Source organism: Odontesthes bonariensis, chromosome 13, assembly GCF_027942865.1.
Source record: "Odontesthes bonariensis isolate fOdoBon6 chromosome 13, fOdoBon6.hap1, whole genome shotgun sequence".
NCBI classification, from domain to species: Eukaryota; Metazoa; Chordata; class Actinopteri; order Atheriniformes; family Atherinopsidae; genus Odontesthes; species Odontesthes bonariensis.
In genome coordinates, this window is record NC_134518.1 from 23,601,131 (window position 1) to 23,724,719 (window position 123,589).

The 123,589-nt window shown below is 40.3% G+C and overlaps 7 protein-coding genes across 10 annotated transcripts in view; 3 read left to right on the forward strand and 4 right to left on the reverse strand.

Moving 5' to 3' along the window:
* The first annotated feature begins 50,219 nt into the window (after nucleotides 1–50,219).
* Nucleotides 50,220–54,006, forward strand: gpr101 (G protein-coupled receptor 101). The gene is made up of 2 exons (XM_075480692.1): nucleotides 50,220–50,546; nucleotides 50,659–54,006. The coding sequence occupies exon 2, from the start codon at nucleotides 50,993–50,995 to the stop codon at nucleotides 52,334–52,336; it is 1,344 nt and encodes a 447-aa protein (XP_075336807.1). The 5' UTR covers nucleotides 50,220–50,546; nucleotides 50,659–50,992; the 3' UTR covers nucleotides 52,337–54,006.
* Nucleotides 54,007–54,400: 394 nt separating this feature from the next.
* tm9sf5 (transmembrane 9 superfamily protein member 5) lies at nucleotides 54,401–63,984 on the reverse strand. 2 transcript variants are annotated; one of them, XM_075481671.1, is made up of 18 exons: nucleotides 63,685–63,984; nucleotides 63,024–63,091; nucleotides 62,816–62,909; nucleotides 62,593–62,720; nucleotides 62,297–62,426; nucleotides 61,096–61,223; nucleotides 60,842–60,956; nucleotides 60,645–60,724; nucleotides 60,453–60,558; nucleotides 60,039–60,089; nucleotides 59,563–59,695; nucleotides 58,911–59,030; nucleotides 58,750–58,807; nucleotides 58,436–58,595; nucleotides 58,169–58,320; nucleotides 57,872–57,983; nucleotides 57,601–57,772; nucleotides 54,401–55,465 (listed from the first exon to the last, which is right to left on the reverse strand). In XM_075481671.1, the coding sequence occupies exons 1-18, from the start codon at nucleotides 63,817–63,819 to the stop codon at nucleotides 55,398–55,400; spliced, it is 2,010 nt and encodes a 669-aa protein (XP_075337786.1). In that variant the 5' UTR covers nucleotides 63,820–63,984; the 3' UTR covers nucleotides 54,401–55,397. The 2 variants fall into 2 exon arrangements, with proteins under 2 accessions (XP_075337786.1, XP_075337787.1); XM_075481672.1 differs by lacking the exon at nucleotides 60,039–60,089.
* Nucleotides 63,985–67,255: 3,271 nt separating this feature from the next.
* Nucleotides 67,256–73,571, forward strand: rbmx (RNA binding motif protein X-linked). 2 transcript variants are annotated; one of them, XR_012772733.1, is made up of 10 exons: nucleotides 67,256–67,529; nucleotides 67,641–67,766; nucleotides 68,362–68,468; nucleotides 68,568–68,733; nucleotides 68,841–68,984; nucleotides 69,190–69,304; nucleotides 70,485–70,613; nucleotides 70,694–70,785; nucleotides 73,071–73,168; nucleotides 73,440–73,571. XR_012772733.1 is itself a non-coding variant. In XM_075481676.1 (9 exons), exons 2-9 carry the CDS (start codon nucleotides 67,658–67,660, stop codon nucleotides 71,822–71,824), a joined length of 1,179 nt encoding a protein of 392 aa, XP_075337791.1. In that variant the 5' UTR covers nucleotides 67,256–67,529; nucleotides 67,641–67,657; the 3' UTR covers nucleotides 71,825–72,139. The 2 variants fall into 2 exon arrangements, 1 of the variants encoding a protein (XP_075337791.1); XM_075481676.1 differs by lacking the exons at nucleotides 73,071–73,168; nucleotides 73,440–73,571 and adding an exon at nucleotides 71,508–72,139.
* A 563-nt stretch (nucleotides 73,572–74,134) lies between these two features.
* Nucleotides 74,135–99,617, forward strand: arhgef6 (Rac/Cdc42 guanine nucleotide exchange factor (GEF) 6). Of its 2 annotated transcripts, XM_075481694.1 has the most exons (22): nucleotides 74,135–74,450; nucleotides 75,473–75,556; nucleotides 77,426–77,510; nucleotides 80,149–80,258; nucleotides 81,368–81,572; nucleotides 81,917–81,969; nucleotides 82,432–82,526; nucleotides 82,741–82,836; nucleotides 83,264–83,386; nucleotides 86,080–86,218; nucleotides 87,060–87,119; nucleotides 88,302–88,448; nucleotides 89,265–89,351; nucleotides 90,175–90,256; nucleotides 91,201–91,316; nucleotides 91,487–91,666; nucleotides 92,723–92,743; nucleotides 94,299–94,395; nucleotides 94,693–94,779; nucleotides 94,899–94,998; nucleotides 95,298–95,352; nucleotides 97,153–99,617. In XM_075481694.1, the coding sequence occupies exons 1-22, from the start codon at nucleotides 74,286–74,288 to the stop codon at nucleotides 97,273–97,275; spliced, it is 2,310 nt and encodes a 769-aa protein (XP_075337809.1). In that variant the 5' UTR covers nucleotides 74,135–74,285; the 3' UTR covers nucleotides 97,276–99,617. The 2 variants fall into 2 exon arrangements, with proteins under 2 accessions (XP_075337809.1, XP_075337810.1); XM_075481695.1 differs by lacking the exon at nucleotides 92,723–92,743.
* Nucleotides 99,231–102,333, reverse strand: cd40lg (CD40 ligand). The gene is made up of 4 exons (XM_075481697.1): nucleotides 102,034–102,333; nucleotides 101,545–101,572; nucleotides 101,364–101,450; nucleotides 99,231–101,239 (listed from the first exon to the last, which is right to left on the reverse strand). Exons 1-4 carry the CDS (start codon nucleotides 102,244–102,246, stop codon nucleotides 100,860–100,862), a joined length of 708 nt encoding a protein of 235 aa, XP_075337812.1. The 5' UTR covers nucleotides 102,247–102,333; the 3' UTR covers nucleotides 99,231–100,859.
* A 5,430-nt stretch (nucleotides 102,334–107,763) lies between these two features.
* tmtops3a (teleost multiple tissue opsin 3a) lies at nucleotides 107,764–117,549 on the reverse strand. Its single transcript, XM_075480693.1, has 4 exons — nucleotides 117,061–117,549; nucleotides 114,349–114,677; nucleotides 109,198–109,431; nucleotides 107,764–108,635 (listed from the first exon to the last, which is right to left on the reverse strand). The coding sequence occupies exons 1-4, from the start codon at nucleotides 117,443–117,445 to the stop codon at nucleotides 108,411–108,413; spliced, it is 1,173 nt and encodes a 390-aa protein (XP_075336808.1). The 5' UTR covers nucleotides 117,446–117,549; the 3' UTR covers nucleotides 107,764–108,410.
* Nucleotides 117,550–123,318: 5,769 nt separating this feature from the next.
* Nucleotides 123,319–123,589, reverse strand: part of vgll1 (vestigial like family member 1) — a 3,392-nt gene continuing 3,121 nt past the window's right edge. The window contains exon 4 of the mRNA XM_075481677.1: nucleotides 123,319–123,589. This exon is cut by the window's right edge and continues 1,077 nt beyond it. The gene's annotated coding sequence lies outside the window, so the exon portion shown is untranslated.

The following is a 123,589-nucleotide window of genomic DNA, read 5'->3' on the forward strand; positions in this document are numbered from 1 at the left end:
TACAACCAGGCCAAAGAAAACTCTCTGTGCTTTCACACAGCTTTGTCAGCCTCTGTCTAACCCATTTTGCTTGGATTATGTTGATGACATGGGGGCAATTTTTATATTTGTCCATAGATCAAAAGATCATTTGTTTTTGTAACCATTCCTAAATTGACTGAATCTTCCTACTTTGAGTGAATCTTTCTCAGCAGCTGATTTTCTGAATACAGCTGAATCGCTTATAGGCTCAATGACAACATAATTCTCAATATCTACTAACACTTCAGTATCTTAATAGCTAATGTTTTTCCTCTGTGTTTTCTATTATCTGTGGTGTGCATGTGGCAGTGACTTTGTGACTGGGCCAGTTTACCACGGTAACACCCGTTGGCACCATAGAAAGGTTCTGACTTTGCGGAGAGGCAGTCTGAATTAAACAGAGGCCTAGGTTGAGAAAAAGAAAAACAGTGCCCAGAACACGAAAGCAGAGCCCAGTTGGCCTGCTGACAATCTGGCTGACAATACCAGAAAACTTAGCACTCACTTTTTTACAAGGAGTGCCTCAAATTGCTTCTCTCTTTCTCTCTCCACGGCACTCACAAAAGGGTGAGTGGCAAATTGAAACTGTACTTTATTTGAGGCCATAGCCAGACTTAGTCCATAGTATTGTTGCCCTGATCCAAATAAATAATCGCCATCAAAGGAAACAGTCTGAAACACAGATCTGACCATTCTGGCTAACTCTCCGTAAAGCTTCCAAAGTGGAATAGAACTTTGGGCTCAGCTTAAATGAAAAGGGGATTTCTTTTCTTCTTTGCACCCCATTCTAACTCTTCCTCTTTTCTCTCTTTACTTCTTCTTCTTGTCTGTTGAAACATGTGGTCAGCTGTTATGCTTCCATGTGGTCAGATGATCAAAGCTGGGGAGCAGCAGTAATTGTCCCCCGCTGAAGCTCTGCCCCGGCTGGGATCAGGATCCCAGCAGGTGGGGGGAACAGCCATGAGAACGGAGGGAGAGGGTGGAGGAACGCAAGAGGCCCTGCCTGGCAGAAATAAAGACTTCCTAAGGGCTACTCTCTGACAACAGAGCCCCAAAAGGAGAGTGAAAAATGAAGCCTCCACACATTCGAAGGGGTTTTCACTCAGAGAAAAGGGGCCACGATTGGGGTGAACATTAGTGAGAGAGGGCAAGATGGAAAGCATAAGAGAATGGGATTATAATATTTGCTCAGAGCGGAGAGGAACAATTGTGCGCCCCCTTTCAAAATGTTTTAGAGTTGAGCCTGTGTCGAATGCAAGCTCTTTTTCTTTCTTTTTTTTTTAAGTTTCATGAAATTTGGATGCTGTTTACTTCACCTGCTGACCCTGCCTTCTCTGCTCAAACACCTTCTAACCTATCACTGGCAAAAAAAGAAGAAAAACTACAGAAATACATTTGGCAGGCTTTCTTGTAAAAACACACAAAAACATGAGCCACTGACATGGTGGTAAACATAAAAAAGTCCATTCGTTCCTCTCACAAGCATGCCAACAAACACATTATTACCATACACAAACAAAATCACACACACTGAGGTGGGGAAAGACTACGCATACCTTGGCCAGTCAGTGTTTACCTGAAGACCAGAGGGAGCTGTGAATGCTCACAAGTCGGGCTACTTTGCATGTATGCGAGAGCTCGCAAAACACTTCTCACTGCTGTCCGTCATTTTGATTGCCCAGCATGACTCCTCAGCCCCAAAACTCCCAACACCCCCATCTCATAACACCCCCCCCAACTCCTCAGCCAGATGGCTTTTTTTTTTCCCAACTGTCTGCAGGCTCTTGCACCTCTGCTCTACCACACTAAATCCCTGAGATGGCTGGGTGGAGCGGAGGGTTTGGAGCTCTGCGTGGACAAATGGTTCGGAGGTAGCAGAGCAAATAAAACGGATTAAGAAGAGTCTTTTCACAGATACTTCAAAACTATTTTGGCACTGAGCCATGGATCCCCCACCGCCCTTCAGTAGGGGGAAAGATCAGACACTCTGAAAGAAATGTCCAAAACACACAGGCCTCGTCTTTGGCCAATCCAAGATGTAAAAACTGAGCATGTGCTTAGACATGCAGCAATCAGTCATTGCCTATATTTGAAGCTATAACTGTGATGCTAGACATTTTGATTTTCCTACTCTCTGCATTCTCGAAGCCTTGAAAGGAGAGAATCAATACAAATTTCAATGTATCAATCTAACAGTCAACTTGAAGAATATTACAGTGTCTACTACTGCATATTGTAGTAGTATGATCATGCCATAAGGTAACACCAGACGTCCCTCAGCACATTAGTGCCCTTCGGTGTTGCATCATGGAAATAACCGTGACATTTTTCACACTAACGAGACGTGAGAAGAGACATAAAGCCAGTGCTCATTTCTTCAATGCAAAATGACTCACTCACCCCCACATATGTAGGGACTGTCATTTTCATAACAGCTCTCTGTTAAAGCTGACTGACATTGATTGAGTGTTTTAAATATTCTCACAGAAGTTTAAACTGTTTTCCTTCCTGACTATATTAAAAACAGCATAGTTAGCTTAAAACACACGGGAAAGCAATGAAAATGGGAAGTCCAATACAGCTCAAGTCAGAGCACAGTGCATCAAAAGACGGTGATATGAAGGAAATCCAAATGTCACCTCTTGGCTCTATCCAGCCAAAGGTTAGATTCTTGACTCCCTGCCGTCTCCTGTCATTAGGTTGCTTAGCAACAGGCTACAGGCTATAATTAGCTTAGCAAAATTAAGATTTCCATTTTGTTAACACAAAAACACTTATCTGAAAAGTGTCACATGTTCCCTGAAAGAAATTCCAAAGGCATGCATTGAAATATGAGTGATGAATTTTCTTTTTTTCTTCTTCTTCTTTCAAGACTTGGCATGCTATGGCTGTCACCACTGAGTGAGAGGTACAAGTGCAGCTGTTACAGCACGCTTAATGAAAAATCATAAGCTGTGGCATGATATCACCCTGTGAGCATCTGTCAAGTGTTATTCTCATATGTTTGTAGCAAGCTAATTTTCAAAACTGTAAATGTCCTTCTTCATCCTCTCTACATCTCTTAAAAAAAAGAAAATTTCATGGCTCATTAACTTTCTATTTCCTCCAACGCTATTTCTATGCATCCACCCACATCATCATAAAGTCACAAAGTGGTTTTACTGAATAATTTTCACCTTAGTTTCAATCATTTTAGCTTCAAACCCCCCCTCCCAAAAAAGAGAAAAGGTAGAAGGATTATCAGCATCTATCTGCTGATAGATGCTGAACTCCTCTAAAGCCACATGTCATATGTCCATCCATCACTTTAACCACAATCTAGCGGTACATTCCACAACCACCACCCATCATGGAATCAGACATCTAGTCATGACTTAAATTAGAGGGCAGAGACACCAGCTACTGCTGACGTGTTACCATGCAGCGACGACAAGGTTGCCAGGATCACATAATTAGCAGGGGTGACAAAAGACCCAGCGGGATCCAGCCTAGCATCCCCCAACCCTGACTGAATATCAGCCACCACAAGCCGGAACCAGACTGATGCTGCTAACCTTTACATATGTATTGATAAGCATACATATAATTAATACCAGTGTTTTTTCTGTTGGAGCCACAGAAAAATGCTCATTTCAGCTAAAATTCAATACATTTACATTCATACCATACTGAAAAGTGAAAACAATCTTAGGTGTACCCCATGTTTGAAGTAAGATCAGACTGAGAAAACTAAATTTGTGGAACTTTTCACTTGATGAAAATTTGCTCATTAGTTTTATCAAATATGATTGAGCACCTGCAGCCTGGAGCATACATTTTAAATTAGGGAAAGGTTTTAGATTAAGAAATAAGTTCTAACAACATCAACAAGTCCTATCTTGTGCTTCAAGCCACTGTTGACTTTTTCAATCATAAAAAAAACCCATCAATGTGTCGACAAAAAAAGTACGATAGCAGCAGCATAATAAGGTATATTAGTAGATGAAGTATTTATATTTATGATATAATTCTAATATATTATAAAGGAAAGTTTACCTGTCACCCTTTCAAATTCTGTTTACCTGCTTGCTTGGGCATGTTTTAAGTCACTCAAATACACTGAGAAATAATTAGAACCAAAGTAAACCTGACTGAGCCATCTCTAATGCTCAAGTTATGTATGTTACCTTAAAACTGGGTACGCTATATTGTGTTTAATGTCATACCTTTGCCATAAAAGTTCTTAAAGAAGTCACTCTTCTTATCGACAAAAAATGTAAGATCAATGTTTCCATTGCTACAACTAATGGTTTCCAGTTAATGAATCAATTAGACAGATTAGCTCTTTGATAAATTGAATAAACCTTTGGTTCATGAAAATTTGCTGTCCACTGCAGAAACTTCAAATGTGATTTGACGACTTGTCTCGACTGTGCTCCTAATCCAAATAATATCCATTAAGTATGTTTACATTATGTCTGTTTGTTAGTCTGACAAAAGTCCAACTTTTAAAATACATGAAACTGAATACCACATCAAGATATATCTCAGTCGAATTAATGTAAATTGAAACCCTTTCAAATCCTGTAAAATTTGTGTAAAATGTCTATCAATAACATAGCTAAAGTAAACCGAGAGCTGCCCTAGACTCATAGACACATATATATTTTTTGGTTTGTTTGTTTGTTTCCTTTGAAAATTAAGATTTTTATTTTTTTTTTTCCCATAACGGTCAAATTCACTTTAAGTTTTACAGAGCTGGAGATGTTTGAACATAATAAAATAATTCTTCTGTCCATCCATCTCTTTTTTTTTGTAAACAGATGCCTGTGGATGACTAGTAATAACTTGCTAGTTAGCAAACACAATCAGACCACAGTCTGATGTCTTGGCAAGTCAAAATTTGATAACAAGAGTACAAAAAACCTATGCTTTGTTGGTTTTCTGAAAGCATACACACTCTGTAAATTCTTGTTGGCTCATAAAACCTGTAGATACAACATGGGAGCTCCAACAGGCTTATGTGTATTGTCAGTCAAAAGCTAACAAAAGTGGCATCATTGAGGAAAATGTTTTTTTTTGTCTTTTTTTTTTACCTACTTATACACAACACTTGTAAATGAAGTGATTTTTTTTTTTTTATAGTAAACAGCTGAAAGTTAATTGGCCAAACCGACCAAGACACCCTGCTAATGCTACACAGTTCCCGCCACAGGCTTTGACACAGGAAATGAAGAAAAAGAAGCCAATAACAACAGAGAATAACTACAATGGACAGCATGCATCTCATTTATACAAAAAAATAAACTTTATTACACATACAAAACATACTGTAAAACTGTCAACTCACTGCTTGAAATGGTAACAATCTGCAGCCATCTTTGTCAAATTTTTATTCTTTCATTTTTGGGGTGTGACAAGCCCAATACCAACAAACTGAAAGGGGGCATATTGCCACCTATTATAGTTGGATATACTTGGATCAATAAATCAGTTCCCTCCCCAAACTTCTATACAGGGACAAGGACAATAGTCTTATAAACTGACCCAGCCAAGCTGTAACTGTAGCATGACTGTTGTGCATTAAAATGTACTGAATAGCACAACAGAGTGAAGTAAGATGGTTTGTTTGGGATTTTTGATTAAGAAACTGAAATTGAAAGAGAAATAGAAACATTCATTTTGGGGGATTAATAAAGTATTACTGAATTCAATTCCAACATTTTCACTGTATTCCAGTAAATCCTTAATCTAAACCTAAAGACAGCAACATTGTAGGTTTTGCTGGCCACAGATCATGATCAGGGTATCCTTACTAAAAGTGATGGGAATGGATTGAATGAAAAAAAAAGAAATAAGTGAGCAATAGAGATCCTTAATACAGGTCTGTGAAGTGAAAACAACTTAAAACCAATTCCCTTGTTTTTTCATTGCAGTCTTTCATTGTGTCTGGCCTTTAGTAAAAGTACTTGTAATGTCATTTAATGTACATCCCTTGTCGCTGCAGAACAATAACTGCTGTCTAAATCCAACAAAGAACAGTCACCCTGTTCGTGTTTTATGCCTTCCCTGTTAAGTGAATGCTTTTGAGTTGAGGACCCTTGAAGCTGAGGAGATATTGCCTGAGAGAGATGTCTGTGAGGACAGGAGCATTGTTAATTAGACCATTTTCCCTGGATGAGCCTCCACCTCAGCTTTGATATGTAGAAGAGTACAGTAATAGTTTGTAAAGGGATTGCAGAGGGATACATATGCACAAGTACACACACAAGCACTACACATATACTGCTATGGCAATAATGGGATTTAGAGACAGACAAAGAAAACAACTCTCATGACTTTTGCAGACGCTTTATCTGTGAGAGTGTGAGATAGTTTGTAAAATTATATGCCGTTCTTGTATTGAGCATCTTGTTCCTTTAGTGATCACTGGATCCCTTCCCTTCACTTCCCTCCATCCATTCAGAAAAAAAACTGTTCATTTTTAGGACATTCAAACTACAATAACAGCAGCAATCACAATGAATATGTTATCAAACAGGAGTGGAAAGATTTAAGAGTGGCACCTGCCTGTTGCCAGGGAAAACAGATTGTTGATGGCTGTCATTTCACATGTTTCCTGTAAGTGTTTTCTGTTCTCCTATACCAAGATGAGACAGTAGGAGTATGGACAGTGAACACACAAATTAGTTGATTCATGCATATACTGAGTTTCATAGTGGCTATAGGAAATGTGTCAGTGTCGGGTTTACACACTTGTATTCCCGATAGCTCTGAGGCTGTCTTTTGTATTCAGACCCAGAATTTTAACTTCAGGATCATGTTTCTAGCCTTTGATATCATATCACAGTCCATTTCTATTTTTTTATAACCAAATGCAAAGAAAATAACACATGTGACGAGTTTCAAGATTAAAACCCTCATGACTCATAAAACTTGCCGCATATGACTATATGAAACACACTGCTGAGAGATTAGATTTCCATTTTTAGCACAATACAGGCTTGTTATTTAGAAGATTTTGCATTCAGTTATGCAATTCAATGACTCTTGTTTAAGGTATCTGGTTTCTTCTTCTTCACTCTCATTTTCGTTTTCCCATCTTTTCCCATCTCCACCAGATTTGGTCTGTTTTACTAAAACAAAACAAAAAATTAACGAGGGCAAATTGGCAATGAGCAGAGTGGTGTGAAAATGGTGCCTCTGTCCCAGCATGCAACAAGGCATGATGTCGCCTCACATTTTCTATAGAATCTGCACTGTCCCTTAATTACAATGCAGTTGACCTTATGAGAGACAAACGGTGCAACAGCTGGCACCACAGCTTGCAAAAGCAGCCTTCTACAGCTGCTCTCATCCGACAGATAAATACAGTCATCAAAATAAACATCCCTCTGAGACCAACAAACTTTATGTCTCAGTTCATTGCATCTGCATGGTGCCATTTAAATTCTAAGTTTGTTTGTCTTCTAGGTTCTCCTCCTCTGTGTCACCATCACACAACAGGCAGGTACTGCAAGTTTACACTTCACTAATGGTTCCCTTTTGGTACCCATTAATTACCCTGTCATTACCATCACACTCTGCAGTCACACGTCACCTTGTGTTACCACAAACTGGCCAGTGAAAGGCAGTGGGGGTGAATTGGAATAAAAATAAAAAAAATAAAAAAAATAAAAAAAATACATGAATTCAATCAATCAATCAATCAAATAAATTTAAACATTAGCCTCTGATGAATAATAGAAATGTGCAGACTGGTTGTTATTGTAAATATTCATTCAAGAACCTTCTAATCAACCCAAAGATGCAATTTATCCCATATAAAGGTCCATTGGAATTACATTACAAGGCTCACACTTCTCTTGTCACATCTAACTATGAAGCCAGAGCCATGTCTATTGGCAAGAAGTAAGAAAATCTCCAAAACAACATCTCAACAGCTGTTATTGACTTATCCTATACTCTTTGCTTGGTTAAACAGAAATAAAGAGCAAGTTATGGCTTTATCATCAAACAGTCAATGTAGCGTCCTATGACCCTGTAAAACAAGACTGAATGCAAAAGAATCTGAGGCTCATTTTTTAGATGTCGGTAAAAAGAAAAGGTGCAACGGGTACATTTCTGTTACTTGGTTTGAAGCAAGTAAACTAAAACGTTTCTCGCACATAAGAGTCAGGTGAATACTTTCTTGACATGGAAGTCATGGCAAGAGATTTTCTGCTGGAAATCCAGTGTGACAACATAAATACAAATATTTTGTAGTGGCTCTTTGGATAAGTGCACATAAGAAAGGCCATGGTGCAAGACAAGCCATGCTGTGGAAATCACGCCGCTTCGTTCACAGTCCTGCAGGTCAGTAGAAAATAGGACGATCGCCTGCTATATTCAGTCATTGTCAAGAGTTATTCCTGGGTAATGTCCGCAAAAAGATGACATAACACTACACGTGCTGTCAAAACAGAAAACGTCATGAAAATTTAAGGACTGCAGTACATATGTCAAAACAAGTTGTGGGATAGACAACTCTGTGCATGACTGTATGAAACAAGAGTCACTTTCCCTGAGAAAAATTGAAGAGAAATCAAAACAAAGTTAATAGTTTGGGGGATATAGAGGTTTTAAAATTACTTTCACCGGCCAAATTAACATGGAAACATCTAATCATTCATGTGATCATTCATGTGAGTAAATTAAAAGTTTATTCTCAAAAGCTACCTCTCTTATCTGCAAAAGAAAATGTTTAAATCAGCTAAATATACCTCTAAAGAACGTAAAACGTTTTTTGCAAAATATAATTTTTTTTTAAAAATGTTGTATGTTTACTCAACTTGGTCTAACTTGAGAATTCAAAATGGATGTGAACAAAACATATTGATAGAAACATGCAAAACGATCTCTGACACCGTTTTGGTTATTTTTCTATTTAAAGCATAAATCAAACTGCCCATCAGGCAGGTAAGGATTAGATACTCGTAACTTGTGAGGAATGTTAAGACCAAGTCAAAGTACAGCTGCTCCTGTGGAGAAGTAATAAGACAAAGGCAGGGAATGGGGGCATAAAACACCTCTGTCTGTTGACTCTGCACGCGTGTGTAGCATTTAATTAGCTGTAATCCAATTCAGGGATGCTGCTTCCTGGGAAGAGAGGCGCAAAGGGTCGAATTAAACAGCTCACAAGACTGTTAAACACTAAAGATTTAGCCTATAGGAGAATAAACCCCTGACCTCACTGACAGGCTGAGCATCAATCCACTTCTAAGGTGTGACTTTACCTCTGAGAGCTGCTTCATGTTTGTGCTGCTTTGCCATTGTCAGATCTGACAAAAGAGTTTTAGTTGGTTATTAAAGCAGAAAATAAGAAAAGAAACACAGAGAGGGTGGGGGATTGAACGAATAAAAGAATAAAAGCGAGCAGACATACAGGATCAGTGGAAAGACGATTTTGGTTGTAAAGAAAACTATCTAATCTTATCTCACTTTTATCATATCATATCCGGGGGTGTCATTAAGGTAAGTTTTCTGAAAAATGTCATTTTCAAGGGAGATCAAAAGAATCTGGCAAGCGTGGACTACTAACTGGAGGTCCACCACACACACCAAACATTGTGTTACCAGGCTATTATGATAGCTATATCTTTTTCTCATCAAAGCCTCTGTTTCTCAGCCACCCATGAGCCAAAGGTGTCAGCTTGTAAAGGCTCTTTCTCCAAAGCTCATCCAATCAGACTAAAAATCATCGTCCAAGCTTGCTATCATGCAGATGAATGAAATTCAGTATATACATGATTTAGAACAATTGGTCTGAGGGGTACAACAGTTGGTTGATGCAGAAGGCATGGGCTTTTTTTTTTAGGAATAAATAAAGCTAAGTGGTCAAAAAAGACTGATTGGATCATGGAAAACCATGGCAACAGCCTTCTTAGTAAACAGTTTATGGAAACCCGGCGTTTGGGTAAAGACAGCCTTGCTCTAATCAGTGCATACCAACACCTCCACTGCCCAAACCTCCATCAATTTCTCAGGAACAGATGTGTCAGACCCTTCTCTGTGCTGCTGCATCATCCGAGCCAGTCAGGACTGTCTTGCTCCAGGAGAATACCCACGTACAGTACATCATTTTGTAACTGGATGCATGTGTGAAGTATATTCTAAATTATTCATAAATTCAACTAGAACTAAAAATTGTTTTCCTTTGTACTGTATTCTGAAACAAATAGGCCGACTCAACACTCTATATTCGACTTAAGAGTTTTTATAGTCTTTTTAGATGATACCTCTGGACAAGAAGGTCAAATTGTCAAAGAGCTGAACTGCAAGCTCTGGTGCATGTGCTGAATTTTAACTCTAACTTTTAAAAAAAGCCCAATAAGCAGGCTTTGGCATCCCAAGACATCCATCTATGCACACGCATATAGAGATGTGTAGAGATGTGCACTCACTCACACAGGCCCTCCTTTCTGAGAGTCTTTTAGCCTCTCCTTCCTAACAGTTTGTGCTTCCCCAAGTGCATCATAATGCATAATTCACCCCTATCATTCATCAAAATAATCCCCCTCTGGGGTGAAGTAGCACATCTGAGGTCAAGAGGAGTCATCTTTTAACAACTGCGCTCCACTGTGGGCTGTTGCCAAGTTATGGCACTGGCGGGAGAGGTAGTCGTAGTGATGGTGGATGGGAAAAGGGGGAGGGAGATGAGGGGCTGCCAGTGCAGATGCCCGCAGACAGACCGCCTTGCCTGAGAGCTGCTGGAGCCTCAGACAGATCTCTCCATCACCCCCTCCAATTCTCCCTCCCCTCCCATTGCCATCTGTGAAGCACACTCACACACATAGAATTACGGCACCCACTAACTAAGAAGCAGAGGGACACTTAGCCACGTTAGCAGCCTCACTAAGACCACTGTGCTGGGTAACTGCTGACATGCTTTAAAAAGACTAAAAAGAGAGTGAGAGTTTGTAAAGGCGGAGGAGGCGGGAGAGTGAGGGAGGTAAGCAGAGCTGCTGAGCCAGATGGCTGGTATAAGCTAAACTAAGCGCTGAAGAAGATAGAGACACCAGCCAGGTGAATTCTCCTCACAGTTTTTTTGACAGGTGGGTAGAGGAGAGCCGTCTGGGGTTGACCGAGCTGCCATGCTCTCCATAAGCAGCTACTATGCAGCATGTGCAGCCGTGCTGATGGTGCAACTGTTTTTTTGTGTGAATATGCATGCGTGTCTGTTGTTCTGTTTCTGCATGTCCATATGGGCAGTGTGTGCGAGTGCAGTCATCACATTCTATTTGTTTTCTAATGCATGTGTGTCTCGTGTATTTTAATTCTCATTGTCCGACACTTGCATCAATTACAGTGGTGTTGACAAGTGTAATAATAGAGTTAAAACCTCTAATAGGCAACAGTGTCACAGAGATGAGTAAGCAACTATTCTTTATTTCTCCTTTCTTCCCTCCTCTGTGTGTTATTCTTACTTTTCCCTCTTGGCTTTTCCAATTTTCCCCTATTTTTAACTCTATAATCTAATGTCAAGTTAAAAAGGCCAAGCAAAAAGATTAACTTTTCAAAGCAACAATTTTACACATAGCTTTGGTATGGAGGAAGCCAAAGTCCTACTTTTCAAAATTCTAATCAAAAGTCACACATGCGACATGTGAAAGGGACCTAATTCACACTGATGTTAAAAGACCGGCATTTGCTCATGTGTAGGTTCATGAACATGTCATTGTCAATAAATTGTTCTTATACTGTAGAGCAGCGCTTCATCGCAGCTTTACCATCTGTCTCTTTGAGCCCTTCCCTTCCAAAATACCAGCTTTACACAAAATGGGCAGTTTATTGGTCAAAAATGATGATTCCTTTTTTTTTTTACTTAATTTATGCCATTGTATCTATGGAGTGACAATATGATATCACTCCATGGTCTAAATCAGAGGTCTTCAACAGGGGGTCCGCGGAGGTACTGCAGGGGGGTCGCGAAATCTTCGGTTGTTTAGATGATTAAAAAAAAAAAAAAATTCAATTTTTTTTTTTTTCTTTTTCAAACTGTTTTTTCTCACAAATTGTGTGCAAACGTGTGTCATCCACACAGGGCCGGCCCAAGCCTTTATGGGGCCTTAAGCAGAATTTCATTTGGGGCCCCCCTACCATCACCTCAGCTCCAGATGCCTCATTATTCCATAGGCTACACTGTTATGTGTGTAACAGACCCACAATCATTAGCATTATTTGTAATCATCTTACATTATACAGGTGTCAGCCAACTCATAAATATGGTTTCATTAACTTCTACATAAAGAGTGATGTATAAGTATGGCTCATTAATTTAACTATTTGAAAGTAACATCAGCAGGCTGGAGACTGCATTTATAGTAAACACGTTAAATAGTTTAATTTCTTTCAGATGTGCAATGGTGTGCAAAATGTTCAAAATCCAAATCCAAAATACAATCAAATGACAGTCACATTGGCTTACATAAAAATAAAGTTGTAATCAAAATTAAATTCAAAATTGCTCTCGGGGCCCCCTGGTGGCGTGGGGGCCATAAGCGACCGCATAGTTGGCATATGCCGTGGGGCGGCTCTGCATCCACAGATGGTTTGAGGATTCATTGTGCCATCTACATGCATGTTTAAAGTTAAAATCTGTGGATTATTTGAATAGCTCAGTGTTGTATGCAAGATGTTTGTTTATAAATGGCAGTGGCACGGCCACCCTGTACCTTGCACATGTTTAAAATTAAAACATGAATATATTACCTGTGTATTATTTGAATAGCTTAGTACAATAACAGAGTAGCTATGTTTATACACGGCACTAGGCCCCGTTAAATATAAAACACAATTGTATGCCAAATAAATAGTAGGGGGGTCCCTGCTCCAACTCTCCATCAGTTTGGGGGTCCCTGGCCTGAAAAACGTTGAAGACCCCTGGTCTAAATAATATATATCTAAACAAATTGAGAATGCTTTTTAAAATGTGTATTTATTTCATGAAACTTGACTGGATGCTGCTGTGGATCCAGAAATTGTTGGTATGTTCATTTGCAGGAAATTTTGTTGATTCATGAAGATAATTGATTTGTTCCCTGCTTTTTAAATAACAAACATTTCATCCTTGGGCTTGGCATAAGGTATCAAGAGTTTTCTAATTGTAAAGCTCAAGACCAAGAGACGAAGTCACTGGTGTCAAGGCTTTTTGATTTTGTCGAGTCATGTCTACATCCAACAAATTTGTGTCCAAATCATGTGACATGAGTCCACATTTTTTAGTAGCAGGATTACCGGGCCAGTGCGAGGTGTCAGTGCACTGAATAGGCAGAGTTTGCACACCACTAAAATGCCGCTCAGATCCAGCAGCAATTGCCAAATTTACACCCACCTCAATCATATCGCTCACACACACACACATCAGTGTTTTATCAATGGGCAAGCATCTATTTAATTCTTAATGGTGGTTATAGTCACAATAATGTTTTTTTAAAGACAAAATATTACTGTTCTATTTTTCTCTTTGGGACATTTATTTTGTCAACAATTAACGGAAATAAATGAATAGATAAATGAAAATCTCAGAAGCTCTAACATATCACCATTGTGTTATGGTGACACTTCCTCTTCCTCTATTCAGGAAACACGCTCCTCCCTTGCCCAACATCAGCACTTTTAACCAGCTCATGCAGCAGAGGCAGGAAAAGAAGCAGACTAACTGATTTAGATAAAAAGCAGAAGAAAAATCTGAACAGCAAACTAAGCATCAATAAGCAGTGACTGGAAAACACCTCTCTTAACTGTGGAATCAAAAGAGAAACTACTGCAACTACTGCACCAGCAATTAGCAACAAAAAATGAATTACAGTAAAATATAAACGAGCCTTTGTTACATTATCCTGAGTTCGTGACATTTAAGACAGATGGAGAAGATTTATTTCATGCAGATTACAACATGACAAAAAAAAATCCACCCATCAGTGAAGCTCAACTAATGTGATCATGTGATGAAGTTGAAAATTATTGCTTGGATAGATTTGAACTTGATGGGCTCACAAACGGCAATGAATTATGTAGTAACTGCCAACCGTTATCATAAGGAATTTTCAATTAAATCTTGCATATGATTATTTGAAAACGGACTTAAGATAAGTCTTAACCATGTACTTGTAGGTAGCTGCTGCATCGATCTGGGATGCAAGTCAAATCTGCCGTTAATAATTAATGATTAGTCTGGAAGAGGCAAATGCATTTTGTGATCACTGAGACAGTGCAGATTTGTTCAGAGAGGATGAAAGTGCTCTTGCACAGATGAGATGGGTAGACACACAAACTCCCTCGTAAATGCACACACACATTTATGTGCACACAGTTGCATTGGCTCTAATCTGTAATGCATCCAATATGCGGAGCTATTGGCCGGCACACTGGGAGGCAAAGCTACATGGCACACAGAAACCTGCACGCTAGTCTACATCCAGCTATCCAATCAGCATCTTGTCTGGCTCGAATGCCAGTGGGCCAATCAAACATCCCAGATGTAGCCCACTTCCCAACCCCCAACCCCCAACACACATATCCACAGTATACACACCAATCCAGCTGTGATTCTTGGACATAATCCAAGTTGCCTGTCTGGTGTGTACTGCAAGATTGCATCTATGTGTGTATATGTGTCAAAGAGACGTTCGTTTATCATTAAAAGGGTAGAGAATTATATCAAAGACCATAGCTCCCCTCGTACAAAACAAAGATGATGAACACTGATAGAGTGCCGATCACTGGACAAGAGAGGGACACAGCAACAGACAAACAGGAGAGAATAAGAGAGTGAGAGGAAACGTGACTAAGATCTATTGACAAGCAGGCAGTCATTCACACACAACCAGATCAGCCAGAGAGATAAAGGAAGAGGATTACTCTCTGCGCTGAAAGACTTAGAAGTACCCTGAGTCCCTTTGACTCTCTGCCACTTCAACGAAGTCACCCTGGACAATGGAACTATCTGTTAGCATGGAGATTAAAAATACAGACAAGTACGGTTGTGACAGAAACTGTCATAATATGGAGGTTTTTTTAAACACTGCTAAACAAGGGTAAAGTTTATGGAAAAGCCGCAAGGATGTGGGGTAAGCACGGTTTGAGCTTAGTGATGTTGGGCTGTACAGATTTCTTAAATTGGATGAGACTCACTGGTGATACGGCTTAAAACCGCAGGTGTCAGTCAACTCCAGCCAAACCAGGAGGTCATTTGGGAGGCAACCAGCATCTGTCAGAATTAAGCACAAAACGTAAGGGACTTATTTTGTTTTACAGTTTTCACCCCTTGCAATACATGGGACAAAGACACAATAAAGTCTGAAACAGCAAGAAATGTAGGCATTCAATCGGGCTGGATACAAACAAATACACTAGTTTGGTCCAAAACAAAGCCACTGCCTGGATTTAACCAAGCAATTAGGTAAGAGATAAACATTGAAAAAGATAATGCAGTAAATAATATATTTCAGCTGGCAACACGTTATTTAACCCTAACTAACACCTTAAATGAGCACATCCTGTGGTCACTGAAAAGATGTTACTCTATTTCAGAAGGGTCAGAGCAATGGTTTACATCAGCCAAAGAAAACAAGCGCAAAGATTGCTGCAACTACTGAGACTGGATTAAGAATTCTCCAACAAATTACCAAAACCTGGAAGGATAGAGTTGAATAGTCTGTGAGGATGAAATATTGGCGAAATAAAATCTGGAATGATCTGGAGCGACCTCTAACCACTTCTGGAATCTGGAAGTGGTTACAGAGCACTGAACGATTTGGTGAAATTTAGTTTGATAACCTACCCTTACTTTACACTTCTGTACCTGTTCTTCTCTTTTATTCAAACAGATTTAGCACAGATTTAGCAATAGGCCAAGGTTTCTTAATCTACTGGCCAAGGTTTCTTAATCTACTGAAGCTTGAATGCTGTTCCTCACTAAGTTACTTTGGATGAAAGCCTCTACTAAAAGACAAAGTAAATGTAAGTGGCAGCTTGTGTTTCCTGTTGTTTTTGTTGGGCTATTCCCATTAGGAACCTTCCATAACATACAACATGTCATGATCCATTTTTTTTTTTGTGCTTTTCTGGTTTGTCTGTTTAGTTTTCTTTTTGGTATAGCTTTCCCATTTCCTCACCTTTCCTCAGTTCCCTTCTGCCGGTCGTCAGCTCCACTCCCTTCACCTGTATCAATCATCCTCAGCTGTACCCATTCAATAATCACTCTCCCCACAGTATTTAGTCTCCTAGTTCCTTTCAGTCTTTGTCAGATCCTCCGTCTTACTTCCCATGATTTTCCGTCGTTGTTCCCATGGTCATCCCCGTCAGTCTTGTTCCTACTCCTGCGTAATCTACAGTCTGGTTTTGTTTCTTCTTAGGTGTTTTTGGTTTGTTCAAGTTTAGTTTTCGTGGTATTCCAGCGTGGCTGTGATTTTCATTTATATTTATAATAAACCCTTTAAGTTTACTCCCGTGTTTGCTTCTGGGTCCTCCTCCTTCACCTCTATCGCCAAACCGTGACACAACATATGTTGTGTGATACTCTCAGTTCCTGGCCTCTCTTCAGAGTGAGACACACATCATCCACAACAGCCAGTTTTCATATCATGTATTTGGTATTCTTGTATCTAAACACATATTTAGTGCGGGGTGAAAAAAATTTGTGTTGTTATAAAGCAGGCTACAAAATAAAAAGATCGACTAAATTCGATGCTTTTCTTACCTATCCTCTCTGCTACACTTAGCTTTGACTCAGATATTGCCAAACCAAAGTCAGCCATTTCCAACTCCTTTAATGGATTTGTTTCCAGAGGAAGTTAGACATGTATTTGGAGAAAATTAAAGATTTTTTATTTTTTTTTGCCTGACTAGGTATGCTCTACATTAACTTCTGAAAAGAGATATCACTATTGTGTGTTAAATGGTAAGTTAAGAAATATTTCCTGAATAATTAGTGCCCTAACTTAAAGGTAATCTCCAAAATAGTCAAACAAAAGGCGCATTTGACTCTGTGACCCTGTGCAGTGAATGACATCGTGCATGATAGTCTAGAAGCATTTCATGCTGGAGATAATTTTTTTCTCATTGTCACTGATGCCATAGAATGTCATCAACTAACATGACATTAAAACCCTCACAGTGCCCCATTCAGGCAAAGTTAGGTGCTGTAGTCAGTTTGGAAGCACTTTTGTAAAGATACAGCTAGGTCCTGATAGGTTTATGGCTTCAGTGACATGTATGACATATCGTCAGATCTCTAATCCTTATCTGTTCCAAAGGAAATGCATTTTATATCCTTCAGGGAGCTCATTCGTTGTGCATACGAGGACAAAACACTATGATTTTTATTCCCAGCAGGAAAGTTTTAAAAACAATTTAGTTCAAGAAACATTACCCTTGTGGGTCAAAATAATCAAGCCTTTACTTCAGTAAAGGCTTCCATTTTCTTCATAAATGGATTTGATAGCGTCCTCAAGTTTATTGTTCTCAATAAAACAGCTACAAATAAAAAAACATAAATAACCCTTTAAAGAAGGTGTTGCTCTGAAGTATTCCTGTGAAAACAGCAATTGTTGGGAATTTAGCTGAGCTAGTAAAGTTTGTGAAGCCTGAATGCAGTGTTTATGCTTCATCCAGCAAAGTATTCAGTTACGGGCAGTTCATGTGTACCATTAGGTCAGCTGCAACCAGCCAAAGTTAACACATCTAAGGTCTTGACAAAAACTTTATTCTCCTTACCTGCCACAAAATTTGGAGATCAGATTTGATGGTTCACAACCACAAATGTCTGAATTTCTATATGTATGAGATGCGCACTGAAACTGCACGAATGTGTACCTTTTTGCTTTGTATTGGCAATACCAATAGAAAACATTATCTTTCTGAGACCATTCAGGAGATTGGCTTGAGACACACAAACAATTCTGAAATGGAAACTATGGATTGACATTTGGCACTAGAGAACAGCAAACATATGACCAGTTATCTAGGAAACATTTGAGAAGGACAAGAAAGGCTAGGGAACAAGCTTTTGTTGTGTTAGCAGGTATTACTGGCAGTGCTGTATTTACGCTGCGTAATGATCTGGTAATAGCCAGTCCAGGACCCCATACTGAAATGACGTAAATCAAATTTGATAATTGAAATTTGGTGATTGGATTTCTGTGTTCCCACAGTTCTGAGCCACATCAATGTGGAATATGCAAGCATAACTGTAAACTTGAAACCCTAGCCCTGTCAAAATCTGATAAATAATGATTTTGAGCTAATTCTCTGAAGTTGGAGGACCAATAAAGTCACAACAATTAAGGCTTAGTAATATGCACCCTGCTGCTGGAAGCTGAAAATTGTTTTCCCAAATGTGAATTTATATAAGAAAAATATTTCTATTCACCATGGGTGATCCTTTCTGAAAAAACAGACCAGTTAAAATAATCTATAAAGGTTGGGATCCTTTCCCAGTCCCCCCTGTGAGGTTGCAGTAAGAGCTCGTGTGCTTGTTGACAGTGATGCTTCTTTCTGATGACCTCAAATAGCTTATTGATTTCTGTAAGAGCAGGAATGAACAGACTACAGTTTTCCCCCTGCCCAGCTTCTTTTGTGTTTTTTTTCTCTTCCAAGCCATTGGAATTATTAGGCCCAGGTTTATTGTGGTATAAATAATTGTTTACTCAGTCTGGCTTCAGCTGAAAATAATAACAAAAACATACACAAACACATAAAAGTCCTTGCTTTGGTCTGTGCCACCTCTGTGTTATCATCCAAGAGAGGCCATGAAGAAACTTATCCAGAAGGGTCAAAGACGTAATGGGTTATAATCTCCTTGTAGACAACCTTTCCACCCCACAACACTGCTACTACTAACAAAGACGTTGGCCTCAGCCCTCAGCTGCCGCTTCACCTCCCTGGTTTCCACTAGCAGACCTCCAACCTTCAACTGGTCCATTGTTATACTGCGTATCGACTTGTTAAATGAATTCAAACTTCACATGTCAATTTAATGAGAGTTGCCCCGGTGATTAGCAGATCCCACTAATTGTTGCTCCCTCCTCCACTTTCCTCCCATTTTTTCTCCTTCCCCTCCTCCTCTTGCTCTCCTGCCATTTTCCACATGGAAGAGCAGGGAATTGGGCTTTGTGTTGTTGGGCCTCATGCTCATATCAAAGATGGCTCCTCAGCCTCTTCCCCTAGCCATGCTCCTCCTCTTAGACTCTTAGATCCTGTCCCTGAACTCTGGGGAATAAGAAAAAGATTGAGTAGATCCGCATGTGCTCGTTTGGAAAGGCACACAGCCGATCACACGAATGAGAAGAAGTGCAACATAGGTTGAGTGGATGTGCATTTCATCCCATTTGGGCCTGACGACCAACACATGGCGCGGGATGCTTGCAAACAATTCCGTGCTCACCTTGCGGACATAAACAGAGTAGCACACTCGTTCTGACAAACACACTCCAACATGTGCACCCTTGCAGATAATTACCCTGACAGCCTCTTGAGAGCAGAATGCCCATGTGGGCCCCCTAACTGCTTTAGACAAGGGCAATGGCACACCCAAGACCTTCTTCCTTTGTCAATCTCCGAAGCCATGTGTTTATTTTGCTTGACTAAATGAACTCAATTTGAGGATGTTACCGGTATTTCGTTGCCTGTGCATCCAGGTGTTGTTGGAATCTAGTCACTACAATTATCAAAATTATTAGATTTTCTGTGTTTTGTGATCAAGCTTCACGAAAGTAAGTATAACAGAAAAGTTGAGTGGACTTGCATTGTACAAGCAAGTTGATTCTAATTTTCCTTGAAAAGAACACTTTATTGAACAATACAATATATGTATGCATATATATATCTATATATAGATATATATATAATTCTAGGAGTGTAAAATCCTCATGAAATTACTGCATATTCTGTCAGTCACCTTTTTCGTCTCCAGCCTTAGTAGTTGCTGCAGGTGTTTGAAGGATTCATTGAAGTAAAAACTTGGATATTTCACACAGGCACATAAATACACCCACACACATATGCCCTGCTATGATCACTTTGACAAGTGTGTCATGCTGGCTCTGTCTGAGAACTCTACAGTCTTGGGATTTTGAAGCCCTTGAAAACAAGCTAACATAAAAACTCTCCTTGAGTCTTAAGCAGGGCTCTAATCATCCCTCCTCACAATTAAGCATAGTGGACAGCTACTCCAAACACTGGGTGACATCTTAAAGCTGCATGAATGGACCTGCTCCCCCCAACCACAACCACAACCACTCTAAATTACCTAATGTTCAACACTAACCAACCATCACACAGACCTACATTCATAGGCCAAGCTACAATGGAAAACACTGCAACCCAGAAGGTTTCGTTTGCACTTTATCAGAGCCTACAAAACAGCAACGCCTCATTGAGCCACAATTTGCTGCTAGTTTCCTACAAGAACCAAACAAAGAACGGGGCGGCCTGGTCTTCCTTTTTGTGCCAAAGCAGCGGACCAAAGAGCACACACACACACACACACGCACGCACGCACACAAACACATAGCAAGAGTAGGGGACATTACAGACAGAGGGAGAAAAAAGTGAGAACAGAGGAACAAGACACTCAAGAACACGTCTGTCACATCCTCCAAAGCACTATGAGAAAAAACAAGTATTCAAACACCTGCAGCACAAATAAATCTTTAATTCCACCCTTGTTGATAAAAAATGATGTGGGGAAAGAAGAAAAATGTTTGTCGCTGATATAGAGAACTACTCAAACCGTAATGTCTTACATCGAGCGTACTTTAGAGGCCAGAACAAAGACGTGTCCTCATGGCCGGGTCACAGACATGGCAGGGTTTAAAACACGCTTGGGAAGAAAATTCTTCTGTTGGGTTATTTACCCTCCTTTTCCCTCCCTCCACTTCCCCCCCATCCCTCACTCTGTCTCTCCTACCCTTCCTCTCTGGTTTTACTACCACGATAATTCCTGAGTGAGTAATTGAGTGTGTTTTGTGTGCGTGAGCCAGTTGAGGCCGAAGTCCTGTTTGTGCATTTGTGTAGTCATGCGAAAGCGTGTGTGAATGAGTGTGTTGCTCATGGATGAGTGCTGCAGCGGTTAGTGTGCTGAGGGAGACAGGAGTCTGCAAAGCAAGAGGGGCTTACTTAGAGTCAGGCTGTCGAGCAGACAAAAAGCCACAGTTAGAGAGTTTGGCTGTGTTTGCCCCAGTACACACAGCACAGGCAAATAAAAAGAAACCCTGCAACAGCTGCAATTATCATTGGAATGAGGGGGATGCAAATGACACAATAATATGTGAAGAATGAAGGCAACACCATAAAGAAAACAGTTAACAGATAACAGATAAACAACGCCAAAGAGCTGCTTTACAATACATGCATGTGACCAAATTCATTAGCATTCAAACAGAGATCAAAACGCTTTCTCAAGTTCAATACTTCTCAAAGAATTTCTTATCAGACTAGAATGAAGTGCACCCTGCCACCCCATTCCCCTTCAGCCACCTCCAATATTACAGTGCAATTTGAAACAGAGAAGAACAGCCCCTCTGGTGGAGTAAATTACATTGCCATGACAACCTGGAGAGGTACAACTCCTGACAAGAAGGTGCAGATGATGTGCTGATTGTAGAGTGTAAAAGCTTGAGTTGGTTGAGGTGGTCCCTCCATTTTCCACATTACCCCACCGTAACTGTGTCATATGGTCTTAGTACATGATGGGCGTGTTGTTTAGTCTGCTTGCATGTGGATAAATAAATTATGAGAGTTTTGGACCTTTGGGACAGGACAAAGATGCCAGCCAACCCCACTCCAGTTCCTCTGTCCTGCCGATATGGTGAAAAGGGTCTGAGATGAGCACTAATTGGAAGTGGCGTTACAATCTGATGACACTGCAGGGATACTTTGATTTGTCACAACGTTAAGGTCCTCACATTTCAAGGGTGGCTGCTCTCAATGAGGAGTTAATCAATGCACAGCTTAACATAGACTACTCAGGACAAGTCACAGTTGCTGATCCCAGGGTGACTAAGGTTAAATTCAGCAAGACATCTCAAGAAGATACTAACTTCCTCTCCTGACTTCGAAGTGATTTCAACACAGGGAATGTACCGTCAGTAATACACCACACAACAAACTACTGATATAGTATGTCAAGACTGTCATCCGTTGGAGACAGAGCAGAGGACAAGTGTATGATTTTAGTGTCTTACCTCAGCCATAAGTTGATTGCATGCAGTGTCCTTTTCAGCAGCCATGATAGAGAGCCTGTAAAAGTGAAGAAATGAAGAAACTGCATAAGCTCAGAGAATTCAAATCAAACATGGTCAGAAAATAGTGATCCATACACAATTGATTTCCACGGTGACTTCACTCCCTACAGCATATAATACTATTTCTTCACTATTTTCTTCACAATCATAAAGGGATTTAAGGTCAATTGAAATATGAAAAATGAAAATACTTGTACATTCACATCTAAATGACTTCCGAGAGCAAAAAGCATGAAATTAAATAGGCCTGTCATATCTAACCCCACACTCCTCTCACCATTTTTTCACTTACTTTTTCTCACACACATGAACATTAGCAACCACTCTTAACAGTACCCTACACTTACTTGTAAAGTTGTCATTTACACTTATGTACTAAAAACAGCTTGACACAAACAAACAAAGAAATCCCAAATGCAGAATTAATCACTGTATGCTAGTTTTTGGACTAATTTATAGAGGGTTTCTCATTGTAATGGTGAGACAAATTATTAAGAGCTTGTGAACCATTTTTTGGTGCACAAACTGAACATTTTGAACTTCAGCTAAAGGGGAAATCTGAAAGTTGCCCTCAGATAACACTCATATATGAAAGTCTCTGTTGCATGTGTGCTCTAAGACTCCCGTTGGTGTTTTTTTTAAGTAAAATTAAGATCTTTCTAAGCCAATTATCTTTGCAAACACACCATGCAGACTTTGTTTACTGTGTTGGGGGTCTGCAAGAATGAATAGGGTGTCTCCTAGACTGTGACACATGCATAACCACACACAGTACTAAACCCTGCACTAACTGACTTTTGTCACCCACACACATCCCCACGCCCACCATCCCTGGAGAGAGCGCCCACCTCCTGACCTCCTCCTACAGGGGGGTCAAAGGGAATTTAACACGAGGGTCCCACATTCCTTCAAGGTGATAATTGCTGTAGCTGCTGGCAGGGGGCCATCAGGCACAGGGTAAACAAGCAATGACTCTATGCACCCCTCTTTCCCACCCAGCTAAACTGTATGCATGACTGTGACCTGCGTAAATTATGCCATCAAGCCAAGCCTGACAACATGTCATCAGTCGTAGGCAGTGCAGTGAGTCTGTTTTGCGTTTGAGAACCCAGCTGTTTCGGTTAACTGTAACTAAACCATCAGGAAGACAAGCCACTTCACACATCCTGTCAGCGGCAAGTCAGGAACTAAAAGGCTAGCTGAAAGTGGACTGTTAGCCAAGAGCTAAGCTAAGCAGAGGAAGCTCTCAGAACAATAGCTCAACAACAAATCTCTTCAGCTTTATCACACCTCTCCATCTCCTTTCCAGCTCTGAACACCTGGGAGCAGATAATGAGAGGAGATGGAGTTGCAGATACAGCAAGGTCTATTTTGTTCTGCCTTGTTTCCTCCCACCCACATCAAATTGTCCACATGCAGATTTTTTTATTCAGTAACACAGAGGCATGCTGCTTGAAAACTGTTGCAACATAATTTGAATGACAAAATGACGCTGCTTGAATCTAAATATCAAGGAAATCTGAAAGGCTGGTGATTTTTTTCCATTGCTGTCAACAAATCTCATAAAAAAAACACCCAATACAACAATGGACTGATCCTTACAAATATTGTCTGGGTAGACATACTTGTGAATCACTTTTAAAAATGTATGTCTTAAGAAAATAACTTGTGGGAGTAGAAGATGAATCCCTTTTATGGACTTTGTCAACAAAACAAAAGCATCCTTAAAATCCTGACTATTCAGGGCAGTGTGTGCTTTTGTGTGAAAAAAAATCACATATACACTCTTGTCATGTGTAAAAAGCATCTTTTTGTCAGTGCAAAATCTCTTGGACATGGGAAAAAATGGGGATAAAAATGAGGAAATTGGCTGAGATGGAAGCATAAGTCTGCTACAAAACATTCTGCTGTTAGTGAATGAGCTACACAGGAAAAAATTGCAGTATGGAGAATTTATTATGATACTGTCAAGTGCAGATAATAGAGATGCTTAGAGGGTGGTTCCAAAGAAAAGCAATGCCAGATTTACTCTTGTTGTTTGTCTTTACCACTGACAGAAAAGAATAAAAGAAGGACATTGTGACTTCAGATCAATTATTCTAAAGCAAATGATGCACTAAAACGGTCATTACATAAAACTACCCTGTTCCTCATTATACAGCAGTAGTACTGTAAAAGTAGTAATTCACACAAGAGGCATGTTTGTGTCAGCACTGAGATAATCTATGATGTATGTTTCCTACAGCACTTTTGATTTACAAGATATATGAAAAAAAAATTTCAATCTTTTGTTTTCAAATCAGATTATACGTGAACAGTTTTTGCTTTCATCTCTCACTCAGGTCCAAAATGTGACTTTTGGTAAACACGGGCCCTGCTCTCTACCCACATGTGGTCCCCGTAGCCACACACTAAGGCTTGGGGAGGTTATAAAAGCTGGAGAGGTGATTAAAAAGCAGAAATAATGGCCTCCACAAAGCTAGGAATGCGTTTAACTGCTACAGCGGCTCCAGAATTGTTCAAAAATCGGACTGCCATTAATATCAGGAATTATTCTGACTTCACTTTGGCTGGGCACATAACAGAGAGTTTAAGATTATTTTCAAAGGAACTGGCCCTGGGAAACATGAGAAGCATGGGCAGGATATGCTGTAGGTTTATGATTTATGTCAGAGGACAACCGAGGAGGATTTAGGTTAAGCATATCTAGAGCTCAGTTGACCTACCCACCAGTTTTGCTTTGTTAGGAGTTCAGTGAATCCCTCCAAATCCAAGATTAAAAAAGTCAAATATACAAACACATTCACCTCTCCTCTCTTTATCACATACACTAAAATAGGGATAGATTAAAAGAGTAACCATTGACTGCTGTCTGCCTGCTGAGCATGCCCAAACCCCGGGCTCCATCACTTTCCTAATTACTCGAGCTTCATGGCTTTTTAGGGCTCTGTGCTTTATCAGGGATTTCACATTTTTCAGCCTGCCACTTGACATGGTTCACCCAGCTCCCAGCAATCAAGTAGCAGAGGGCAACAGTGGCATTGGCTGGCTGAGACTTCAGGCAGCACCTTGATTTGAGAATTGCACATCACAGCCACTGGCCCTGCTAAGCTTCAGTAATTACAAGCCACACATCCCATCGTGCCTCCAACTCTTTGCCCTACATCATACACTGACTTGGCATAATAGGTGAAGGAGTAGGGGGTGCACGCAGAGAGACAGAGATGGTCACGGGTGGATTCTGAGGACATGGATTTACACCTCAAAAGGCATTCAGTATGCCACAGTCTTGAAGAAAGAAATGATAACATGAACTTGTTGCATATGGAACATCCTATTATGTTTTTATGCATGTTTGCATGCTTGCATGAAGGGTACTTGCACCTAAAGTGCAGCTTTTGTGTGTGTGCCTAATTGAGAGGTAAGCAAAAAAGTTGCCTTTAAAGTTACCAATAAATATCCTGCCAGTAATGTTAAACACCTGCCCGTAAAGCTCAGAGGAATGCTAAATGAAACCAAGTTGCAGAGCCTGTCTCCTGTCTGGGGTCTAAAGTCAAGACAGCAGGATTTGTAATGGCTGTAACCAGGATTATGGAGTTCAAGCAGAACTGCCAGGAAGCAAGAAAAACATGACATGGTCAGCACCGCTGCTTTTCCTCCCTCTAACAGCAAGTACAATAAGTTGTGTGTCCCATTCACAGTACAGTTATTTTTCAGATTATTCCTAGATTTGGTGCACAGCAGCCTCTTGGCATCAAAAACGAAATGCCAAAACATGTCATGTCAGGATGATTTTTTTTCTTTTTTATCAACGCCATTACAGCTGAACGATCAAAGCTTCTACAGGAGTCTTGTATAATACTAGTGGACACATGGGTGTTTATCCTAAAAGTGTTCCCAATTTCTTTGTGCAAGTGTGAGTCAAATAAAATAAGACAGATGATTACTTCAACTCAAAACATCCCTCTGTGATCTTACCACCCCTGCGTCACACATCAGTAACCATCACACACACACACACACACACACACACACACACGCTGCCTCTATGCACATAAAGATTTATGTAATACTGCACTTACTGATACACTGTCAGTGTAGGAAGAGGATTTGGCTGTGTTGAGGAGGCTGAAGGGGTGAAAGACAGCACCTGACCCCACAAGCCAGAGATGCTGTCATTTAGCCTCAGCTCTGGTTTCCATTCCCTAAAGTCATGACGCCTTCTTCATGCTGCACCTGTCGAGCGCCAAAAGACCCCCTGCCAAGACCCTTTCACCACTAAGAATATATGGCCCTTCTTCCAGGTCCAGTCTGACTAATTACCACTGGCCTCAAACTGTCCACAAATGCCACAACAGGACAGTGCATTTAGCTGCTCTTGCCACCCTGAAGTCTTCCTCAGCAGTTGTTCCTATTTCTTATGCCTTAGGGCCAGAACAGGTTGAGTGGCCATGCACAGACATTTACCTCCAGAAACACAGGCTATCCCATTCAACCTAGAGATTAAGCACTGCTGTCTACACGCAACCATGAATAATGAAGCTATCACTCCAGAGAAGCAGGCAACGGCAGCATGAGTTATACACACCAGTAATCCCACAGGCTGCTGCGAGCACGTGGCAAATGTATACAGTTATAGCACTACTGTACAGCTCATGCATTATTTCAATGGGGAGGGTCAATTACAGTCAGTTTAAGAACTTTAGTCTCAAGTAGTTTTACAGATATTCAACTTAGCTTTCCTGCTATCTTATAATGGGTTAATTTACGTATGTTGAAAGCCAAGGGGTCCAGGTGCCAAAAAGTGTTATGTGGCCCCGCACAGCCAAATTATTCCGAAGTGCCCTTGGAAGCTACTTTTAGTTCTCGTGTACTTTCTTTTCAAACAGGAGACGGCCATGACATGCAGTAAAAGCATGTTTGCATTGTAAGACATCATCATGTACTTAAAAGTTCTCACATTTCAGTTCAACAGTTACATTTAAGATTGTTGTTTAAAAATTTGGACAGCAAATAGGGAACATCTGAACTATTAGCTGGCAGTAGCAATTTCAATTTAACATGAATTTATTGCTAGGTGTATCTCTGCATTTCAAATTTATTACCTGTAGACAAACTATGTCTTCTATATCTCATGTCAGGCTGACAGCAGGTGCACATCTGTCTTTGACAGGCTGCATTTACGTGACATTTATGAAGGCTTTACAAGGCTCTACCACTTTGTGTTTTTTAGTGAAATGCAATGTCAATTTTTTTTTTTGTCTGTTTGTTAGGGAATTACCAGCAAAGCCATTCCTTTATTTGCCGAGCAGTTCGATATTTATCTTTCAAGTCCATTCATGCTATTAATCTTAAAATCCAAATCTGCAGAACGACATCGAAACAAGTTAATTAATAATGTAATAGCTACTGCACATGTATATATATATATATATATATATATATATATATATATATATATACAATATATAATATACAATATAATATAATATATATATATATAGGCCTATGTATATATATGTATATATATATATAGACATATGCGTGTATGGCACATTTCCTCTTCTTCGGTTGTAGAACATAACACTCTGTGACGCTGCATCTACACAAACTAAGCCGTACCTGACGTGAGGGTGGATAATAACAGACACCACGTGACTGCAGCGCTCTCAGTCTGAACGCTAAGCAGGGTCTGTCAGAGGCTCGCAAGCGAGGACAACACACACACAAGCACACACAAGCACTAGGTGGATAAAAATAGATATCATTCATGTGTTGAGGAGGCGCTTACACGGCTTCATGATAAACCTCCAACTTGTTAAACTTCACCTGAGCCGCCTTTCTAACTGCTGTTATCTGTGAACAGTCCGTCCAGTTTATTGTATGGAAACTGCTGACTAAAACCACACTGAATTGGGGTCTTCTTCTCTCTCATGCACTTGCCATTCAAAACAGATGTGTTTTCCGCTCTGTCGCACCCACACACCTCAACTCCTGTTTTTTTTTTAAAGACCTACACCGACTAAATTCCTCAATTCACATAGCGAGCCTTGATCGCCTCTGCTACGCGCTGCGTCACCGGATCAGACAGGGACAAAGTATGGCACCATATCTGAACTTGCATGAATGAAAGTGACGGCATCAAAGCACACAGTCAGTAGGCGACTCACTCAGCCTCGCGTGCGTCTGTCTGTCTCGCCTGCGTGGCGCTCTCCTGCATCCATCATAGAGCATCACTTTTTGGAGCCGGTGCGAGACATCCTCCCTCAGAAACACCGGTCCTGGACATCCTAGACAGCTCGTCCTGCGACATATTTTTAGTTTGGACCCGTTGATGTCACTTCCTGCTTGGGTAAGCCTGTACAAATAAGCCCATAGATGTGGAGGGGTGTTCGGAGAGCCATAACAGAGAATTTTCGAGCCAAGTTCACAAGGTCACAGAGAAGCGCAACATCCAAACGCAAATCAGGAGCACATTGCTTTTAAAAATTCCAGCTTTCACGCCATCTGGATCTTTCTAACTGTGCTCTATACTTTTACATAACCACTCACATCCACATCTTCCTGCTCCCCCTGTGATGCGCATGCAAGCTTCATTTCCTGGTACGCTGTACCGATTTACGGCCACGATTATGCAATGAAGACAATGTTATTACACTGAACAATTATAATGCGTCGCTTTGTAGTAAGTACAGTTTGTCAGTTTTCCAGACACCTGCTGTCAGAATAAAAGTGGGTCATAAAACGACTGCAGCCTAATTCAGCCCCTTATTTAGGCTAAAACGAATTGCTTCTGGCCTGTTTGGCCTCTGCTCCTCGTTGCTGTTGAAGCTTTAAAGCCATGCATAGCTTTAGGAAATCTTTTTTCCGACACCCATTCAAGAGTAAGAGTCATAATTGGGAGACAGAAGGAGATTGATTTGTCAGTGTGGTAGGCATACTGAGGGGAAATGAAAGATGGGTGACGGAGGCTGGTCTGAGAATGAGACCTTGCAAGAGCGCTATCTTCTTTCCTCACCCAGGTCTCTCCTCTTTACCTTTGAACCCAGGCCCAGCATCCCACCTCTGATCTAAGGAAGGTCTCCTCTTACCCCCATTTTTGGGTAAGCCCTGGTGATAGATGACCATCAGCATGCCAATACTTCACAATACTTCAATTTCCTGCCAAAGAAGAGGAATTTGAGGGGTTGAGTGAAGTTCAGAGAAACAGCGTGGTGCCTAGTGCTTACAACCAGCCCCCAGCCTTGTGCCGAGAGCCTGAGATCCAAACATTGAGCTGAAAACATTCCCAAACCATGGTCCTTGACATGTCTACAAAATACCCCCCCAGTGCCCTGACTAAGCTACAGGAGGATAGAGGTTTCTGACACCTAACAGCCTCTCAGTGAATCTTTCCAAAGAAGATTCAAAATTAAATATTATGACTAAAGGATTCGGCCGATGTCACATCCGAGTTATATCAGCTAATTAATTGGCTAATATGCTGAGTGTGCAAGTTTATTATTGATATCAAAACAACAGCTTCTTAATTCGTTAACTGCCTTTACTAAGTCTAACTGGGCTAAAAGTCGTAACAAGGTCTTTTGTAAAAATCAATTTTGCAAGACAGGTAGACATTAAATTCTGGTAAATACCTCTAATTTAAAGATTTTTTTTCTTACTTTCTCAATATTCTGGGAAAACACATATATACATCACAAACAATAACGAAGTTGAGTTGATTTTTTTTATCTGGATTTGTTATATTTATATGCTATGGTGACTCAGAAAAACAGGATTATGTACATTGTATGAATTTGAGTAAGGTAGGCAAATATCCAGCATATGGTGGTAAGAGCACACTGAGCCTGTGTACAGAATTCATCTGTGTAGTGTAGTAATTTTTGATAGGATGACATTCTCATGTGGCTCTCTGGTGTGTATGCTATTGGTTGGATCAGTGATAGGACCGTAGCAGGCAGGAGCAGAGGCAGGGAAGCAGGCAGTGCAACCTGGTGGTGGAAGGAGGCTGTGTGGAACAGAGGGATGTGCAACCATGACTCACGCACACACTTAAAATACACATTTTCTGTCTTGCTCATAAACACACAGGTATGCACTAAGACTTACAGTCAAAGCCACAGGCCATGTAAATGCACTGTATGGTAATTTATCTCCTTGAAACACACGCTCTTAACCTCTAACCCATTATTTGATATAATGTCCTAAATACCCGGCAAAGTGTTCCAGGTTTAAAAATAACATAATTCCCTACAACCCACCCACATACGTGACTTAAAGCTTTCTAACCAGGTTTGGTGTAACAGCCCATCACCCCAGCTTCTCCACCCCTTTAAACCCCCATCTTTTACTTCCGCTCACCCACCACAAAGCCTTGTTTGTTTGTTTTTTAACCAAATGGCACTGTTGGAAATTTCAAAGTCAGGAGCTCTGTGACTCCCCAATTGACCAACTCAGTCTTAGCCAGGTTGTTTCTGGAGATGAACAGCCTAGAGTCACAGTTAACCCCCTAACTGCAAGGACGTCGCAGATTACCACACCATCCAGATGTGATGTAGCAGTGATTGAGGGGACAGAAGGAGGAGTTATAAAAAGAAGAGAGCTGTGAAGAGTTGGATGGGTGGAGTTCGTTGCCAATTTTAGTAGAAAGAGGACCTCAGCATAGACAAGGTTTAGATGGGGCCCAGCAGCCACAGCCCATTTTGCCTTGAAGGGGATTAATAATGAATTAAGGCTCTCCCACCCCCCTTCTAAAACGATATTCATGCATGCTAATGCATCCATTATTTATTGTGTGCATGGAGGTTGGCTAGTGGTGGCCACATGCAAGTAGGAGGGATGTAAGGATGAAATGGGGAGGTGGGGGCTTATTCCACCCACATGAACCTCTGAAGATCTGGAAGCAACATCCGTCCATTGTCGCTGGGCTGGAGCTGGGTGGGGATGGCAATGGGTGCAGATATGGAGTAGTAGAAGGAGGCGGGGTATGCCAGACAGGCAGCTCGTGCATAGGAGTAGGGCCTCCGAGTGTTGTGGGGGGAGGGGTGGATTAAACAAATAAATACATGATAAGAAATAATCATGCTAGGGAGGGAGGGAGCGATGGAGACAAAGAGGCTAAGCTGGACGATGTGGGGGTGTTATTTAAGTCAGACAGGATTTACTGTCTGGACTGACCCACAGTTGACCAAAAATCCATGTGGAAGATAACTTTGTTGGATGATCTTTAGATCTGACTTAAGCGTTCGACAGCTCATACTGATTTTGGTCTCCACGAGCAAATTAAAGTCTTTTGATTTAACTTAATTTATCAGATTTAGTTCTTGAAATTACAATGCCACATCCAGCAGATATTATCAGTTCGCACTTGGTGATGATTTAATAAAGTCTTACAGAAGTTGACACAATCAAAGCAAAAGATGAAAGGTAGAAATGTGAAATAGAGGTAAAGTGTGAAGTTGAGAGACGGAGGAAGAGTAAGTGGAGGCTGCGCTTCTTTAAAGTGCGCAGCATGCCAGGTATGCGTTGATAGGAGCAGGGCAAGTAGAGTGATAAGATAAAGCAAAAAAAAACACAAGCCAAATGAGTTTTCTATCCTACTTATCCCTATATTAGCATAGATACAGAGTCATAAGCATCTCAGGGAACTGGTGTTGTGAAGGTGACAGCAGGACCATGACACCTCAGCTCATCTACATAGATATCACCGGGGCCATGCAAGTAAATCATACATCAGGCTTATCTAAGCTATGTCTGTAGTGCATGACACTCTGCCAACAAGCTGCCACCTAAAACTTCCTTGTAATCCTTGTAAGTGATTAATTCTTAATACCGTTTCAGTTGTCCCCAAAATGAAGAAATGAAGCTGCTTAGTTCTATTTTCTGTCACTGTGATTGCTGTGAGTCGATTGCACAGTCTGCACGAATGTTTCATCCACCAACTGCATGACTTACAAAATTCTGGAGATGATGCTTAGAGATCAGTGTTTATGTCCTTGCTTCTTGCATTGGTATTTGATGGTTTGATATCTCGGGTAAGGTTATCAGCTTGGATTTGCCATTTCGCTTTCAAAATGCTGCCTAATATAACACTGATGGCTTGTAAGGGGCACAAATCCCCTACAGTGTAGGGCATTTATGAACAGCTGTGCCATAAATGGATAAAATATGAACAGTGTGCTCCAGGAACAATGCAGGTAAAGGCCAGACATCCATTAATGGCAGACATGCAACATGTTTATGAACAAGTAGCACCGGAGGCAAGACCTCCCAGAAGGGACAATCTGCATTGTGCAAACATTACAACCTTTGTTCCCCCAACAAACGCAAGGTAAGGCACTTACTCCAAAAACCTCAACCACACACAGGAAAATCCATAAACACTGGAATGATGTCAAAACAACAGTGTGAGGTTTGACGATTTTAATTTTCCACTGCTCAAAGTAAAAATGGTTCCTGCAAGATTTCCTGCACCCCTGGGGATTTTTATGACAAATACAACAGCAGCTTAATTATACATGCGGCCACCACCATAAAAGCAGAACCATTAACTAGCATCTTGTTAACACAGAGGACTGCCTTGAAAGTGCAAGAGTCGCATTTTAAAATCTTTATACTCAGTGCCTGTCTGTCGTGGCATATTGGCACCAATTAACTAAAATATGAAAATGAAAGTGGCAGTGCATACACGGCTCATGCACACACATCTGCTTTGAATAAAATGACCACAGAAGAGGACCTATTCTTCATGTAAAGGCTGAAATACTATAAAAGAGACACAAGCTACAAATTTCATCTAGGCACAGGCCTATTGGAAGAGAAAAACTGCACTACTGACACTTTAACTGACTCTTAGTTCATCTTACAGCTGCATGGATGTAAGAAGAAAACTGGCTTCCGCTGTCCAACCCAGCTCAGTGTGTCCGAAGAGAAAGCTTTGGAGTCTTCAAATAAGAGTGAACTTCCAACCTTTCAGTGAAGAGGCTTTGGTTAAATTTCAAAGGCTTCCTGGTTTTACTTTACCGGCCAAACATGTCCCAGCTGTACACAAAGTGGTCACTCTCAATGAGACCTTATGTAGGCAGAGGGAGATCAGACACCCCTTGACGTAACCAAACATCCCAGTTAAAAGCAATTTGAACAGAGAGGATGCCATTGATGTTATTGCTTGCTTAAACTGGTCAGTCTTCACTCATGGCACGTGTGATATTACAGAATGTAATCTCATACTTGTGAGCATTAGTTCAAGCCCACATACCTCCATAAGGAGAATTCATTGTTTGTCACTGTCGTGAAATAGATCAGCCATGTGAATATTTCATACTTTGTCCTTTAATCTGTCTTATCCTTACGACATCCATATGAACATCACAGAATGTGTCGATCTCCTGATTTACAGAAAGTAAAACCCATCAAATGCCTCTACAGGCAGTCCCATCAAGCAGCATTCACTCCAAGATCTATAGCCCTATGTTAAGCAAATGGGCAGAGGAATGGTGACCCACTGAATTCATTATTTCTCATTCTATATATCCATTGTTTTAAAGTCAGCCTTATGGGCCCAAAGTGCCATTAAAGACATGTTTAAGAGACAAGAGCTCTCTGCCTTGGAATGAGCTAACTTAATTATCATAGCAACTGGCAGTGCTCTTTAACATGTCAATGGTACTTGTCCTGCATGCATAATTTTGCTGTGTTATTGTGGTGGCCTCTGCGTTTCTCACTGACAAAAAAACCCAAACCACAGGCACGGGGGCCTATTGTCATGGGCGCATCCATCTGGATCGAGGCCATTAGAGGATATTTGCACTTCCTCTGTGGCTCCTGGCTCTTTTTGACATGCAACAGAAGGAGTAGGCATCACCCACCAGTGCAAGGCCAATTGAGGTGTAGATTGACCGGAGGGACAGTGAAGAAGGGCAGCCAGAGGGGCAGAACTCATGTCAGATCCAGTGATGGACACCCATATAGCAGCTGCTATTTGGCCTGCGGTTTCTGAGGTCCTATGGCAATTGATGGGACATGACGAGGCAGGCGCCCTGGTTTTAGTCTTTTGTCCCATGAGATGTTGGAGGGTGTATCAGAATGTCAGAGGCTCTTGACTACAGCACACTTCTGGTGTCAACTGCCCACAGTACACAACTGTTCCTTGCTTGTACCGACATACTTGAACAGTAAAAAAGCTATTCAGCGACCAATACCATACAAGTAATCTGGCCTCTTAGAGGGTACAAGCAGGTAATCTTTTCTTTTTTGTGCAAGCAAAACCTACCGTGTATGTGACATCCACGGCTTAAACAGAGATAACAGTGCAGGCGATCCAAACACTGATGCATGAATGATGGCCTTTGAAGAGGTGGAAACATGCTGATAATGCTCATAGATGGGTGAGATGTAAATATCCCCAAAGCTTTTCTAGGGACTTGAATGCTTTTTAGTGTGTGCATGTATGCACATGTATGTGTGTGTAGGTGTGTGTGTGCCTGTACAGATGCGAAGACAATTTATACTGAAAGATATACAGACTATACTAAAAACACAACTTTAAGGGCTTTATCAAATAGAACCAATTCAGTTCCAACACATAAACACTTTAGCTGTCAATCCACATCTCCCCACATGTAACTTATCCGCTTGTTGCTGCACACACAGCCTCCCTGAGCTGTGTTGGAATGCTGACAGCACAGAGATATGTATCTTGATTTGATTAAGAGTCAAAGTTGGGGTCTGAGCATTGGAGCCAATATCGGTTCAGGCGGGTGGGCAAGGCAACTGTTGCAAAGGAGGTGAGGTGTAGAGGAAGGGGCAAAGTGTGATGGCAAGGGGGGTTACCTGTGGCCCTGTCTCCTACTGGGAGTAATTTGGAACAGACTGCTCCCAATGTGTTCATTAGGTTATGATTGGGCTGAACGCAGGTGGGGAGGGCCTGCCCAGCCTGACGCTGAATAGTCCTGATTGTGCCCAGCATAAAACGCCATCTGTTTCGATGAGGCAATGATGGAGAGAGAGTGAAGCAGAAGGAATGAGAAGGGAGCTACCGGTGAAAAGTCATGTTTTATGATATCTGGACAATTTTGTATACTAGAAGGGTGAAATGAAGAGGAAGACAATGTAACTTATGGCAACATTGTTTTAAATTTAGAACACAGACAGTCTTTTTCTTGTGTAAAAACACATTCAAGTCCATAATATGTGAATTAATGATTATAAAAAGTGTTTGTGAGCAAACTTTAAGCAAATAAACATCTCTGCAAAATGTTGATGGAGATAAAATGGTATTATTTTCCAGACTACATGGCTGAATTTACTATAATTTGTGATTTGCAACTGTAAGCATACAACTGAAGAGACAAGGGGATTGGAGAAGGGGCAGCAGAGTTTATATATCGGCCGCCTGCTTCAAAGCTGGGATGTTTTTGGTTAATCCTCTGCTCATACTAGCAGACATACAAATGTTAATCTAGGTGTTTACACGCACATTTATGCTGTCTACTGTGCTGTAGACACAACATTGCCCAAAAATCCCATTCAAAGGTCTCCTGCGGGTAAAAGCGGAGAAGACAAAAATATCTTTTTACTCAGTCAACCTCTTTTTCAGTATCTTTTTTTTTCCTCCCACTGCAAGGCCCTGGGAAGAAAAAGAAGAGAGGAGAACAGAAGAAGGCCACTGTTCGCTGCTCGACTTTTGAAGCGTCTTTATCGGGCTTGGCAGCGTGGTCTTGCGTGTCCAAGCCTCGTCGTGCTTTTCATCCTTTGTGCTGTCCAAGGTGTGTCCAATGCACTGGGGCTTTGTGTGGTGAGGGAGACGACACATCACATTCTGTCTTCTGTCCCAAGCTGGGGGATGGGAAGACTAAAGGAAGAGTGGGGGGGGGGGGGGGGGGGGGGCTGTACAACAGAGGGTGGGGGGGGACAAAAAGCAAACTTATAGAAGGCCGCCGCTCTTCAAAGCCATGATGCACAAAGGCTTATAAAGCGTTACTTCATGCAGAGTTGTGCCAGATGTAATTGCGGGGTTCCTGGAGATAGAGAATCACGTGAAATTCTAAGCTCCGCCCGTGATACCCTCAAAAGGGCTGCGACTGCAAAGGGTTTGAGCGGAAAAGTTTGCTTCACTTTTATGCACAATAAATAGGTAAGAAACTAAGTTATCTTGAACGTTTGAGTACGAACTTACAGCCTTGAAAAAGGTAATGTTATGCGCAAAGCTTGATAGATGGAGGAGGACTGGCTGTCCCATTTATAAATCAAGAAGGGAGGAAACTGCACTGAGCGACAAGTGATTACCCTCCCCTTTCTCGCTCCGCCACTGGCTTCATGGTATAAGCTCTTTCAAGTCTGTCTTACTCCTTTCTACAAAAAAAATGATGTTGATTCATTCTTAATAAGCTCAGAGGTTGGCATAGGTAGGCTGCAGAGGTATAGGCAGGCTGTAGTTTTCCTGATCAACCTGACTAGTCCTCATCTGTTTCCTGTGGCCTCCTGCTGAGATGGGATGGGTGTCAAGTGTGCATTGTTAAATATGTTCCCGGGCAAAAATGCTGCCACTGTCAGGTATATTTGCACAGGCTGCTCCCTGTTTTGTGTGTGTGTGTGTGTTTGTAGGAGTGGGTGGGTAAATGCACGTGTGCTGATGACAGTGAACAGTGATGGTTTTGGAGGAAAGGGTGGTGCAATCACTTTAGGCCTGTCGATGGGACTCCCAGAGGAGGGACACGCCCCGGTGTTTTTCAAGACAGACGACGAAGGCAAGCACGGCAGCAGATCTGCCTTTGCATCGTAAAGGTTCAGCAGACACTTCTGTAGCCAGAGAGCGCTAACTTCTTGTTATTTCTTCATGTTTCGTGAGAAAAGGCCTCCTGCTAGGATTGTGGAAAATATGGAGTCCGTATCTGCAAGGTCAAGGCTTAGGTGTCTTGTACGAAAGATTTTGAATGTGACTGGGAAAATTAAATTGCAAAGGACTTCATCAAGGTGACATAGTGTGGCAACAATAAAAGCATGTAAATGGAATTCAGCGGCTCTCATCTTTGCTACTTAGGGACTCTTGTTTGCTCTAGCTTTGTCTCACAACTGTAGATCTAAACTTGAATTACTTTATATGTTTAGCAAAGAAAAGACTCAGTGCTGGTTCTGTTCTAGTAGAATTAAAATGCAGTGCCACTGAAGCTTCACCAAATAGCCTTTTGCATATGAATAATTTTGTGTTTACATGAAATGGTACAACTCAAAAATAGGATATGACAGCAGCAACGTATCCGGCATGTATCCCAACATATATTACTAATAATACATACCTATCAAAAAGAAAATAAATGGTGTCAGCACTTAATTTTGTATTGGTTGTCATTGATACAGATGGTGGTGAATGACAGTAATGCCTTTCTTGATGACTCAACACTGTGTCTAAATGAAACTTTTTTGGATATGCAGTGAGACTGCCTCTATAACTCCATATGCACACACCATTCTCAGGTCAAAGAACAAAGCACGAGGGTCATCGAGCAGGTGTCAGGGATCATGGTATCCCAAGGGTACCTTGAGTCTCATCCCAAAACCGCTAACATTTTTCAAAGACCTCCTGCAGCCAAGGCCCTCATCAGCACGCAACCCCAGTGGCCTCATACACATACTCCACTTACTCTCACTCCTCTCTGGTGTGAGGAGGGAACCTGCATGCATCACCTGGAGCTCTCACGACGTGCCAGATAGGTTTGGCGTGTCCAAGACCAACCTTGAAAATCAGTGGGTGGTGGGTCAGTAATGATACTGGAGGGCGCAAACATCTACAGAGGGCGCACATCTTTTTTCCATACTTCATAAAAGATTTTCACACGTTTTTTGGGGGGGACTGTACAGAGAAGATTTCACCGCACGAGAGATAATTACTCATAACCCACATGGCCCTGTGAGCTTATATACACACTTCATAAAATATTCTATCACCTCAGGTTTACTAAAGTAGAGTCTGAATTAAACATTTAAATTTTCTAGGAAGTAGAATTTTTCCCCGATTGCACCTTCTAAGCCAAACTATTACCATCACTTGCCTAGAAATCAAGAACAATGAATAATAATTGAATACTGTTTGTACGAATTCCACATGCAGTTGATATGTGAAAGCGTCCATTGGGCCTTGACAAAATGATGTAGTTAAAACCACTGATGCACCACCCCCCCCCCCCCCCCCCTCAATCTCCTTGTCAGTTCAATCAGCCATCAATAAAATCAATCGTCTTCACTAGTGCTGGCAATCACAACACAGGCCTACCTCAGCCTACCTCACAAAGGAATGCCAAGGCCCGATGTTGCAAGCAAGAGGCTGAAAAACATTAAGGTGATATCTCTGCTGATGATTCTTTATCCAAGATGAAGGGCTGTAAAAGAACGAGTGTAGTGCACTGAAACTGGCTAAACGGGTGAGAATTAAGATGTTGCTGCGTGGGATGAGGCAGTTATGCATACATAACATGTAGAGGCTGGGACCCCCTACTGGGGAGAGGCACGACAAAGCCTCTCTAACAGCAATACCTCTGGGACAGCTAATGATTAATTAGCCTGTGTCATTAAGTGAGGCAAATGTCACTAGAGCTTCCTGGGGAAGCTGTCACACCATGTGTAGGCCACTCACAAGTTTCCCCCTCAGGTGCCAGTAAAGGGGAGGTGGGCAGACAGGCATCATTACTAGTCAAATCCTGACATCTACTGGTCGTATTTAAAACCACATCAGTCTCTTGCAGGACCACTGAAAGGTTTGTTTAGCCAGAAACAATATGTATATAGGTATATATACATATACACACAAAAGTTACTCATCTCACTGACCGCTTTGACATAAAAATCAAAGGGCTCATGCTTTTGCATGGCCAAGTTTCTAAGTAGGCAGGAGCTGGTATATGGACGTCAAAAGCAAGATAGGCTTTCTTTTAATTGCGAACATTTTAAATATAGCCAGCCTAATATTCCATTAGAGTTTGTACAGTTGAAAAATATGAATGGAATGATAACAGACAGTAGAGAAATGAAATGTTCTTACCAGATAGCTGAGGTGTAAGCTGGTTTTGATGACTTTCTTGCACAGTTTGAAACTAATCCAGCCCGAGAGAGCACCAAAATGGTAGTTAGAATAATATTTTTTTCCTTTACTTTGGCTCTTTTCTCCATGAGCAACCAGTAACGTATCCCTACACACATACTCACACTCACTTCCCCCCTCTTTCCCCACCCAAATATCATTTAGTCTGAGCCTTGAGAAGGTCAGCACTGAATTCTGGCCTGCTATACGATCAGACCAAGAAGAAGTGAGAAGGCCCCTTTCCTCACCAAGCAGTGGCGGCACAACGTGGAAAAGCTTAACACACCCACAAACCCACACACCTACACACCTCGTGTCTGTGTTTATTCCCGTCCGCAAACACACGTGCAAACACACAAACACACACACATATACACACACAATCTGCCTCACCCTTACATAGACATACGCGTACAAAAGCACACCTGTCAGGGCCTTTCCACTGTGTGAGCAAAAGCAAAGAAGTCTGGCCCACCCTCTGTTTCTCTGTATGTGGTATCCCATGTCTGTTATATTAAGGCAAATCCATTCAGTTCCCACTTTCTCATCTGAAATAATGGCATGAGCAATTTTCACATTTAGCCAAGCAAGGACACATGCAGTCTCTTCCTCTCTCTCTGCTTAATGAATGGAATCAGGGCTGGGCCCCCGTGGCTGTGGTCTAATCTGCCTTTGAAGATTTCCACAACTTACAGAACAAAAAATAAACCGAGCCTCTCTTACACAGTTTTATCCTTCTGCAAAATGCACAATTGAATAAGAAATTTGCTTATGTCTATTCTAATTTTACTTATATTGTCAGTTCCTGTATTGCTGACCAGCCAGGGCCTTGCCGGGAGCCTCGTGATTGTGCCAGTCAACTGGTGTGTGACATCCATTTGAAGGGGAATCTGTCAAATAGAGAGATTGAATTAAAGCGCACTTTGGTCCAGAGTGCTCTCTCTTTGCCACTTTGCACCATAACATGTCTTGTCCTAAAATAATTAGACTGAGGCCTTGGGTGGTGGAGTGGCCGGATCCTCAATGGTCAAAAGAAGGAATGGTCTAGCACTGAATGGAAGCCTCCAATCTTAAAAAACACTTTATTTCTTTACACTTGAGGTTTGTTGTCTTTTGTGACTATTATCCCCATTCACCAATTGCTTTCATGCAGCTGTGCCCCTCTTAAAAAGTCTTTGTGCCAGCACCATGAATACAGGGAATGTGTCCATGGCAGGTAGCCCTTATTGCAAGTTAATCTCCTGAAAGAGCCTCATACAAGTACTTTTAAATTCTGCCCAAGCCACAGAAGGCTCATCATCAGTCGAGCACTTCTCCCCTTTGTAGGACTGATGAGTGTGGTGCATGGCCGGTGACAATGGCTGCAAAGTGTGGCAAAGTAATCACCTTCTGGGGAAAACACTAGTAATTACTTCTAAACTGTTTGGGCTTCGGAGACAACTACTATTGTGCAATAAAATGAAAGGCTCCCTTCAGAGAGCAGTGCTGTGATGGTTGCTCTCAATCTGTTTGTCATCTGTTTGTTTACAGAGATTTTTCTTTTCACAGTTGCCCACTACAACAATGCCTTTCATATTCATGCGTGTGCATAGGTTTCAGTTGGAGGGTTTCTCCTCGGCATAGGAACTCGCCCAATTCCTTACATGAGAAAGGTCATCGTTAGACCCAAAAAGATTCGCTTTACATGTGATTTAATGCCAACTAGCCTCTCAGTTTCAGAAGATTGAAAAAGCCTGATGGAGCCTCTCTTCCTCCTTGCAGTCAAACCTGTATTCATTATCTATCAGGAGTCTTTCCTGCGCTGCAGTAATGAGATAACATTGTTTTTGCTGATCTTCATGTTTTGCAGTCAGTTCAAATTATTTAAAATACAGGGCCAGACAGCTCAACTGGTTGGATGAGCACCCCGTATACAGAGGCTGAAGCTCCTTGACGCAGCCGGACAAGGTTTGAGTCCAGTCCCTTTACTGCATGTCGGTCACCTCTATTTCTGACCCCTTTCCCGTCTATGTACTTTCAAATAAAGGCTACGAGAGCCCCCAAAAAGTCCTGAACAAATAATATCAATAAATCCACAAATATGTGGAGTGATGTTAAGTTTTTGCTGCCATGCTATCATATTATTTTAAGCTGAACGAGGCAGGAACTGATCTATTGTGACATCTAAAGATCAAATATTGTTGATTATTACAAAATATGATTGTAGAGTATATGTAGAGTCATCTACTGACAAAAATGATTTGATTTCCTTCAACATCTGGTTATGGCAGTGAGAAAATCTTTTTGAGTTATTGAGAGATGTTATCTTTTAATCTCTAAAACTATTCCTATGAAAAAAAAATTATTGACTCTGTCAACATTCCTTGAGACTTTTACATTCCTTGTAATATCTTTGATATCAAACATGAAATGCTAATTCCCCTTAACAACTGCGTCATATTCACCTTTTTATGGGAGTGAGACTTTCTCACTTAATACATGTGGTAATAATGCAATACTATGACAAGAAATGGCATGCCTAAGAAAAATGCCAGTGTAAGGAAAGCACCTTTCAATTTCCCTGTTGAAGGAAGATTAACCCAACACCACCTGCACTTTCCCTAAACCTCAGCATAAGCTCATCAAGTAAACTTGATATATTGCCATTTGAAGCCCAACTGAGAAACTAAATTAGGTTTTCCATGCCATGAGAAAAATAGACAAATTAAACCAACCAAAAAGGAATTACTTATTTTGTCCTTACATAATTCAATCTGGAATCTGGTGGAATCTGGGCAATTGGAAACAATGCTTGAGAAGAGTCACTGATAGCTGTGGGAATTATATAGACAGTACATAGTGCTTTACAAACCACTGTCGTGCTCACTGAGGTGGAGTGAACTATTTAAGGACTGTATTAATATTTCTAGGCACTTTATGCCACTATACACTTCACCTTTTTTTAAAAAAACTTTAGTTTTCCTTTATATTTTTTCTCTCTTTTTTTGGTTTTGATAAAATATGGTGTGACTGTCAAACAGGAAATTGTATATTAAATTAAACCACAACAAGAGAAATTACACTGGCTCTGAAAAAGTGCCCTGAAAATATAACAATACAAACAATGATTTAGACTGAGAGGCTTGTCTGCATCCTGCTAGGTTTAAACACTGGAACCACAGAAAAATGTTCACTACATCCTTCCCTGGAATACAGAGCCTGCGGTGAAAAGAACAGTCTAATGATTACACAGTAAATTCATTACACAGAATGTATATGTGTGCGTATGTGAACTATGCCAATGCTGTGCAGTTTGGCTTGAATGAAAAAGACAAATGAAATAATTTCAAATGTTTAAACCTTGTAACTGATTAGAAATATAAAGACGACATGTCAAATGTTGAACTGCGAAATATAATTGTTTGTAGAAAAACATTTGCTCATTTTGATTTTAATGCCAGAAACGTGTCTCGAAAAGTTGGGACAGGGGTATGTTTACCCTGTGTTGCATCACCTCTGCACACTCTGTAAGGATTTGGCATTTGAGAACAGCCTCCACTGTGCCTCAGCCCATCTCAAATGAGCTGAAGCCCAGAGAAGGAGGCAGCATTTCTGGATCTTGTTTAAATGTGGCTTTTCTTTGCACGACAGAGTATAAACTTGCATCAAGATGCTGCGATGTGCTGGCTGCGGTTTTCCAGACGATTCTTGAGCCCATTAAGTGAATTCCACGACACAAGTGTTTGCTTTTAACGCAGTGCCATCAGTATTAGTTGCCGTTCTGGATAGAAAAACATTCTTACACTGTTGACCTAAATGCCTCTACAGTCTTTCGCAGAGGGTTGAATCTCTTTACATCTTTACTTCTGAAAGACGGAGTCTGTTGCCAATTAACCGATTAGGTTGTGAAACTCTCAGGTGTTTTTTTGTTCTCTATTAAAGCATTGCAGTTTTTCTGTTGCAGGCATTAGATTATTAAAGGAGAATGATTTTTTTCTTTTATAAGACAATAAAATTCCTCACTTTCAGTGTTAGATATGTAATATCTATACTATTTACAAAGAAATTTAGGGTTTATATGGACCGAGAGTCATTGCATTCTGTTCTTGATAACATTAGTATCCCCATTATTATCATATACACAACCTAAATTCGAAACAGATTCAAGACTTGCTGTAAAATGAGCGAAGTGATTTGAAAACCTCCCTTTTACTCACAATAGAACAGAGGTGTCAAGTAACAAAGTATTTGTACTTTGTTACTGTACTTAAGTACACTTTTTAGGTATCTGTACTTTACTCCATTACTTATTTTTCTGCCTACTTCTGACTTCTACTCATTACATTTTCACACAAGTATCTGTACTTTCTATTCTTTACATTTTTTTTTTGATGGGACGAACTTGAATACCTCACGACCTACCTCTTGAATACTACCTCACGTGTAATTGAATTCCATTAAAATTTGAGAGAACATGCTCCTTGAGTGACTGTCTTTGACAGTAATGGTTTTATGATTGTTGTCTTGGGCCACATGTAGAACTAATTAGTTTTCAAATTAAGCTTGCAATTCATATAGTGGCATCTACCTTTTTGTGTTTTTTTTTTTTTTTTATAAACATTTTTATTTAAAGGTTACTTTATACTTTAAGTAGGTTTTGGAGAACATACTTTTTCACTTTTACTTGAGTAAAGAGGTCAAGTTGATACTTCAACTTTTACCAGAGTGTTTTTAAACTGCAGTATCTATACTTCTACTTAAGTAACAAATGTGTGTACTTTTGACACCACTGCAATAGAACCCAGAAAACATGTTCACCACTGTGTAGCATCCCCTCTTCTTTTAACAAAAGCTTGCAAACAACAAGGAAATGAGCAGCAAATGTTGCCTCAGTCTTGTGTGACATAGGACTCTGGTTCTCCAGCAATTCTTGTTGAACCAAATATTTTCAGTTAGGGAAAGATTTGGACTACAGGCAGGTCCGTCCAGCACCCAGAGTGTCAGGGTGGTGTGAAGGGAAGGACACGGATGCGGACTCCAAAACAGAAAACGAGGTTTATTCACAAAAACAAAGTACAAACAAAAGGTGCGGCAGAGGCTCTGCCGCAGAGCCGGATTCAAAAACTTGACTGTGGAAAAAGCAAACAAAAACTCTTGGCATAGCAATAAATACTTATCTTGGAAAGGGCCGAGGAACATGGAACAAACAAGGTTTCTTGGCATGGAGAGCAAATAAAGATCCGGCAAACAAAGAGGGGAGACTGGAGACTAAATAGGGAGTGAGAGTGATTGGGGAGTGAGTGCAGCTGAGGGAAAAAACACAGGTGAAGTGAGTGAACTAATAAACAGAGTGCAGGGAAACTGAGGCATGGCTAAAGAAAAACTAAACATGGACTGAAAATCAAAACCTGGACCTAAACTGAATACAAAAACGCAACTAAAACATGAAACTAAAAACGTGAGTCCCATGGCGTGACACAGAGTCTTTCGACAATTCAATTCAATTCAATTCAATTCAAAATACTTTATTTATCCCAGAGGGAAATTAAATGTTGATGTAGCTCAATTAAATCAAAGAGTTATTATAGATGCTGATGGCTGTGGGCAGGAAAGATTTCCTGTAGCGGTCCGTTTTGCATCCAAACTGAAGAAGCCTTTGACTGAAGAGACTCTGTTTTCTGATAACAGTCTCATGGAGAGGATGTTCAGGGTTGTCCATAATTCTCTTGATTTTATGCAAAATCCTTCTTTGCATTATTGTCTCCAGAGGTTCCACAGTCGTCCCCAGAACAGAACCAGCCTTCTTTATCAGGTTGTTGAGTCTTTTTAGGTCCCTGGTTCTGATGCTGCTGCCCCAACAGATGACGCAAGAGGAAATGACGCTCTCAACAACAGACTTGTAGAAGACAATGAAGATATGCTGTAGTAATAGAGGCAGTATCTGGTTTAGCATTGTCTTGCTTAAATAGGCAAGGCCATCCCAGAAAAGGGCATCATCTGGATAGAACATGTTGCTCTAATACCTTTATATACCTTTCAGCTTTGATTATTCCTTTCCAGATATGCAAACTGGCAGTTCCATAGGCACTAACACACCCCCATACCATCAGAGATGCAGGCTTTTGAAGTGAAAGCTCATGATAAGCTGGATGGTCCCGCTCCTCTTTACTTCAGGGGACACGCCGTCAGTGTCCAATGAGAGTTTCAAATCAGAACACTTTGAAGAGCACTTTGCTGAAGTTAATTTCAAATGAGCTTTGGTTAAGAGAAGATGGTGGTGTTTCTGGACCATGTTCACATATGCTTCTTCTTGGCACGATAGAGCTCTAACCTGCATTTGTGGATGGCACATTGAACTGTCTATACAGACAATGATTTCCGTCCATGCAGGGATTTCCATGACAGAACCATGTCTATCTTTAACGTAGTGCTGCCTGAGGGTACGAAGATTACAACACGCAGCACTGATTTTTGTCCCTTTCCCTTGTACACAGCAATGTCTCCAGATTCTTGGAAACTTTTGATGATATTATGCACTGTAGATGAAGAAAAATTCAATTTTCAATTTTTTAGATGAGGAACATTATTCTGAACCTTTACCCATCTTTACTTCTCAGAGACTCTGCCTCTTTAAGGTGCTCTTTTTATACCCAGTCAAGTTCCGCCAGCTGTTTCTTTTTAGAACCACTTACTTTTCCTACCTTTTGTTTCCCCTGTGCCAACTGCCATCAAATCCAAGATGATCTAATAGGCTTCTTAATCGTGAAATGTCTTACTTTAATTATTTGATACAGTTCGGAGGTTTATTACTGGTTTCTGAAGTTTGTAACTCATTGCATTCAGTTTTTATTAACATTTTACACAGAGTCTCAACCTTTTTGGGTGTGTATGAATAAATGACCTTTGGGCAGTACGCACCAGCAGTACAGCGCAGCAGTGTATCTTACCAGCACCAGTAGTAAATGTTGGTATGTGGTCCACATCTGACACAGATTCTGGGCTGTGGTAAAGTTCACAGTCATAGTTGTCATTTTTATTATTAATAAGGTGAATTAATAAGGGTGGACTTTGTATGTTTTGATCAGTGATATTATGTCTTGACTGCAGTAGAGAAGCCCACATAGTTGGTAGGCTACCATAGTTGTTTTCTGATTACAAAGAGCCTAAACTTACAATTATATTTCTATATTCTATAACTCAATGGTCAAGCAAACTAGCTAGCATGAACTCAGTTAGCATGGTTGTACAATTTAGTCAGAGTGCACAAGAATGTCAATGATAAAACACATAATCATTTTTATATGACACATGATTAAGCATTATACAACAAAATACTTACCGTTTTTTCTGTTAAATTAAACATATTGAGACATTAGTTTAAACTTTGGTATGGAAAAACTCTACTTAAATTTGGAAATTTACCCAAAGAGCAATATTTCTGATGCGATTTCATGAACAAGATAGTGAGTTTTCTAGCTTTGCTCATTTCTCAGCGTCAGTAATTGTGAGCCAAATCAAACAGCTGAGAAATAAGAGAGATTCAAGGAAGATAAAAAAAAAAGAAGGGTATCTACTAAGCCACAGACCTGGTGCCTTGCTAGTGGGCAGGAGGGCACTATTTGCAAATGAGTCAAATAGCTAACATGCCAACAAACAGCTTTAATAACCTGCCCTAAAACGATTTTACTATTATTTTGGGGTTCTGTATCTTGGAATTTGAGAAGTCCAAGTTCAACATTTAGTTACTTTTTCTGTGATACTTCCATTTGAGTAAAATCTCTCACTTTTTAGCATTAGGTTAAAGACAAGGTGGACTCAGTTATTAAAGAAATGCCTAAAATCAATCTAAAAACCTGGATATTTTTTGGGGAACTACTTTTTAGGCAGTGGTCTGTGGGCACTTGTTTGCTAGCAATGTCACGCATCTTTGTAACCCCTCTGCCCAAAAGCAGCACAAAAGAAGGGAAAAAAAAAAAAAAAGAAACTTTCAAAATTTGGTTTAGGAGAAATAAGTGAAACCAGGCTTAAACTATATGGACACGCCTTTGTGTGTTTATTATGTAGTCATAAAAATTTTGTAGAGCAATGTTAATTTATCAAAATGTGAATTTTCAAAGTTTTGCTTCTGAGTCCAAATGTTTTTCCTACTGTTGATTTTGTGGGCAAGACCTATGCTGGAATATGTTATAGAAAACATGTCTGTTGGTCAGGTTTGCTATTAGTATTGAATGGTGTGTAAACATACCTGCACACTGACCCTCTGTCCTCTCTGTATGGCCTTTTCCAGTCAGGTGTTGCTAAACTGAACCCTCCCATCCCAACTGAAATCCATTTTTATAAGTGAAAACACGAAAGTACCTCCACAGACAGTGTCCTATTTGTAATTGCACTTTGTCAGCCATAAAACCCAGCATAAGGTAATATGCCCAAACTCAGTGTATCAAATAGTTTTGCAGTGTGTCTGCCCTCTAGTGGCCAAAATAAATATGAATATGTTGGATCTGAATTCAGTCAAAATAAAAAAATATATAAAGATTAAACATAAATATATGTACATTCACCTTAGTTTGAATTGTTTTCAATATACGAAAAGGTTTGTAAGTTGGTCATTCATTAGTAAGATTACATTTTGTTTCATTTCAATTAAATGAAAACAAGTAAAAATTGAAAGACAAAGATTAATGTAGATACTTCTGCAGTTCCCAAAAAATGATATTCAAATCAAATAGAATTTCAATTTGTAGTGCCAGTCATTGGTGCCCATTGTGTGGTTAACTTTTTTAGCTCACACATGTCAGTAAATGAGAGGGAACCTGAATGACAGAGCCAGGGGCATCAGCACTTCAGGCCACTGTGAACATTCATACAGTACAGCGTGTCTAATAATCCCAAGAGACAGAAGGCCTGTGGGTCTCCCTTTGAACCAGAGGCCATTCATAAGAACAGGGAAACATCTCCCCACCCCTTTGTGGTCACCAGCATTTCATTTGCAATCTCAATCTAAAACACAGATTGTTCGAGAGTCACATCAAAGGGGTTTTTGATAGCTAGGATAGAGCAAAGACTTGAAATAAAATGGCTAATTATGAGTGTTGATTAGTGGGCCATGTGAGCCACAGACTAATTGGATTGCACAATGCAGAGCTCCTTTTCTTTTCTGTGCATCTCAATGAGGTCTCTTTTTTTTCCACCACAAAGGTTTAAATGTTGAGGCAGTTTTTGTGTTTACAGCAGTAAAAATGGTGGCTTATACAAATGTCCACCAGTATTCAAAGAAGAGCATTTATCATGAGATCTTTTTCCACCAAAGCAAGGATTTCTAAATGACTATTAACATTAAATATTGAATCATTTTGTTTTCAAAAGAACCACTGGAATAACATCATGCTCTCAAAAGGTTGAATAGCCCGTGAGTTAGGTAAAACGTGTTCGAAAATAGTTAATTCCTTTTTTTCATCTGGAGATTTCCACTTCTTCTTCTTCGTTTACTACTTCTTCTTCTCTTTTAAATGGTCGAGGTTTTCTAAGCTTGGTGTGGATCAGCAGAACTGCAGACAGAAAAGAAATACGCATTTAGGGCCAACACTGGTATCAGTTCATCAAATGTTTTTATCAAAACTGGGAAAACAACATCTGCACCAGAATTGTAGGGTAGTTGCAACTACATGCACTTGAATACAACTTTAAAGCACATGACTTAAATGTTCTAATTTTATGTTTTATAGTCCCACTCTGCAACATGCCAGAGGGAAGTAGACCACTGTACTTCTTTACATTTATGGACAGCTTGCACAATGGATTTTAAGATGCAGATTTTACACAACAAACTTAGATTATCTTTTAAACTTAGCGTCACCCCATGAATATTCAAATTATCTCATTTTTGACCAAAAACAATTCATGGTGTCCTTGTATGTTAAACTCTAGTTCTGTATGCTCCCCCTCTGGCAGCTACAATACTGACATGCTGCTTCAGTAGAATAGTTTATATGAGGCAGCCAAATATATCAGTCAGAGAGACCAGAATAGTGCTTTTATCTTAATACTTCAACTACAGTTTGCTGTTAATGCTTTTCAATTTTGACCAGAGTATGAGTATTTTTACAGGAAAGGAACGATTGCTACTTTCTATGATAAAACTTTTACTGAAGTAAATACTCTGCATTATCTTGTATCACTGATCTGTACAAGAAGTCAGTGTGATATGATATTTAAAAAATATATATTACGGTTCCTAAAACAAACAATAGAAATAAATATTTTTACATAATTGGTCATTTACCAACTGTTTTTGGTATGCATAAAGACTCAAATCAGCCTATTCTATGCTACAGTTCTGGCACTGATAATTAGCTTTTGTTATACAGGAAGAAGAGCAACAGAAACTATTTCTCCATATACAGTATAAACAACTTGGGTGTTTCAGATTTTCTTCAATCTGATCCCAAACCCAGAGCTTGGTACTCTAAGGAGATGTCTGCAATGGAGGCTGACTTTAGGTCTATCTTGTTTTCAGCTGCTCTCAGATATCAGAACATATTATTTGAAGTAATCTGATGGCTTGTTAAGGAGATTTGCCGTTACATTAAATGCTAAATAAATGACCTTTTAGTGATACGGGTAAGAACATTGCATTTTCTTTCTGATTAATTGGTTTTGTATTGATCCTGCTAAAAATTATCTTTGAAAAATGCATTATAGGCTTTAGCCTTGACACTGCCTTTTGTCATTCTAACAAATATTTATGAAAATTCAAGCTTGTGCCTTCCCCGTGTTTAAAATGTGTTATGCAGGATGCTAAAAGGCACTAATGCATTCATAACAACTGGGGGGGGCGGGGGGGGGGGGGGGTCTGTGCTGAGCTCCAGCGGCGGGGGAGATTTCTGTGCAGGTGTCCTTGTTTTTTTTCTGACACATCGGAGACAGGACCCGACTGTAAGTAGCCTAAGACTGTTGACGAGGAATCAAAGCTGATAATAAAATAATAAATGTCTGATCCGCCCTAAAATCCGAAAAGAGCAGCGACGGAGAAACGCGCTCGTCTGGATGAGAGACCCCCGCTGGGTGAAGACACGCTGCGATGCTGAGCCGTGAAAAAACCCGCCGCCGCTGACTGGAGCTGAGGCTAAAATGGGAGCAAGGCGATGAAAAACCGAGCGCAGGGGAGGGAGCATCATTTGGCAAACGATCGCATCGCTCATTTGAAGGTATTATACATCAATTACAGATTAGCAATCCGCGATATTTGTCGCTGTGTGGACGTCCGCTGTTGAAGCTGGTGGCATCTGCCGTCACCAAATTCCATCTTTCATTCTGCAGATGTGAGCTGCAAGAAGAGGGCCTGTTCGGCGGGCGAAGCCTTCGGGGATTCATCAATATGAGCAGAGAATCAGTGTTGGTCATCTTTAACGACTTGTGGATAAAACGCGTGGACAGTTTTCACATGTTAGGGATGATGTGTCAAGTTAGATGAAGAGCTTTTGAGAACAATGGGAGATGCCCGGTGAAGTTTGCTCCTGAAATCCACTTAACAAGGAACACAACAGCCTTCGGTCCTCACACGTTAGAAAGCAAAATGGACTGGCTTTCACTCCTAATTAGAATGGGATTAACCTGACTTTGTGTCAACACTCTGGTGGATGTCAGACAGACAATGTCAAGTTCTCAGGCACCCAGCATGGGCACAAATTTCACTGGTGTTCCTCAGCAGCTTGGTTTCACCAGCTCCAGTCAGGACCCATTCTGGTCCTCCATGGTTAACAGTGTTGTGAAGATGGTGCTCATAACTCTGATTGTGTGCTTGTCCTTGTTTGGGAATGTGGTCGTTCTGCTGGTGTTCCAGAGAAAGCCTCAGCTCCTTCACGTTGCTAACCGCTTTGTCCTCAACCTCCTCTTGGCAGATCTACTCCAGACCATATTAGTCATGCCCTTTGCCATCGCAGCCACCGTGCCAGGTGTTTGGCCCTTGGATGCTCGACTGTGCCAGGCTCTGGTGGTTCTCATGCATCTTTTTGCATTTGCTGGGGTTAACACCATCATAGTTGTCTCTGTGGATCGCTATCTGGCCATTATCCACCCTCTATCTTACCCTACCCGCATGACCCCTCACTTGGGCACCAACCTGATTGTTTGGACATGGGTGCTGAGTTTCCTACAGAGCACCCCTCCCCTCTACGGCTGGGGGACCATTGACTTTGATCGGCATCACAAGGTCTGCACGGTGGTGTGGTCCTCTAGCCTGTCCTACTCTGCTGTGGTGTCCACCTTTTCTTTCTGGCTGCCTGTGCTCATCATGCTTGGATGTTACTGGATGGTGTTCAGAGCAGCCCGGAGGCAGAACGCTCTTGTGCACCCTATACAAACACAATCCTACTCCCAGCCCTGCCCACAAGACTTCCAGGGTTCTAGCAGTCCACAGCGGCAGTCCAACCCCCAGCAGGTCAGTGCATCTGATGGACCCTACACAGCCAGAAGATACCCCGTTCGAGTTAGACACAGACGTTTCCACTACCACTGCAAGGCAGCTCGAGTCGTTTTTGTGATCATGGCTTCATACATCTTCAGCATGGGCCCTTACACCATTCTGAATACTATATCTATGGGCACCAAAGCAGCTGTGCCTCCATGGTTATCCTCCCTTGCCCTTGTGCTCTTCTTTTTACAGTGCTGCCTACACCCATATATTTATGGTTACATGCATCGTAGTGTGAGGAAAGAATTCCTGGCTTTGCTCTGTGGGCTGCTGTGCAAACAGGGTCGTCCCAACCAGAGCTCTGCCATGGAGAGCTGTTTCACTACGACAGAGGGACGTTCCGGCGCTCACCCTCACCTCCCCAGTCTGGCTGCTAGAATCTTCCCTCTGCAAACCTGGGAAGAGTGCACGACATCATCCTCTCCGACGTTTGAGAGAAAGTCAAGGGACAGCCGTAAAGAGACCACCTCCACCAGCGTCAGCTCTGAGAGGGAGCTCCCTGTCCACAGCAAGCAAAGCACATGAGCTGCCTGGGGCATTAATTCGATGGAACATATTTGCTCTTACTTGAAGAGTTGGTCATGCAGTATGTTCATATCTCTGGACCTACAGCTGGATTATTAATCCTAAAGCTGCAGGCATTAGGACCAGTGACACTTGCTAATGAACCACCAACATATTGTTTTGTTTTAAGCAAATTAGAAAATATATCTCTGGGGGTAAATGGTCTCGTTAATGTTGCATTATTTATTTTCAATAGAGCTAGCTGTGGGAGGGGGAGAAAAAGCTGTTTTTAGTATAAAAATGCAGTTTTAAGAGTTACTGCATGGGCTATACATACACTTGTGTGTAGCTGTCATTCTGTCCTCTGTAAAACCATCATTAATATTTTAAATGTATGCAATATAATACTTGCTACTGTTGTTTTAAATAGGCCATTGAACATCCTAACTGTAATTAATCAATATAAACCTTGCTGTGTACAGAAGAAAAAACAAAAAACATTGCTATGTCATTCTGACCAATTCATCTTAATTGCAGGCCATAGATGCCTCTGATTGCTACATCTCCTTTAAATCTTCTTGTGTTATGATCCCGTCGTGTGTGTGCTGGATGGCGCAGGGTGTATTGTCCTTTAGTGCAAGCAACCTTCATTTGCAATTTATGAACTCAGGGTATTGCTTGCAGAAACAAACCGTAGTACTCGTCTCAGTGTTTGAATCATGTCGAGTGTGTGAAAACATTCCGTGTTGCAGTAACTCTTCATAGTCTTGAAGCGCCTTTTCAATAAATAAGTAGACATTTATTGATTTATTGTGCCTGTCAGTTACAGAACACATTAGTGTTAGTGACTCCCTCCTAATGATGGGGTGGCCAAACTTACATATTTGTCTTTGTTTCCTTAAACTAAAGCTTAACTGTGGATATTGTAGCTCCTCCTGTATCAGTGTGCCAAATTTGGACTCAGTATTTGCTGCCTTTGTAACATCTGCCTTTCTTTGAGGATGCAGGGTATTTCTGTTGAAACACCACAGCACAACAAGAGCAAGGTGCGATAAAAATATAACATGGGTCTGTCCACCGGTCATTTCATGTAGGCCGCATGCCAGAAGAGCTTACGTTACACTTTTCTTACATTCCATTGAGCGTGTACATTTGTAAAGATAAACTCCTGATACAGTATTTTTAGTAGGACTCGGGAGAAAAAAAAATGCTTAAATCCACCGATAGGATCCGTATTTACATAAGGGTTGTATGTTTATCATGATTCACGTCAGGGTAATAATGGGTGCATTTTTTTGTTTTAAAAAAAGTTTGTTTATTTTTTATTTGTTTCGTCTAGTTTTATACTTCAGACCGACTGAACCAGACAGACCGAGCCTGGGTGTTTTTTGGTGTATCATTCCTCTTCTTAATCCAAAGTGATAGTTTAAACCTGCCATCATTACGGACCTCAGTTAGCTCAACAGGTGACTGGAGATACCCAAAGTATAGTATCAAAGTTGACAATCAAACTTGCATAGAAGTTTGTCAAACTCTCTGTACAGAACGATGTATATTACAGCAGAAAATGTCTTTTAGAACTACTTACTTTTGTGATTCATTTTGTGCTTTTGTATTATTTTGGGGTGTCAATATTTTTAATGCAGTTTGTTGTTTAATAAAACTAAATTACATGTACTGTGTGTAAAAGTGTAACTTTTTGTTCAATACCGGTTTGTCTCTTTAGCCCCTGAATCTGCTATTTAGGACCGCTTCAGTGTGTCAATTTAAAGAATATAAATAAAAATAGGGAATTTGTGGTTTAAGAAAAACGGTTTTTACATCAGTCCACAAATTTCATTAAGCCATGTGGAAACTGCACATGCACTGCAATTGTCTGCATTATCAGCGTCGGAGCACTTTGCAATCACTGCATCCTCAAACATGAATCAACATCTTCCCTTCAGTGAGAACAATTTGCTTCATGCATCAGTTTTAGCCAAATGTAACCGTTTGTACGAGCTGGACGCTAGATGTGGACTTGCAGGACGTTAAGTGTGGGTAACATTCATTCGAGGAGATCAAAGACAATAACGGGGCTTTCCATTTGAATTAATTATATTTATTTGTAAAATTGTTATCACCTTTGATGATGACGTCTCACTGCTTAAAGCAAACGGCTGCAGTGTTAAATGTAATTGACAGTTCAACAAACCATTGATTAAGCTCTCAAAGGGTGCATCTCAGCGGAGGACACGTAGTTCATCATTAAACTCCTGGGACTGCGTCGTGATAACTGGGTGGCAATCTTTTCTAAAGCCAAAACGAATCGAGTAATTCACCGAAAGATCATCCTTAATATGCAACACACTGCAGCTGTAGCAGTTCTACGATACAGATATGCCTCTTCACCAGGAGTGCTCTTCTATTCTATGCAAACTTAAATTCAAGAAAATGGACATGTATCATAGTAACAGTGTTTTTATATGTTTCAACTACAATACAGGCTGATATTTAAGGAATTATTGCCACAATTTACCTTACACCTTAAAACAAGATAAATGAAAGAAAAAGAAAAAAAAAATCATTCAAAAGAAGATTCCACAATGGTGACAATCTTTAAGAAGCACCCTCTCACTTTCCCCCCCTCTCTATACAATATATGTACACCCCTTTTTTTTTTAATCATTACAGAAGAGGTAATGAAAAAAAAAAATCTGAATATTTAGCCATGACAGAACAGAAGAGCAAAATATTGAATATTTCACTTTCTTTCGAAAATTAGAAGTAAAACATTCCAGAAACCAAAACGCTCGTAGTGGCAGGTTGATCACCGGAGCCCACACTGATTTCCAAGGCGCCATTCAAAATATTACTGGTCAACAGTGAACACAAACTGATATATATTTTTAAAAAAAAGGAAAAAAAAAAAAAGAAGAGCAACAGAGGTTTAAAGCACAAAAGAGGACGGGCTCTGCTCTGCGGGATTTCTCTATCATAAGTGATGGTTTCAGTTCAGGTCTAGTCAGACCACTTTATGACACAGCCAGCGCTGGGGAGCCCAGTGCCGAGACAGCAAGGAGTTAGTCCTTCCTCCGGTGCTCTAGTCCACTTTGACCACACTGTAGATCTTATTTACAAACCAGAAGCAAGCGAAGAAGCCAATTGTACCTAAGAATAAAAGACAGGATAAAGTTATTACAATTTTTTTTTTTGCCACGTCATCCAAAAACTATCAAAAAAAAAAAATAAAAACAAATTCAAGTCGGGTTCTACAGCAAGTCACTGAGTAACCAATATATATCCACTAGAAGCAAGGAAAACCATAAAAAAAAAAAAGATTTTTTGGCAGGGTAGGAACTGCAGTCTCAAATATTGCAAAGAACCATCTTCCAGCCCTTCTTTTGTCAAGGAAAGAATGCATTTGCCCGAGCTCGGCTGTGTTGATAAGCCAGTTAGGTCAAAATCCTACAGCAGCTCATTTGGATATTAAAAGTCCTATCAGACTGCTCAATAAGAGCAAGGCGTGAAGCCCCAACCAACAAATCTGTGATCAAAGTTGGGGTCGAAGTGAAAAAGACAGACGGCAAAATAAAAAAAGTTAAAAAGGGAAATGAAGGGGATTAGGATTATTCAGATCAAAACTAGAAGCAAGGAGGGAAACTGTTAATCTTTTCCTTGAATCCTTGGATTACTTCCACGGTGATAATCTTTTGACATCTCATCCTCTTGCTACTTAAATCTCTTTCTAAAGATATTGTCAAAACACTGCGGCTGTGACAAGCGGTGCTACAGGCTAACGTTTATCTGGCCTAACGACAGCATAACAGCAGAAAGTACGTCATCATCTGACATCAGGGTGAGACAAATATTCTTCCGAACATACAGACGAGGCGGGAACTTGCCCATTATTAAGTATTTAAAATGATCCCCCCTTTTCTGCACACAACCCTGAGTCTCATTTGAGCAACAGCGCCATAACGCCTGTTACCATCAAAAATGTGTCAAAAAGAGTCACAAAGAGGTAACGATGTCCTTCTTATCTCGTCTTTGTGACAGAACCTTAGACAAACAGTTAGGTTTTAAGTGAAAGCAAATAAACTGTAACAGCAGAGATTATAACCAATGAAAATCTTCAAATGGGTTAGTTAGCAGTGTTTCCCGCAGGAAATTGCTTAGTCAAGGTGGTGAGTCGTTGGCCCGGGGGGGGGGGGTGTAACTTGGAATGGGACGGGGGCTGTTAGAGCAATAACGAAGCTGTTTAAGAGCTGTAACACTTTTTTATTTACATTATTAACTATTTACATTAACAACCAGTAGGTGCCTTAATTCAATGTTATCAATGCTGTCTTTAAAAGCTGCGGTCGGCAACCTTTATTTAGTCATTAGCTTGAACTGTCATGGGATTCTGGAAGTAGAATATTTATTAAATAGGCTGTTTAGGAAAAATCCCGAAATCTGTAGCTCCCTCTAAAGCCTGTAATCATGCTTGCAAAAACCGAGCGCTCCCGGCTGTTTTTAACCAATCACGTTAGGGTGGAGGAATCCTTCCTGTCAATCACAGCTTGTGCACACGCTGCTGAGCGTGAGTCTTCCCCAGCTTGTGTGCGCTCACACTGGTGTGAACTCACGTGCACATCCTCGTCCACAGAGGGGGAGGGGTTTGGGGGGGGATTCGGAGCTTGTTAGAGGTTGGGGGAGGGACCTGAAAGTTGTATCAGTTCGAATTTTCCGACTTTAGACTCGCAATTTTGAAAACCTGCCGACGGCAGCTTTAATGTCTGAGCCTGGCAAAGCATTATTACTTCGGTTTAAAAAAAAAAAAAAAATCTTTTTTTTTTGGGAACGTTGGCAAGGCGGCAGTGTGAGTTCGCTAAGGCGGCCGCCTTGACTATAATGCGCTGCGGGAAACACTGGTTAGTTAGTTAGTTAGAAGGGAGTTCCCCGATGAAATATGGCTCTGGCTTGTCAAACAACAGAAGCTTCAACACTGGCCAAAGAAAATGATTAAAACTAGACCTGACAAACAAATGCTGCGCGAATGTATCCAGGAACAGCTTCCTGGTGTCTTATCTGAGAACAGGATCCTAGTTTCCCCGGCTACATTTCAAGGTTGATACTAGAGTATCTCAGAAGTAACTTGTGCAAACATCACACCCCTGTCTGATTTTGAAGAATCTTCACGAGTTATAAAATATTGAAGCGCAGCTTTTTATTTTATTTTTCTAATAATGGATTCTGATTTAGGCTCACGCTTCAAAGCAAAACTATAATAGGGCTCACTCTTTAATGACTGAATTTCTCACCAGTGAAAAGGAAGAAGATGAGGACCATAATCATGGTGTAGCCAAAGTACAGTATGGTACTGGCCGCTCCAATTATTTGCAGCTTTGAGAAGAAGTAGTGCACGGCGTAGATGAACAGATAGACTGCAGTGAATCCGCTGGTCAGGAAGGAACGCCACCACCAATGGTAGTCCTGGACACACGGGACAAAAGATGACATGTCAGGATCCAGCAGAGGGGAAACGACAAGTCTGATTAATGGAAGAAAATCCGGCGCTGAACATTCAGTTACCTCGGCACAAAGGTGAAAGTAGCACAGCAGAATTGTGGCCTCGGAGCAGGTGATGAGCAGAATAATGAAAACCAGGAACAAGAATCCAAACATGTAGTACATTTGATGAGACCTAAAATAAATAAACAAATAAATTAACCAAGAAAATAAATTAATTTCAATGAAAATAATACTATATAAACGGAAACGAAGTGACAAGTGAACCAGAGCATAGTACCTTGTTGCTTTAACGACTGCGAGTTATGCAAAACAGGTTTTACAGACCAGTCAGGAAGGACAACATTCTTGTCTTCTTACCAAATGCTGTTGAGAATGAAGAAAAGCTGGATGAAAATGCAGCCAAAAGGCAGGATCCCTCCCATAACAATTCCAGGGATAGGCTTGGTGAAGAAGGACTGCTCAGGAATTTGACGGGGGATTTGGTTTGTTCGCACTGGTTGCTCAATTGCCTGCAGAGGATCAGAGAAAACAACATTAGCTGATTACAAACTACCAAGCATACATTTAGTCAACAATTAATCATTTTACGTGTGATTTATGGTTATATTACGCAGCCTAACTCACAGGCTTCTTGAATCCAAAGTAGGCGCCAATGAAGGTGAGGGGCACAGATATTCCAAACCACAGAGCCAAAATGGCCACCAGGGTACCAAAGGGGATTGCTGCTGAGGAACCCTCCACCCAAAGGATCAGGTTCATCAGGAAGAAGTCTGCAAATACAATACTGAAGAAAAAACAGGGCAGTGTAAGTATGTATAAGTAGCTGCGTGGGGGTAATGGCAGTTTGCAAAGCTACAGAATGATTATAGCACTAAAGGGCAGAAACATAGCACAAGACAAATAAGCAGAAGAAAAGCAAAAGAGGGTTGTGAACATACCCTGGGCACAAGAGTGCTGTCAGCAAGACGTTTGTCTTCCACTTTTCACCCCCAAAAGCTGATGACACGGACAGACAAAAATAATACAATCATGACAGGAACAACGCAACACAGCTTATAACGCTCATAAGATCTTCATTTGGAATAAAGTAGACTCTTACTTTTGTAAAGACGTGCAGACACATAGCCAGCTGGCGTGCCCAGCAGGACCCAGAGTACTACAGCGCATGTCATGAGAGCCCCTCTGTTGGCCGGAGACAGGAAACCCAGACAGGCCAGGACTACAGAGGATAAAGCGGTCATCAGAAGACTCAAACGTAGAACCACGATTGTACACATGTGCAAATACAAACAAGTTATAATCAGCTTGATTTTGCGGAGAACAAGTCAATTAGTTTTAAACTTCATTAAATTAGCACATATTTTTGTTGGACTCATTTCACGCCTGACTTGCAACACTGATATAAACTGAATGTCAACATTGGGTTTTGAAATAAAAATCTTCATCAGTTATCATTGACACATCATATAGTCCAAGAATCACCAGACCGGTGTCAGTGATGGAAAATTATCGTGAGCGGGAAGATTAAATGAATGCTGCAAATAAAAACAAACCGTATCCCTGCATTATGGTCCTTTACTGATATTCAAAATACAGTACAGGGTAGGTTAAACATATACTGGAGAGATGTTTAAAGTGGAAAGCAGAACCAGTTTCTAGCTACAACCAACTGGCATACTGAATACAGAACAGAGAAGTTCATAGAATTAATGTCCAACTCAGTATGTTGACAGAATAATGCCAGTGCTTACAGAGTGTGATGAATGTCATGATGAAGATCTGTGTGCCCTGTCCAAGAAACACTGAGAGCAACATTCCTTTCCTGGGAGGGCGGAACACATCCCCGTGAACCTGCTTCCACCCCGACTCTTCCTGAGCATCTTCCTGCGGAGGGAGGCAGACACGGGTGTCAAGGAAGCACTTAACACGGGAAAATAATAAGAAATAAAGGTTGACCAGCCACCAGTCAGTTACTGCTACTTTACAATCTGACACCTGCTAGGATGGCAAAAGAACCAACAATTGCAAAATGAGATGTGGAAAAACTATTCCAAGTTCCAAGAAATTAGCTTCTTTCAGGACATATGAACTTTCAAGAAGTTTTGACTTCACACCACATTTTACATTTGGTTCAAGTGCCTGTTTGACAAAAATCATACACACCCAAGGACCTGATTTAATATCCACAAAAGAAGTTTTGTTCAAAAATGTCTTCCATTAAGCTTACATAGAGGAGAGAAGATTTTTCCTTGGTCGACGGAAGCTTTATCAAGTCTTCCTGTGAAGTGCAGCAAAATATTCATAATTTACGGTATAGCGCTGGGTGGTGTTTTACACTTTAGAGTTAAGGCATTTAGCTACATAACTGTGGTTAAGACCAGAGGCCACTCGGCTTACGCCAGGTGAAATCCTCAACTTTCAACATCTTTGAGTGTAAATGTTTCAGTTCAAATCTAAATAATCAAATTTACTCGCCAGGGAACCTGGGAACTACGATGCTGCCAACTGGGACTTGAACCGTTATTTGCATGTTGCAAACGTGGTGCCCTGCTGTGCAGCACGAGCAGATTATACAGAAATAGATACAATCCGATGTGTTTCTAATTCCTATCTGAATCGGAGAGGTCAGTGGTGACTTTACCTGGTCCACCTGGTTGTATCTGGCAATGTCCTTGTGCAGGGTTCTCAACATAATCATGGCAACCATCCCAGAAAGGAAGAGCACAATGACCAGGGAATTCATGATGCTGGAAAACAAACACACCCTAACTTAAAACAAACCTAAATTTTTTTTTTATTATTTCCTGGTGAAATGTGACAAATATCTTCAGACCTGAACCACTGGATGTTGGTGTGAGGCATTGAGACCAGGATGTAGTCCCATCTAGAGGCCCACTTGATAGAACTTTCTTCCTGTAAGACAATTACATAGATAAATACAATACAGATATGAAACATGTGCAGAAATGTTTTTTTTTTTTTTTCAGAAATTGGAAATATTAGATGAATCACATCATTTGGAGGGCTCACCTTAAAAGTGACAGAGTAGGTGTAAACTATTGATACATCACTATCAAAATCCCCCGGGACCTCCATTGGGTTACCCGCCTCACAATTGACTTTTTCCTCGTCAGTCTGTTTGATGCTGTCATGCAAGAAACACAAAAACTCCTTCGCGTCAGTTTAATTTGGGACAGACAGTTGACATTCAATTGCAACATGTTGAGGTAAATCAAATTGAAATATAATGGCTTCCTGATGCTCTTCTAAAAATTGACATTTACCTCTTGGGTTCAAGGGTGGCAGCAACCAAGCGGGCTCCTCTCCAACCTTCTGTTGTGGCACTGTGGTAACTGATCTTGATGTCCACGTGGTTGAAGACGTAGAATGTGTTCTTCTTGTTGAACTCAGACTGAAAAAGACAAACGTAAAGATAGTCAGTCAATATGACCTCCGGGTTAGTTATTAATCATACAAATTGCACTAATTCTGTTCTATGTCTGAAAGAATGGGCACATAAAATCTGATTTTATATTTTTGGTCACATGGTTGACAGTCCTAGTAGACTCCTAAATGCCTTATAGATACTAAAACGGCACATCAGTCCCGACTTAAAGGGATAGTTCGCCTCTTTTGACATGAAGCTGTATGACATCCCATATTAGCAATATCATTTATGAACATTGACTTACCCCTCGCTGCGTCCTGTGAGCGGAGTCCCAGCTGAGTTTTGGAGTCCACGAAGCTAGTCCGGCTAGTTGGCTGGGGCTTGAAAAATAAAGCGTTTCGCTTCTCAAAAAAATATGCGTTCAAAAGAGTTATACATTTGCGAGCACTCCCTAGCCACCTAGCGATAGCTGCACCTGTTACGGTGTTTGCTGATCGGAAGCAGGGGAGTGCTTGGTCTGCTCTTCGGTCTGCACAGTTTTACATTGGACGCATTGATATCAAGGGAGGCAAAAATAGCGCCAAGCGAAGTGAGGTCTGACTTTTTCATCAGAACGATTTTTGTGATGCAAATGTATAACTCTTTTGAACGCATATTGTTTTGAGAAGCAAAACGCTTTATTTTTCAAGCCCCAGCCAACTAGCCGGACTAGCTTCGTGGACTCCAAAACTCAGCTGGGACTCCGCTCACAGGACGCAGCAGGGGGTAAGTCAATGTTCATAAATGCTAATATGGGACGTCATACAGCTTCATGTCAAAAGAGGCGAACTATCCCTTTAAAAGTCATATGTGAAAAGACTTACTGACTCCCATGGTGGTGCAATGTGTCTTGTTCACTAAAATTCATGATGAGCGCCTCATACCACATTGGCTAAAATTTCTTTACTGGGAGAATTATTCATTAAAGATTATACACACTGGCTTGTTTATCAACCATCGATGTTTCCTGTATGTCAAGGGGAAACTTAATACATGTCTTGACAATGAAAACCACTTCAAAAGCGGATGCAAAATAAAAGTCAGCAACCGCAACTCACATTAATAACACAGGCATCCTTAGCTCTCCCATCTACGGTAACAAGGCAGCCAATGGGGAAGCCAGGGTTGCAGTACTTCTGACCATCTTCCACATCATAGCACCATGTCACTGGCATGTTGTCAATGATCCTGAGAAAAAAAAAAAAAAGTAATTAGTTAGTCTAATAAAATCTTGAGAAATTAAATCCAAAAGCTAAGTTTTCTTGTTTGACAATTTTTTGTGTACCTTTTTCATCCATCTTCTAAAAAGAAAAAAAAAAGTACTTAAAACTACATAAAAACAGCTTCTACTAACCAGTGATGCTGATAATTCAGCTGCATTCCGAGCTTGAGAAAATCCAATTTGGCTGCATCCTCCTTGGTGCCTTTCTTGTAGGTTTTTGTGCACACTGGCTGGCATTTCACATTTTTATTAAAGCTGAACTGTAAAGGGCAGATGATTCATACTGTGTCAAAACATTATGCCAGACAAAGGAACACTAAATAAACGACACCAAAGCCACCCCATAGACACTCACCTTGTATGGTGAAGATTCAATTCGCTCACCAAACAGTACCTGTCCTAAGTTCTCAGAAGGCCTCATCTCCTTGGCATCTTTGCAAAAGTCAAACCTTTAACAGATATTCAGATTCATTAGCACAATGAGAATGAGAATGTGATTTTGAGGTAGAAAATATGCAGATACAGAATAAATGTCATTGAAGAAGAGACTGAATGCAACTTACACATCATACTCATAAGGTAACACTGACTCCACCGAGTCCAAGCGATTCACAAAGAGCTGAATGTCTGTCTGTAAAGGAGGGAGTTTCATGGGTTTTTTTTTTTTTTCTTTTCTTTATGAACAGTAAGCCAACAGGCCGACCAGAAACAAACAAAAATCCTCATAACATTTTATGGGTGCCAAGATGTTACATTAACATACAATCAACACAAGCTTAAACGTTTTATACGGACAGAGGGAGAGGAGTAAGAGAGAGAAATCAAGAGTTATCCGATCTGTCATTCGAACTTTTCCTCGACATCGCCTACAGTGTATATTAGCACAACGCTAGCCATCATTTGTCATCGTTCACTGCTTAAATCAGGCTTAATGTACTAAGATGCATGGCAGACTGTCGTGAGATACCCCCCCCCCCCCCCCCCCTTCAAAAAGGCAGTAAATATACTCTTAACAAAAATAGCGAGCACAAACAAGAGTTATTTGCGGTGTATCGGAATAATATGCTAATGCCCGGGATCCAGGTAATAGCCTGGGCCTCGGGGAACGACTGGATTGCTACCAATAAAGATAACATTACAAGTTAATTACCCAAATGCACAATTGAGATAATGAAAAAACAACACTGCTTCTAATAAGAATTGTGACTAATTAATTAACCATACCTGGCAATCTTCGCCACCGTCTGCTTCACAAAAACTCACTGGGGCTAAACCCGGAAGATAAAACGCCGAGCACGAACAGGAATACGCCACAACAAAATAGACCAGCACAAAACCAAATGGTATCCGCCTCTTCATCTTATCGCCGAAACGGCTTTTCGAAGATTGTGTGTACTATTAGAACGAAGAGAATTCCCTCTTAAGGTGGAAGCTATTGTATTCTAGCTGCTAGCCAACCACTAGGTCTTTCTACTCAGTGCAGTGACTGAGCTGGACTGTCTGAAGCATCGATGACGTCCACATCTGTCAAGCTATGCGGAAGTCATGGGATCATTACCGGAAGTCAAATGATTACCTTCGAAATAAGTGTGCATAATTAGTATTTTGTGTCGTTCGTAGGATTTTGTGAGATTTTCATTGTTCTATATCAGCCAGTGAGTTATTTATTAGGGTGATATTTATGAGCATATATTAGGAGTACGATCATTGACAACTATTATATCTTGGAATAACCCAGGAATATTGCCTGCTATTTTACTTTGAAGGGCAATAATTCGGCAGTCGTATATTGACACCGTGGAACAGACCTTGCTTACATTTACTAAATTCCATTAAAAAAAAATCTCTAATTGAGGACATCATTTAAACGTACAGTGGTAGAACTTTGTAGATGTCAGACCATTTTAAAGAATGAGAAGAATCGCATTCAAAATGCTAAAGTACATTTTTAAACGTGTAATCATCTGGTTTTATGGACCAGAAAAACCAGTTGTTATGCGTGTCTTGCAAACGGCATTCGTGATGGGAGTAAGGCAAGAGCAACACCTCTCCCTTTGTTTTCCTTTTTTGCTATTGCTTAGATATTGTTGCCCTTAAGTTTGACTGTAATGTGCGTCTGTGTTTGTTCTATGTCACACAACTGATAAAAAATATTATTTTTACTTGTGCATATTTGTATCACTTAAACTCATCTTGCAATGGAATAATTCTTTTTTTTTTGTGATCAATGAAGCAGGTCTTTGTGGTAGAGCGACCAGAGAAGCCATTCCTAACCTAGACAGATGACAGACTGCTGGGAATTTTCCAAAAGTCATCTGAATTAGTCAGAGCAAGAGACAAAATTGTCTAATCTGATTAAACAAAAATGTAACCGTCAGGTCAAAATTTCTACCAGCAGGAAGAACACTAGATCCTGAGAATAACCTCATCAATACTGTTTCCCCTGTCAAACATGATAATTCCACCATCAGTCTTTGGAATTGAGAACAATTGGGTGATTAAAGAAGTATTGGAGAGACTGATGGCTGCAGAAATGAGTCACACAACTCTGATTGAAATTCTTTTCCTGAGGGCTCCAGATCTCAGGCAGAGGTTTACAATTCAACTAGAAGGAAACCTGAAAAACACAGCCAAGAAAACCAGACTCTGGATCTGAATCCATAAGAGCATTTCTGGATAGTGCAGTAAAGTTCCTCATTCAGCCTGGTTTAGTTTGAAAATGTATACCAAAAAGTGGGAGGAATGTAGCCTGGCTGACGCGTCCACAATCTCGATGAGATGGTGGTCTGGGAACTAGGTGTGCATTTTCTCGTATTTGAGGCATGATTTACGAATGCCTAGAGCCGTTTATTGGGCGCTACGAATGTCTATCAAATGGCGTCTGGTTCTTCCCATGCTGCTTTGCGCACGATTCATAGCCAATTGTATCACTTATACCAGATGACGACAGAAATTCGACGAGGAAGAAGAAGAAAAAAAAGTAAAATAAAAGTAAACTTGCGTTCTGAGCTACTTAAAACACTTTCTAAGGCTGCATCGAACGGTAACGTTGTGTCCGCTGCCATGTTGGATTAACACTCTACAAGCTTCGGTGTAGCGCATAGACGTCGTCAACGTCTTGCTGCCCCCCCCCCCCCCCCGTTCTGTGATTGGTTCCCAAACTCAGGCAAAAATAAGGGCGGTGGTTTCCAGGTTGACTTTGCAGTGAGAATGAAATCGCGCGCAAAGCAGCATGGGAATTCCCACGCTAGGAGGAATGTACAACAGGAAGGTGCGCCGATCTTGTAGAATCTTCACCAGAAGATTTGAGGCTGTCATTACTTTCAAAAGTACTTGAACAAAATACAGAAGTAAATTCTCCAAAACCTCAGTTTTTGATAATTTGATGTGTAGATGCCACATGCAGAGACGTGGAGAGAGGGAAGGTTATGGGCATGTGTGTGAACATTGCTTGAACTTTGCCTATAAAATTTAGCCTTGTTGCTTCCATTTGCCTGTGAGAGTACTAATCTTGCCTTATAGTAGGTGATACAGTAGTGACACATGAGTAAGTGGGAATGGAGCAACTGTAGTCCTACATAATTAATTATATAAACATCACAAATAACAAAATTTTAGCTAGTTCGTGATTTTTCATTTAATTTCAATTCAGTTTTATTTATACAGCGCAAAATCACAACAAATAACATCTCAAGGCACATCAAAGATACAGTCCAGTTCAAGCCAATTACATCATTGCTAACTTTCACCAGCGATGTTTCTGTGCTATAATGTGCTCTGATTCCAGACTTATTATTTCAATGTAAATGATCAAAAAGTTGAGCAGCAACATTTTTTCAAGACCTTTAAACATAAATGGGAGATTGGATATCTCTAATAAGATAACAGTCCTGAATCAAGAGTAAGTTTTTGTAAGTAAAGGCTTAACCTTAGCCTTTCACCAAAGATAGATTAACAAAATCCGATATAGAAGTGTTGATCAAAGGGAAAATCTCCTTGAATAGTCTGATTGGGATTGGGTCCAAAATACACATTGATGGTTTAGATTAAGCGATTGTTGTTTTCAGTTTAGAGAGCTCAATTGGACAAAAACAGTCTAAATACAAATCACGTTCTAAAGATACTTTGAAAGCTGCTGTACTTGACAATGTTTTAATGACAGGATTCCATTAATTTTCTCTATTTTTTCTCTGAGGAAACAATTTTAATTGTGAATAAGCTCATGAAGTTGTTTCAACTGAGAGATGAAGGAATACAGGGCTCAACAGAGCTAGGGCTCTTTGTCAGCCTGGCTACAGTGCTGAAAAGAAACCTGGGATTGTTCTTCTTTTTAAAGATCTTTCTAAGAAACAGCTCATTTGTACTTTATATTACAAGAGCATTGTGGTACCAGCAGACTATTAGCCTATAACCAGTCAAGATTATTAGGAAAATAGAGTGGTTTAAATTCTGTAACATGAGCACAGTTTATGACTGCTAAATTCCACAACATTGTGAGTGTGTGTTGTGAGAATAGAGAAAACAAGAAGAAGAGACAATTAAAGAGGCTAAGATCGTGATATAGTATCTTGAAATACAGGTAAGCAGTCACGTTTTTGTGTTGACTGTCAAATATCAGAAGGTGTAGAACATATGAATGTGTGATGCCAAAATATCAGAGAGAAAGAACATGATGAAAAAAAGAAAAATTAAGTAACACGTGGCTAACGTTCAAAGTAATGCATTACTTACAAAGACCGCTGGAGAGCAGCAAAACTTATCCCTGCCCGTACATAAAATTCTGCCCGTCGAAGAAGAAGAAGAAGAAGAAGAAGAAAAACGGTTATGCATCTTGATCGCTAGCGAGCGGCATATTGCAGTTTGTTAGCATAGCAGTTAGCCTTGCGCTTCCATGCTTCATATAAACTAGAATTAATGTGTGCATTTTAAAATAACGTCGTTTGGATTCGTGTAGTACAGTATTTTGTTGGTAGCCGGAGCATTTGCTAGCTGACTATTTTGCTGAAACCTCTGGTTCGTTTATCGCCATTTTGCGCAGTCAACAGATCAAGACTTTTGCCAGCAGTGAGGTACAGTAATAAGAACAATTGGGGCCAAACAACTACAACAAATTATAGCGTTACAATATTGTGTCATATCAGGTTTTTTGACTGATTTCGACGACCCTCTCTTTGTTACAGGCGGACCGTTTAGCAGAATGGCTGAAGCCGACCGACCGGGGAAGCTCTTCATCGGTGGTTTGAACACGGAGACAACCGAGAAGGCCTTGGAGCAGTACTTCAGCAAATATGGCAGAATTGTTGAGGGTGGGAATTAAATAGTTTTTGTCTTTTAGAACATAATTTTTTACCAAAAAGTCTATATTTCTGGTGTTTCGCGCCTTTATCAGATGCTCAATGTGTCTCCAAACGTGGTGTAATTGATTAGCTTCCAAAGGTATGTAACACCGCTTTTGGTTAGCCTATAACGTTTTAAGTTTATTTAAAATTTTGGCTTTACAGTTTGATAGTACTTCATCAAATTATTATTACATTTATGTGTAATACATTTGTGGATATTGAACAAAACTGTTTATTCATTTCTTTATTAAAAATGTAAAAGCATGTATTTATTTATTAAAATGTGGTGCACAAATTCTTGGGGTCAAATATTAAGTTGGCATGAATGACTCTTAGATACCTTCTCAGTAAAAGAAGTGGTTCACTGTTAAAGGCAGTCCAAGCTTGTAAACAGGGAAATAATAAAGCCTTTACCTGTTCACGGGCAACATTAAAACTAACTACAAATCAAACCTGTTTAAGCGCTGGAGGAAGTATTTATTGCCTTTGTAAAAAAATTTAGAATGTTGCAGGATAGGTTAGTGTTGTGGCTCAGTTCTCACCTTGCATTTTCATTTTGCAGTGCTGTTGATGAAGGACCGTGAAACAAACAAATCGAGAGGGTTTGCTTTTGTTACCTTTGAAAGCCCTGGTGATGCAAAGGATGCAGCACGTGAAATGAATGGAAAGGTTAGACTTTATCACCTTTCTGTTAGCAATTCAAATAACTTTTCATATGAGAAAGCATTTATTTGAAATTGTGATTATAATTGTAACTGTTTTTGTCAGTCTCTCGATGGCAAACCAATCAAAGTAGAACAAGCTACAAAGCCTCAGTTTGAGAGCGCCGGAAGGCGAGGACCTCCACCTATGCACTCCCGCAGCCGTGGTCCACCCAGAGGCATCCGTGGCTCCAGAGGCGGTCCTGGTGGCGTGAGGAGTCCCCCATCCAGAGGTAAGTCACTTGTTGGTCATGAGATTTTATTGAATTCTGTGCAAAGTTAAAATGTAATTGTAAATTATTCTTTGAAATGACCTTGACTTTTGCTTCTATGTGTCCAGACTACTACGATAATTCAGGAAGTGTAGATCCTTTCTTTAAAGGGATGTCATCCAGAGGCCCACCTCCAATGAAACGAGGTCCCCCAGTGCGTAATGGAGGTCCCCCACCCAAGAGGTCTGCCCCGTCTGGTCCCATGAGCAGGCGTAAGTGTCTCTTATCTCTTCAGAGCCGGAAAAGATATGCAAGTACTTTGAAATGTCAGGAGCCCTTTTGTTTTCATGCTCTGTATAGACTTTATCGTAATTGCTATATACCCAGTTTCATGCCTCATCTTGTTCCCTTGAAAGAGCCTCGGTTAGCTGTTTGTATCTTTTGAGTGTTTGGCTCATTCCTAATTTCCTATTCCAGCCCCTATGTCAAGGGACAGGGATCCCTACGGTCCTCCCCCACCTCGCAGAGACTCGACGTCCAGGAGGGATGATTATCCATCACCAAGAGATGACCATTACAACCCCAAAGACAGGTAGGAAAATTCCAGTTTGGTTACTTTATACAGTGGAAACTGCTTAGTGGTCACGGATATAGTAATCAACCGCTTATATAGATCAAAAGGCTTGGGACAGAATCATTTCTATACAAATGCTGTTTAAATAATTTGTTTATAGTAATCAAGAAATCCGCTTATAATGTTCATTTTTGGCCATTTTATGAATGTAAACATGTGCAAAAATAATTTAAAACTACGTGTAGCTATTTTATTTTTTACTCCCTTGATTTCTTTCTGGACGTCTGCTTCTGCCCTATGCTTCTGCCTCGCTAGCTAACGTAACGAGTTGACACCGGGCAGCAAGCGCGCGAATCATGGCTGGAAAAAGGAAGTTATTTTCTCTGAATGAAAAACGTAGTCTCCTCGAGGCGTATGAAAAATGACCAAAAACGAGCCAACGAGATGCTGCGGCGAAGCTTGGCATTCCTCAGGTGCTTTTCCCGGGCGCCGTCGTTTTCTTTCTCCGTCGTTAGCATTCTCGTTGCTTAATTAGACTACACAAGGTAGCCTGAGGAATGCCAAGCTTCGCCGCAGCATCTCGGCTTGCTGCCCGGTGTCATCTCGTTACATTAGCTAGCGAGGCAGAAGCATAGGGCAGAAGCAGACGTCCAGAAAGGAATCAAGGGAGTAAAAAATAAAATGCCAAAAAAAAATACAAATTCAGTTTTAGTAATCAACCGCTTATAGTGTTCAAATTGGCTCTGGACCAACGTGATCCCTATAAGCGGTTTCCACTGTATTAATGTTTAATGCTGTGTTGATAAATCCAGGATTTCGTCAAATTTCCTGAGCAGAAATGCAATTTAAACAAAACGGAAGAGGAATGAACACGTTGTTAGTTCACAAAACATTTTAATTCACGTTGAGACATCAGAGTAAACCGACTCATCCTACTGTTAAATGTAATGCCCATATTCTTCCACTGCTTCACGTTACTACAAAGTAAAGTTTAATTTGCTCATTTTTGGTTACTTTTAGTATCATGGGAAATTGAACTATTTGGACAACTAACATATTGTCAAGTAAACTGCACTTGTATTATGTATGTCGTACGATTTTTAGCACAATTCTATTATTTATCCATTAATTTAAAAACCTATTTATCGTATCAAACATATTTGGGAACATTTTTGACTGTTTGTGCTATGTTTTTCAGCTACTCCAGTCGGGATTATAATTCTAGAGATTCAAGGGATTACGGCCCTCCTCCGAGAGATTACTCCTATAGAGAATATTCAAATTCTGGTTCCCGAGATGACTATGGATCAATGTCGAGAGGATATAGGTATGCATGTCTTTATCAAGGGTTTGAAACTGACAGAATCTCAACTGGTCATCCAATAACATTTCATACACCTTTTGTAGTGATCGTGATGGTTATGGGGGTAGCCGGGAACCAAGAGGTTACATGGAACGTCCCAGTGGTGGCTCTTACCGAGATTCATATGATGGTTACGGTAAGACACGAGTACAGTTGGTGCAATTACGACAGATAATCACCGTCGCACAGCAAAGAGCCGCAATGATAAAAACCAAATCACGGCATTGGCTACCACTCACAAGATTTTTGCCTCCAAAGAGGAAGCCTTTTCTCTTTCCAGCACTTTACCACCACTCAACCTTGGACATTTTCACTTGATTCAAAATATGTAACCATTGGCATCTCAACTGAAAACATGATTAAATCCAAAAGCTGGGTCAACTTATCACTCCCCATTACTGCAGCATTCATCAAGAAATTGTTTGGCGATGTTATGCATAAGTAATAGATATCTGATGGGCCTCACAAAGTTTGCAACCATAAGGAGCCCCCTCCCCCACAAAAACATCCTTGGAAATATTCGTTGTCCAGTATCTGTTGCCTAGCAAAGCACTCCCTCAAGGAGTAACCTTCAAAAACCATCAAGACAAGTCTGAAAACCTTCTTCCCTACTCTTGGAGCTCAAAAAGGAAAAAAATGGCAACTCAAATCAATGGCATGCAGAAATGAGTAACACTGCCTACATGTTCCCTGTGCTTGGATATGTTGCTGCGCTTATCAACTAAAAGGTCCTTGTTAAATTGAAGTCTCATAAATTCACAGAATGAATTCTATTGGCACAAAAAAAAATGAGCACTTGACGTGCAATAAAATGTATAAATTGAACCTTTCCAATTACCTCAACCATTGACCCTGCAGGTAACTCTCGCAGCGCCCCACCTTCACGGGGCCCCCCACCATCCTATGGTGGAAGCGGTGGGAGCAGTCGTTATGATGACTATGGCAGCAGCTCCAGGGATGGCTATGGCAGTCGTGACAGTTACCCCAGCAGTCGGAGTGACCCATATCCACCTAGCCGTGGTGAGCGAATTGGCAGACAGGAAAGGGGCCCAGCCCCACCTGCTGAGAGAGGCTACCCTCCTCGTGACTCGTACAGCGGCTCAAATCGTGGAGGGCCACGTGGTGGCCGTGGTGGCAATCGAGTCGATAGGGGAATGGCTCGCAGCAGATACTGAGACTGGACTTGGGAATCACGTTAAAGGAAACGTCAGTTTCCGTGCACACTTAACACGTGTTTGGGAAGAAATCTGACAAGACAAACTATCCATGTCTAACTCTGTGGAATAGAAAGCTTAGCTTTGACTTGTATTCTTTGACTTTTCCAGTTTTTTATGTGTAAAAGTTTTTTTTTTTTTCTTTTTAATATTTCTCTGCTCATGTCACAGTGCAGTTACCAAGTGTTAGTTTTTGTACATTCAGTGCTGTTGGACTCTGCAATGCCCTATAAGAATGGCTTTCCTACTCAAATAAAGCTTTTAGTTGAACCTTGACATCTGCTCCTCAATTCTCAAGACAAGACCACCGACAGGACGAATGTTAAGTGACAACAGTCTCCTTTACAAAGTTCTCTAATGCATAGGTGAGTCTGTTCGTGCTTTATGTTGGAGTGACATGAGTTCATTCTTAAGCAAATGTGCTTCCAACTGGACCCCACTGTTTGCAAGATTAGGAGAAAATGTTACTGTCAAAATGTTCTAATGTAGTTTCCCTGGAAATGGATCCATCACCCTAGAGCCATTTGATGGCATTCAACGACAAAACCAAAGGCAACAAGCAAACCAAGTCGACTGCTAGTCAACAGCTGGTAAGCAAAGCAAACCTCTTTGTTTCTCATCTGTAAATGAGTTTCACATTGTCCTGTATTAGTCTCCACTCAGAAGGTGCTATTCACGACCGCTTTTGGCTCAAGGAACAAATCAAAATGGAGGTCAGCTGAAATGTGCCTTTTTTTTTTTTTTTTAAATGTCCGTTTTCATCAGCTAAAACTTTTAAGTGCGTCAACAACCCAAGAAGTTTCCTCCCTTTTGAGCAACGAATTTTTATCAGCCGTTTCCCAAATTTGAGCCCTCAATGCAACCAATTCCTCTGACGGGTCATCAAGCCTCCCCGAAATGATTGGCTGCGGTGCATTTGTACATCAAAGACTATATCTTGATTTTAAAAAAAGGAAAAACCTAAAAAGTAGAAAAACCCACATATAAGTAACCATTTGCTCAGTATCGAAACCTTTTCCACAAGCATGCCGATTCAAATACTGGAGCTCTCTGGAGAAACACCATCGACCCTAACGACCAAACTGGAAACAATCAATGAGGAGAACTTGCGGTCGGAATTGAGGACGACGCCATAATTTTACATATTTTATGAATACATAATCTTTTTTTAAAATGGCAAAGTGTTAATATTGTGTTTTCGTTGCAGGATGAACACAGCTCCAAGGAAACTGTCCTTGCAGTGTACCTGAATAATATCCTCCAAGTTCTTGGACCAGTCTAATCACAGTGCCTCGGTGCACCAGTGTAAGTGCAGACGATTTATAATCCCTGAACACCAGCACCGTACCAGGGGGCTGATTTGAGCCCTCGATCAACTCAAATTACTTTTAGTTTTGTAATAATCTACCACAGCCTCTGCCTTTTTAAATGTATTATTTGAGACCTGCAACAGAACTAACCCAACTTGACATGTGCTTCTTAATATTTTCACGTGATTAAATATAGCATTCCTTAAATTTGGACACCCCTTCCCAAATGTGAATTTTTTTTTTTTTTTTTTTTTTTTTTTCCCCAGGTGCTGGCACAATCTTCTGTTGAAGGTGTTTGATGAATCACTTCAAGTGAACCGACCATCCGAAAGTGGGGAGCGACAAAGAGTCTGAGGATCTGATCACATTGAGTTGTTTTCAATAAAGACTTTGAACGAGCCGTTTCGTTGCCTGTGTTTTGTCATGAGACAAGTAATATGCAATTAGCACATTTGCTCTGATATGTTTATGCGTTCGGCAGACGCTTTTATACAAAGCAACTTACTCATATCCAGGTAGCATAAGGGGTTATTGCCTAAGGACCCCTACTGGAGTTAGTAGCTTCCATGCAGGGAGGGATATATCATATATATATATAAAAGACTTTCTTAATTTTATGTGGGTCATAGGTGTTTCTTGAATCTGACCGACTGTAAATATAGCGGTTTTCCACATTTCCCTATAAACCTCTGATGGCTGTAAATACAGTAATAGTGTAGCAGGTATTTGCCATATACTCTTTTCTTTCAGTAGAGATGTTGTTCTCATGAGAAAACACGCTGGTACAAGTCTGAGTTATCTGATGGTGTTTTTTGGGTTCTGCCGCATTTCCACTAATATATGAAACTAAATCCCAGTGTGCTGCTTTGCAGGCGGAATGAAGAACCCTGTCTGTCTATTGTTGAGGTGCCTGTTTGCCAGTAGGGGTGATAATCAGTTTTGCGTGTTGTAACAGCGCCGTCAACCACCCCTCCACCACCCTCCGCATTTTTTTTTTTTTTTTTTGCAACTTTTAGCAGAAGTGCGGATGTGAGTTGCATATTGATACACGGAACAGGCCGCCAGTTTTCTTTAAGCAATGCGGGCTTAGGCAATGATCATTTTGTATAGCTATGAATCCAGAGGAGCAGACGGTAACGTGGTTGATATCATTAGGAGTGCTCAGTTCTCCTAAAAAGAACATCGCGGACCCGGAGGACTTTTTGAAAACATCACTGAAGGATGGGGTCGTCTTGTGCAAACTCACGGAGCGCCTCATACCTGGCTTATCTCCGAAGGTGAGCTATTGATTTTCGTTGAGCAAACAATTGGCACAAATGATCGGCGGCTGTTGTTGGAAAGAAGGGAGGGGTTTGATGAAAGTGATACCACCACGAACTTCTCTCTGCAAGCCGGCCCTGCGTTCTGTGCCCGAGCCCGTTAAGTTTTAACAGCCGCCTGTTTGGGGGACTCAAACAGGCGTATTTGAGCGGTATTTTGGCGAGTTTACAGACGTGAGATTTCAAGAGGTTGTTTCCTGTGAAGCGTGGAAAAAATGTTCCGCATTCTTCGTGCGAGTGGGTCAGTGTGGACAACCACCAAAACGGGACTAGTTCGGTGTCGAATGCACGGAACATTTCCCACATTACAGAGATCTAACAAATGATAACGCTGAAGCTACAAGCTTCTGACTTTTTAATGGCATATACATACGAGTCTTTTTGAGTTTTGAGATGACAAAGTTGATAATGATATCAGTTGCAAATTAAGGTCGTCACTTCCTCTTGAACGACTGCTCTTCCCGAAGCGACCTCCCCCTCTGAAAAAGTCCAAATTAACGCAGAGACGAACTGAACCCAACCGGAAGTAGCAGTTTTTTTTTTTTCTAAACAAATTTTATTACTCAAATAGTTTTTCTGTAAGTCTCACATTCCTCGAAAGAGAACAACATGAGCTTTGGTTAAACAGCTACAAGCCAAAGTGTAATTTCCCCTGACGTTTTAAACGCTATTTGGCGCAGCTCATACTGGCTTTTATTTTGAAAGTTAGCGAAGGGAGCGGATGTTTTGCTTGAATATGGCTCCTTTGGCGTTTCTGTGGTGTTCATGGTTATGAATGCACGAAGGAGACACAGAAAGAACCCAGTTATGCTTCAAACTGCGGGTTACACTCGGCTTGCTAGTAAAATGTCACTTTATGCGCTTTTAAGTAGATCTCAAAGGACGGCAGTGTCAGGCTGGAGCGGTTAATAAGTTTATCATATGTCTGTTTGCCATACTAAGCCGAGGTATGTGTTTATATATTTATTTCTTGTGCACAGTATTCCCAGGATCCGAAAACTGAAGCAGACTGCATTGCAAACATCAAGGAGTTTTTAAGGGGATGCTCGACCTTGAAAGTGGAGGTAAGTTAATTCTGTATGCCTAGTTTTAAGCTCAACAGTATAGATTTTAAGACACGAGCTGACCATTTTCTGTCATTATCTGCTTACTCGGTCCCTGTTGTCTGATGCAGTTCACAGGGAAGATTTGATCACACTCTTGCTTGTGTTGTGGTCTACAGACCATGTTGACATATGGTTTCTTAGCACGTCAGTGTGGAGTGAACCACATCAACAGCCATGCTGTCACTCACTTCCACAGACCAGTTGTGAAGGAGACAGTTGGCGCTTGTTACAAATCTTTTTTATTTTTATTTTTTTCAATGGCTCCCTTTCTCTTTCCACCCTAATGTTGATCAGCTGACTTTTTTTTTTTTTGTCAAAAAACCCTCCTTAGTCCATCGCAGGCCTGCAGTACTGAAAAGATATCCCCCGTATTGGTTCGAGGCAAATCATTTGCAGATGTTGGGAGTTTCTCTGTCTTTGTACCAGCCTGTTTGTGACGGCCACACTGGACATTAATGTCTCTCCCATGGATATAAATAAACTTCTGGTTTTGAAACGCATCACTTGGTTTCTTAAAACAGCTAATTGAGTCAGCAAGCCTGGCTCACTTCAGTGGTTTCGTAGACCTGCCCAGCTGGCTTGTTATGTCTGGGAGGTCCTCTTTGCTTTTATCCACCAACTCTGCTGTAGCCCATAATTAGAGCTTCTGCAGCCAGCCAGTAGGTCATTGGCAGAAGTTTTCCAAGAGCCACTGTCAAATGTATCAGACACAGGACGTCTGTGGCACTAAGGCGAGCCCTGACCTTCCTTCGGGGATGTGTATGTTTGAGAATGGTTTCTCTTCTTTTTGCTGTAGCAGATCGTGCCTGTTTGTCCTGTGACCACACAAAGAAAGCAGTCATACTATTTTCACTTCTGCTTTGAAATGAGGAAAGAGGAAGCACCAATTACTCTTCAGGGCCTGTTTTTTTTTTTTTTTTCTTCCTTTTATTTTTTATGATCTGCATGAGAATATGTCTATGCTCTGATATTAAGAACTGCCGCCGTCATTAAGAGTTGCACATATTCATAACATGACTCACTGAAACGACTTGCCCTAACCATGTCAAAATCACATGGCTTGCATCAGCTACTACTGATTATTCTCCAAACAGGGATGACAGACCTATACTTCTCTTAATTGTATTCTTTGGCAGCAGCCGTGTTTTTTTGTTTTTTTTTTTCTTTCCCAGCACTTTTTGCTTTGGATAAATCATCACACATGAACTGTAGCTTACTTTTACTTCGTGAAAAGCACACTGAGTAGATCTTTAAAGTCACAGACCTCAGGGCTGATGACATACCTGGAGACATAATGGTCATTCATAATGGCGTGAGTCTGTGTACAGCTCATGAGCCAGGTTACACTGCTCAAACTCTATATTTAAGATGTTTTATTTAAAATGAGAAACCTGATCCGCTGGAAGAAAGAAGATAGCTGTTTCTAGACCAAGTAAGCAGTGAGAGCATCTCTCTACACACACACACACACACACACACACAAACGTGAACAGTGAATTGCAAATGAGTCTGGCCTTGTGTGATCTATTACAAACAGCCAAGTCACAAAAATGTGGGTCACGCTCAGCGTGTCAGTTTTAATATCTGCCTTGTTACAGGCTTTTGCAAAGTTCATTGTGTGTGTGGGTGTCTTTCCATGGTTCGTGTAACACACCAGAGTCAGTGTCTTGCCGTCTGTGTTGTTGTACGCTTGGCAGACACCGCGGGTCAGCTCTGTTCAAAAGGTCTAATTTTGACTTATACATCGAGTGGTTTCCAACTTGTACGAACAGGTGGTTTGGGGGGACTTTGGTCTGACTGCACCTTCTCTTGTGTTTTCCCATCCAGGGTTTTGAACCGGAGTGGTTATACACTGGAGAGAATTTCGGCAAGGTCCTGACTACTTTGCTGGCCGTCAACTTTGCCACTCAAGGTAAGAGTTTGTCTGTTTCTCTGAGCCCCGTGCTGGGGAAGGTTTGCTGTGCCGAGAAGCTACATAAATTCCTCATTTTGGTTTGTGTCAGTATAGCACTTTATTTATACCCACTGGGGAAATTCACTTGTTGCAACAGCGAGTGTAAAGAATAACATGAATTAAACTAAATATATCTACCTATATAAGATATATAGGACACTGATAGAAATATACAGAAACATGGAATTGAAAGTTACGAAGAGACATTATTTGCATAGAATAACATAGATACAATGCAAAGTGTTGACATATAGATATGATCTGTGAGTGCATTGGACACACGGTGTGTGGGTTTCGAGGAAAATGATACACCGAAAAAACTGTTGAACAGATCACAGTTGTAGAGTCACGTGTGTGTGACATAGATTTGTTAAACAGTATAAGATATTGAATTAAACTGATTACTGATTTAAATGAATTTGTGTGTATGACAGATGAGGTTCAGTGCCTTGTTTAAACTGTAAAATCTTTGCCATGAGTAAACTTGGTATTTTTCAAAGTCATGATTGAATAGTTTTGTTCATGGAGCCTTTTGAAATTATGATTTGTTGTGTTAGAGATGGGCAGCTGGTGTGGCAGTGTGTGTTTGTGTCATGCTGTGTTTACTCATGTGCATCCTGAACGGTATGCTGTGTTGTTTATGTGTGTGTATATATATATATATATATATATATAATTGATGTACCTGCATATGAGTGTATCGCCTAGACAAACACATCTCAAGAGTTTTCTTTAATAAAGACTTTGAATTGAATAGTTTGCATTGCAGCAGCTTGGCAGACATTGAGTATTCCTTGTTTGGGGGCTTAACTGAGTTGATGCCAGTCTTCCCTCTGGATCCAGCTTTGAAAGGATTTATTCTGTTGTTTTTAGACTAATCGGCCACATCTCTGTGCTTTAAAGTAGATGATATTCCAGGTGAAAGGGAACGTGTGTTTGTGGCTTTCCTGTATTTAAACATCGCAGTGGTATGTGTGCCTTAGATTGTGCTTGAACAACAGTGAGGCTGAAGGGTAGTGTTTGCACTAAAGCTACTTTTTAACATTTTTTTTTATTGATCAGTATTTTTTCTAATGTAGAATCTGTTCAAAAAAGAAAAAAAGCTGCATTTCTTTTGGAAGCATTTAGTTGACTTATGATTCATTCATTGTTGAAATAGTTTCAGCACCACATGCTGTAACCTGCTGCAGTTTCTCTTTGTGCAAATGTTCTTCTTCCAATTACTTTCTCGATTCTTAATGTCTTAAATGGCACGTGGCACAATGTGAGATTACATTGCACAATGGGAGAGTACTGGCAAATGATTGATATGGAAGTTCTTTACAGGCTAGCTATGTCCAGCATTTGCTTTACCCATCTTCGTTACTTTGAAGTGGATCGGTCATAAATTATCCGATGTGACTGAGCACGAGAAGCCTCTGTTATGGTGCAGCCACCCACCAGCCCTGGCTCTTACCTCATGGGTTTCTGTGCTCAGCATTTATGTTAGTTCAGGTTAAATGCTTTAAATATTGTATGCATTTGTGGTACAAAGCCTAGTTGACAGAAGGGCTTGTAAGGCTTTGCTGTTGGTGGGGTGGGATGGGATCCATGAGTCTCCTCCTGTCACAACCTCGGGTGATCTTTTTATGATACACGCAGATATCTCTGCATATGGATGAATCCCCTGCCATCTCCCTTTTAAGGTGTGCCACAGTTAAATGCATTCAAGATGCAGGTTTAAATAAGATCGTACAAAATGATCCTGTTTAACTGCCTGTGAGGGAAATTGCACTTAATTGCATTTTAGTTTTTTGTCCTCCCATCCGAGCTCTTTATTCGATCTAAAGGTTAGGTTAATAGGTCTAATCTTGCACTCGGATTCTTTCTTTGTCCTCTGTGATTTGAACAAGGATTTGATGGCGGACTTGGCTCTTATTCAGTTGGCATTTGATGGGCCATCTTCTGTGAGCGCTCCTGTTTGTTTGCATGTTAGAGGTTTTTGCAGTGCTGCCATGTGTCACTTCTCAAGTGAATCCTGTCAGCGTTATGGATGCCTCTGTTGCTGCAGAACTGCATTCATACTGCGGGACAGCTGGCTCCTACTGACCCCAAATTACAGTTCTTCTGCTGCGGTGGTTGAGTGATGGCTGCGTGTAGTTTTCGATGTCATTCCCTGAAATGAAATTCATATCGGGGGAGAAGTTAGATAGGCTGTGGGGAGATATGTCTGTTATTCACAAACTTATTTGTGGAATCAAAATGGATACTGCATGAGCCATCTCTGATATATGCACATTCTTATCTGAGCGCTGCAACTTGTTTTCCATTGTGGCAGCTGCTTGATCTTTTTATGGCACAGTGTGTCAGTTTTGGTGAAATCAGATTATTCTATGAGGAATTACAAATTTGTAGGCTGTGTGGGTCTGCTGTCCTGGGGCTGTTTAGAGCAATGGACCGTACTCACGAATTATCATCAAGTTGTCAGCGCCCAAAGTATTTGTTCCCGCATGTGTGTGTATTTAAGGTAAGATTAGTGAGGGGGAAAACCATTGAAATAATTAATGTAACCCAAGTATGAGACTCCATATTTCCTCTTGTGTGTGTGTTTCCACAGATTGTGCCGCTGAGAGATGTCCACAGTCCGGTTCCTCCTCTCCTAATCAGGCGTCTTCACTGTCCACTGCCAAATCCAAAGGCTCCCTGCGTAGACAATCCAAATCAACGGTAGGTTCAATTTTTTTTGTGTGATTCTATATTTGTACTGCCTTTTAACGTGCTTGGAAAAAAATGCTAATTTTCAGTATATCTTTCACATCGCAAAATTTTGGTCAATGTTGGTTTTATTTATTTTGAGCAAACCTTGAAAAAAACTCACTTTAATACCAGTTTTAGTGGTGGTCTTTGCTAAGAAAAAACAATATACAGAAAATAAACAAAGGTGTTTTTAGCTTTTATGCTTCTTGAAATATAAAGCATAAAAGCTTACATCTAACAACAACAACAGCAGTTAAAGTCCTGGTAACATGCAACAGACCACACTCATCAGCGCTCAGCGAAAAACCAGTTGACTAATTAACATCCAGCAAATGATCAGTAATGCTTCAACTCCCTGAACTTAGACACTGTAACCTTTACGGATCTGCAGCCTACACCTTCTCAGGGAGACCTGTGGTTTTAGATTTTCTCTCCTCATGCCTGGCTCATAGCTGTAGCTGGCTTTCACTGTCAACTCAGCAGTTTTGAGGAAGGACAGAGTGACCCCATCGTAACTGCTCATCAGGCGGGCTTTATTCCCACTTCTGAGGCAAGGAACACAATCTTCAACGTTCGGATATAACTATAATGCTTGAAACCTGAGCGTACTTAGATGCTGTAACTGGTTATATGCTATGTAAACATGCCTGTTGGCATGCTCCAGCTGCAGCGGGATTTTCACACTCCAAGCAGAGAAGGATGTAGCCACTCACTTCCAGCAACTGTGTGTCACCCAGCTTACCTACAAGGCCTCCTTCTTACAGGGAAAGGCTTGGTTGGTAATAGTGAATTTCTTATTTAGCATATTTTGTTTCCACAAAATATAACCAGGCTGTAGTAAAAGTCTCTCTTTTTGCTGAAACTTAAAACGAACACAAATAAATGTACAGGAATACGCTAGTTTTCACATCAGAGAACAGAAACACTGACATTGATATTTCTGTGGGCTTATATTGGCTGATAAAGCCAACTGATCACTATATCAGTTTGACTCCGACACGCGCAGATATTTTAAGATCTAAGCCATGGAGACGTTTATGTTTGTGTTGCTGACCTGACACCGGCAACCTCTCCAACAGGAAATGTCAGAGAACGGTGGTGGCGGGCTGCAGATGGTGAAGGCCCGCTTCAACTTCAAGCAGAACAACGAGGACGAGCTGTCGTTCAATAAAGGCGACTTGATCCTTGTGACGCGGCAGGAAGAAGGAGGATGGTGGGAGGGCACACTCAATGGCAAGACGGGCTGGTTTCCTAGCAACTACGTCCGCGAGATCAAACCCTGCGGTGAGTTGGGCTTTGTTGTCCAGATCAGGATATCAATGCTCCCCGAGTAAAACGGTGGAATCGATCCCAAACACATTTAGTTGCCTTTTATTCCTAATACTTATAATTCTTAGAATCCCAAAGTCATTTCTAAAATGGTTAGTGGTGTCTGAATATTTTCAGGAAATATTTTTCAAGGATTTTTCCTTTCTTTTTTTTAGCTCTAGTTGCCTTTATTGTAACTATCCTTACACGTGGCTTCTGCTTCACCAGTTGAGCTACCCTGCACCACTTTTTAAAATCTTTTTGATTGTTATAAACTTAGTTCTATGAACGTATTTGATCCGTGTTTCTTGTCTCCACAGAAAAGCCGGCGTCTCCTAAAGGATCTCAGCTGACCAAGAACTACTACAGCGTGGTGAGTCGGACTGATCTGACCGCTAAAAGAAAAATCCATACACTTTATGCTGCTTTGCAACAACAAAACTTTTACTTTTTAACGTTTTTTGTGAATACAGAATTATTTTGAAATAGTATATCTCAACAGTGTATTTGTGTTAATAAATTATTTAAATTTGGCAGTTATTATTATTATTGTTATCAATTTATTTGGCAGATCTCTGTTCAAAGACCTAGAAAGTGATGGATTCCAAATGAAACATTTTTGGATTTCTCAGTTTTGTGCACTTTCTCAAATGTACAGCAAATACAATCAGTGACGTTTCAGAGTACATCAAAGTACTAATAAGGTGTTGTGAAATAGTCCTCATTTCTTGATTGATAGCCATTTTAGTGCCTTTAGTTCCTCATTTTGCTTTCAGGAAAGTATTTTAATTTCTGGCATTTGACCAGTATTCTGCCTGTTTTGCTGTGTTTGCAGGTAGTTCAGGACATTTTGGACCATGAGAAGGAGTTTGTCAAAGAGTTACAAACAGTGCTGAGTTCTTACCTACAACCTCTGCAGGCCAGTGACAAGTAAGGGCAACGTCTACAAGATATAATAGATCCACTCGTGCAAAACAAAATGCCTAATTCCTCATTCGGTGTTGATGTATCTGTTACAAACGTACTTGATAGGAATTCAACTTTCCCCGTATTTGGCATTATTATGTCATGTTTCTCTCTCTCTCTCTCTTCAGTCATGCGTGTTAGGACACTCATTGTTGCTCCTGATTTTCCTAATATTCAGGCTGAGCAACGCAGACAGCGCCACCCTGTGTGGAAACCTGGAGGAGATCCTCAACTTCCAGCAGGGACTATGTTTGGCTTTGGAGGAGTGCACCAAGTAAGTCATTATTCCCCTCATTGCGTGCGGTGGTGTTCTGCAAAAACATGAACAAGTATGGCCGACTTTGCAGATCACTTCCTTCCTCAAGACACCTAATTTCTTCTTTGTAAAAATAGCAACTTACAGTCAATAAGTGTTTGAAATAAGTCATCTTGCTATTACTGTACTATCTTTACGCACATTTATTTGACAAAAACAAGTTGACTTTTGGTGCATTCATGCACTGGTGGGTACTCTGACCCTCTCAATAACTGAAAACGAGCGGGTGCTGTGGGAGTAACTGAAATACATCCATATGTCTTAGACGCTATGCTTTGGGATCTAAAGTTTGAATGGTCTGAAGTGACCTTTGTATTCATGAATTCACCTTTTCTTTTTCTTACTCCTAACTTCGGCGACTTTGACTGTTTCTCTGGCTTTGCAGGGTCCCGGAGGGACAGCAGCGAGTGGCGGGTTGCTACCTAAACCTGATGTGTCAGATCAAGAATCTCTACCTGACCTACTGCTCTAGCCACCCTTCGGCTGTCTGCATCCTCACGGACCACAGGTCAGCCCCCGCACTTGAAATGACACGAGAAAGGTTTTAGTGTTTAAAAACAATGCAAAAATTTGGATCCGTAGTGCAGCTGTCTGAAGTGAGGTGGAGATTGAATTAGCTCGACTCTGAGATTGTGTTTTTTTTTCACATTTAATTGCCTTTGACTGGCTTTTATTGGGGACAGCTGTGTTTTTTTTTGTTTTTTTTTTTCATCACAGGGATTTATTCCCCACAGGTGATGGTCGAAGTAGGATTTAGGAGCAATGCAATCATCTTGGGAAAAACAAAAATATCATTATCTGTTTTTTTATTTAGAGCTGTAGTTTTACCTTCCCAATACAGAATACACAGTCAAGATAAAATCAATACTGTCATTGAGCTTATCCGACTTGGAGGGGTCAAAGGCAAAGAATGCTGAAAAATATTTTTTAGCCTTTTTAGATACTAATTTCTTCCATCATTTTTGACACGCGATTGAATTGATAAGAGTAATCGATTTGAAATGTGTGTGATAACTGTATTTTCTGTTTAGAGCTGTAGTTTAATTTAGATCCACAAGGTGGCCACCTGTTACTGTCTTAAAAATCCTTTTGATTGTAAAACTTGAGTGCCGGTTTGCTGCAAGTTGCCTTTCACCTCAGTCACTGTTAAAATGTTATTTTTCTTCAATATGAGCTGCTGTTGAAAGCTTAAGAATTGCGTAACAAAAACGGCACAAAAAACATAGCCACGTTGCAGTTGAAATGAGACCGTTTTGAGTAGCATTGAGGTGTCTTGTCAAACACTGTTCACACAAGCTGAATTACACACAGGAAGCTGGCTGACAGGATATATAGAGCTGTGGTTATGCTGTTAGGCAAACACAGGCCTTTTTCACAGTAAGCACATTTGCATTTCAGTTGAAGGAACCTTTCATGCCTCATTCTAATTTACTCATTGTTATCACTGCATAAGGCTACTGTATGACTGAAGCTTTGGATGCCGGAAAGTGACGAATGTTGTTACTTTCGAAGCACATTGGCAAGCTTGCTGTGAAGTAATCATGCTGCAGTTTACGTGCACATACAGCACAAATTGCACCCACCAACCCGTTGACCCAGTCTGTGCAACCTGTTAAACATTTTTTTATTTTTTTTTGCTGGACATAGGATTCTAGCTTCTCAACACTTCGGAGCCTTTCCTTTGTTGAAGTCTTTAGTTTCATTTTGTGGCTGATGCTTTCAGCGAGTGGCAGCTCTGGACTACAGGCTGGATGGTTTAGGACCTAAGCTCCTCTAAGTTGTTGTAACACCATCAGAATGTGCCTCGGAGTTGTCTACCAGAAGTAAGCATGGCCGGTGAAAAAGCAAAACCCGTACTTGTAAATGTAATTTGTCATTAATGGAGCCTTCAGACTTGTGCAAATCACTCATGCCATCTGAACTAACAACCAATACTATCGTAGATGTTGGCTTTTTTTTGGGGGGGGGGCTTTTTATGCCTTTATTGTATAGGATAGTAGAGAGAGACAGGAAACAGGGGGCAGAGAGAGGGGGAATAACATGCAGCAAAGGGCCATCCGATGCCGGATTCGAACCGGGGCCAACTGCAGCGAGGACTGTAGCCTCTATACATGGGGCGTCTGCTGTACCCATTACGCCACAGACTGCCCCTAGATGCTTGCTTTTGAACTGTGAACTAATTTGATTGTCTCTCATTTACAAAGTGTTTCAGGTTTTGATTTATCACACCACTCGGCAGGTTTTCCTCTTTCCCTCAGTCACTACTTTACATCTTTTCGGGGATCATTCGTCACATTAATGACACAGATAACAGAATGTTTGACGAATGATAGGCTTGCTTATTTGAACATCGGCTTTATGGTAACAGCACGGCCGTTGTATAAAAGGTGTGTGAATGCCATTTCTGTTGTTTGCCCACCATCTGGACGCAAGGGTTTATGGTCAAATTGAAAACTCGGTCTTGAACCCCCAATCCCAGTTTCAAAAGGGCCGACACCGTGTAAAAAATCTCAATAAAAACAGAATTCTAATCATTTGTAAATATCATAAACCGATGTTTCAATTAAAGTAGAACAAAGAAAACGGATCAAAGTGAGACACTAAATTTGATGGCAGCAACACTTTCCGAAGGTTGGGACAGGGCCAGGTTTACCACTGTGTAGCATCTCTTCTTCTTTTAGGTACAGTGAAACACACATGTTAGGTTAACTGGTGTCTCTAGATTTAGCAGGTATAAACAACTGATGGCTTCTTTTAAGTACCACTTACTTTTCCAGGCTTTTGTTTCACCTGTCCCAACTTTTTTGAGACTTATTGCTGCCATCAAATGCAAGATGAGCTCAGAATTTCCATGAAATCGTTAAAATGTCTCACTTTCAGTATTTCATACGTTTTTATATGTTGTTATGAATTGTATTGTGAATACAATCTTGGTTTATGAGCTTTACAAATCATTACATTCCGTTTTTACTTTACATTTTACACAGCATCCAAACTTTTTTTTTTGGAATTGGGGTTGTTAATTTTATTTGTTTTTTCTGAAGTGGGTATACATACCCTCTTGTTTTAAATCAGCATTGTTGGTTTGATGGTACTTTCAGGTTCACATATCATCACAAGTTGACATCTTTGAAGTGTCCTTGAACTTTTATCTATACGCGTAAAACTTGCAAAAGACGTGTACTTGTGTGTATTTGACAGTGAAGAGCTAGACAAGTTCATGGAGAGCCAGGGAGCAAATTCTCCAGGAGTCCTGACCCTGACCACCAGCCTCAGTAAGCCCTTCGTGAGGCTTGAAAAGTACCCGACCCTGATGCAGGAGATGGAGAGACATGTGGAGGTATGGTTGAATACAAACTTATCGATATGTATTGTACTATGAGAAATATATTTATGTATAGATTTATGTTGCAACTACAGATTGCACTGAAATATTGTGTTCATATCTGTTAAGCATAAAGATTAGATATATAAATCAGCATCATAGGATGCTTCCATCTCTTATGGAAGGGATAGATGGCGCTCACTAAAATCCTTTGCAGGTGCAACATTCAAAGTGGAAAATCAATTACTTTCATTGTCATTATTTTCTTATAGCAATTAGTCATACTCATTGGGACTCATTAATAAGCATGCAGACAAATATAAGGAAGATAGTTGGTGTGCACAGCCATGGATTTTCTGTTTATGTATCAATCTCTCAAATCTAGGCTAAAAACCGACTTATTTAGGATTGCTTTTAATACCCAGTAGTATGATGACAATTTTATTGTTTTTACTTATTCTTCTCTTTATTTATTACCTGCTGTAAAGCACTTTGGTACACCGTAAGGATTGTCTGTAAAGGGCTGTATAAATAAAGTACATTTACATTTACATTTACATCTAACAGCTCAGTCAGAATGCATGCTGCATACGCTCTCGAGCTCTTTTTGTCGTCCATGTTTGTAGCATCTGTGGTTTCATTACAGCAGACCCACATGTAAGTGCAATCGGATGCTCTTTTCCTTTTTCCATAAGAATCACTCCTCGCATCTTTCCTGACCTAATGACGTTTTCTATTAAGGTTAAAGAAAAGTGATTAGGAAACAGTATGGGAGGTCCTTTTTGACTATAGAACTGTACTGTGGGCTCGACTGGGGCTGTTATGGTTGATCTGTTGCTGTCTTTCTGTATCACAGGAAGCTCATCCAGACTACACTGACATCATAAAGGCAACTGCAGCGTTTAGGAGCCTTGTGGTGAGTATATTTTTCTTTTAGCCAAACAAAACATCATCTAACCAGGCAACAATGGCAATAGGCAGAGATAACAGGGGAGCATTCCTTATAAGATGGTGTTCCCATATCATCATGCATCGCAGCATAACATACCTTCTCATTCTCCATTCTGAAAAACTAGATTGTTAAGCAGCTGGATTTCCTGCGTCTGGTCTCCGATGATTATTAAATATCTACAACATTTGACACTATAATCTAATGATAAAGTAACTAAAACATTTAATATCCTCCCAAATGTGGAGTATTATTGGCAATTTAGGTGGAGTTTTTATTGTCTGATGGGCTACACACAGGTAACAGTATTTCTTAATGCTTTCCAGTCTAAACCAAAGGGGTAGATCTTAATGATGTCCTTATCTGGAGCAGCTGTGTCTGAAAGTGTGATGCCTTATCTCCGGTTTGTGTTGAGCGATTCCGTTGTTCCTACCGTAGGTGTGAACTGAAATGCCATCTTAAATCAACTGAATTACAATTGAGCGACCACATCTTAACCTGAATGAACGCTGCTGTGAGACACTGTTTCCTCGGTAGGGATCTGAGTTCGGTGTCAGAATAAGTGCTGTGACTCACTCGTCTCCTCGGCAGGGCTTCACAGGAAACGGGAAAACAAAAAGAAACACATCAACAACGCTGCCTAATGTTATTTGCATTTTTTTTGTCTGTTTTAAATGTGTGGTTGAGTAGAGACTGGAGGATTGCTCTGCAGTGCTCTTGTCTACAGAACCTCATTTAACATGCAGTGGAAAAGCATCGTCATTTTTCCTTTTTGAAGCGGGAGAGCCCCAGACTATCACCTGAAAATGGGCCGCTTTATGATGCAGGTTCCCTCCCATAACTTTTGAAAAGAGACAAAAAAAGAACATTGCATTCAAGGTAAATTCCACAGGTGAAGGTTACATTATTGAAAGCCATATCCACAGTTTGGGGGGGGATCCCTGCTTCTGCTCATTACTCAGCATGTCCAAAAGACAAGAGAACAAGGTATTCAACAAAAACTGGCAGATTTTTTTTTTTTTTCTGGTAGTTTTTTTTTAAATTATTATTTTTTAATTATAACCAAGAAGAGGGATTTTTTTTTTTTTTTAATTTTTTTTTTTAGCATTGTTAAATTTCACTGACTGATGCATACGTTTGTGTGTTTAGACACAGTGCCAGGACCTGCGGAAGCGCAAGAACCTGGAGCTGCAGATCTTGTCTGAACCGGTGCGGGGGTGGGAGGGAGACAGCATGAAGAGCCTGGGTCATGTGGTCTACATGTCCCAGGTCCACGTGAGAAATGGATGCAGTGAGGTGAGAGATCCAGGATGACCAGAAGTAACATCAGTTGTTACCAGTTGTCCATCGGAGGACAGATTTGTATTGTAGAAGGAAAAATGTTGCCAGATTTATTGCTTTACAAAGCACTTAATTAGCCTAAAATATACTTGCAAAAACTTCTTGTCTTCCTCATTTTCAAAGTTCTAATTTAACTGCAGAGATTCTTTTTGACACTGAAGTTAAGTCAAGAAGTATGTTTTATGTAGTTTTCTCTCGATATCTGTAGCATTGCAGCGGTATGAAACTACTTAAAACAAATGTGTAGTTATCATCACTGCCTAACTGTGTGAACTTAAATTTGACTTCCTTTGTTGCTTTTTTAAATATCCCCCGCAAGTATCAAAACAGAAACTTAAGTAGGCCATACACAGTCGATAAAGTCGTCTCCTGTTGCGTGTGGTTTCTGTGTAGGGGTCGACTCTGAGGCCATGGTTGGAAGAAAGCCTGAGATAGACACTTTTATTCACCCTCTTGCCCTCTTGCCAACCACTTTCCAACCACCCTACCAGTTGTTTCAGAACTTACCATAGACATAGTTTGTTTTACATGTATTTAAGAAGTAACTGCTTTGCCAAGCTTCTGTCAGCCTATTTGATACTCATATTTGCCAGTGGTGGGTTTTGAATCAGTAGGTGCAAGATAAAGTAGCTTGCACAATGGTTATGAACGAGCAACACATTAACTATCGGTCACCTACTATCGGTGACAAGTGGGGAAAAGTGTGACAATAACATTGCTCCTTACCTGCATTACTGCAATAAAACCAACAAAATCTTTTATATCTTGCAGGAAAAAGAGGAGCGATACCTTATGCTTTTCCCTAATGTAGTAATTATGCTGTCTGCCAGCCCCCGAATGAGTGGCTTTATTTATCAGGTGAGATATCGTTCACTGTGCATAATATTATTGTGCATTAGACATATTTTAAGATAACAATGCTTTCCTTTGAGTTATATTTATTTGTGCATTTGTTGTCCTTCAAAGAAAATACATTTGTAGGAATTTGCAGAAAGTTTAAACTAACTTTGGGTTAAAATGATGCTCATGCAGCAGACGGGTCAACAGGGTATCCTCTGAAATATCCTGCCTGTTTGGAAGAAAATTCCTACTTTTTTTTTTAACATCTTCCCCAAACATAGCATCTTTCAATTAAAACACAGAAATTTTACAAGATGGTCCCTTGGTTTATCTAAGTCAGGCTGGTATTTTTTCTTTTTCTTTTAGCTCATATTTAGAATGTGTTTTTACACTAGAAGACTAATTTTCATTATCAGTCTCTTACACTAAGATTGCTCAATGAAGGGATCTCTTTGCTGCAAATTTAGGACAGGTGGAACAATTACACTAATTAACAACAGTTTCACCATAATTTGGGGCAAGTGTTTACCATTTAAGACAAACTTTAAAAGATGTGAGCTTTTTCTTTTTTTCTTTGTCTTTCTAATTTAAGTGAATGATTTGAGCTATCTGCTTACATCATTCAGTCTCTCTTGTCATACATCAGTTCACATAACTGAATGTGCTGCTACATAAGTGTGTCTTTTATATCCTTATTGTTCTCTTAAAGAACAACTATGGCTAAGTATATCCTCGCAGGAACATTTCCTTTTTCTTTGTTTGAGATATTAAGAGGAACACTGCTGCCTGTTTTATTTTATCTACAATTTTTTGGGGTTTGTTTTTTTTTTTTCTGATTCAGGGAAGACTCCCTCTAACGGGCACCACAGTAACAAGGCACGCAGAAGATGGAGACAACGCCCACTATGCGTTTGACATCACAGGTTTGCATCTGAATTACTGGTCATCAGATTTATCTTTTATTTATCTTGAGATGGATGTGGAATAAACTTAGAGCTACGGAGAGGGTGTTGTGCAAATATTGATCCAGTGTAACGATTTGTAAGTGATTTTAAGGTAAAGCATCAGCTTTTTTAATGGTTGTAATGATTTAAAGACGACACTCCAAACTCAGATACGCTAGATTCAACACAGTACCATGTTAGCTGTACTTTTCTTGGTATTCTAGCTGGTGCCTGTACATATCAATCAATCAATCAAACTTTATTTATAAAGCACTTTTCATACATTAAAAACGTAGTGTTCTTTACATGTTTAAAAGCAGCCCCCATCCCCGCCCGAGCACAAACACATGGACAGAGACATGCGCACACACACACACACACACACACACACACACACACACAAATAGAATAAACTTAGAAACGTTGAATACAGAGGAGTCAGGTCAGGAAACACCATCACAGGAGGCCGTCTGCACTGGGTGCTGCTCACGACCCACGACCAGGACGCCTCCACCCGGGCGCACACCACATAGCCAGTGAAGGCATAATGATTCCTTCTCCTTTTCCAGGAAAGCCATTTGCTACATACATGAACTTAGAACTTAGGCACATGATTGACATATGTCAATAAAACAGAAGCTTTAAAGTGTCTGTTCCTTAACATCCACACATAGAAGTTGAAGAATCTACCTCAGCATATGTAGATGCCTTTTTCTTTTAGTGAGAACAGGTTTTACACTGTTCAGAATTGCCATAAATTGCTCATTTATGAGTGTGACAAATTGACTGGATCTTTGTGTGACTAATAGCCTCTAGATTGGTTGTTCTATTTTGTTTTGTCGGTGGTTGATCTTATCATCTGTATGTCACTTTCACTGAAGGAACTCTTTGTTCTTGTGTTCGAATTTGTTTCTTTGCTGCAGGAAGCATGATCGACCGTATTACAGTGTTCTGCAGTTGCTTCCAAGAGTTCCAGGACTGGCTGGAGCACCTGCAGCCCTTTACCAAAGGAGGCAGCCCAGCAGGCACCATTTCAAAGGTTTGAACACCCACTCACACAATCAAACATGTATGTAGTATAAAGTCAAACCAATACCAAAAGTGAAGGCTGCAGTATGTTGAAGTGTGAAAAAGCAAGTTCTCACCCAGAGATGACAAACACTAGACAACAATTCTCAGACATATGCTTGCTGTGACTGTCTTATGTAGAATGTGGAAGGGAAGCATCCGAGCATGCTTGGTACCCCCACACATCTCCCCCACCCGGGTGGTCTCAGCGCTGCCAGTCGCGGTCCCCTGGAACCTCCGAAGATCAGCAAGCCCTGGTCCCTCAGCTGTCTGCGTCCTGCACCGCCTCTCAAACCGTCTGCTGCACTGGGCTACAAAGAGGTAGGAAGTTGTCGAGCTGCACAATCCAACCCACACTGATCTCCCATAATCAGTCATGCAGTAGCGTGGTTTTCAGGAACTGTAAGAAGTCCCCCTCCTCTACATGACCACCTGTGTCTCTTTTCTGTCTCAGAATTATTTAGATTCTCCTGTTTTATACACAACACTCTCCACTATATACATGGACTGCACTGATTACAGGGATTGCATTGATTTATCTAGTTTTAATTCAACCGTAAAAGGCGATTAAGTCGGCTGTATGATTGGACTAGCATAGATAGATAGATAGATAGATAGATAGATATAGGTCTATCTGAAATATAGCATGGTGTGACGCTGCGCTTAAGAGCTGTATTCCAGTAATGGTCGATTGGTCACCTTAAGTGACTGTAAGGGAGCAAGGTGCGGCAGCTGTTGCGAGCTGTTCGTCTTCGATGGCAGTCTCTGCTCTATCTGCGGTCTATGTGGGTGGAGGATAAGTCAGCGCTTTAAAAACTTTCAGTTGTGATGCATTCCTACCACGAAGTGAGGTATTGAAAATGTATCAGACATGTGATGTGGTACTTTTAGGCAACCTTAACACCAAAAAGAACACAAATGCTGCACACCTCTACACACTCGCACTCTTCCCAGAAGAATAAAGTTGGTCTCCTCAGTTCCCAAGCGGTTCGTTAAGTTATGTTGTAAAACGTGAAGGGCATGCAACACAGTGCTAAACATGCCTCTGTCCTGACGTTTAGAATCATGTTACTGATATCTAATTGAAAGATGTATTGGATGTGTTGTCCTTCTACAATACCACCTTAAATATAGGAATGAAATTACTTGCACAGATTATTGCATTGTTTCTTTCTTTCTTTTTTGCATTAACATTAAACAGTGTCTGTTTGTTTTTTTTCCCCTACAAAATAATTACCCTGTTGCCCATTTCTACGATCAGGTGAAAGCCAAAGAGGTGGTAAAATGTTCACCAGTAACTCTCTCATAACCTTTTTTCTCATTGTAGTTTTTCATAGTTTTTCCCCTTTTTCTCTCTTTCCATTCTGCCTTCTTTAGAGGATGTCTTATATCATGAAGGTAAGGTTAGATCTAACTCTGTTTCTTTCTCTGTGTGTGCGTGGGTAAAGATGGGGGTTTGGGAGGTGGGACGGGGTTGCCTGTGTGTGTGTGTGTGTGTGTGTGTGTTGTGCTGACATGTGATTGCTCTGTTTGCTTCACTTCTCTCTCGTTGTCATCTTGTTGGTTTCCTGTTTTCTGTGGCCCTGCAAGTCTGCTTCATTTTTTTTTTTTTTTTTTTTTTTTCTTCATTCTCGTTCCCTGTAATTTGTCAGTCACCATGTATGTGTGGTATGGTATCAGTTATGTTTTCAAATTCCTTTCCCATGCAGTAAGAGTTACTAAAAAAGCCATTTCGGGCAGGTGGATTTTTGTTGGCGCATTTGAATAATCTGCACGCACTTAAACTGACATCACAGAAATAAACCTGGTGGCAACTGTTTTCCATGTGTTGTGGACTGTTTAAGTAAAAGTCATAATGATCCATTATGACTGATCCATCATTCCTCTGGTGGCTTTGAACACTATGCTCTGAACGAACTTTAAATCTCCCTTTCTGTCTGCTGGATCGTTGAACATGTATGGCCTTGTGTTTTTTAAGCTTTTAATGAGTGGCAAAAAAATTCCAGGACACGTTTGTACCATCCACTGCCAAAGTGTTTCAAGAAGGTGTGCTGTGAAATGACCTCGGCACCAAAGAACTGCTTTTGGCATGCAACCACACTCCACCTCATCTCCCTGTGAGACCTCAGAGCACCAATTCGGTGAAGACGGAACCTTTGCACTGTGCTATGAATCCTGAGTAGAGATTCCTCACGTAGTTTGGACCAGTTTGCGCAGCTAGTAGATGTTTTGGGTTTGCCTCTTGATTTCAACTGGCAACAAGGGGGGAAATGACCTCGTGCTTCTTACAGTGAGAATAGAATCTTGATAGAGTGTGCATTGGCCATCCATACTGGGAAGTTTGTCACAGCGACGTGCCAGTCGTTTTTTTTCTGACTGGTAATCATTCATCACACCTCAGCTGGAGATGTGTTCCGCAGAGGAAATCCTCTGTATTTCTGTTTCCAGAATAAACTCAACTCAGCAGAAAGAAAAATAAACCTTTCCGAAACTTTCATAAAACCACATCACTCAAAATGTAAATTGATTTGATGACACCTTGAACCGATTTTTTTTTTTTCCCCCAGCGTTTTGGAGACTCTGCACGTAGAGATTTGATATCATTTCTCAGTCCTGACTGCAGTCAGTGTCAAATATATAATTATTTAAGTAAATAATTTGGAGTCAGTGTAGTTAGACAAAATTCAGACCCTCCCTACGGCCTCCTTGTAACTGTCACACAGGCTCGTTTGGACACGGAGAAATGACCCGGCCGGTTCGGTCTCAGTCACTGCCACATGCTTGCTGCCTTGTTTGTTGATGGTTGTTTTGTTCTCTGACTTTTGTTCATACGGGAGGCACATCTCTGTAAGCTTGCATTCTGTTTGGATTTGGCCTCTGCTTTCAGGTGTGTGGAGCCGTGGACGTTTGTGTTGGCAGAGATGCACTAAATCTTTCTGTTGTCCTCCTTCAGGACTCCAGTAAGAGCCCACGGCCTATGAAGAAGTTCCTGCCGGGCAACAGGAAGAAAGAACGCAAGCCCTCTGACGATGAGGTTCAGACGAGGAAAAGTAGGATTTTTGCCCTAGTACCATTAGATATTATTTTATTAATATTATTTGGTTTTGTAAATTAAAAAAAAAAAAGAATCAGTTGTCTTTGGGGTTTTTAATCTCTAGCCACAGTTATTCATATTGTTGAAACAAATGAGCTATAACACAGTTTGGTAAAACTGAAATATGGCATTTTAGCAGAAGGAAGATGATTTGACTGACTGATCAATGTGAATTTAATGTACTCTGTGAAGTGAAAAGTCCAAGGAACAAGGAAATTGCCCTCGACTTAATGAAACTCCTTTTCTCTGGCAGGCACGGTCGCTCTGGAGGAGGACGCTCAAATTCTTCGGGTAATTGAGGCTTACTGCACCGGAGCCAGCCTGCACCAGACCACCACAGGTGTGTGTTTGTGCGTAACACGAGCATGAACTGGTTTATTTCGTGCCTTTTTAGAACACGCATGTCTCTAACAACGGGTACAGCCATGACTTGAGGTTTTCGATTAATTATGTGTGCAGCGGTGCGAAAAGAGTGTGTGCCTCAGGTGCTTCTGCCGGAGGAGGAGAAGATCATTGTGGAGGAGATGAAGAGCAACGGGCAGACGGTTATTGAGGAAAAGTAAGGGTATTGTTTACTGTGTACTGTGAAAAAGAGACTTTTGTTTACTTGTTTGATTTGTGACTTTCTTATTATTTGCACATGGATTCTGATAGCTTTTTCCAAATAATTAGTCACTCAGAATTTAACATTGATCCTGATTTGGCCGTTGAGACACAGAATCACCTGGTTGCTTCAAAGCCAATCAAACCTCCACATATGAGTGTAATAACTGCATTATTTCACTTGAAATGCTTTGCATGGTTTTTTAAATTCTACCTCCTGTAACGTAACGCATGTGCTGTACTTTTAACTTGTAGGAGCCTGGTTGATGCTGTGTACGCGTTAAAGGACGAGGTTCATGAATTGAAAAAGGTAAGTGAGATGGCTCATAATTGATGTAATAAATCACAAATGCATTAAACACTGGACCGGTAAGCTTCACCTCTGAGGACAGGGGTTAACACTAGCAATAAGAACTGATTTAATTGGCTTATTTTAATGATCCAATAATACCCATTTAAACGTGCTACTTTACAATAATTTCTTATAATTAATTACTAATTACTAATAATTTCTGTCAGATTTAGTATTAAATCTGTTTGTGACAAAGTATTATAAACTTGTAATTTGATTGAAAGTGTTTGATTCACGCCACCTTCAGTCACAGCTACCAAAAAAAAAAACCTCCACAAACATTATTCTTACTTGTAGCTCCTCCAGCTAGCATCCTCTCTGCTCTTTTCTCTCTCCTTCGAGTGCAATTTAGCACTATGGAGACGAAATAAAATATTTTGCCAGGATTCATTTTCAGACCAGAAGCAGGAGGACTAAGGAGCGAGACTGGAGTTAGAGAAATAATTTTCAAGACTTAAAACCCAAATATGGCGTCACAATGGCTAAATCCGTCCATTTTTATACATCTATCATTTATGTTTGTGATCCTGTTGACCAGGACACTTTCTCCTCCTCTCTTGTTAAAACTGATGGGGATCACAAGCAATAACTTTTGAGGTGCATTGGTGGAATTCTAATTTACCGCCAATTGCATCTGTTGTGCATTTAAATGTGCACAACGAGAATGAATTGTAGAGGGGGAAAAAAATGTCTATCAGAACCCCCTGAGACTTGTCTAATTAACTAAAGAACAAGCCTTAATTGTATTGAGCCAGAAGCTGAACAGAATAAGCTATACGCACTCTAAAGCTAACATTGGAAAATATATTGCCTACTCCGCTGAGAAATGACAACAAGGTTGATTGTGAAATAAAACAACATGTGTCACACGCGTTCGCTGGTTAAGTACTTCCTGTTCTGTTTCCCCCAATTCACAACCACAAAGTGGTACAGTACCAAGTAGCAAACATGCCCCCTTTGAAGTCTAGTATCTACAAATGGCGTGTTTCCACTATGCGGTACGGGTCGGGTCGGAACGGTTCGCTTATTTCAGTGTTTCCATTACCACGAAAGCGTACCGATCCGTACCGTTACCATTTTCGTAACCCTTCTGCTTGGGGTACTGAGCACACAGGACCGGTTCCAGGCTCTGCTCTGGATATACATGGACTGCACTGATTACAGGGATTGCATTGATTTATCTAGTTTTAATTCAACCGTAAAAGGCGATTAAGTCGGCTGTATGATTGGACTAGCATAGATAGATAGATAGATAGATAGATAGATAGATATAGGTCTATCTGAAATATAGCATGGTGTGACGCTGCGCTTAAGAGCTGTATTCCAGTAATGGTCGATTGATGGACTACTTACTAATTTCATGAGAGAAGTTGATCTTTTTTATTTTTTTATTTTTAGTGGGACTGTTGTATTCAGTGGTGTTTTTCCAGTGCTGTAGCCCTCAAAAGCCGCTCTGCATTGGCTTAATTTTTATAGGCCTCAAAGCCACATCCATCTTTAATCTACAGGCAAATGACAAATCCACACAAACTGCATCAAGTGTATTTATTTTTGATTTACTTCTACTGTTTACTTTATTTAATTTTCTCTTTCATTCGAACCTGTATGAAAGCTGCTTCACAAATGAGGCTTTATGGTATTATGACATGCATACGGTAGATGATAACGATAGCTCAGTACTGGTTGTTGACATTTTGCTTGCACTGACTGGACCCTAGACTCACTTAATAACACTCTCATCGTCCACATAATTTACAGGAGAATAGGTGGATGAAACAGTTTCTTGAGGAGGAGCAGAAGTCTCGCAAAGAGCTGGAGAGATTAGTCCGAAAACTGACCAAGCCGAAGAATGACTGTGGTTGGGAGGACAGCAGCCACTGAAGGCATCCTCATCCTTTCGTGGCTTCGCTTCAGTGGCTCCTTCCATTGTGAGCGCGCTAGCAGAGGGACAGGTGTTTGTGTGTATTTGTGTATCTATGTCGCGTCTTCACATTTCAGTCCTCTCTGGGAATGATACTTTGATTTGACATCATGATGAAATCTGATCCGTCTTCCTGATCCAACCTCACTGGATGAGACTAAAAACACATGCTTCCTCCTGAAGCAGCTCGGCTACACCAAGATGTTTCAGACATGCCGCCCCTCGGCGGCTGGCACTGTGAAGCCAACCCAGCAAATGGAACAATTCTGGACAAGGACAAAGCGAGCTCTCCACGGTTTTTCTGCTTCACTCGGTTATAGAAAAGGATTACAAAGCCATTAAGTCTAACGTGTTCTTTTGCATGCACTTCTTTTACAAAGGGGACTTTTATCTTCTCTTGTCAATCATGTCATATTTTATTCATCATAGGCATTTCCAGCTAGGGAAAATAGACCTATTGTGCTGTCAAGATTTGCTTTTTTTTTCTCCATCTTAGACATTCACATCACACATGTTCAGGCTGTTTTGTAGACATTTAAACAATTCAAACAGGTGAGCTCATCATCTTAAAATCAGTCTCCAAATGCAGCTGTTGACTGTTTATTTAAGAATTGCATGAATGTACAGTGTTTTCTACAGGATGAATTCTGCATCAGAAAAGTGATAATCAATTTATTCAGATATAGACTGCAAAGTTATCAGGGATGCCTCTGCATAATAGAATAGGAAAGACTTAACTCTGTACCATTTATTGTAACAGAGTATGCAAAATGAGGTAACCCTTACTTTTCTTACTAAAATATATTCAAGAATCATTTTAACATATTGAAAATGTAGCCTTGCTTTATTTTGGATTTAAAAAAATAATTTTTATTTATTGTTAACCCAAGCATTTAATGTGGTATTAGCTTTATAGATACCGTTCTGCTGCCTTTACATTTATCTGGAATTTTTGATGACATCACACCAACATGTAAAAGCTAAAATGAAAAATCTCTTTATTTTGGTCAAGGGAAGCATGGACTTCTTTTTTTTTTTTTTTTTTTTTTGTTAAGTAATGAGTCTGCCTTGACAATTCAGAGGTGTTTTTTTTTTTTTTTTTTTTTTTGTAACTGGTTGATTTCCTGCAAAACTGATGGAGACAAACTGAGGAAATAAACGCAGAGATTTATATGTTGGGAGTAGAGTAGTACGCAAATGTTTAAGTGCCTCCCGAAGGGGTCAATAAACCAAAAGAGAGTTTAAGACCGACTGGGACTACAGTGTAAATTATATCCAAAGTGTCACAGATGTTTGTTATACTAATTTGGTGGAAATGACTCAAGCTTATTGGGCATATAGGTATATATATATATTACGAGTCTAAAATCAAACAGGGCTTTGCACGCTTCTCTAGATGTGGCTTCCTTGCAAGGACCCACAGAGGTAGATTTTCTCATGAGGTTTATTCTGTGCTCTGACAACACTGTTATCTCATCTTGCCGCACTGCAGAGAAGCAGTGAACGTTTCTGAAATGCAACAAGTGACTGCTTTAATTTAACCCAAGCAATAGTTGGTTAGATTTGGAGAACTTGTAATATAGATTAATGATTGAACTCAGTTCATCAGCCAGAAAAGGGGGCCAGACTGTTATTTAGTAAGTTTTGCCTGGCTAAGCATTTGCCTTTATTCACTGAAGTCTCTCGGTGTTAATAATCATTGTTTGACAGAACTTACAGTGCCCCATTATTATTATCATTATTTTAATCACAAATTATTCAAGCTAGCATATAGCAAGACAGTCCCTGTGTGGGCAGCGCTATTTTTGCACGCGCCTCTGTACAGGAACTTTGGGGCACTGTGTAGCCCTGACTCATCTGCAGAGGCGAAAAAAGGCACCTCTGCAAGGTTAAGAGTTGCTGTGCCGCCCGGGCTGATCTTTAACTCTTATTTCTTTTGGGACACCTGGTCAGCAGGCAGACACCTCGGCCTTCCTGTGCACCAGGTGTTTGGTTTGTTGCGAAGGTTAACATTGTGGCTGTTTTTTTTTTTTTTTTTTTCCCTGTAAAAACGGTTTTCATTTCACCGCACACTGTAATTCCCGATTCTCCATCGCTTCAGCGAGCACTTACTGGTGGGAGGAAGTTGAATTCCAGATCATCTGAAATTATATATCTCCAGACCACTGTGTGTTTTTGTTTTTTGAAAGATTGTTCTATGCAATTATTGTTGTTGCAAGTATTGTAATGCTTTTTTTTTTCTAGACACCCTGTACTTTATGTTTGGTATGATGGTTCTTTTATTAAAAGTTTAATATAATAAGTGGTGTTCCAGTCTTGACATCAGTTTAACCACATGAGAAATGGAAAGCTCCACGTTCCCTCTGTCACGCTGGAGATCCACAAAGGCAGGCTTTTCCATGCTGCGTTCTGTACATGTGCGGTGCAGGAATTTGTAGGTTGTTCAGGTTTGCTATAAAAAAACCCAAGAAACAGGATGGAAGGTATGACTAGAATAGATGACATCCTGTAGGAGGGCTTTGCCTCTGCATCTAGTTAGATTCACGCTTTCCATGCTCTTTTACTGTGTGGCGCGTGACTGAGATGCAAATTTCGTTTTGAGTGGAAGAGTTTTCTATTACTGAAGTAGAGCTTTTATGTCTGGTGTTACTCTCCAGGTTAAGATGTTGAACTCATATCTGTAGGAGAAGGTGTCACCACTGATCCAATGAAAAGGGAAAAAAATACTCGACATAAATGATTACTTTGCAAATTATTTTAGAGTTGCGTAAATCCATCACAATTGACGCTCGTTGGTTTAGGATCAATCTCCGTTTATCCTGGTTTAACAGACGGGTGGCCAAACAAAAGATTCAGCAGAAGCAGAAAGAAATGAATGAATGTTTAGTGAAATGAATGGGAAGCTATGGCTGCCAGGAAAGGAGGAAAAATGCACAATTCAAATGGAAAGCCTGCTTCAGGAGGATAACCTTTGCACGACATGCTAACATGATTTTCCACCACTGAAAGCGGTTTGTAGTTAAATAGAAAAATATATAGATCTAGGTCTTTAAACGCGATAACCTACATTTTCAGTGGTTAGCACAATAAGAAGACTCATCTTTGCTATGTGGTTTTGTGTCCCAGTATTAAAACCATCGGTGGTAAGGGCTGAACTCAAATGCAAGATGCAGTTGGTGTTGCTGGTTAAAGCAAATGGCAAATGTTCTGAGTAGCCCTTAAATGTGTTAAATATTTGTGCAAGAAAAACTGAGGAGGTTTTAAAAGCTTTAGATTAAATATACAAAATTAATTCAGTCATACAAGCCGGTTTACATCAATAAATATTGAAAGAGCATTTAACAGAACAACCAATAAAAAAAACATTTTTCATGTAATTAAATAAATTATAGTTTGGGATGTGGTTTTGTCTCTGAAATACACAAAAAAATGATTTCTGTCCAATTAAGAGTGTTCTCTGTAGATATAAATCCAGGTCCACGCACATCTGGAGCTGCCACTCTTCAGCTACTGTTAAGTTCATGCATGTGCTCACACAGGAGTCCTACACTTTATACATCCCAAAGGTTGTCGCACCTTCTTCGTAGTCCACAAGGGAGAGGTCTGGTACCCAAACACTTAGTTGGTTCCCTTTTTCCAGCGTGATCAGCTCCATCTGTGTGGCTGTGCACATGTGCGGGTTTGATTCAGAGCTGTGGCTGCTGCTCAGGCTGCAGTAGGCCATCATCACAACCTTCTGCTCTTCACTCTCAGTTTTCCTCAGCTTGACTTTGCTGGCCAGTGGGATCTTGGGGTTGCCTTTGGAGAAGGTCACCCTGGAGTAGACGTAGTAATCACCGGGCTCGAGAATAGTCAGCCAGCTGTTGTGGAAGAAGTTAATGTTCTTACGAACTGAGTGCCTCATGTTCCACTGGAGATAACCCGCTGGGGAGACGCAGGGAAAGAGAGAGAATCATGTTAATTTCTTAATAGATTTTTGGCAACTTCTGACAGCTTTTTGAAAATATTTTCGTCAAGTAAAGGTTAAACCATTTTCTGAGTTTCATACATGATTGTGCTTTCTCCGATGACTGCTCAACTACCATGCTTGCCAGGGCTGAGGACGACGCCTCTTGTTTTGATGGGGAAAAACCAACTGGAAAAAGAGAAGATTATGTCAGAAACATTGATGCGGTTGGGCTTTCTCTGTGGAATTTGATACTGAAACCTAATAAAATAAATCTATGTACCTCTTCCTTGAGCCAAGGGTTTGTTTTCCTGTAAGTATGAAAAAGGTAGAACATGAGGAACATGATTTATTAAGAACAGATTTTCTAACATTGCTTTGGAAGGGTGTATAATATTTATAATTGAATGCATTTGTATCATTGCTCACACAATGCTTGTCTTGTTGCAAGACAGTTGAGGTGTGATATTCACAGCATATTTTAGCATTTCCTGTGCTGACATCACAGGTTTTAGGTGTGATTTTAAACAGGGCAAAATGTGTGAATCAACAGAGGACAAAAATAGATATGTGCCAATATTCTAATCTGAGCAAACACACAATAAAATTCACCGTACTCTACTACATCGTGTATTAAAATCAAACTGAGATCTGACAGCGACACTAAAACGGTCTTCACTTTTCTACATTAAAACTTGAGCAATTTCCTAAATTTTTTGAGCATCACTTTGAAACAAAGTACACCATTGATTCTGATCAATAAACTACTTACAGCTAAAATGTGGTTTTCCTTGTAGTAGAGATAGAAAAATCCTCCAACAGACAGCAGTAGGTGCAGCATCACAAGACCAATAAGAAAGTGGATGAGAGGCTTGTTGTGTTGGCCTGGAGGTGAAAGAGGAGCTGGGATGAGGATCGGTTGGGATCTGCCGAGGCGTGGAGGCAGCGGCGGTGGAGCCACGCTGGTCTGGCCAGTGTTGATCATGGTGGAGAGGAGCAGTGAACCCTAGAGAGGCCTGACACCCGTGACATCCCATGCGCTTTTGAGCAAATGCTCTCTCAAGCAACTGAGTTTGTCTGTCTCTACTTCCTGGAAGCTCTGAGACCTTCAGATCTTTGAGAGATGTGACCTTTGCTGGGTACATGTGTGTTGCAACCTTAACATTCAAAGTAAACAAAACCACACAGAGCTGAAAAAAAAGGCTGTCTATATGAAGGTTCATTGGTACATGTTCATCAGACATCCTTCACCCTTTTAGATTTTTTTATTTATTTGCATAAATAACCTCATTGTCGGCTGCCTTGAAACTGCTTTGAAACAAGTGTGCCATGGATTTCAATAAGTCAGCGGCAACAAAAAGAGCAGGCATTACAGAAAGCACATCACAATCCATATGCGTATGTATATAAAACACACACAAAAAAAAGATAAATAATATTTCACAGTATCAAATCTCCTCCATATATGTATCACATATGTATTCTCTGAAAAATTGATCCATGAAATGAATGGCTTGGACACACTTTTTGTTGTTTATTAAATGGAAAGACTTTTTTTTTTTTTAAAGCTCCACATTAAACACTTTGAAATATTGATTTTTGTTTTTATCATTTTTACAGCTCTTAATAGGAGATTAGTTCCTTGCAGTGTGATTGCTTCTCACTTTTACATACATTTCCTTTTTTCTCCAGAAACCAAAAGAGAGTTGGCATTCACAGAACAGGTGTGTGACGTCTATTGCCATGTATTCATACATTTTTAGATCAAGCTATCAGTGGGATGTATGTTTTGTATGATTTTGAATTGGATTTATTTGATCTTTTTGTGTATAACGCTTACAGAGCAAATTCAGAAGTGTTAATTCAACTCCTAGGGAGTTCAATTCAACACTTTAAGAGTTTCTATATTGGTCCACACTAAATCGAGTTAAAATAACACTTTTGAAAGTGTTGAACAATTAACACTGTGACAGAGTTGGAACAACACTCTCAATAGTTGAAATCTAACACTCACAGTGTTGAATTTTCCTAACACTAGTGTGAAGTGTCAAAAATGAACTCATTTCAACACTGAATAAGATTTAAATGATAGTAACACTAATGGGGTGTTGAATATATTATTACTACTACTACTGCTAATACACAGACACTAGAGCCTGGCTCGGGCCGGATTTTTCTGTCCGAGCCCGGCCCTCAACCGACAGAAAAGTTCTCAAATCCGACCCGAGCCCGAGATTAATTAAAATATTTGTGTCCGAGCCCGCCGGAAGCCCGAGACCAGTGACCAACGCAAGACGGCGGACCCTAATCAGTAAATACACATTGGTGACAGCGCACCATTATCCACCATAATCCATTATAGCTTGATTTCCCCCTCTCATTTTCCACGACTTTCAGTTCTCCAGAAGCTATTTTTCTTTTAATGTCCTTCATAGCGCTTCCAGCCAACTGAGCTCGGCTGCACTGATCGCACGTGTTTAATGTAAAGTTGTTCGAATGTTCGATATGCGTGCGTGCGCACCGAGCATGCACAGACCACAGATGCACACAGATGCATGCTGCACGAATAGCCTACCAACATTTTCATTTATGCATATTCAATTATTTATGTTTATCACAAAAACTGACGTTTGCAATGAACTGAAACCTGTCCTCTGGCTGTTTATAATTTTCACGATGTCTGCTTGCTTTCGAGCCCGACCCGAGTCCGACAAGGCATTCTAATTTTTTGTCCGAGTCCGGCCCGGCCCGTCGGGCTTCGGTCGGGTTGCCATACTCTACCAGACACCACTTAAACAGGCTTAAGGAGAAGTCAAACTAGAAGTACAGGAAGCATAAAACAAACGGAACTACATGGTTCTAACTTCTGTTTAACTTTTTGGTGTTTCTTTTAATGCTTTTGTAACATTTACAATAGTTGCATTATAGATTTTGTCGGCCTGCATCGCCCGAAATCAGGCTTGAGACATTCCTGCAGCGATGTCGCTGCCAAGCAAGCAACAATTGGCTTCCCGATATTCCAGCTGCCCAAGCACTACATCCACGGGCGCCTGGTTGTGTTGTAAAAAAAAAAAAAAAAATGGGGGAATCATTGGCGTGGCGAATCAGTGGCGTGGCGCGAGGAGGGTATATGCGCATTCTATTATAAAAGGGATTTCACCTACATAGGCTGTGCACGCACACAGGCTCGTGTTAGACACTTATATCAGTCATTGCGGTGTTTCGGGATTCATGCAAACATCCAACCCGAATTGGTTTAGATTTGAAATAAGAATATTTACGAAATCAAGACGTTTGATTTTACATGGGTAGTTCAGTCAACAGCAAACTTCAGAGCGGGGCAAGCTTGCTCATCCCACTTCACTGTTTGAATATGAATGCCATATATCTGTCCTTCAGAGATAGCAAGTGGTTATTAACCATGTCGTCAATTTCTAACTGGCTTTAAGGTCGTTCACAACAACAGTCAGTGAGTATTTTTGCTAAGCTGACTAAGTCCACACGTGTTTCTCATGTACGTTGTAATCCACTCAAGACAGGAAAATGAGCACTCTGCTGATTTGCTGGTAGCTGGTATGGTGAGCATGTACTGAAACAACTTGTAGACCGGAGTCTCATGTGAATATCCCGGCCCTACTTCCCTTGCCACAGCCAGGCTCGACTAATCACACTTTGGAAGTAGCATTTTCTTCTGCCCTCCTCACTGACCCGACATTGATTTAGTATTGATTTAGCAGCAATGAAATAAAGTGTCTCACCACACAAAGGGACTTTCACTCATTTCAAAGACAGCCATGGGATTAATCCTGTTTTGTCATTACTCTCGAATTAAATATTTGAGAAAATTGACAGCTGTCGTCTTAGATAAATAAGGTAAATAAACCAAGAAATATATAGAGGAGGCCTGGCCTTTCTTGGCGTGCAGGAGAAAACGCCACTGCCTAGTTGCAAAGTGGGCTACGGGTCCTATTTTCATTCAAAACAAATGTCTGCATCTAACCTCTTCGCTAATATGGGATGGCACAGATGGCCACGGTGCACAGAAAAAGGAGAAACCAATTCAGAAGGAGCACCACAACAGTTAGAGAGGTCACACACTAAACAGCAATCACAACACGTGGCTGCATGTGGGGAGATGGCTTCAAAAACATATTGTTCAGTGACAGTGGATCCAGAGGAATAATGTTGTCCAGAAAACAAACCAGAATCGATAAGTGTAAAAAGATTTTCTACAAAGATAGAGAATATATCATCTTTAAACTGAATGGGAGGTTAAGGTTTTGGAGTGGTGGGATAGGACCGGTTGTCGCATGGCAGGGACTCTGCACCCAGCCCCACGACTTAATGTGTGGTGTCAAAGCCTATACTACTGTTTTTGCTGGGTATTTTATTAACATCCATGAGTCCCACATGCACACCGAATCACGAAAAAAGAATAAAAAAGGAACTTTGTGGTATTGGTGGTCGCTTGAGTGCTCTATCAATACTGCGGTATAACAAATTTGTGATTATTGCAGCAACCCTTTCGGAGAGCTAACTAATTAATCATTTGAGTAAAATGAGTGGGCCATAGTGGTTAAAGCTGCAGTCTGCAGGATTTGTTGTTGTCATACGTAAAGTCCTACTTTTTGGCATTTTAAGAGTTTACATGATCTATCAGAACACTTGAAGTTGAAAACGGTGACCTCCGTAGTCGCAAAATGCAAGAAATGCTTATTTTTTAACCAAAAAATAAAAAGTTATTCAACTTCCTGTCCCGCCCCATCAAAACACATGAGAACTCGTGCACGTCTACGTGCACGCCAGATTCGCGTACACGACTCCTCATTCATCAACTCACCTGTCATTTGCGATCATGGAAGACACAGTAAGTAGACTAGCCCGTAATGATGTTCAATAGTCTAGATAAATAAGCGTGGGGACGAGCCTACCTTGTATCGCGCATGCACAATCGGTGATTGACAGGCAGCAGAGCCCAGCTCGTAACCTGATTGGTTACCTTTTACTGGTCCGGTCTGCAATTTTGTAAACAAACCTGCTGGCTTTGGAGGGACCTAGCGGGACATATAGGGGACCTAGAGAACTCTTTTTTTTTTTTGTATTGGGGTATTTAATGTACTACTTTCAGAATCCCCGGACAGTTCCAGGCATTATGCTTGAAAAAGAGTTGCAGACTGCAGCTTTAACACACAAGCAAAAACATAACTTTTCACGCTCACTTTTGAGTAATGGGGGTGCATTTGCTCCAATTGCTCCCCCTCTGCAACGCATCTAAATTTGGGGTCTTATTACATGCATTTCTTTGACAGAACTTTCACACGGGCACAGATGAGCTTCATAACGGGTGTCATAATTACCAGAAGAAATCACTTATAAATTCATCTTTCAATATTAGTATTGTCACAGAAAAAAATGATTAAAAATTCAAGTAGTTACAAAGATAGGACACCACATGTCCAGAGCCACTGCAACTGCCACTCTTCTAGAACAAGACTAAGACCCACAAATGTTTTTTTTTTTTGGATAAATCGGCACTCCTCAGTCAAGCGAAAGTGAAAGTTGTGCAGTTTTTCACAGTATTGCACCTAAGCATACACTGTCGAATGATGGTTTTGATTGGTTATAAAAACAGTGTAAAGTGTTACATGTACTATGTAGATTTACAGTTAGGCTCAATATATTGCTAAGACAAATAAAGGGTCACCTTTACCCCATGAGTTACCAAGACAATCTGCCATTTGACCCAGTGTTCATTTACATATCACTACTGCATCACTTACCAAACAAAACTATTACTTCTTGGTTGTGGTTGCTCTTTTAAATGTATCTCATGTATTTGTCAGTGATTGTTATACGCGTAGTCTTTTCAGCTTTGAATATACTTCATGGTAACAGTAACCATGGTGCTGATTAAAAGGATGTGTCTGAGCTCTTTTGACCACCAAGGGTGAAATTTAGAACCAGATCAATTTATGGAGCTCAATCTAATGCCTTGTTTTAGTGCTTTGAACCAAACGACATCTGTTCAGTAGTGTGTACTGAGCTAGCTACATAATACAAGTCGGATATACAAATGATTTCATTTAGGAACGTGTCTAAGCTAGAATCAGAAAATCAGTGCTGCAGAAAAATATGCAGTTCAGGAAAGCAGTGCAAGCTTCCCACTTGTCTGAACACCATGCCTTTAATAATAGAAACGCAGCTAAAAGAAGAGAGCCAGGGTGCATGTAAAAAGTTTAATTAAGGCGTCTTGTGCAGTGTCTCATGGCTTTAACTAGTAGTTAAAAAAAATAGATATTCTCAGCTGGAAATGTAAAAAACAAACTATCAATCAACAATTTACTTTGCTGTCTTAATTTGGTACTGAACTATTGAGGCCATCTGTGAACCAGGAGATGCTGTAAATGATGCTGTAGATTCATTCATGTTGTAGAAAGAGACCAAAAAGGGAGAAAGTTGGGATTTAATTCATTTAATTAAAATCACAGGAGACATACATTGATTTAGACATTCTATTTTCTTTAATTCTTATATGCATCTGGATGAACATGCTCACAGACTTCCAGAGACTAGGCATGTAGAAAATACATTCATATTATGTTTTCAGAGTACTGATACAAAATGTCTACAGTTACATTTGCACGTGTAGTTTCTTGAAAGTTGTAAAGTTATATATGAAAGCTTAAATACTATTCATGGCCAGTATTCATTGAAAAAAAATATTCAGAATGACATATCTGTGAGTGGGAAAAGTTCAAACCTTTGCCTTCGATATCTGTTCTGACTTCCTTGTAAAGCAATAACTTGAGCTGTGAATCAGTCCTGCACAACAGCTTGGATGAATTAAAACCCCCATCACAGAACAACTTCAACCCCACATTGTAACATTCTAAATATATATTTATAGAAATAAATAAAAATAAAACGTTTAAGCACCACTGTCAATGAAAGCATTGCCCATGATGAACATCAAATGTGAGGCTGGACTTCACAGTCTTGGCTTTAAATTCACACCTTAAGAGTTGACATTCTTTGAGGGTGTTGAGTGTAAAAAAAAAAGGCGAATAAGTGTGTTCTAGTTGCACTTTGGATTTTGTACTATAGAAAAATGGCTTCCATAGGCAGTCAGATGAACAAAATATGAGCACTTTAGGGAGTGTAGTGGACAAACAGAGTGTGTCGGTTACTGTGCTGGCTGCAGAGAGCACTGTTTCTGGAGCTGCTGAAGATCTGAGGCTGTGAACAGCTGAGCGTCACCTGTCTTTGAAGCTGGAAGACATGTGACAGCTGCGTTCGTGGAGTTTGGGGATCCTCTCCTTGAACAGAGTGGGGCTCCTCGCTGCACTTCACAAAGGCTATGAAGCATCTATAAAACTGTAAAAGTAAAAATATGAAGGGTGCTCAGTCCCAGTAGGCATCGATTTGATGATTTGCATATTATTATACACTTGACCATCAATAACAAAATTGTCAAGGGGAGCAAATTAGAACCTAAAATGAAGCATTATGTTAATTAGTCTGTTTTAAATATACATTAAAGTATATGGGGTATGCGTATATATTATTGTTACTAGGTTGAGTTTTCACAGATAACTTGAATAATGCTCATGCCATCCACTGTCATGGTTACCTCCATTACCCCTCCCTCTTCTTTTAACAAAAGTCAATAGTTTTGCATCTTACTCATTATGAATGGGGTGATATTGTGCATTGATTTTATTATGATGCAATACTGCTGAAATATTGGTTCTGTATAATTTTGACATATTCAAAGATTTACTTTTTAATTACATTTATCCAAAGCTGAAATTAGTCAAGATACTGACCAGATGAAAGCTAATTACATCTCTTACGCTCTATTCATCAAAATGACAGAGTGAGCTGCATTGGGGTCCTATGAATGAAACACTGTAAGCCTTCTGCCCTCATCTCTCACCTGGGTGTTGAAGAACACGTAGATAACTGGGTTGACAACTGTGCTGAACTTGGCCAGGATGGAGGGCACCACACTAACCATGGGAGTGACCAGTCCCAATCTACCGAAGGTGGCAATCAGGGCCATGATGCCATAGGGCATCCAGCACAGCATGTAGCAGGACACCATCGACAATACCATCAGCAAAATGTGCTGCTCTCTGCGCTGAGCTGTCAGAAGATTGATCTTACCCACCTGGGGATATAAAACAGGAGGTGATCAAAAGGTACAGAGGTTCAACATAATTGGGTTAATGTTCCATGCTCTGTTTTATTTTGCTTTCTGATTTTGTCTTGTTGCCTCCATTATCGAAGTTGTACTTTTATCAGTATACATACTACATATGAATGTATTTACTGTATATTCATCAATTTTATTCTTTAGCACCATCCAGTGGTAGTATGAAGAATAAGATCCACGACAGCGCTTAACGTGGATCCAACACTGAGATGAACGAAGAGGCTCATAGCGACAGTCAGATGTTATTTTATTTGTTCATTTGCTCAAAGTAACAAACTCCCCTTTCAGAACTGTGAAGTTGAGTCAGTATTTGTGCTTTCCATAAAGTTGAAGGTCTCAAAACACGTTTTTAAAGAAAATGGCCAAAATCAAATCAAATAAACTAAGTTTAGTCCCTTGTGTGGGTCAAGCTCCAAAAGGAGCACATATAACACTGCTGGACAAGAGCTGCCACTGATGTCAGTTTGTAAAAGTTTTTCTTAATGTTATACACTAAGAAAGGCTCCAAGCCCAATCATGGGAATTTGCCCTGCAGAGGCACCTGGTGTTTAATAAAGTGAACTTCAGTGGCTCAGTCTAGGGGAGGAAAAATACACAAGGTACAGGTTTAAGTGTTTTAACTTTACTTATAGTATTTCTATTGTTGTGTTACTTTATAGTCATAGCCACAACATTTTAGAGGGAAATAACTCTTAACTGCGTTACATTTATTGGACAGATTTAATAATTTCTTAATTTCAAGATTAAGATTTTACATGGTGGATAGTACAAACAGCTGCAAAAAATGTAGCAGATTATTTCATATTAAACCAGTGGCTTTCAGCATTTTTGGTTTTGTGATATTTTGCAAAAAGCAGTCTGTGTTGAGGGCCACATTTCAGATCTTGTTAACAGCTCCACCAAATGCAGTGGTTAGTCCCTCTGAACCTCTCATATGCTTTCATTTCAGTGACTGCCCAAAATAATCCAATACCTGATGAAAAAAAGATCTAACATGAGAGAAAAAGCCCAAAAACTGAAAACAGATTTGTGTATATGTTAAGAAACCTTGAGGAAATGTAAATCTACCACAAAGCAGAGGAATTATTCTGCAGCAACAGCATCAACACTCAACCAATGAGAGGCCACAACGGGTGGTGAGCTTTTGCCTGAGTAAGTGAGCTTTTGTCTCCTCTCTGAAACAAAATTAAGCTCTACTCTCTGTGTAAGAGTATACTGTAATAGTAGGTGCTTCTACATGTGTAGCTGAGAGGCCTTTTCCTTTTACCTCTCTCGGCATGTGCTTTGCACAAGTTCTCAGTATATCATTTATCAAATAGTGAGTACATTAGTTTGCAAGTATTCAGTGTTTGTTTAGAAATCTATGCTTTGCTTGTTATGTTGTCATAAATAATTAATAAAATAACTAACTAACTAAGCTTACTTGCTGTTTCTGAGGGGTGGATATTTGAATAAAGTTATTTTAACCTTTGAATAGCTTTACTCATGCTGCAGTGTCTAATTTTATAAGTAGGCATCAGTACTATTTCCTGTCAACTCTAAAGAGGTTAAAGTAATGTGAATCCACCCCCGCAGGAGTTAAGCCCAGGCTGAGTAATTAAACTGATCATATTTGATTTACTTAAACTCTTTTTAAGGAGACACCTAGCAAAGTGCTTCGACTTTTTTGTACAAGACAGAAACATATCCAGCAACTTTCATTACGCCAGGTCTGATGTTCACATCTATTAGAACAAGTTTGGCGATCTTCAGCTGAACTCCAAAATTATTTGTTTTCTGTTCCCATTAACCATCCCTCATATTTTGTCATAAAAATGTGAATAAAGTGTACTTTACATACAGCTTTATGGCAAACAGTAAGCTTCAGGGAACCTTGAAAGAACATTCTATAAAGATTACAAAGCTTCTAAAATCTTGACCCATACTCCCTGGAAAAAGAAATATTTCATCTCAAAGGGCCATTCCCAGACAACTAAAGGAAATAAAGTAACATTTTGAGATTAACTGAAACAAAAGACTATTGGCAAGTGACTACACCATATGAGTGACATGCTGTCTCCAACTTATCATCCACTGCTAGATCTGTGTTCTACCTAAATGGATTGAACAGATCCAACTCTTAACACTGTTAAAGTACTGTTTTTAATAAAATGCTAAATGGCTAAAGAAAAAGCAGTGTGGCCACATTACTCTGCTGTGTTGGACTCTTCTGATGTACCGACGTGTTGAAGCTGTGGCGTGCTAAAATTAGCTCAGATATATAATAAGCCAACTGGTAAAGCAGTGTCTCGTCTATGGTGACTGTCACCTTCTCATTATTGATTTTGGTCCCCGGCGTAATTACCGCTGTGATGCTTCATCATGGTGCTTTATGAATAAATGAACATCTGCTATGTGAAAGAAGCCTCTCAGGGGTGAACCTCCTACCCTTTCTTTCAAACAACAGGATGCACACCCCTTGTAAGCTCAAGTGTCCTCTGCTTTTGGGTGTTGGGCTTTCCATCATGTCAAAGCGGATACCAACCTTAAATTACCTTTAAGCAGTGATTCCTGAGTGACTGATTTTTGGCTCTTTTCTCCTGGATTTTTCTCACAGATGCAACCTGATCTAGTATCTCACCTAAAATGTGATGGCTCAGATAAATTACATTATTTTGCAATTGTTAATGGTTTACATTATTGTACAGATCACGACGCAACTACTGAAAAGTGAATCTGATGTGTGAGTGTTCAAAAAAGAAGCTTTTTGACAGCGATGCTGGTGCAATCATAAATCTGTTGGGCAGAAGACAAAAATTCCAGCTCGATCCACTCTGATGCTGCTCATTTGATGCCACATCTCCCTCTGATGTGTCAGTTTAGGTCATGTTTGAGCCACCATCAGCAGGTTCCTCAGACAGATTGTTTCTAAGAAAAGCCTATGTCGAGACTCTGGCTTGGTGCACTGCTGAGCCCCGATTCACCAAGTTGAAAAGATCGGGGGGAAAAAAAACACTTATGTAACACTTGGTATCCAATGGTAACAGGTTGTTACCGTGATCTAAAAATAACTTCTAGGTGATTCATTCATGGGGGTAGTAGAAGCAAAGACCGCCGAGGAACCAAGCACCAACTGGAAGCCCTTAATTACCAATTATATTTATGACTAGCAGGTTTATATAAGCTCCGTAAATACAAGTGTGAGTCACTGAAGAATGAGAGCAGGTCATCACAACATCATTGCAAAGGAGCCCCTCTTTCCTTTTCCTGCTGGACCTTGTAAACTCACGACCAAATGTCAGCTGAAGTCTGACACTGCGGCTCAATCGCAGAGACACAATCTTATGTCTCAAGTGCACCTTGACAGCCAAGAGAAACTATTGAGCCCACTTCAGCAGAGCCATGAAGGATTCTGAGCGGAAGCACTTTGAGCAAATTATCCTAAGACAATTACAGCACTGGTCGGTGCCACGTGCATTTTAAAGTGAACATTTGCAAGCGTGGAAGTTGTTTTGAGAGGTTTGTTTAAAATGCAGTGAGAAAGCTGCATCCCTATCTATTCCACCAAGACTGAAAGCTTAAGACAAGGAGCGACAAGCAAACCATTGAAGATCAATATGGATTCGAATAGATAGACACAACTCTGTCAAGCAGTTCTGTGCCGTTCAGGATGGATTTACTTTAAAATCGTACATAGATTATGGCATAGGTGACTGAAAACTCAATGAACACGATTCTGAGCTACCATCTGTTTTCAATAGTCTTTCTTGTATGTTGAAAATGTAACATTATTCTTCTCAACACGTTACTCTAATTTATTTAGTACAATTTCAGAGTAAGTAGGTCTATGGCCAGTTCACAAACAACAATGAGGAAAGAACAGATGATATAAATTTAAAGGCTTTTATTGTGAAATCTTGCCTTGGGCTCTTCTTTTTTTTTTTTTTTTTAACCCCTTGTCCTGTCCAGCATTGTGGCAGCAGAATTGTAATCTGAATACCGTTTATGCCAAACACATTTGTTATGCCAAGGGAAGTTTTATGAGCTTGGGCTCTTCTTAGCAGCAATCTGAAAATCAAAATAATGATGCCCACAAGGCAAGAGAAAACTGAGAAAGTCGTAGATCCCAGTTTGAAGTGTCATTAAGAGTTAACAGGAACAGTAAAAGTCAATTTGAGGTGTGGAAAACCAAGAACATTTTCAGCGAGAACAGCACCAAACCCATCTCACTGGCTCAAAGACTGTTGTGATAGTTCACAGCGAGACCTGCAAAAAGTAACTTTCACCTTCTTTCAACCTTTCTTGCTTCCACATCACAGAATTACGCATCTGAGTTTTTGAATGAAGTTAAAATAGACCTTTTCTGCATTGAAGTGTAGAAAATTGCAAGAGAAAAAAGCACCCATCAAATTGTTGAGGGTTGATCAAACTTTAGGCTTGTGTAGGAGACAGTGGCATAAGGATCCTTTTGGTCAATAAACATTCGAGAGAAAGAGCAACTGATTAAATCAAACCAACAAATTTTGGAGGCAAACATTACATAAAAGCTAAAGATGAAAAGAGGATTCCTCAGCAGAATAATGGTCCTAACTACAACTCAAAATCTACAGAGACGTACCCCAAGAATAGCAAACTGAGGATTTTGCTAATAGTCATTAGGGTCCATCTAAAACATTGTCAAAATTGTGTTGTCATGTGTAAAAAAAAAGCAACACTGGCCTAAGAATCTTGGATTCTTAGACATTTTCCGAGAAGCATGCATAAAAATTCTTCAAACAAGAAAAGAAACTAACTCAGCTATTCAGATTAATAGACATTTTAACAAGGGGTACTCAAACTTTTTTGCCTGCCAATGTTTGTATGATTGGTTAGTCGTTGAGTGTATGAACTCACCCTCCTAATGGCAACCAGGATTCGTCCATAAGAGTAGACCATGAGCAGAAGGGGCAGTAGTAGACAGAAGATAAAGAGACACAGCACATATGAAACGCTAGTGGGTGTGCGAAGGTGCCACTGGACGGAGCAAGTGGTACCAGGGCCCTCTGGTCCATAGCTGCTCCACCCCAGGAGGGGTGGCAATGTCCAAAGGAGCGAGTAGAGCCAGGAACCTCCGACAAACAGCCAGGCTTTCCTGAAGTTTGAGATGTCCGCCTGGGAGGACTGCAGCACGGTGGTGTAGCGCTCATAGGAAAGAACTGACAACGACACCAGTGACACAATACCTAACAAAGCAAGTGAGACGAAAACAAAAAGAGAATCACACTCAGAGGCAATGTCTTAGTTTATTCCCATCATGATGCTTTCCATTTTCTCTCACTGCCTGGTTGTGAGATCAGAATCGCAGAGACTGCTGAATGACAATCACTAAAAGGTTAAGCTGTACAAAAGAAGACATGCAGCTTTCAGAAAAATGTGAAAATAATTTTCAGGATAATAAAGCTATAGTGGCCGAGCAATTTTAGATTTTGAAGCAGCTTCCTACAATGAATATAGAAATAAACACAGGAGACATATCGTCGCTGAAGGGCTTATTTCTGTGACACACAAAATACAAACCAACATTCAACGCTAACAAACAGTGCAAACGACAACAAAATATAAAGTCCAGATATTGAAAAATATAACTGAAAAAACTGAATAACATCGAATAATTCAAAAGTCCAGAGACAGCAGGGATGAATGAGTTCTTCAGCCTGTTAGTCTTAGGGAAGTGATTCAGTGCTTAATGAGGACCAGCACAGGTCTTTTCTAGACATTCATTACTGTCACATACACACATACAAGCCATCTGAAGGATTGTGATGCATTTTGACACAGGTTAGCCTCACTTAGATTTTATATTTTGTGCTAGTTAGTACATACTTAGAAGCTTGCAAACTAAACTAAGAGGGTGAATATACTTTAACACTGTATATTTGCAACATATATATTTACATATATGTATGGATGTTGTAAACATGCAGGATGCACCTTACGTTGTTAAAATGCACAAGGCTCATCCCCTTTCAATCAGTGATTTCCCACATTTCCCACACTACCCTTCAACTTCCAGCAGAGACAGTGTGTGTTGTTTACCAAATGTAACACATCGATAGGATGATGAGATTATACAAGATATTCTTTTATGCAACAAACAGGAACACAGGAACCACATTAGGAAAGAATCTCTGACCGTGGAGTCAGTAAAAGAGCTTTCTGCTGAAAGCTGTTATTAAAGCTTTTCTGCTCCCTATATAGTCCAACAACATTTGTGTTTGTGCATCGGTACAGAGTATAGAGGACCTGGCTTTCAGGATAGAAGAAAAAACAGGGCAGAAGGTCGACACTGAATTAAATCTTTGAATGACACATGATCATTATTTTGACGTAAGATGAATGGGCTGCATCAGTGTTATTTGTCACCATCATTGACCTTCAACTACATCTTACACAACATCAAATATATTCAAAAGTTTGGATACCTCAGAGCAAATTTTGATCATTTACAAGGTAATTAGTAACATAAAAAGACACCCTTTTACAGATTTCCCAGGTTATATAACATCTATAATTTGTCTTGCAAATCATGTTTAAGATCAACCCACAGACTTGATGTTTAGGTAAGGGCAAGCTCTGACATTATTGTCTGACAACATGAAGCTTCCCTCTCGCCATGTTTCTGTCCACCTGGCTGCCACATGACATAAAAGCAAAAACTCAGTGCACAACAGTTGGTAAGGTGTTCTTCTTATGAAACGTTTAAACTTTTTACGTAAAACTACCTTTGCTTATTGTGGTCTAAGAGGTCAGTTTAACCTTGACCTGTACCTAGGCATACTTGACACTGACTTCAGTGATGAGGTTGATGACACTTAAGGTTTCCCTGTTGTCACACTACCATGTAGAGCCTTGTCGGTGCTCTTTGCAGTTGCATATACAGTTTTTTGCTCTGTCTTTCATCTTAGCAATTGTGAAGCATAACATGAAAACTTTGTCTTTCGTAAATATTATTAACTTCCACAATGATCCTTTAGTAATAACTTTGCTGAGATTTTGTACAGAGAATCATTTGTGGAGCTGCCATCATTAGACAATTCCTGACCGACCTTGCAAATCCCGATGACTCATTTAACATCCGTAACAAGTAATAAAGTTCTGAGTTTTTCCTGGCAGAGGGTGCTTCACTTGAATGAACTAATGAGGACATGAACATTTACCTGATACTGCATATACTTGAGTAGAGATCTGATGTATATGAAGGCTACTTAGGTTGAATGTTTCCCATTGATATTACTCTACACTTTCATCCTACTTAATTAACCGTACTGAACCCAGAAGTGAAACAGAGCAGAGTATTCGGATTAAGATTTCACCAAAAAAAACAAAACTCTTTAAAGATGTATGAAATATTACTTTTGATACTTGGGTAAAGTTCTGAATGCACGACGTTTCCTTGTGATCGTGTTATTTTCACCTGATAGGATTTATCTGATTACATCTAAACGGAAGGAAATAATTTGCCAGGTATGCTGGACGTATCTCTGGACTTTTTGTGTTACATACAAGTGGGAGAACAGCAAGAGCAAAGAGACAGAAAGTTATGCAGAAGTACAAACACTCACTCACCAAAAAGGGAATTGGCGAACCCGTACCACTTACAGCCGTACTCTCCGATGAGCCATCTGCCGTGCAAACTCGCCGCGAAACTGAATGGTGTCCCAAAAACGCACACGAGAATGTCGCTCAGGCTGATGTTCAACAGGATGAGATTGATGGGCGTCCAGAGGGAGCGAAACTTTGCGAAGATGAGCAGCGTGAAAAAGTTGCTGAGGATCCCCGCCACTAAAATGAAGCCGAGGCATACTGCCACCGCCGTGTGGCCGGTTCGGCTCAGCCCTTTGGGGCTCTGGGGAGCTGTGGAGTCGCACAGGGTGGCGTCGGTGCGGAGGCTGGAGCCGGAGAGGGAGCTGTCTGTGGTGCTGAAATTGAAATCGTGTGAGTGGACGACCATAGCAGTGGGACGAGAAATAAGATGAACGCTGTCAAAAGCACGGACTCTTGCCACAGCAGCTCTACTCCCTGTGCGTATAGCTCAGTCAATGGAGTGTGAAGAGAGGTGACTGTGGCCAGTGCACTTCTTTATACCTGCCTCCCCACCGAAATGCAAACATCCCCACCCCTTCACTCTGCCACACACAAACACTAACCATTTTCTTCTTTCTTTGGATCCCTCCAGTTATTATGATCCATTTGATCACAATGACCTGCGTAAATAGAGTAATCCCCCCTCCCCCAAATTGATCGCTTTCCTACTACATAGGCAGAGCCTTTCAAAAAGGTGCTGTGCTGAGCTTATTAGATGTGATTCAAATTCTCGTAGAGTTCCATGGGTCTTTACAATTTTTCATGGCAGATGTGGGCCAGATTAAGTGATTGTCCGAAATAAACTTCTAATTTTACAGTTATAGTGGAGGAAATTACTATGGGTGCTCCACTCCAGAAATGCAGACGTTGTTACATGATTTTGCTATGCTGTGCATTTCCAATTCATGGCTGCTTTTTGTAGAAGACTGGTGCTGTGTTTAGCATGCAGGGAGCAGGCTCAGCAGAGCACAAAGAAAGTAATCTCTGAGAAAGTTTCACACCACTTCAGCATGTTCTTTTCTGCACACCGCCCTATTCAATAAACTGACCTCCACAATTATAGGGTGTTTTTGTATTGTTCTAGCTGCATTTGCGTTTTTTTCACAAATTATCCTAATGGTGACTTTTAATTTTTGTATTGTATGAACTAACCACAGATATTAAATTAGGGCGAGAAACCTTGGACAGAAAAAAAAAACATTACTGATACTAATCTTTCTCATCTAACTTTGAAAATGCTGTGTCAGTCTTGTGGCGTAAAAGTGCCACAAGGGGGTCAACAACCAAAGAACAATCTAGCTCCCTTTTGGGGGATTTTCCAGTTTTCCAGTTTTGTAGTTTTTCATTAAAGTTGGAAACAAAATAGATATAAGGTAATGGTTGTCCTCACGTGAGTTCACAGTTGATATATAACCAGAGGAGCTGACGTCATTCTGCTCTTTGATGATGCTGTAACAGGGAGATGTCTGTAAATCCTTATGTGCTCACTGGAACCTACATGCAACAGCCTTGATGACTCAATGTTACCTCTTTTTGATTTGTAGGCAGCATCACAGTTTGTTGAAAGCTCAATGGACAGTAACCGCTTCAGACCAACTTCACCCCTCTCCTCACTCCTGTCTCCCAAATATGTACCTTAGATCAGTCTAACTATGTCTGGAACATGGGAAGAAGAAGGTTATGATTTCTTGTCTGTATGGCTGCTGTCTACACATCTGCCTCCTGGAGAGAGACAGTTTGCCTGCGGTTCCTTCTCCCCACCTGCTGAGAATCTTTTGTCTATTGAATTCTTTTAATATGACAAGAGGATATTAACAAGAATCCCACAAATCCACACCAGCTGTACCCTTTTTTGCACTGAGAAATGAAGCATTAGTACATGATATTTTTGTTCCTTTATATCAATCTTAACAAATGGATTCAACCGAGGCATCACATTACAAATATCTCTTCAAGTTCAAAGTAACCAGACTTACACTTTGACTGTTGCAAATATTGCATGATTATGTTGATAGTGATTTATATTATGTAAAAAAAAACAAAAAAAAAAACAGACAAAACAGATAAGACAGGCTACATTACAAATGAGAATCACTCCTGTCAGTGGGTGTATTTATAAGGGGAGAAAAATGCTTTAAAAGAAGAAAGAAAGAAGAAACTGCTCTTTTTACGTGTGTTACACTTATGAGATTGAAGGATCTTTATTAAAATGAAACTTTAAATTTCCACATTGTGTTGTAAAGAGAAGAAAGAGTGAAACCAAAAGAAAATTTGTAAGATGATTTTGCCAATTCTAATTTCATCTTAATACACCACACACTAATAACTGAGTCTGTTCATTGAAAACATTTAGATTTGAGTTTTTTTCTCATTTTGAATTTTGAGAAATCCCCTCTCGTCTGTCAACAAGTAGTGAGGGAAACTGTTGAAACTATATTTTGTATAATGTTCACAAGAACAGTTATTAATAAATAGCTAATAAAAATGAGTAAATGAAAAGATATGCTGCTGCTGTGCGAGAATATGCCATTGGATATCTTTATCAAGCTTACTGTCTGCCTTAGTGATTAAGAAAGGAAGGAAGTTCTGTTAATTATGCTCGTTAATTATAATATCTAAATGGAAATAGTATTTTAAATACCATCTCAAAGTTAAATGGCAAATTACCATTTGAATAGTGTCATTACTGAAATTCCTGTTCCACTAAGTACATGTTGCCATTTGATACACATTCATTTTATATGAGCAACTTTATCAATAATGGAAGCATATAAAACCTTTTGTTGAATTATTCATAATTACAAGTTATCCAACCTAACTCTAACTTTTAAGTCAAGTTAGTGCACACAAACATGTCATAGCTGACTTTTAAATTCAATTCTCTGCTCAAGTTTCGCATGTTTAAGTACTGTTTAAATGAAAAAGAAAGCAGCAGGTAAAATAGATACAAATGTGTAACAAAGCATTCAGAACAAAGCAAAACACAAAAAAAACTCTATTCATCACAGCTTCAAGAAAATTTAGTTGAGAACAGTGCTGCCAACAAAGCTGAATTGTCGCAACATTTTGCTACTTTTCAGACCCAGTGAGTAACTTTCGTTCCAAAAAGTGTGAGATTTTTAGAATAAACTTTAGCTACTTCATAGCAAATAAAGCCATCAATATGAGTCCTCCAGGGCAGGATTTAATTAACTGCTGTGAGTGAGCTGTGCATTTGAGGAAGTGAAAAGTAACAATTATATTAGGGCAGAGACATGCTTTTACATGGACCACGGCTGAACACATAGTTCAGATCATTTTTTTTTATTACGTTTGTTTCTAAACACACACAACAATAACCACAAACTCAGTTCAAGAAGAAATCTCAAGGAAAGCTAGCTAACAAGACAAGTTGCTTTTAGTGACATTTTGAGCTTAAGCCGTACATTAGCATGCTATGTTCACAGTGGTATGACATTTGCTGTGCTAAAAATCTCAGTTTTGCATATTAGACCTTTAGACATATAGGTATATACAGGTCATGAAGACCCCAATATTTTCTTTAGTTTTTGGTAAAAAATAAAGTAGCTCGTTAAATAAATTGGGGTCCCAATGTGGATTAATTAATTAATTTTGTGACATTGCATCCGATGTTTGTTGCAATGTTTTTTTTTAATTAAATTAAATGACATAAATTATTATGTCATTTCTTTCAATAGTTGAATTTAGTCAGATTTAATTTTCTCTTTTTTTTTTACTCCTTTTTAATTTGGACCAGAACCACCACTCTTCCGTGGAGGTAATGTGTGTTAAACTGCAAAGTTCTTGTTGCTCAAGTGACTGACTCATCAGGCATACAGGCTGAGTGCTGGTGAGCCGGAAAGACATTTTGACATTGTAAGTTAATCAGGAATAATCTAAATTTTTCTGAAACTAAAACACACAAACAGGAAGTGTTAACGCTCCTCGCTGTCAGGTTGGACAGAAGCAGATGATTCTGGACACTCTTTTGTGATAGCTGCTGTTTGCATAGGAAATGAATAAGTTGTACAGGAAATCTGTACCAGACTGATGACATAAACAATTTGGCAAAAGACTGAGCGAAACATTTAACTGATAGCACGCACCGAAGCTTCAATGAGAAACAAGTTGGCATGCAGAAAACCAAGACAGCTGGTCAAAATGTAGCAAGGACAGCTAGAGGTCAGGACATAAGTCTTCATATTGCATTATGTAAGTTGCTGTTACCTCCCTTTGGACCATTCAAGTCGATGACAAAGGCACAGACAAGGTCTTAGTGAGTTGGCTGAGTCAGTCAGCAATTACCCAGTCGGCCTTTTATCTGGAAAATTGGAAAGTGCTATTGTGGACAGGCTGAAAAATGCAATTATCACAGACCAACACAGACTTGTCAACCATGTCTCAAATTATATATTGACCTGAGTCTGAAAGGCCTGCAGGCTAATAAATATGAACAGCTACTTACAGTGACCATTTACTGGATTAAAAGCTTAAAAGCCATTATTCTTTTTCTATTCCATTGTTTTCTTAGATGCATATTAGCTTTTGTACATAATTGGACGACATACGTTGTGTATCTGCATAATTTTCAAGCTTTAGTATCTTTGTCTGCTTTTCAATACAGCCATAGGATTGTGCTTTGAGCTGGTTATGAGACGTTGGACTCCTGGGTCCAGAGAGCTGGACATCTCTGCATCAACCAAAATCCACAACTGGCTCAGGGAGCATACACCTCTGAGAACAGTGCCCACAGAGCCCATTTTGCAACTCATCCATGGGTAATACAGGCAGCACCAGATGGGTAGAAGCTAATATTAACACAGTGCCACCATTAATCCACCCTCAGCATGTGGAGACTGCTAGTCCTCCATCTGTGACCACGAATGGCGAACTGACACTGATATATGGATTTCATGATGATGAGAGAGATAAATAAAAGCAGCTGGCTGTCAGTACATGTTAACAATGTGGCACAAGTGATTTTCCTTTTTGCAAGCACACAAATCTCCAGGGATCCAGTAATGGCTGCTTCTATGGTTAGTTTACCACTTTGATGGAGACAAATACAGCCTCGACAGACCTTTTTTTGCTCGTATCACAGCATAAAAAGGCACAAGTTTAATGAATGATAGGAATGATGGTGGCCTGCACGGTGTTGTGGTGATTAGGACTGTCAGCTCACAGCGGGAAGATTTCTGCTTCAAATCCAGGCTTCTTTGTGAAGTTCGCGTGTTCTCCCAGTGCATGCATGGGTTCTCTCCAGGTACTCTGGCTTCCTTTTCACAGTTCAAAAACATGCTTGTTAGGTAAGTTGTTTAATCTAAACTCATCCTGGGGGTAAGCATGAGTATGAGCTTGTGTGGTTGTTTCTCTCCGTGTGGCCTTGTGATGGATTGGTGACAGTAGACTCCAGTCCCCCTGCCACCCTGAATTGGATAAAGCTGAGTTTAGAAAATGGATGGATAGTTATAAATGTTCTATTTAATTTTTTTTTGTGCCTCAGCAAATATTAAAAACAAATCAGCATGCACAGCAGCAGGACCTTCATCTAAGTGGGATGCAGTCATCATTAATACATCATTAATACTTTGCATTTTCTGCTATGACATGTTAAAATCTGTCTGTGAAAAAGGTGTGCTGGGTGCATCGCTATGTCTCCGTCCTGAATTGTAAATTTAGTGGACTGTCAACCCTCTTAGGTCACTCCCCTCACCACTCCTTACTCTCCATTTGATCTGTTATTGTTAACCCTTTTGGTTGTAGATTGATTTTACAGAATTTTCCAATTTTATTCCTTTTTGTTAAAGGCCTCGTTTATTTGAATCATGATGTTGTTCAAGACTGTGGCCAACATTTCCTGTGCCGTGAAAACTGACTTGGCTATGCTAACATTTTAATTAGACTAAATGCCAAAGTGGTGATTGAAGCTGAGAAAATGAGAGGCAGTGATGTAGCCGATAAATATCAGTGATAGTCCATTCAAAGATTTACAGATAACTCATGCACTCTACTGGAGCTGAAATGTTTGCTTTTTAGACTTCACACACCAACAGTCCTCAATGCACCTGTGCAAAAAGCACAGATTTACATTTGAGCTCTATCTCAGAGTAACAATAACACACTTAACTGGGAATTGAACACGTTAATCAAAGAGACTCATCTTACAGAATAAAATAACCAATCAGAATAAAGCTATAGCCTAAGATGTGATGTCAATGCTTACAGGAAGGAATACAACCATTATGTATTCAAAACAGAGACTTTAATCAGCAAGTTGTTTTTTTTTAAATCAGAAAACATTTTACTATAAGATTTTATTCAAGAAATCTTTCTCTCACAGAAATACTTAAAGATATAGAGAACATACTTTTGCAGTGCAGCACTAACTGTTTCTTCAGAACCTGTGAACATTGTAACTGTTAAGTTTATGAAAATATTAATAATGCTATACACTTAATATTAAACACAGTTGGATTTCATAAACTATTGATCTATATAACTCGTTTGCAGA

Coding starts and splice junctions, on each gene's coding strand:
- tm9sf5 (XM_075481671.1), bottom strand. CDS start 63,819: ATGAAGAGGCGGATACCATTTGGTTTTGTGCTGGTCTATTTTGTTGTG. Junction 60,957..61,095: donor GCCACCCTTGAACCCAAGAG/GTAAATGTCAAT, acceptor CTTGCATGACAG/CATCAAACAGACTGACGAGG. Junction 60,559..60,644: donor ACCAACATCCAGTGGTTCAG/GTCTGAAGATAT, acceptor TTTGTTTTCCAG/CATCATGAATTCCCTGGTCA.
- tmtops3a (XM_075480693.1), bottom strand. CDS start 117,445: ATGGTCGTCCACTCACACGATTTCAATTTCAGCACCACAGACAGCTCC. Junction 109,432..114,348: donor TCCTGGTTGCCATTAGGAGG/GTGAGTTCATAC, acceptor TTATATCCCCAG/GTGGGTAAGATCAATCTTCT. Junction 108,636..109,197: donor ACGTGTTCTTCAACACCCAG/GTGAGAGATGAG, acceptor TTACTTTTACAG/TTTTATAGATGCTTCATAGC.
- gpr101 (XM_075480692.1), top strand. CDS start 50,993: ATGTCAAGTTCTCAGGCACCCAGCATGGGCACAAATTTCACTGGTGTT.
- arhgef6 (XM_075481694.1), top strand. CDS start 74,286: ATGAATCCAGAGGAGCAGACGGTAACGTGGTTGATATCATTAGGAGTG. Junction 74,451..75,472: donor TACCTGGCTTATCTCCGAAG/GTGAGCTATTGA, acceptor TCTTGTGCACAG/TATTCCCAGGATCCGAAAAC. Junction 77,511..80,148: donor CGTCAACTTTGCCACTCAAG/GTAAGAGTTTGT, acceptor GTGTTTCCACAG/ATTGTGCCGCTGAGAGATGT.
- cd40lg (XM_075481697.1), bottom strand. CDS start 102,246: ATGATCAACACTGGCCAGACCAGCGTGGCTCCACCGCCGCTGCCTCCA. Junction 101,573..102,033: donor AGGAAAACCACATTTTAGCT/GTAAGTAGTTTA, acceptor TCATACTTACAG/GAAAACAAACCCTTGGCTCA. Junction 101,451..101,544: donor ACCCTTGGCTCAAGGAAGAG/GTACATAGATTT, acceptor CTCTTTTTCCAG/TTGGTTTTTCCCCATCAAAA.
- rbmx (XM_075481676.1), top strand. CDS start 67,658: ATGGCTGAAGCCGACCGACCGGGGAAGCTCTTCATCGGTGGTTTGAAC. Junction 67,767..68,361: donor ATATGGCAGAATTGTTGAGG/GTGGGAATTAAA, acceptor TTCATTTTGCAG/TGCTGTTGATGAAGGACCGT. Junction 69,305..70,484: donor CATTACAACCCCAAAGACAG/GTAGGAAAATTC, acceptor TATGTTTTTCAG/CTACTCCAGTCGGGATTATA.